General features: G+C 46.6%; 2 protein-coding genes, 1 long non-coding RNA gene and 3 pseudogenes across 7 annotated transcripts; 3 read left to right on the forward strand and 3 right to left on the reverse strand.

Moving 5' to 3' along the window:
* LOC136503513 (uncharacterized) overlaps positions 1 to 482 on the forward strand; it is a 5,430-nt pseudogene extending 4,948 nt beyond the window's left edge.
* Positions 483 to 4,095: 3,613 nt separating this feature from the next.
* LOC136503514 (ribonuclease 1-like) lies at positions 4,096 to 5,307 on the reverse strand (annotated as a pseudogene).
* An 11,960-nt stretch (positions 5,308 to 17,267) lies between these two features.
* On the forward strand, positions 17,268 to 77,410 carry LOC136503516 (uncharacterized; annotated as a pseudogene).
* Positions 77,411 to 85,305: 7,895 nt separating this feature from the next.
* On the forward strand, positions 85,306 to 91,171 carry LOC136505744 (uncharacterized). Of its 5 annotated transcripts, none has more exons than XR_010771296.1 (11): positions 85,306 to 85,556; positions 87,308 to 87,374; positions 87,453 to 87,515; positions 88,735 to 88,782; positions 88,880 to 88,997; positions 89,141 to 89,178; positions 89,273 to 89,348; positions 90,116 to 90,166; positions 90,283 to 90,381; positions 90,466 to 90,601; positions 90,846 to 91,171. It is a non-coding gene; the product is annotated as an uncharacterized lncRNA (long non-coding RNA). The 5 variants fall into 5 exon arrangements; XR_010771299.1 differs by lacking the exon at positions 89,141 to 89,178 and adding an exon at positions 86,834 to 86,889 and having other exon boundaries at positions 87,308 to 87,378; positions 90,846 to 90,960; XR_010771297.1 differs by lacking the exon at positions 89,141 to 89,178 and adding an exon at positions 86,834 to 86,889 and having other exon boundaries at positions 90,846 to 90,960.
* A 379-nt stretch (positions 91,172 to 91,550) lies between these two features.
* Positions 91,551 to 104,990, reverse strand: LOC136505742 (condensin-2 complex subunit CAP-D3-like). The gene is made up of 8 exons (XM_066500891.1): positions 102,807 to 104,990; positions 101,347 to 101,838; positions 101,185 to 101,276; positions 93,137 to 93,224; positions 92,951 to 93,065; positions 92,745 to 92,880; positions 92,485 to 92,659; positions 91,551 to 92,194 (listed from the first exon to the last, which is right to left on the reverse strand). The coding sequence occupies exons 1-8, from the start codon at positions 104,946 to 104,948 to the stop codon at positions 91,571 to 91,573; spliced, it is 3,864 nt and encodes a 1,287-aa protein (XP_066356988.1). The 5' UTR covers positions 104,949 to 104,990; the 3' UTR covers positions 91,551 to 91,570.
* Positions 104,991 to 118,648: 13,658 nt separating this feature from the next.
* LOC136505755 (auxilin-related protein 1-like) lies at positions 118,649 to 131,504 on the reverse strand. Its single transcript, XM_066500903.1, has 8 exons — positions 130,574 to 131,504; positions 127,352 to 128,882; positions 127,152 to 127,266; positions 126,967 to 127,064; positions 126,640 to 126,705; positions 126,387 to 126,476; positions 120,043 to 120,219; positions 118,649 to 119,212 (listed from the first exon to the last, which is right to left on the reverse strand). Exons 1-8 carry the CDS (start codon positions 131,122 to 131,124, stop codon positions 119,174 to 119,176), a joined length of 2,667 nt encoding a protein of 888 aa, XP_066357000.1. The 5' UTR covers positions 131,125 to 131,504; the 3' UTR covers positions 118,649 to 119,173.
* Positions 131,505 to 144,179: the final 12,675 nt, after the last annotated feature.

A 144,179-nucleotide genomic window follows, 5' to 3' on the forward strand; every position in this document is an offset into this window, starting at 1 on the left:
CATGATTTAAGAAGAGGTGTTTTCCTCTTAGCTTCCTATATATCAAGTACCGAATAATCAACTGAACAATTTATTGTAGGTGCATGCCAGCTTTTCGCCTAATTCAAGTACCATGGACAAGTTTATTGAGTGGAGCAACAAGTTTGGCGGCGGGATTTCAAAACTGAAGCAAACTCTGAGCTATTTCATGTAGTTGAACATAGAGCAACAAACAGCATTTGTACAGTTGCTATACTACCCCCTGCAAGTCAGTGTGCCCCAGTCAGTTGGGCTTTTCTCTGTTCCAACATTCAGGAGCAGGCGATGCTCCCGGTAATTAGCAAGACAATTCACTGAACTATGTGATACAGTGATAGTGAGGATTGACATGACCTATAGCTGTTGTCCTTAGCACTATACTTTCTCCGTTTGGTTCTCCCACTAATTCTGACAATTGGTAAAGACCTTGTACAGTGACGTGGAAATAACAAAATCAACATGAGTCAGTGCCGATTTGATTGATTGTAATGGTCAGTGGCTCAGTATCAACCACAAGCCCAACTGTGCAGGTTTTACTGTATTTTTGTTAGCTGTAGGTTGCATACAATTTTTTCTCTAGATTGCAGCATGGGAGGGAACAAAGCTTGCTTCCAACCGGTTTTTCTGTACTCCCTGTATGGATGCCAAGGTTGACTGATTTGTGTATATGTAATGATCAGTATCGATCACATTGCAAACTGTACAGGTTTTACATTACATTTTCACTGTAGGTCGCATGTAATTTTTGTGTAATTTGGAAACTCTGTAACCCCGCATAATTGCGGAAGTTGGAATGGCTGAACTTATGCATGACACACAACTTGTTTGCCACCAAGTTCTGTAGTGGTACGGATGCCAAATTTGGAACTGAAATTATGAATAGCATACTCTGCTGTTGGATAGTTGTTTTTTTCTTTTTCTTTTTCTTTTTTCATTTCTGAATTGATGCATTACAACATTACGGCACCACAGGCACAGCCGAACAGGTGAGCTGTGTTCGAGGACAGAGGTGCAACTGGAATAAAGAAGGCACATGTCAGAATGAGCCAATGAGGTGAGCAAGGGCAAAGGTGGTGATTTAGGTTTAAGGTCATTCAAAGGTTTTAATTTGAAATTACTTTACAATGGCATGTATAAGCAGCAGTTGTATTCTCAACAACCTATATATTTAAATGCACAAGCATCTCCAAACTTATCTCCTTGTGTCATTCAGTTTAGGTCACTTAATTTTTTGCGCCTTACTAGCGCCCAGACGTCCGCGTTCGGACGCCGGTGCCTGCTGCTCCATTCATGCGCGTCCGCACGCACGTAGGAGCCCGCGCCTCTCTGTCCAGACACCTGAGTCCCATCCCGCTTCCTACCCGCACCCCCTCCGCTTTCGGCACGCGTATGCCGTGCGGGGACCGCCTGCGCCCTCCCTATCCGCTTCCGGCGTAAGTTTCCTACGCCATTGTGAACGTCACCAGCATCGGGAAGAGGAGTAGGGGGCGGCGAATGCCCAGCCGGCGCCCGGAGGAGGAGAAGACACCGATGCAAGGCAATAGAAAAACGACGAGACAGATGCAACACACCCGATTTACTTTTGAAACATCGAGATGCAACACTTGCAACATACGTCTGAAGGCAGATAAAACACTTCAAACATGCTTCTAAAACACTTACAAAAAAAACACCTGGAAAACACTTGAAAACCATTGCAAAAACATGCGCAATATCCAGATAAAACACTTACAACATATATGTGAAACGTATGCAACATCCAAATAAAAACATACTTGCAACATACATCCGAAAACACTGATGAAATATTGGAAACAGGCCTTTACAACATACGTGTACAACCATTGTAACATGTGCAACATCTCGATCTACTTTTGCAACATCCGTATGAAACAATTGCAACATACCTATGAAACACATAAAACATATGTTTGCAACATGCATTTTCAGCACATCGCAACATCTCCTTGCTGCTTGGGAGAATGGAGGCTCGTCGGCGTGTGGAGTTTGCCGAAGATAGTGGCCCGGCGGCACTTGTAGGCAGCGGGCCAGTGGCAGCGGCTGCGCGAGGCGACAGGGAGGCATCAGCCACGTGACGCGGCAAGGAGGCAGAGGGCAGCCGCAGCACAGAGGCGGCCACGTGCCACGCCTGGCAGGCAGTCCGATGGCTGAGCGTCGCGCCTAGCAGGCAGGGCCGGCATCCAAGCGCCGCGGCTCCGAGGCGGCCGCGTGCCGCGCCTGGCAGGCAGGGCCGGCAGTCCGGTGGCCGAGCGCTGCTCCTCGGAGGCGGAAGGCGAGCGGATAGGAGCGACGAGCGTATTTTTTATTAGAAACGGATGAGGGGATTTAAGGGGGGTCGTTGGGCATCTGGGGAAGACATGTCCAGACGGGCGGGGACGAACTGACGTCCTAACCCGTAATTGTTTCTGGCCTTCTGAGATGTCATCTACCTCCAACAAGTAACGAGTAAGTTATCGAAAAAAAAAACAAGTAACGAGTAAGTTGCACAATTAAAGTGAAGAGTACCTAATTTAGGGTTTCTTTTTCCCTTTTGAAAAAGGACATATAGATTATATACCATTAAACCCAGAGTACAAAGATTAGGGATAAAAAACCCTCAATTATATGGAAACAAATACCTATCAACATGATATAAATCCTTAACTACTCGTAAGAAGAGTATCCGGGCAGAAGAGCATTGCAGAATGAACTTAAGTAGGAGCTATCGTCAGGCAACGGAGACAGACTTAAGTGCCTCCCTTTTACACTGCGGCGTTGCAGGTTGAAAGCTGAGCCTAAAATATGTTGTACGGCACTGTTTGCTTACTTATCAGTCATGTTACCGTATTTTTCTCTCGTAACAAATCAGCGAAGCGAACAGGGCCGACGCAAACGATGACCATTTCAGATATAAGAAATCGAAGTTGTCATGTTGATCCGCATAAGGCCCACTAGCTGATCCGCGCCAATGACCTCGCCGGCCTCGAGCATCGTCACGGCAGTACGGCCACAACCCTGGCGGCCGACGCCGACGACGTACCACCACAGCACGCACAGGCGCACAGCCGGATGCCTACCTGGTAACCAAGGAAAACGACACCTGGTGGAAACTCTCGGCGGCCACCGTGGCAGCAAGAATCCCGCCCACCACTCTGGAGCAGAAGCGGCAGCAAATTACCACAGCGGATCTGCTTCAAATCAAAATATATATTCTAAGGGATCCAAGCCCATTAAGGCCCTGTAGTTTTTTTCAAAAAAATATTTTTCTCTGGGGATAATACAATTCCTACCAAACAGAAACTGATTCTCTACCAAAAACAACGTTTTGTCAGATTTGTGACATGAAAAGTTGATTGACTGCAACATTATTACTAGCCTATGTGATCCGTGTTCTATTACTACCTATGTTCTGTTTTATAAGGCCCTAGCAAATATGCACTTGCGTGCCGCATGTATTTATTGTTTCGATTAATAATATATTGTCCAAATTATATATGAATATGAAATTATGAACTAATTATCTCTTGCTTAGATTGACGCCATCAACATCGATGTGTGACAATAGAACCATATATTAAGTATAGGATACGTACATAGATAGACAAATAAATAATCTACGACCTGCTAGGTTAGCTCATTTACATCACTCATGTGTGCCACAGGAAACTCATTGCAGGCAGTACAATTTGACATTGTCTAGCGCCTTGTACTTAAGCAGATCGAGCCTAGTCTACATGGCGGCCTTGGGCCTGGACTCGAAACTCAATCGTGCACCCGAGCTTCCAGACGTACCATGGCCGTTGTGATTTTCAAATTCAACCCACAACATAACAAATCGTCGGAAACAACCGATTGTGTATGAATCGTGGCACTAAGGCTCGAATGCGGTTGATTATACGTGGTTTCCAATGTAGGCGTGTTTTTTTACTATAAAAGTCACATTATTCAATACACTGCCACAAGGATAATTAACCTTCTGTACCCGACAGCGCTGATGGCTGTGAACACAAACATATCTTTTTTTTCTCGAATACGCAAAAGATTTACATATCATTGCGTTTAAGACGAAGAGTTTAATCATACAGATAATGCGCTTCTATCGAGTGCCGAAGGAGGTTGACCTAAAACAGCCATAGCTAGACCATCCTAGCAAAAAAAAGACCTTAAATTTCGATATTACATAAACATATCTCCAATTAATTGCAAAGGTAAACACATTATTCGAACCCGCTTTCAAAATCACATACGCACACATGCATGTACCGATCGATCTGCATGCGTTTTACAATTACAAACGACAGCCATAAACTGGGAATCAGAAGACAGGCAACTTGACCAGTTGACCCGGTCGGTGCACTTGGTAGGCATGGCGAGCGGGCAGTCGATGAGGTCCTTGGCGTCCCGGTCCACGCACTGGTACACCTGGAACAGCTGCGCCTCGCCGTCCGCGTCGCGGTTGCACTCCAGGTTGGGCACGAACCCGGTGCCCTGCGCGATGGCGTCCCTGACGCTGCTCACCGGGTACGTCTCGGTGTCCGAAGGCACGATCCCGGCGTCCGCGAGGATCGCCGCCCGGTCGTGCCTGGCCTTGAACGCCAGCGCGCGCGCGAAGTAGTCTTGCGGCTCCAGGTTGGAGCAGGTGCCGTGCTTCTTCCACTCGTAGCTCCAGAACTCGAAGCTGCGTCGGTTCTTGCATGACAGCGTCGGCCAGCTCCGGTCCAGCGACGCCACCAGGTCCCGGATCTCCCACGGGCTCAGCTCGTTGCCGTCGTAGTAGTACTCCGGCCAGCACTTGCCCCGCCGCCCCACCATGGAGAGGAAGGCATCGCCGCCGAGCATCGCGCGAGCGAGGCCCTGGCGGCCACGGCGTAGTTTGGCCACAGCCCGTGGATGCCGAACGCCGCCGCCGGCTTCGTGTCATCCGGGAAGCAGCAGCCCTGCCGCGTGTCGCAGAACGAGCCCGGCCACTGCATGCATCAACAAGGAACACACGTTAGATTCATTAGATTCGTCGTTGATCGCTAGATTAAATTCATCAGAGGCGGTCAGGCGGCCGATCGATCTCCGGTCACGACATGCATCACCTGTTGAACAAGGTAGAAGAAATCAAACTTCTCCGCGGTGGAGGAGACGGCGAGGAGAGAGAACAACACAAGAAGGCGATCACAAGCTTGGCATATGTGACGGACGAGGACTCATGAATCAATCCAAATCTTTTCTTTACGCATCGCGCTAGGAGTCTTACATCTTACATGTAAGATTACGGATGACGGAAGACTCATATAGCATAACGTCTAGATCGAACGGTTATTATAGAGGGAGAGCTCAATCAAAAAGATTCGCTCTTTTACAGTGTGATGTGATGATACACACCCATGACGCATGTAAAGATTCAAACTTCAAGATCTTTGACCGATAATTTGAATAACAATTTTAAATTATTACAACACAAACTTGATATAGTTAGATTTGTAATTAAATCAACTATCCAATTATCATAAGTTTATAAGTATAAATAATAAAAATAAAAAATAAATAGATGGTAAAAGTGTAATTTGAGAGAACGTGTCATGTTAAGTTGTGCCATTTACAAGAGAATGGAGTGAGTAAACCTTATCATGGGGCTTATTAATGTGAATACTAGTTTAAATCAAAGATGACAGTAAGGAGTGACCAAAGAAAAGATTGGTGTTCATTTTTTAACTTTATGATTTTATTATTGTTTTTGAATCTAAAGCCCCTATTCATCCATGTTCTAGACACTGTTAACTCGAAGGTTGAATAAATGAATTAAAGAAAAGAAAAAATAAAACACGATACTAACCCCTACCTTATACTAACTCCTGCTCACTACTGGAAACAGCCGATTTGCCTAGTGCCAGGGGCACTCGGCAAAGATCAGTTTACACTCGGCAAAGGCTTTGCCGAGTGCCACACTCGGCAAAGCGCACTCGACAAAAAAATTGTCGGCAAAGGGCGATTTGCCGAGTGTCATTTATCGGGCACTCGACAAAGATTTTACCGAGTGTCGGTTTGACACTCGGCAAAGAAAAGTCGCCGTGACGGCGACGGAGGCAGTAACGACAGGTTTGCCGAGTGCCATGCGCTTGGCACTCGGCAAACTCGCCCACTTTGCCGAGTGCCGTGAGCTTGGCACTCGGCAAACTGTCCCGCTTTGCCGAGTGTCATGGCCATGACACTCGGCAAACCCTGTTCCCAGGTGCCCAGTTTTGGTCACTTTGCCGAGTGTCTTGGTCATGACACTCGACAAAGTGACCAAAAACAGTCTTTTATTGTTTTTTTACATTCCATCTAAACAAACATCATACATATATCACATATATCTCAAACATCCCATATATATCACAAACATCCCACATATATCACAAACATCCCATATATATCACAAACACCACATATATCAAAATATATATCACATATCTCACAAGCCCATCACAAGTCCAACCACAAGTGCATCACAGTTGTCCAAAATAAACCACAAGTGCATAAGAACCAACCATAAGTAAATCATGGCGACTGTCCGGGTGGAGTCAGCCCAACATACGATCCCGGCGACCTAGCGGGAGGATGAGGCACGCTATTCGATGACGTCGATTGATTCTGCACAAAGGAGAAGAGATTGCATGTGTGAGAGACAAGATAAATATATACCATCAATGTTGCATGAGTAGTTGCATGTGTGAGACAAGATAAATATATACCATCAATGTTGCACTAGGTTCCAAGTAGTGTTGTGGTTTGACCCTAAGCATGAACATACAAAGTAAAATATTCATACTCACAGGAGTAGTTGCATGAGGAGGTGGAGGTGGAGCGAATAGCGTAGGCGGTGGAGCTACACCTGTAGCGGCGCCAAGACTTTGCATGTACTGAAGAATCTCCGCCATCCTCCGTTGCTCGGCCTCCCGCTCGACCGCCATAGCCTCCATCCTTTGCCGATCGGCCTGCATCGTCGCCTACATCTCCTCCTGTATCCTCATTTCTTCTTGCAGCTGGGCCTACAATATTTCACCCCAATGTTACAATAAGGCAAAACTAAGGTATGTAAAAATCAATGAACGATGAATAAAACAGGAATAACCTGGAGTGCGTCGACCCGGTGCTGTGCAGTGTCCGGCCGTGGGCGTATGGCCGGGCTTGCACTCGTGCTCCTTGCTCGGATCTGGGAGAGAGTGGGAGTAGCAGCCGTGTCAATTGCGCCATCGCCAAGCCAGTACCGCCCATGCTTCTTGCCTCCTCCCACCCTCATGATGACTTCTCCATCAAGGTCCTCGGTGCTCGGATCGTACTCTGGCCCATGGACCATCCTTGCCATCTCAGTGTATTGACTGAGGCGGCTGTGGACGGTGGTGTTGCTGTACGCCTCGGGCGGGTCCTCCGGGTTATAGTCGACGTCGGACATCGCCTTGCCCTTGTGGGCCAAAGACCATGCCTTGAAGTTGGAGCAAGTCCGGCTACCATGTGACGACGACTGCGAGAAAAACAGTAAGATGGTTAGAAATCATGCAGAATTGAGCGTTAGAATAAATAAATGAATTCACGTATCCATGTTTGTGCGTATCCGCTGAGGCTGCGGCTGCCTTAATGGTGTGGTACACCTGGCATCATCAAACATCGCTCCCGGCAAACGTTGTGCGTCTCCAGACACTCGGGGGCGCACCACTTGTCCACCATCATCTCCCAGCACTGGGGATGCGCGGCGCACCAGCACGAAATCACCTACATGTCATCAAGTATGACATATAAGAAGATCAAATTAAGCCTACCTAAGCTCAGAAGAAATCAGTATTAATGTTTGACTATATTTACCTCCAGGTACTGTTCCTTGGTCAGCGTTATCTTTCTTGCGTCAGCTTTGGTGACCTTCGTTCCAAGGAACACCGCGTTGTATGTTATGACGGCCTAGATGCGTGCCTCGTAATGCAGGTCCTTCATGACTTTTTTACATCCTTTTGTAGCCACCAAAGCCGCCCTGTCCTAAATTCCGCCTGGCATCTGAAGAAATCCTGCATATAGACGCGATGTATCCATTCAATATTTCAAGAATGTCCAATGAATGCGATGTATTGAGCAATGTAGTGAGAGAAAGTCTTACCCACAGCTCGGCCTTCACCCGCTCCGCCTTGTTAGGGAATTGCCTGCCAACAAGGTCTCTAGCATTGTCGGCGACGGCGTAGTGGTCAAACGTGTAGGCCGACTCCGTCTTCCCGGCGAACTCAACCAGGCCAGGAAAGTGTTCCTTGCACAAAAGACCCAGGATGCCATTGACACTGCGTGTGTGACAACCTGCAGACTCTACAATCGTCCAACTCCTACCCAAGTGATTAAGAAACATTATTAGTTTCTATTGTGATTTCCAACATATCATATGAAGTAGTGATAACATCTTAAGTTACTTACTTTTCCCCATCACGTCGAATCAGCGAGCGTCTGTGAGGAGATATCGGTCGATGAGGGAGGCTCATGGGACCTCGCAAGTAGACACTCGATGAACCAGAGGAAGCGGAACCCACTGCGGCCGCCTCCTCCTCATCGTCCTCATGCGCCACCTCGTCGTCCGTCTGTCAAACCTCCTCCTCCTCGTCCCCGGGCGTCACCTGCTCGCCCTCCTCACATGGCATGGCGGTAGGCGACGGCTCCCTCCTGCGGCTCCTCCTCCTCCTCCTCCTCCTCCTCCTCCTCCTCCTCTCCAACCGGTCCTCATCTTCAGCGGGCGCTGCAGGGTGTGTTCTTTGGTAAATCGAGTTCACCCTCCTCTGACGGTCGCCCACCATCTTTGTTCAATCACCTATAATTAAAAAGAATAAACAATGTTGTATTAGAAATAACATAATTACATTCTTACAAAATAAACAAAACATAATTACAAAATAACATAGTATTACATGTATTAGAAATAATCTTTATGATTGGGATTAGCTGGATCATAAGTCTCATCATCACTATCAACCATGTCGAAATAATCAACACTATCCGAAGGAGCAATGTTGTCATCATTGTCATTGTCTAAACATAATCGCTCAAGAATTTGTAAGTCCTTCACATTTTGCACCTCATCTCCAGCGTCCTCGTCATCAACCTTTTCATTGTCTACTTCCATTCTGATCACTTTGGTTAAGTCTATCTCAAACCTCCCTTCTAGCCCCTCTTCTTGAAAGAACTCTCCGTCATATGTGTTTGGGTTGAAGTTATAATTTTCATCGTCTGGGACAGGTAGTTTACCGTGTGGCGATACCTTGTGCACAATATCCCAACCCTTAAGATGCTCTTTGGTTTGGCACGCATATGAGAGATAATAAACCTGCGTGGCCTGTTGGGCCACAATATAGACATCGTCTCCTGCTAAGATGGAATCCTGTTGAATTTCGACTACCCCAAGACGGTCCCAAGTTCGTCTCGTTACTTCAGGATCAAACCAATGGCATTTGAATATGACAGGATTAAGAGGTTTACAACCATGAAAGTTGAGTTCGTATATTTCTTCAATTATTCCATAATACTCGACCCCATCTTGGCCGGGCGTAAAAACTATGATACTTGTGGTTCTTTGACTGGGCCGACTCTGCTCGTACCTTGCTGTGTGAAAGCGATATCCATTCACGTCATAACTGATAAATGACCTGACCCTATAGGAAAAGCCATCGGCAACCTGTACGTCTTAACTCGGCACTCATGGATGCATCGGTTTGGCCCTGCAAGCTCGAGCAGGATAGATCGTTATATTATTCGCATGTACGAGCAGCTTGGAATGTCAAACTAAGTACGAGCTAAATTGGACGGTACCTTCTTTTTGAACCAAGAAATGAAATCGGGTCTCCCATTTCCTGCACCCTGTCTAAGAAGGGTATCAGATTCCTGCGGGGTAGGATCCCTTGATCGATGCCAGAATTGATGAAGATATTCCCTGTGCCAAGGAGAAACAAGGGGGTTGGATGCAGAATAGTGACGACGTATTGAACAAGCTCGTTGAGAACTTACCCCACGTACGGCTCCACTTCGTCAAGGTTGGTCAACACATATAGCATGACACTGCGCCACTCTTCAGGTTTTAAGTTCTTGGTGGTTAATGCACTTGCGCTTCCGAGTTGCCCTCGGAAAAGGCTGATGTTCGATTCATTTTCGCCAGCATTGTAACGAGGGAGTGGATTATGCACGCTAGGAAGGTTCTCAGCGTAGTATGTTGTTGTGAAGTTTGACACCTCCTCCAGAATGAATGCCTCTGCAATGGAAGCCTCAATTTTGCCTTTATTTCTACATTTTTTCGAAGAACCTTTATACATCTCTCGATTGGATAGCATCAACGGGCCTGCACGGGCCCCCCATTCATGCCTCATACGGGAGGTGCAAAATCAAATGCTGCATCAGATTGAAGAAGCCGGGTGGAAAGATCTTCTCCAACTTACAGAGCAACACAGGTGCCACTTTTTCCAAGTCATCAATCACAGTCCGAGATAACTCCTTGGCACAAAGCTAGCGGAAGAAATAGCTCAACTCTGCCAGCACTAGCCAGACATGCTCAGGGACATAGCCTCGAACCATAGCTAGAAGAAGCCGCTCAATCCATATGTGGTAGTCATGACTCTTCATCCCTAAGGCTCGCAGAGTAGATAAGTTCACTTCCCTCCTCAGATTCGCTGCATACCCATCAGGGAACATTAACGTCTAGATCCATTACATCCCTCCTTTGTTTCCTAGTCAAGATGAATTCGGCCTTAGGCCTTCTCCATGTCTTGCCGCCTCTAGGAGGCTACATCTCTTGCTTTGGTCTATCGCATAACGTTGCCAGGTCCACTCTAGCCTTAATGTTGTCCTTGGACTTATCAGGAATGTCCATGATTGTTGCCCAAAGTGTCTCGACGACATTCTTTTCAGTGTGCATTACATCAATGTTATGTGGTAGAAGAAGATCATCAAAATAGGAGAGCCTCATCAAGCCCGACTTATGAGTCCACATATGTTGCTCACCATATCCCACAAAACCACCTTCTACTTGATTGACCACGAGAGCATCTATCTGAGCATGAACCTCGGCACCAGTCATCATCTGTAGTGCAGGGTCTGTCACTATGACACCTTTCGTGAAGTTCTTGATGTCTTGTCTGAATGCATAATCAAGAGGGAGGAATTGTCAATGTTTATCGAACGACAAATACTTGCCACCCTTCTGCAACCAAATGAACCTCAGACCTTTCTTGCATACTGGGCATGGGAACTTCCCGTGAACACACGATGCGCAGAATATCCCATACGCTAGGAAGTCATGCAGGGAGTAGTGGTACCAAACATACATTTTGAAGTTTGTCTTTGTAGCTCGGTCATATGTCCATACCCCTTCCTCCCAAGCACGGACCAATTCATCAAACACAGGCTCCATGAACACACCCATATTATTCCCCGGGTGTCCAGGAATTATCAATGACAAGAATACGCTCTATCGTTGAAAGCATACGTCGGGGGAGATTGAGGGGGATAACGAATACGGGCCAACATGTGTATGGGTCAGCCATCATTCCATAAGGATTGAACCCATCTGTTGCCAGCGCAACACGTACATTACGAGCATCTTTAGCTTTGTCATGATGAATGTCATCAAAGCGGGTCCATGCTTCACCATCGGATGGATGTACTAGCTTGTCAGCATTGTATCATTTGCCCTTTTTGTGCCATGTCATCTGTTTCATGGATTCCTCGGTCATGTATAGCCGTTGGATCCTTGGTAGGAATGGAAGGTACCGTAGGATTTTCACGGGGACAGAAAGCTACCTCTTTTGGCCATCACCAGAGTCTACCTCTAGGAACCTAGAGGATTCACACTTTGGACAGTAATTTGCATCCGCGTGTTCTTTCCTAAATAGGATGCACCCCTTCGGACAAGCATGTATCTACTCATACGGCATCTTAAGTGCACTAAGGAGTTTCTGTGACTCGTACATGCTCTTTGGCAGAATGTGACCCTCCGGAAGCAGGCTGCCAATAACAACCAACATACCATCGAAGGCGTCTCAACTCAGGCTAAACTGGGACTTGAATGCCATTACGCGTCCAATGGCATCCAGTTGAGAAACCGTTGTCTGACCGTGAAGGGGTTTCTATTCTGAAGACATCATGTCATAGAACACCTTTGCGGTTGCCTCCATCTCCTCCTCTGTACGTCGTTCAACGAACTATGCTTCAAGAAAGTCATTTAACATGTCTCCTACCCCGGCATCAGCATCATAATCCTCGACACGTGGTCTCACCACCTCCTCTCTCATACGATGGGCTTCACCATGGTGGACCCACCGGGTATAGTCAGGCGTAAATCCATTCTTCAAAAGATGTTTACCCATGTTCTCCTTGTTTTGTCTTTTCCTATCAGCACATTTCTGTAGGGACACAAAACTTGACTCACTCCTTTAGCAGCCTCGCCAAATGCTAGGTCCAAGAAAGCATCGGTCTTGTCCACCCATTCATCGGTGAATTGACCCTGACTTGAGCGGCCCATGTACATCCACTCACGGTCATCCATCCTCTAACATATATATCAGCGAGTAATATAACCATCAATTGTATCTATATAGTGTTCCTACTATCTAATAGGTGAGGATAGGTCCTAATCCCACCCGATGATGCATATATGAGGTTAGTTTCCATGCTCTACTCCTATTCGAGATAGAATTTTGGCAGCACCTACCTGCTGTTCTACAGATACACGTCCTGGTAGGGAGAGTATGTATCTGGAGAACAACAGGGAGATGATGTCGAAACTCTATCTCGGATCGGAGCAGACCATGGAAACTAACCCATCTACGCATTCGCGGGCTGTCTAAAAACGTGGACAATTTAAAACAGATACGGTTATATATATGCAAAGATCTACATACTTCCAACCGTATCTCTTTCAAATGGGAGACGCCTAACTGGGTTATGTGATCTACAACCATGATACGGAAAGAGAGGTTATACCTTGGGTGGCGGTGGAGTCAGGCTAGCGGGGCCGTGGCGGGTCGGTGCAGTGGCGAGACGACGCGGTGTAGGCAGACCCATAGCGACGAGGAAGACGATCAGGGTACTCTGGCTCGGCTCGTACGGGCTCTTCTTTGCAAAAAAAGAAACATAATACTGTCAATTTGAAAATTTTGGCAGCACCTCCTCTACACGGTGAGGTTTCCAAAACCTGCAAGAAACAACAGCACGATGGTCGACAACCACATATCAAGGGAACAAACAACGGTACGATGGCTGACTACTACTACACCACCGCCACGACCACCACACCACCACCACCACACCACCATCGAAACCGCACCACCACCGCCACCGCCACACCACCGCCACCACCACCGCCACCGCCACCGCCACCGCCACTGCCACACCACAACCACAACCACCACCACAACCACACCACCACCGCCACCGCCCCCACCACCACAAACACAAACACAACCACAGCCACAGCCACAGCCATAGCCACAATAGGAAGGGAGAGGAAGGGAAGCGAGGGCATACATCGTGCGCCGACGGGGACAGGGTGCCGAGCTTTGGGTCGGGTGGGAACGGCAGGCGCAGGGGGCGGGGACGACGGCGGCAACAGCCACGGGGGCAGGCGATCGCCGGGCCGAGGGGCCGAGGCACCTCCTCCTTCTCCTTCTCCTCCTCCTCCTCCGGTGGCCTCCTTCTCCTCCTCCAGCGGCGCGCGGCGGCATGGGCTCGCGGGCGGGGTCATGGGGCAGTGGTAGCGTGGGACGAGGGCAGGCTCTGGCGGGGACGGCGGCGACGCGGGGCAAGGGCGGGCTCCGGCAGGGGCGGCGGCGGCGCGGGACGAGGGCGGGCTCCGGCGGGGTGTGTGCGTGTGTGAGTTGCCCTCAGGCGCGGGGGATTTCGATTAGGGCCTTTGCCGAGTACCCGCGATCCGGCACTCGGCAAAGGTTCTATTTAAAAAAAAGAAAAATACCCTTTGCCGAGTGTCACCAGGGTGACACTCGGCAAAGCCGGTCTTTGCCGAGTGTCATTTCTTGACACTCATCAAACTTTTTTATTTATTTTTTCTTCTTGCCCCTAAACTTTTTCTACTGTGCTCCTACAGTACCTTGAACTACATGTTCAAATTTGGCACATTTCTCGGTCTTTTTGATATATTTCTTTAATTTATTTCATTTAATTGAATTTTTTTGGATAAGTCAAATTTGAACTGCAAGTCATTCGAATAATGGAAAAAAATGAATGGAAAAATGATATTCATGTTATTGACTCTAATGTGAGGCCGTATCCAGGAACAGACCAGAAATTTTGAACATCTTGTTCACGAAACATGACCACAAACTTGCGGGCGAATTGTTTTTAAATTGTATAAAAAGCAAACGAAGTCCGAAAATCATGAAACTTGTCAAGATATCATGATATCATATGTGGAGGATGTGATAAAAATTTGAGAAGATTTTGTGCAAGTTGACACGTATAATGCATCTCCGAAGAAGAATCTCCAAAGAAGATTCATATAGTTGTGAAGGACCGGTCGTGAAAAACACGCTCTGGATGCTCTCTATACTCGACCGGACCCTGAAGTGGCTGGCGTCCGGTCATGGGCAGAGGCGCGTCTGGTGCATGACTGACTCGTGAGCGCGTGGGCGGCAACGGTCAAATTTGAATGGAGGCGACGTGGCGTGCTGTGGCTGGTCGGCAGGTGCGACCGGACGCACCTGACTGGACTCTAAGGTGAGTCCAGTCGCAGAGTCCGGTCAGCCCCAAGGAGAGTAACGGTTGGATTTTTTATGGGGGTCTATAAATAGACCTTGGCCGGCTTGGGGCTCACCCTCTTGGCACTTTGACATACTTGACATCCTTGTGAGCTTAAGCAAACACCTCCCACTCATCTTCATCATTGATTCATCATCATAGTGAGATTAAGAGTGATTCCGAGTGCATTTGCTTGAATGATTGCATCTAGTGGCACTTGGGGATCGTTGTGGCTGCGGATTTCTTGTTACTCTTGGTGGTTGCTGCCACCTAGATGGTTTGGAGCAGTGAAGGATCATCGGCACGAGTTGATGATTGTTCGTGGCCGTCTCCTGGTGATTGTGAGGGGTCTTATACCTTCTCCAGTGGAGCGCCGAAAGGTAACTCTAGTAAATTGCTTGTGTCATTGAGTTTCCTCACATGTGGCTGTGGGTAGATTCTTGCGGTGTCCAATTGTGTGGACAAGGTTCGTGCAACACCTCTTAGCTGCCGAACCACCAAGTGTTGGTCGACACAACGGGGACTAGCATGCCGGTAAGCACGTGAACCTCGGAAGAAAAATTGATTGTCTCTTGCCCATTGGTATTCTCCCGGTGATTGTATTGGCATTCATATTGTGATTGGTTTATTCCTCTCCATGGTGGTATAAGCTTTTCACTCACTTCTTTACTTACTTGCAAACTAGTTGTAACAAGCTCTTTAGTGTAATTAGTTTTGAGAGCTTTTTGCTTGCTAGTTTAAGTACACCTAGTGGAGCTCTTTAGTGTAGCAAATTTGAGAGCTCTTAGTGAGTAGCAACTTAGTCTCTTGTGTGCATAGTGATCATAACAACTAGAATTGTTGGATAGGTGGCTTGCAACCCTTGTAGAGCTAGAGCAAAATTGCATTACGCTGTTTGTCATACTAATCAATTGCTCTAGTGCTTTGTAGAGTTTTTAAATATGCTATTCACCCCCTTTAGCCATATTAGGACCTTTCAGCGGCGCAGCGGGAGGCGCAAAGTGTGGCTACCTCCGCGCGCTGCGCACGGCTGGCCCTGTAGTGCCCCAGCCGTGCGGCGTAACCCCACCGCAGGGTGGCCACTCGCCCACATTGCGCTCCACGCGCCTCCGCCCTACTCTGCCTCGCTACTCCTTCCACCAAATCCACTGCGCGGCGAGAGATCCGGTGGTCGTGGAGACTGCGTCGCCGATCTGGTCGATGGTGGTGCTAGTCGATGGTGGAGACGGCGCGGCTGCCTCCGGTGAACTCCACACGATGGCAAGCCTCCATTTCATAAGTAGCAAGTAGATGTTGCACTTGAAAGCGCATGATGGAAGCATCTATTTCGAGTGTTGCAGATGTTTTAGAGGTATGTTGCAAGTGTTTTATATGGATGTTGCAAAAACAGATCGGGATATTGCATATGTTGCAATGTTTGTACACGTATGATGCAAATGTCCGTTCTCAATGTTTCATTTGTTTTATCTAGATGTTGCATACATTTCATATATATGTTGCAAGTGTTTTATCTAGATGTTATGTATGTTTACAATGGTTTCGAGTGTCTTTTCAAGTGTTTTTGCAAATGTTTCAAACACATGTTTTAAGTTTTTCATCTGTCTTCGTACGTATGTTGCAAGTGTTGCATCTAGAAGTTTTGAAAGTAGATCGGGTGTTGCATCTCCCTCCTCTTCTACTGCCTCATCTCAATGTCTCCTCCTCGCCTTTTGCCGCCTTGCATCCTTCTCAGACCGCGGAGAGGGCCGGTGCGTGCAGGGGGATGGCTGCGCGGATGCGAGTGCACGCTCTCCCCTTCTCTGTTACGAGGGCAGGGCAGAGGGATACCACTTCGAGCAGCCTAAGATCGGACTTCCATTGGTGGGCCACGACATTCGTCCACGGTTGGTGGAATTGTTTAACAGTTGGCTGGTGGGGAGCTGCGTCCGAAAAATATCCTGGGCGTCGCAAGTCCGGACGCTACCATCACCCTTCCAAAAAAAAGTGTTAAGTGTGCACATGGCCAAAAGGTTCAAATTGGTCAAATGCCGGGCTTTGATAAATAATGGGAAGTACACTAGTTGCAAACTACCACAAAAGTTTGAAAAAAAACTACCACAAAAAGGGTCACAAACTCACAAACACGAACAGAGGATCCAATCCGTATCCGGTATCCCCTCTTAGGCCTTGTTTAGTTGGGTGAAATTTAGAAATTTGGTTATTGTAGCACTTTCATTTTTATTTAGCAATTAGTATTCAATCATGGACTAATTAGGCTCAAAACGTTCGTCTCGCGATTTTCAACCAAACTGTGCAATTAGTTTTTTTTCGTCTACATTTAATGCTCCATGCACGTATTGAAAGATTTGATGTGATGACTACTGTGACACTTTTTGAAAAAACTAAACAAGGCCTAAAGAAAGCGAAAGCTTGCGACGTACACGAAGCTGACAGGTGGGCCAATAGCTCTCAATAAAACCCCACAGGCTCCGCCATCTTTCCATTTTTCCCCCATAAAAAAAGCAGAAGGCGAATCCACGGAGGCCTCTGCTTCGGCTTCCATTCCGTTCCCTTGCCTTTTGCGGAAAGCCGGAAAGCGAAACGAACCCCCGCCCTCGTCGCCGGCCGGCCGCCATGGTGACGACTCGCAGCGGAGGGAGAGGTGGAGGGAAGCGCGGCCGCGGCGCGAAGCGCCCGGCGGCATCGTCCTCCCTGCTGCTCTCGCCGACCAAGCGCGGCAAGGTGAACTCGAGCTCCTCCTCCTCCTGACCTCCTCCACAAAGTGCAAAGCGGGAATACGGTATTGGTTGGATGGAGCTGACGTGGACTGGAATCGCAGGCGAAGAAGGCGTCGGAGGCCTCCGCGCCCGAAGCTGGGGCGGCGCCGGCGGCGGGGACGCGCTCGGGCCCCGTACCGTGGGCGAAGCTGCTTTCGCAGCGCTCGCAGTCGCAGGTGCGTGGGTGTGTGGGGTTTGACTCTCGACATTCCGTATTGTGCTCTTAGTGTGTTCCTGGTGGTTCTTCCCTGGATTCTTGGTCTGAAGCGGTTTCTTGACGGTTCTTGCCGTTTGGTCGTCTGCGTTTGTGCCATTTCGGAGCATACTTGCATTCTGTGCATCGCTCCTTGATGATTCGGGAACCTGTACGGCATTTGCACAATTTGTTTGTTCGTGGTCTTGGGGTTCTAGCTTTTACTTTTAGCGCCTTGCATCAAGTCCACGTGTTCTGCACTTCTGGTTGCTGGTGCAGAACAGTGTCCACATTCTGTGCAGTTTCTTGAATGTTTTTGGAATCCGTTAGGTATCAGTGGTTTCTTGGTCCGGAGGAATTCCTTGATTGGAGTATTAGGATTATTCCGAAAGTTGTACTGTTATCGTTTCTCTTTCCTAGGGATCATAATGGTTTTTAGGACTGCTGGGTCGGCTGGAGTTACTGCTGGATCGGCTGGAGAGAATAACCAGAGGGTAGTCGGATCTGGTAAGATTACAATTAATAACGTATGATCAGTTTGGATATTGTAGGACCAACTTTAATTGAGGTTGACTTGACTGGGTGAATTTTGAAGCTCTTGAAAATCAGAGCGATTGCATCAGGTCTAGTCCATCAGCTTCTTTGCCTCCGAGCGGATGGCAAGCTTTTAAGGATGGACTGAAACAAGAGATTCTGAGCCCAAAGGATATTGACGTAACCTTTGATAATTTCCCATATTATCTCAGGTAATATGCTAGTTCTAGATTATACAGTCTTGTGTATTTTCATTAAGAGCTCTGTTATCTTCCAGTTTTTCTCTGAACTTTTTCTTTTTCTGTTTGTTGATCAGATTTCAGTATTTTGCCAAAATAATTTGGCCAAAGCAATCTATCCTTTGCTATAGTTTTGGTGGCTTGGTCCTAAATAGTTCAGCCTGTGTCTTTCTTTTCCTATATACCACCTTTTTTATTAATCTGTGCTCGTTTCGTGCATTGAGAGCACAAAGGAGATACTCTTATCATCTGCATTCATACACATGAAAAAGAAGTCTAGGAAATTCTTACCAAAACTTTCACCTTTAGACCAGCGAATTCTGTTATCTGGCCCACCAGGTAATTTTTATGAATTTTTTATTTTGTTGTGACAAAATAATGTCACGGAGCTGTGTTACACACACTGTTATGCCTAGCTGGCAATTTCTTGGTGTTTGCTTTTCTGCATGTCTCTAACTATTTGGCAAAAACTTGCTTCTAGGGTCTGAAATTTACCAGGAAAGATTGATAAAGGCACTTTCAAACCGTTTTGATGCTAGACTTCTGATACTTGATTCTCTTATGCTGTGTGGTGTAAGTTCTACATGAGCTCCCTTTACTGATATACACAGTTCAAAATTTTACCGAACTTTTCAAGTTTTCAACTCCTCAATATGTCAGCAGAAACATACATATTATTGATTAAGAGATAATATTCTAGCAGACGTCTTCTAAGTTTGGAGAGTCCATGAAGGATGTCCGGAGGGATGTTGCACCTTCTAGTTCAGGAGATGATATTGTGGGGACATCCAACAGACACACTTTCGAAGAAGGTTTTTGTTGCCCGTTTCTTTATTTTTCTATATTAACATTTAACTCTTTCTTTAATTGAACCTTTACATCTTTTTTCTTATGCAGGTGATTGGGTAGAGTATACTGGTACTAGTTCATTAAATCTGGCACCAAGGTATTTTTGTTGAGAGCTATGCTTTCGTGTTTCATTTTAACTTAGCAATGGTGTGTCTTAGATCTCTATGGATTCTTTGTGATTGCATTTTGCCAGATGTGTTCTGAAGTGGAGTCAATTTGTATGACCCAGACAGTGAATGTTGGAACCCCTTGTGTTCTTGAGCTTTGACAGACTTGAAATGAGGATATCTTTCAACCTTATTCTAGTATCAGTGGAAGGAACATATTTATGCAGCAATAGCATTTGACAGACTCAAAATGGTGTTTCTTCTGACTAAATATCTTTTTGAGTGTATGATTTCCGAATTTGAGTTACATGAACTTGAATTGAAATCAGAGAGGACTTGATGTAGTTAGATATTGATTAATCTTTTTTGTTGACACTGATTAATCTTTTTGTTGTGGTGGTCATGTGATTATTTTGTTGCTGAGATACATTTCTTTCACATTCTGATGAGTCGTTTGGTTGATTCACAGGGGCCCTTCTTGTGGTTCTCGAGGCAAAGTGGTGCATGCTTTTGGAAAAAAACCGGTCCTCCAAAGTTGGAGTTAGATTTAACAATCCTGTAACTGATGGTAATGATCTTGGAGGTTTATGCGAGGAAAATCATGGCTTCTTTTGTCATGGTTAGTCTGAACTCTGAACTTCTTAAGCAATGTATATTGTGGTAATCCTATGTGAGATAATTTTTCAACATTTCTTCAGCTTTGGAACTTCGGCCAGACTCTTCTGGTGGAGGAGTTGATAGCATTGCTTTAGGAAAGTTAATTGAGGTAATGGCTGTTATAGGCGATCAGCCTCACTACACTTTTTTTTCCTTATTACTGCCTGTAACAACATGGTTTTGGTTTTCAATGCCTTTCAGGTCATTTCAGAAGAAAGTGTTAGCGTGAGGCTTATTGGGCTGCTAGCCGCATGGGCCTAGGCGCCCAGGGCTGTTATAGTAGGTGATTTGGTATTAGGCAAGGTTCCTCCTGATTGGGTATTGATCTATAAACCCCAGGTCATCCTTGCCTATATATTGTACACCCCTTGTACTCCTGATAATCAATCTGCTATTATTCCTAAGCCACATCTGCTTTCATGGTATCACGAGTCTGGGTCATCACCTTCGTTCACCTTCCGCTGCCCTAGCGCGCCTCCCCCCTCCCAGCACGCCTCTTCTCTTGGCTGCGCCCTTCGCGCCGGCATACCCTGCTGTGCAGCGATCTCCATGGCTGAGACTCCCCCTCTTACTCCTCACGCCGCCGCCGCCGCCGCCGCCGCCGCCGCCTCTGGATCTGACCCCCCGGCCTCTGCCCTGGAGTCTGATACCCAGGCAAAGGCCGCCGCCGCCGCTGCGCGCCTGCACACGACCTCCCACAAGAAGGCCTGGGCTGACGACCTGGCATGCGCCACCGCCGCCGAGAAGGAGGCCCAGGACGCTGTTTTGGGGTGCGATGCCGTTGTGGCGCGCGCTCGCGACGCCCTGGCCCGTGCTGAACAGGAGCACGCCGCTGCTGGCGCGCCCGACACCAATGACGACGACGTGCCTGGCGCCGATGACGACGACGACGCCCCCTTCTGATGCGGAGGATCGCACCTCCAACCACCACGATCTTCATCAAGCTCTGCTCGCCATTGCCAATCTTCATGCCCAGGCAGTCGCTGTACAGAACATCCGGAACCTTGTTCAGGTCGTCCTCGACCTCAATTCCGGCAACTACAATCGGTGGCGCGATCAATTCCTCCTCGCCGTGGGGAAGTTCTCCCTTCAGGACCACGTCCTGTAGGATGCCCCGGCACTTACTTTCCCTGACTGGGCATGCATGGATTGCGTTGTCAAGTCGTGGATCCACAACACCATCAGCGGCGACCTCGCCGAGACGATCTCGGCCTGGAACTCCACCGCCCGCCCCACATGGTGTGCTGTTGAGTTGCAGTTCTTCAACAACCACGAGACACGAGCACTCTATCTCGACGCTAAGTTCTGCAACTTCGTTCAAGGTGACTTGTCAATCACCAATTACTGTAGGGAACTCAAGCACATGGCAGACATGCTTGGCGACTTGGGTGAGGTCGTCACCGACCGCACTCTTGTGCTTAATGTCATCCGCGGCCTGAACGAGAAGTTCAAGACCATCGGCCTGCACCTCCGGCGTGGACGTCCCTTTCCCATGTTCCTAGAGGCCAAGTCTAATCTCCTGATGGAGGAGCTCACGATGGAGAACCAGGTGCCCTCCCAGCAGACTGCTCTCGTCGCCTCCACCGGCTCGTCCACCTCTGCACCACACCCTCCCACTACCCAGAAGCCCCCAACAGGCGGCTCGGGCTCCGGGGGCGCACCTGCTTCGTCTACTCCTTCGTCCAAGAGTCGCCGAGGCAAACGTGGCAGCAAGTGCGACGGTTCTGGACAGCAGAACAACGGCCAGCCCCGCCGCTGCCGACGTGCAGTCCGGTGGGCAGCCCAAGGCTGCCGGCTCCGGCTCCAGGGGCACCCTGTGGCCCTCCTTCTACAATCCGTGGGCCGAGTCCATCTAGATGTGGCCCAGACCGCGGCCTCCACTCATGCCCCTACCGGTGCCCCAGCAGCAGGCCCTCCTGGCACAGCCGGCGCCTCAGTAGCAGGCCCCTGCCATGGAGTCTGCAGGACAATGGGCTGCTCCTCCTCTCGGGTTTTACAACCCACTTGCTGGGTTGCCCTCCTGGGATCAGTCCTCTCTGGCGTCGACATTCAACACCATGACATTGAATCAGCCCCATAATAACAACGAGTGGTACTTCGATTTAGGTGCTACATCTCACATGGCCTCACGTTCTAATATTCTTTCACATACAACTTCCCTGTGGCATCCTACTCCTTCCTCCATTGTTATCGGTAACGGTTCTTTACTTCCCATTACAGCTACTGGCGCTACTGTTATTTCACCTTCCCTACATCTTAATAATGTTTTGGTCTCTCCATAGCTTATTATGTAACACCCAAGGTGTTTGGCCTCCACGAAATTGCATGTCATTCCATAAACATATGCATCATCTATGTCATCATGCCATTGTCACTGAAACACACATATGCAACATTCGCAAATTCTGTTTGTTTCATACTTGATTGCTTATGAATGGTAGTAGTGCAACATGTGAATGCAACATGAGTTTCTCATACCTTGAAACATGGCAACATGGTAGGAATGTGGCAAGTTAAGCTTGCAACAAAAGTAATGAAACATGTGAAACATGAAATTGCAACAATTGAGTGAATTGATTGTTTTATGCTTCATCACATGTGATCATTAGAAATTAGTATAACAATTGTGTAAAGTGGTTGATCATGGTCTAATACACCTTAACTACACTTAGGGTAATTGTTTGGACATTGTTCATGTAGATCAAAATGACAAAAATGCCCTCAAGTGGAGGTTTGACTTGAATTGACCCTTAGAGTGCCACTGTTTGACTGATTCAAAAGACCAACTTAGAAACTTTGCATGGCCGTGCACTCTTTACCAAAGTTGTAGCTAATTTATCAAGGAACAAAAGTTGTTTTATGATCAACTCATGAAAATGTGTGGAACATGCTCAAACATGGCCCACAAGTCATTATTGATGGTGGATTCAACACTGAAAAAGATTCTAAGTCCTAACTGTATCTTCAGTTTGATTGAGCCACCTTTGGCTTGATACAACTCAGGATATAGGGTGAATTAGTTGTTGATGTCTAAATCAAAGTTGTAGCCCTACCATAGCTCTACAACTTTCGTATACATTATTTCCACTAAATCGTCACGGTTTAGGATATCCATCACTGCTAAGTTCGCCTGTCAGTCGGTTTTCGTTGTCTGAATGGGTGCTATAGTGACTGACCGCCATTAGACAACATACGCCGCGTGTGTGCCACCCGTCGTCGGACTTCTGCTCGCGCTGCCACGCGCCATGGGCATCCTGGCGCTGCTGGCCGTGACTTGAGCATCCCGCGCGCCTGCCCAACGCACTTGCCTGCTCCATTTGCCTCTCCTTCTCTTCCACCGCGTGCAGCGTCGAGCCGCTGCAGCTCCACCATTGCCGGCCGAGCTTCGCCATCACCTAGCTCACTCGCCTTTGCAAAAATGCGTTGCCCAGTTCGCCTAGAGCCTCGCTGTGATCCCCTCTACCACCTCCACTGTTCAATCGAGTCAATCGAGTCTTGGTAAGCGGGTGTTTGTCAATTCTTCCACCGCCGCCATGGCTGACCTCGTCGGAGTTGGCGCTCCACGCGGCCAACTGTCCTCGCGCCCTTGCCATCCCTTCTCTGCCTTGCGCTAGGTGTTGTGGACGCTACTGATGCTCGTAGGGTCAACCGATAGGGCCAGGTCGCAGTAGTCTCGCCGGAGCCGGTCATGGCGTGGCCGTGCGCCGCCATGGTCGTCACCACCCCCAGTAGCTACAGCAATAGCATCGATTGATGGCACCACTAGATGCGCATTGATGAGGCGAGCACCGTAGTACCGCTGGCCTCGCCGGAGGAGCCACCGGCGACGAGCTACGCCGCCGTCCGTTCCTCCTCCCCTACATGTCTCACTGTCTCGCGGGCCCCTTTTGTCAGTCGCCGATGCGGAGGTGGGAGCCAGCCTAGGCCGCGCCGATTGCTGGGCTACGCTTGCGCGTGTTTGTGGGCCGTCGAGTCTGACCGGGCCAGCCCAATAGTAGTCAGTAGTGTTTCAAAAAAATTGTTTTGTTTTATTTCTTTTCACAGATTTGTGTATAGATTCAAAAATGTGTATCTCCTAGTTGGCAGCTTTAAATGATGTGGTTCTAATTTTGCTGAGTTCATAATAATGTCTAGTTTTTATTAAAAATATAATTTATGCTATGTTCTGTTATGAAAATTGAAGTTGCTAATTATCTCTTTTAATCATAAAAGAAATAGGGGTAATTATATCTTTTTCTATGTAGCTCCAAATGGCATGAAATTTTTATGGTGTATTGCTCGTATCATGAATAGCTTGTAGTTAAATTTTCATATATTTTGGACACTGTATGTAGGATATAGAAAATTATCTTGTTTGCATGGGTGAATCTTGTGTGAATTTTCATAATTTTTCTATAGATCCAGTAAAGTTAAAAATTAGTGAGTGCTGTTATTATGCTAGAATGATGCTAGGAAAAATGAGAAATCTATTACTTGACACTTTTCAATATGGGTTTCCTAATTATGGTAAAAATAGACATGCCACCTGTTATTTTGGGTACAACAAGTTCTGCTTGCCCAATGGTTTTGAAATTTTTATGGTAGTCTATGTGAAGCATGAGATAGCTACTGTAATTTTTGTAGATTTTTCTGAATAGTTTTACTACATATTGCTTTAATCACCTAATTAACTAAATAAATTAGAAAAGGACATTAAATAATTTATTTAGAGGTTGGCACTATACTTTCTAATGTTCCTATGGTATGCACAACAAGTTGGTAAACTTGGTTTTATCCAATTATGCTTTTGCATCCTCACTAAATATTTAATTTAGTAACCTTGTCATTTCTGGACAGATTCTAGGTTTACTGGAATTCGATTTGGTTAACGTAAGAATCATGCTTTGATGTTTACAAATGATTTGTAGAGAATTTCATAAGCTTTCCAGAATGTCCTCTTACAAGTCATTTGAATTTATAGAACTCTGGTTATGATTGAATTAAGGAACTACCCGTGTGCATATGAAACTTTAACTGTTGTTTTAAGTATGCCTTTACTATTCTAAGTTTGTGGTAATGTTCCTAGGTGTTAGACCTTTAACTGAAGATGAGCATCTTTATCTTAGGTTATGCAAGTTAGGTAAGTTGATCTCGTTCTTCAAGTTAAGTTAGATACACGTTTTAAAGTGATTTGAATAGAGCTATTCTTAATCGGTAAACGAGTGTCCAGTGATGTTTTCGTTAAACACTTACTGTGATTCATTCATCATGAGCATCATGTCATTCCTTATGCATCCATGATATTTATCTTATGCATCGGCATGCAATAGGTGTAAAGGAGGGTGTGACACTGCTGGAATTTGAGGAACCGAGCGAGCAGCAGCAGCCAACACCGGAGGTTCTGGAGGTGCAACCCACGGGAGAAGTGCCAGACGAGGTCGCCGTCGAGTGCCCCATGCAACTTTGTGAAAGGCAAGCCCCGGAGCATATTAAGCCTCCTAATTTTCTAAATGCAGTTAAAGTATTATTATTACATATATATATATATCGTTGCATTAAGTTTAGGTGTTGGATGCAAACACTTGCTGCATTGGTTATCCGATCCTTGTCCAGATATTGATACCCTGAATCCTATGTAGCTCAGGCTCGTGTAGTGCTTAGCCCTGCTTAAACGCGGTAGAAGTCAGGTGATTTCCTGTCACCTGTGAGATATAGGAAGATACATATGGCACGGTTGGCTATATTTGCTATCGTGGAAAAGAACCAGTCTTAATTTGAAATAAAGACCGGACGGAGGCTTGCCGGTTTGCAGTGACTCCGTCTGTGTCGCTTAAGGATTGAATCTTGTAGCCTTTCCTGTTCATGTTGAACGCATGCCTCTCTCTTAGTTGGCTAGGTCTGGAGACCGACCACGAAGCCGAGTAGCTCACCTCAGGCTGGGAGTCGATAAGTATAAAGTGCGCCTCGGAAGGGAGCCATAGGCGTGAGTCTAAGGGCAGGTGATTTAAAAGTCCTGATCGTCCTGGCAGAAGGGTAATCCTTGAGAGTGCTGGCGCTAATCGAACCCGCGAATTTGGTTTCTGAGTTGTTCCAAAGGTGACCCACGGCTACCCTTGCAAAGTATGCCAGGGTGAGAGTTAGGAATACCCCCTCAGCTGAGTTGTAATTCGATTCGAGTCACCGTCTCTCCCGGTTAGTGAGAACTTGACAGGCTTATCTCCAAAGTAGATACACTAAATATCATAATGGTTCGGAAATGATAATATGATGATGACAGCCTTATTATACCTGCTATGGTTAATATTGTTTGCTCCTAATAAGTGAGTGCTCTAGTACAGGTGCTAATCTAGTGGACAAGTAATTGATGATAAGCTTGATGCTAAGTTTAAATTGGGCACTATATTCTTAAGCTCTTTTATGCAACTGTGTCAAGCTAGCCCACCTCTTAAGCCTTGCATAACCCTAGGTGTCTTTTATTTCTGGTTTTGACGGGTAAGTCTAGCTGAGTACCTTCTCGTACTCAGAGTTTATCTCCCACCTATTGCAGATGACCAGTTCTACTTTGGTTGCTGCAAGTATTGCCTTCTCTCGGCTGGGGATGAAGACTAGACCGTCGGGCGCGGTCTCTCCTAGTTCTCATACCTGATGATGCTTTTGTGGGATATGACTTAGACCTGGCAATGTATTTGAAACTATGAAGTTATGTATTAAACTATGTTGCTTCCGCACATTCAAACCTGGGTTGTAATATTTTATTTGAACTCTGATGGATGTAATCCGAATGCTACTTGTGAAATGTTGTAACGAATGATGTGTTGTGTTGAATCATTACGGTCTTGGTTTGTATGTCGAGAGTTGGTTGAAATCCTTCGTGATTTCTAGACTACCGGGATTATGGGAGCTTAAGTACAGGAATTTGATCACTTCGGTGATTGTTTTTGTACTTACGTTCTTATGATTTAGTCGGTTCTGTTACAGCTGGCATCAGAGCAAGATTCGACACTAAACATGTCATTTGTGTATTTAAAACAAAAGTATTTGTGAAAATTCTAAATTAAATACTAAGTATTGCCAGTGGTCATATCCCTTATGCCCAAATAAGGACTCTTAGGTGGCTTATTAAAGTACTAACTTGGGGGGTTCCTGCTTGTTTCTGTTTCGTTGTCCATATGGCGTGCTATTATATGGATGCCATCTGCTTGGGTGGTAATGTATGGATCAAAATACCTCTACGCTCTGGTAAGTGGGAGTAGTGAGAGCATGACCGTCCAACGTCGGTCTAGGGGAGAGTAGTTGTGGTTGCTCGCATACTTACATGTTCGATCATGTATCTATGAGAGTACTTAAATGTGGGTATCTCTGACGGGTAGCTATGATACTTGAGTATATGCATCGGGGGGTGTATGTATGAAAGTATTTAGTTTACATGCCTTTTGGGGAATTTATTGGGCTGAAATGAACTTTTCTGCAGGTACACTAACAATGTATCATTGTAGATCGACTAGCTACCGTATATGAGAGAACGTATGTATGCCATCGTATATTTCGCTAGCCTTTAAATTTTTCTAGGTTTGTGAGGACGTACGGATCGTGCATGCATCATGTTCAAGCATACATAACATTTTTGCATTACTCCCTCCTTTAAAATTGATGGTCTCGACTAATTAAATTTTGTATCCCTTAAATGATTCTCCCCTTACGTTGCAACTTTTTGCTACAGATGGCGCGCATGAAACGCACGGCTCGCAAGTCCGCTGGAGGTAGGGCGCCTCGTCACCGGTTAGCTCCGCGTGAGCCCCGTTCGGAGCCTACTGAGGCGGAAAGGCTGAGGGCAGAGCTGGCCTGGGTGACTGCTGAGAGGACTGCAGCTTAGCACCATTTGGAGCAAGTAACGTAGGAACAGGACCAAGAGACCCTAGAGGTTTAGAGGTTGACAGTTGCTCACCACAATTGTGAACGTATGTTGATTCACGTGCTGAACCAACAGAATGAAGCCTGGCATGAAGAGGATGTGTTGAGAGCATGACAAGTGGAGCTAGAGCAGCAGTTGGCAGTTGCTGAAGAGTACAATGACCATCTCCATGAGGAGGTTCACCTGTTACACAATCAGCTTCACCCTCTCCTACCACCTGATGATGAGGATGAGTTGGGCTCTAGTGTCATCATGGCTAAAGGTGATGATGGCATTGAGGTCAATGGACCTGAGGACGTTCCACCTGATGAGGAGGAAGATAAGGAGTTAGAGCCTGCTAGTGATGAAGATGGAGGAGAGATCTTCGACACTGACTCTAAGGATGATGCGTAGTTTAGCTTACTACTTAGCTAATGCGCTAGAGCTAGTCTTTTGTTGATCCTCATGCATGAACGAGTAGCTTTGTAATAAGTTGATCGTTGGGATGTAATATCGAACCCTATGTTATCTTGGATGTAAGTTTGGAACCTTTATGGCTTGGATGTTAACCTATCAAATGTGTTATGCTCCACGTATGTGAGCCTTTGATAATTTCCGTCTTTGCGGTTTATAGATCTCGTTGTTGGTTAAGTTCATCGCATTTATGTGTCAATTGATGCGCTTGATGAGTTGTGTGATTGTGATGAATGATTGTGCCTCTGTTGATTATATAAATGCATTCTCTCCAATGGACTCAGTTTGGCATAATTATACAATTCATCTACAAAAATTTCCACATCATCAGTGCTCATTGGCTATATATTTTGTAGATGGCTTATAACCTTCGTCGCGGTCGTAGCATGGGAGATGAGGAACAACCACCTCCTCCACCGCCCACACCAGCTGAGCTAATGCAGACAGTCGTTGAAAGTCAGCGCATGCTAGCTAAGGCTATGCGCCATATGGCTAACCGCAATGATCGACATGTCCGCCAGGGACCCGAGCTGAACCAGTATAGCAGCTTTAAGGACTTCATGGACACAAAGCCTCCTATCTCTAGAGAGGCAGAGGAACCATTACAAGCTGATGAATGGTTAAGTACGATAGAGCAAAGGTTTGGACTGCTCCATTTGACTGAAGGTATGAAGGCCTCGTATGCAGGACACCAGCTCCATGGCCTTGCAGGCATCTGGTGGAACCATCACAGGACCACCTTCCCCGCAAACATCGAGATAGTTTGGGACCAGTTCCAGACAGCTTTCCGGGGACATTTTATCCCTCCTGGTCTCATGGCCATTAAGCATACCGAGTTTATGAAGCTAACTCAAGGCAACAAGAGTCTTAATGAATACCTCCAGGCATTTAACAACCTGGCGAGGTATGCTCCGGAGTTTGTTGATACTGACGCCAAAAAGATAGCTAGCTTCAAGAGGGGACTTTCCCCTAAACTGATGAAGTCTATGGGCAACTACAAGTGTGTCACCTTCAATGAGTTTATCAGTGACACCCTGACTCAGGGGAATAATGATAAGGTATATGCTGCTTCCAAGAACCGTAAAAGAAACTTTGAGGCAGGTGCTTCTCAGTCTAAGGCACCAGTGGTATCCAAGACCTAGTATCATCCACCCAATGCTAGTGTCCGGTACCGCCCACCTCAGAAGAAGAATCAAGCTAAAACTGGTTTCCACAAGGGGTACACAATTTCCTTGCCAAAGAATACCTCTGGGTAGGGCAGCTCCAATGTCCTGCCAGCAAACAGGCCATGCTGGAACTGTAACCAGCCTGGTCATTGGGCAAATAAGTGTCCCTATCCTTCCAAGCAGAATGCTCAGGGAAACGTCCGTCAGGGGCGTGTTCACTACACTACTGTGGAGGAAATTCCTACTGGTGAAGTGGTCACCGCTGGTAAGTTTCTTATTAATGATCACCATGCAGTTGTGCTCTTTGATTCGGGTGCTTCGCATTCCTTTGTGAGTTCTACTTTTGCATCTAAGCATAAGATGAATGTGATTACAATTGTCAAGGGTGGTTATTGTATTAATGCTGCTGGAAATAATATCCTGACTAACCAAGTAGTTAAAGATGTAAAGATTGAGATTAGAGATCGAGAGTTCCTTACGGATCTTGTAGTTCTACCGGGGGTAGGAATCGATGTAATCCTAGGAATGAAGTGGATGAGCGGGAATGGAGTGTTGATCGATACATCAACCCGTGTGGTAATGTTGAGGGATCCCATGGATAAGAAGGGTTTTCTAGTGCAGTTACCTCATGATATCTCTATCCACAATACAGCCAATGCTACCCTAGCCAAAGCCATTGAGGATATACCGGTTGTCTATGAGTTTCTAGATGTCTTCCCTGATGACTTGCCGGGATTACCTCCGGACCGCGATGTAGAATTCAAGATATAACTCATTCCGGGTACGGCTCCTATTTCCCAAAGGCCCTATAGAATGTCGCCCAATGAGTTGGCTGAGCTGAAGAGTCAGTTAAATGAGCTATTAAAGAAAGGTTTGATTCGGTCTAGTTCTTCTCCTTGGGGTTGTCCGGCTATCTTTGTGAAGAAGAAGGACGAGTCTCTGCGCATGTGCGTGAATTATCGCCCCCTTAATGCTGTTACCATCAAGAACAAATACCCTTTTCCTCGCATCGATATTCTGTTTGATCAGCTCTCCAAAGCTAAGGTATTCTCCAAGATCGATTTGAGGTCTGGTTACCATTAGATCAAAATTTGTCCCGAAGATATACCTAAGACAGCTTTCTCTACTCGTTATGGCTTGTTCGAATACCTTGTCACGTCCTTCGGGTTGACGAATGCTCCGGCACACTTTATGTACCTGATGAATTCAGTATTCATGCCAGAATTGGACAAGTTTGTCGTCGTGTTCATTGATGATATCCTTGTATATTCTCAGAATGAAGAAGAACATGCTGAACATCTGAGAATTGTTTTAACTCGATTACGTGACAACCAGCTTTATGCTAAGTTTAGCAAGTGCGAATTCTGGTTGAACAAGATACCTTTTCTAGGTCATGTGTTATCTGGAGATGGAATTTCGGTTGACCCTACTAAGGTACAAGAAGTCCTAGAGTGGAAGGCACCTACTACGGTTACAGAAGTCCAAAGTTTCCTGGGTTTGGCGGGCTATTATCGTCGGTTTATACTGGATTTCTCAAAAATTGCCAAGCCCATGACTCGACTACTTCAAAAGGATGAGAAGTTTGTGTGGACTCCGAAGTGTGAAGAGGCTTTCCACACTTTGTGGACCTTACTAACCTCTGCTCCTGTATTGGCACAACCTGACATCGAGAAGCCTTTTGATGTCTATTGTGATGCATGTGGCACCGGTTTGGGGTGTGTTCTTATGCAGGAGGGCTGAGTCATTGCTTATGCTTCGCGCCAGCTTCGAAAGCATGAAATCAATTATCCTACCCATGACTTAGAGCTAGCCACAGTTATTCATGCCCTGAAGATTTGGAGACATTACTTGCTGGGTAATGTGTGCAACATCTATACTGACCATAAAAGTCTCAAGTACATCTTTACTCAACCTGAGTTGAACATGCGTCAATGACAATGGTTAGAATTAATCAAAGACTACAACCTTCAAGTGCACTACCATCCTAGCAAGGTAAATGTTGTTGCTGATGCCTTAAGCAGAAAGGCCCATTGCAATTCCTTAGTGAGTGAAGACTTTCATTTGGCACACCTCCTTCATCCTGTAGTACTCCACAATATCACTGTGGATTGCTCTCTTAGAAGTCGAATTATCAAACTCCAGAAGACTGATGTGGGTGTGTTTCATATCAAGCGGAAGATGAAAGATCAGGAGACCAAGCACTTTAGGGTCGATGATAAGGGAATTCTCTGGTTTGATGATAGGCTTGTGGTACCCAAAGACAAAGAACTTAGAAATCAAATTATGGCTGAAGCCCATTCCTCTAAATTGTCCATCCATCCTGGTAGCAGTAAAATGTATCAAGATCTCAAGCTGTATTATTGGTGGACCAAGATGAAGAAAGAAATCGCAGCCTATGTGGCAAGGTGCGATAACTGTTGTAGAGTCAAGGCTATTCACATGAGGCCCAAATTATTGCAGCCACTCTCTATTCCTAGCTGGAAGTGGGAAGAAATTGTTATGAATTTCATTGTTGGATTACCCACTACCAAAAAGGGTTGTGATTCCATCTGGGTTATCGTATATCGTCTAACCAAATCCGCTCACTTTATTCCGGTCAAGTCTACTTATCACCCTCACAATTATGCTGAGATTTATTTTCAACAAGTGGTACGTCTCCATGGTGTACCCAAATCCATTGTTTTAGATAGAGGACCGCAATTCACGGCTCGCTTTTGGGAGTGCTTACATCAGAATCTTGGCACTCATCTAATTCGTAGTTCTGCCTATCATCCGCAAACATCAGGACAGACTGAGCGTGTTAATCAAATTCTTGAAGACATACTTAGAGCTTGTCTTATCTCTTGCAAAGGCTCTTGGGAGGACTGGTTACCTCTCGCTGAATTCTCTTATAACAACAATTATCAAGAGAGTATCAAAATGGCTCCTTTTGAAGCTCTTTATGGCCGCAAGTGTAGAACTCCTTTGAACTGGGTGGAACCCGGAGAAAGAAGATTCTATGGTATTGATTTTGTAAAAGAAGCCGAAGAGCAAGTCCGAACTATATAGAAGAATATGACTGCTGCTCAGGCTAGACAAAAGAGCTATGCTGACAAGAGAAGAAAACCTATTGAGTTTGAAGTAGGTGATCATGTTTATCTGAAGGTATCCCCTATGAAAGGAGTCAAGCGTTTTGGAATTAAAAGGAAGCTTAAGCCTCGATATGTGGGACCTTACCGCATTATCAAGAAAAGTGGAAGAGTAGCATATAAACTCGATCTACCACGTGAAATGGGAGCTATATTCCCGGTATTCCATGTGTCCCAGCTGAAGAAGTGTCTTCGTATTCCCAAAGAAAGAATAGCAACAAGGAAAGTCAACTTGAAATCTGATCTTTCTTATGAGGAAAAGCCCATGCAAGTTCTTGATACTCAAGAAAGAGTGACTCGTACGCGAGTAGTTAAGTTATACAAAGTAGTTTGGAGTAATCATAGTGAACGGGATGCAACCTGGGAGCGGGAAGATTATCTAAAGGAAAATTATCCGGCTTTCTATATTAAATGGTACGCTTTCCAAATCTCGGGACGAGATTTTTCTAAGGGGGGAGGGCTGTAACACCCTAGGTGTTTGGCTTCCACGAAATTGCATGTCATTCCATAAACATATGCATCATCTATGTCATCATGCCATTGTCACTGAAACACACATATGCAACATTCGCAAATTCTGTTTGTTTCATACTTGATTGCTTATGAATGGTAGTAGTGCAACATGTGAATGCAACATGATTTTCTCATACCTTGAAACATGGCAACATGGTAGGAATGTGGCAAGTTAAGCTTGCAACAAAAGTAATGAAACATGTGAAACATGAAATTGCAACAATTGAGTGAATTGATTGTTTTATGCTTCATCACATGTGATCATTAGAAATTAGTATAACAATTGTGTAAAGTGGTTGATCATGGTCTAATACACCTTAACTACACTTAGGGTAATTGTTTGGACATTGTTCATATAGATCAAAATGACAAAAATGCCCTCAAGTGGAGGTTTGACTTGAATTGACCCTTAGAGTGCCACTGTTTGACTGATTCAAAGGACCAACTTAGAAACTTTGCATGGCTGTGCACTCTTTATCAAAGTTGTAGCTAATTTATCAAGGAACAAAAGTTGTTTTATGATCAACTCATGAAAATGTGTGGAACATGCTCAAACATGGCCCACAAGTCATTATTGATGGTGGATTCAACACTGAAAAAGATTCTAAGTCCTAACTGTATTTTCAGTTTGATTGAGCCACCTTTGGCTTGATACAACTCAGGATGCAGGGTGAATTAGCTATTGATGTCTAAATCAAAGTTGTAGCCCTACCATAGCTCTACAACTTTCGTATACATTATTTCCACTAAATCATCACGATTTAGGATATTCATCACTGCTAAGTTCGCCTGTCAGTCGATTTTTGTTGTCTGAATGGGTGCTACAGTGACTGACCGCCATCAGACAACAGACGCCGCGTGTGTGCCACCCGTCGCCGGACTTCTGCTCGTGCTGCCATGTGCCATGGGCATCCTGGCGCTGCTGGCCGCGACTTGAGCACCCCGCGCGCCTGCCCGATGCACTCGCCTGCTCCATTTGCCTCTCCTTCTCTTCCACCGCGCGCAGCGTCGAGCCGCTGCAGCTCTGCCATTGTTGGCCGAGCTTCGCCATCGCCTAGCTCACGCGCCTTTGCAAAAACATGTTGCCCAGTTCGCCCAGAGCCTCGCCGTGATCCCCTCTACCACCTCCACCGTTCAATCGAGTCAATCGAGTCTTGGTAAGCGGGTGTTTGTCAATTCTTCCACCGCCGCCATGGCTGACCTCGCTGGAGTTGGTGCTCTACGCGGCCAACTGTCCTCGCGCCCTTGCCATCCCTTCTCTGCTGAACAGTAGTCAGTAGTGTTTCAAAAAAATTGTTTTGTTTTATTTCTTTTCACAGATTTATGTATAGATTCAAAAATGTGTATCTCCTAGTTGGCAGCTTCAAATGATGTGGTTCTAATTTTGCTGAGTTCATAATAATGTCTAGTTTTTATTAAAAATATAATTTATGCTATGTTCTGTTATGAAAATTGGAGTTGCTAATTATCTCTTTTAATCATGAAAGAAATAGGGGTAATTATATCTTTTTCTATGTAGCTCCAAATGACATGAAATTTTTATGGTGTATTGCTCATATCATGAATAGCTTGTAGTTAAATTTTCATATATTTTGGACACTGTATGTAGGAGATAGAAAATTATCTTATTTGCATGGGTGGATCTTGTGTGAATTTTCATAATTTTTCTATAGATCCAGTAAAGGTAAAAATTAGTGAGTGCTGTTATTATGCTAGAGTGATGCTAGGAAAAATGAGAAATCTGTTGCTTGACACTTTTCAATAGGGTTTCCTAATTATGCTAAAAATAGACATGCCACCTGTTATTTTGGGTACAGCAAGTTCTACTTGCCCAATGGCTTTGAAATTTTTATGGTAGTCTATGTGAAGCAGGAGATAGCTGATGTAATTTTTGTAGATATTTCTGAATAGTTTTACTACATATTGCTTTAATCACCTAATTACCTAAATAAATTAGAAAAAGACACTAAATAATTTATTTAGAGGTTGGCACTATACTTTCTAATGTTCCTCTGGTATGCACAACAAGTTGGTAAACTTGGTTTGATCCAATTATGCTTTTGCATCATCACTAAATATTTAATTTAGTAACCCTGTTATTTCTGGACAGATTCTAGGGTTACTGGAATTCGATTTGGTTAATGTAAGAATCATGCTTTGATGTTTACAAATGATTTGTAGAGAATTTCATAAGCTTTCCAGAATGTCCTCTTGCAAGTCATTTGAATTTATAAAACTCTTGTTATGATTGAATTAAGGAACTACCCGTGTGCATATGAAACTTTAACTGTTGTTTTAAGTATGCCTTTGCTATTCTAAGTTTGTGGTAATGTTCCTAGGTGTTAGGCCTTTAACTGAAGATGAGCATCTTTATCTTAGGTTATGCAAGTTAGGTAAGTTGATCTCGTTCTTCAAGTTAAGTTAGATACACGTTTTAAAGTGATTTGAATAGAGCTATTCTTAATCGGTAAACGAGTGTCCAGCGATGTTTTCGTTAAACACTTACTATGATTCATTCATCATGAGCATCATGTCATTCCTTATGCATCCATGATATTTATCTTGTGCATCGGCATGCAATAGGTGTACCAGAGGGTGTGACACTGCTGGAATTCGAGGAACCGAGCGAGCAGCAGCAGCCAACACCGGAGGTTCTGGAGGTGCAGCCCACAGGAGAAGTGCCAGACGAGGTCGCCGTCGAGTGCCCGGATCACCGTCCGTGCAACTTTGTGAAAGGCAAGCCCCGGAGCATATTAAGCCTCCTAATTTTCTAAATGCAGTTAAAGTATTATTGTTACATATATATATATTGTTGCATTAAGTTTAGGTGTTGGATGCAAACACTTGCTGCATTGGTTATCCGATCCTTGTCCAGATATTGATACCCTGAATCCTATGTAGCTTAGGCTCGTGTAGTGCTTAGCCCTGCTTAAACGCGGTAGAAGTCGGGTGATTTCCTGTCACCTGCGAGATATAGGAAGATACATATGGCACGGTTGGCTATATTTGCTATCGTGGAAAAGAACCAGTCTTAATTTGAAATAAAGACCAGACAGAGGCTTGCCGGTTTGCAGTGACTCCGTCTGTGTCGCTTAAGGACTGAATCTTGGAGCCTTTCCTGTTCATGTTGAACGCATGCCTCTCTCTTAGTTGGCCGGGTCTGGAGACCGACCACGAAGCCGAGTAGCTCACCTCAGGCCGGGAGTCGATAAGTATAAAGTACGCCTCAGAAGGGAGCCATAGGCGTGAGTCTAAGGGCAGGTGATTTAAAAGTCCTGATCGTCCTGGCAGAAGGGTAATCCCTGAGAGTGCTGGCGCTGATCAAACCCACGAATTTGGTTCCTTAGTTGTTCCAAAGGTGACCCACGGCTACCCTTGCAAAGTATGCTAGGGTGAGAGTTAGGAATACCCCCTCAGCTGAGTTGTAATTCGATTCGAGTCGCCGTCTCTCCCGGTTAGTGAGACTTGACGGGCTTATCTCCAAAGTAGATACACTAAATAACATAATGGTTCAGAAATGATGATATGATGATGACAGCCTTATTATACCTGCTATGGTTAATATTGTTTGCTCCTAATAAGTGAGTGCTCTAGTACATGTGCTAATCTAGTGGACAGGTAATTGATGATAAGCTTGATGCTAAGTTTAAATTGGGCACTATATTCTTAAGCTATTTTATGCAATTGTGTCAAGCTAGCCCACCTCTTAAGCCTTGCATGACCCTTGGTGTCTTTTATTTCTGGTTTTGATGGGTAAGTCTAGCTGAGTACCTTCTCGTACTCAAGGTTTATCTCCCACCTGTTGCGGATAACCAGTTCTACTTTGGTTGCTGCAAGTATTGCCTTCTCCCGGCTGGGGATGAAGACTAGACCGTCGGGCGTGGTCTCTCCTAGTTCTCGTACCTGATGATGCTTTTGTGGGACATGACTCAGACCTGGCAATGTATTTGAAACTATGAAGTTATGTATTAAACTATGTTGCTTCCGCACATTCAAACCCGGTTTGTAATATTTTATTTAAACTCTAATGGATGTAATCCGAATGCTACTTGTGAAATGTTGTAATGAATGATGTGTTGTGTTGAATCACTATGGTCTTGGTTTGTATGTCGAGAGTTGGTTGAAATCCTTCGTGATTTCTGGACTACCGGGATTATGGGAGCTTAAGTACAGGAATTTGATCGCTTCGGTGATTGTTTTTGTACTTACATTCTTATGATTTGGTCGGTTCTGTTACATATTAAGAATCTTATTTTCGTTCATCAGTTTACTCTCAATAACAATTGCTCTATTGAGTTTGACCCGACTGGTTGTTCTGTGAAGGATCTTCAGTCTCGGAACGTGATCGTCAGGTGCAACAGCTATAGGCCGTTGTACCCTCTTCGTTTGCCGGCTACGCACTCCCTGGTCGCCAACTCCGGGTCTTCGCTTTGGCATCGCCACCTCGGTCATCCTGGACACGAGGCCCTCTCCAAACTAGCGTCGTTCGGTCTTCCTGCTTGTCGTCATTATAGTTCATCTCTTTGTCATGCTTGTCAGTTAGGCCGCCATGTGCGTCTTCCATTTCATATGTCAGCATCTAGAGCGTCCAATAATTTTGATCTTATACATTATGATCTATGGACATCCCCTGTTCTCAGTGTATCAGGCTATAAATACTATTTGGTCATACTTGATGATTGCTCTCATTATACATGGACGTTCCCTTTGAAACTTAAATCTGACGCTTTTTCAACGCTAGTTTCCTTTTTTGCCTATGTTTCTACCTAGTTCAGCACCACAGTCAAGGCAGTTCAGTGCGACAACGGACGAGAGTTCGACAACTCTAGTTCTCGCACGTTCTTCCTCACTCATGGTGTTCATCTTCGTATGTCATGCCCCTACACTTCGCCTCAGAACGGTAAGGCTGAGCGCATCATTCGTTCCCTTAACAATGTTATGCGCTGTCTTCTGTTCCAGGCATCTCTTCCACCCTCCCTCTGGGTCAAAGCCTTGCAAACCACCACCTACCTCATCAACATCTTGCCCACCAAGACGCTTCGATCATCCACCCTGCACTTTGCCCTCTTTGGTACTGTGCCTTCCAACGACCACCTTTGCGTCTTTGGTTGCAAATGTTATCCCAACATGTCCGCCACAGCCACCAACAAACTCTCACCTTGGTCTATCATGTGTGTTTTTTTGGGCTATTCAGCTCATCATAAAGGATACCGCTGCCTTGATTTCTCGTCCAATAGATTGATCATCTCTCGCCATGTTTTTGACGAGTCATCCTTTCCCTATGCTAAGCGTGATTCTTCCCCATCACAGACCGACTTTGATTTTTTGGATGTCACTGACTATGTGCCGGCTCCTATTGGATTCCCACAAAGATTTATCTCTGTAGATTCCAGCACCCACCCTCCCACACAGCCACGTGTGGCTGCGCCCGACGATGTCTCGGCTAGTCTAGCAGCGCTTGATGCGCTCCCAACTGGCCTCATGCCCCTGCTTGCACAGCCATGTGTGGCCCCTATGCCTCCGTCCACGATGACTACTCCATCCGCACAGCCACGTGTGGCTACTCCACCCTCGTCCACAACGACTCCTTCTCCTTCGCTGTCGCCAGGCGCGCGTGGTCCTCCGCCCGGCTTCCCACCGCTGGTGGCCGCTCCGCAGCTGTTCCCGGCGCCCGTCATCAAGCATGTCTACACTCGCTGAGGACCGACCGCTGCGATGGTGCCTTCTGCCAGTCCTGCTGCAGCGCCTGCCAGCAGCCCCCGGCGGTCCTCCTGCTGCACCGCTGCTCAAGGGTGTCATTGCTGTTCCACTAGTATGCAACCAGCACTCCATGGCAACATGTGCGAAGGGCGGCTACCGGATTCCAGCTCTCTACCATGCCACACCGCTGTCTCCTGTGCCCAAGACCTTCCACAGCGCCCTTGCCGACCCGTGTTGGCGCGCTGCTATGGAAGAAGAACATGCTGCCTTGCTGAAGAACCACACATGGGATATCGTACCTTGGCCCCCTCGACCCAATGTGGTCACTAAGAAGTGGATCTTCAAGCATAAGTTTCATGCTGATGGGTCTCTTGAGCGGTACAAGGCGCTCTAGGTTCTTTGTGGCTTTACCCAGCGCCCTGGCGTGGACTTCGCAGAGACGTTCAGTCCTGTGGTCAAGCCAGCTACAGTCCACACGGTGCTCTCCCTGGCTCTTTCTCGACACTGGCCTGTTCACCAGCTTGATGTCAAGAATGCTTTTCTCCACGGAACATTGACTGAGACAGTCTACTATGCACAGCCATCTGGTTTTGAGGATCCTACCCATCCTGACTTTGTTTGTCGGCTCAATAAGTCACTGTATGGGCTGAAGCAGGCTCCTCGTGCTTGGTACAACAGGTTTGCTACATATCTGGTTTCCCTTGGATTTGTTGAAGCCAAGTCCGACACTTCACTCTTTGTCTACTAGCGTGGTTCAGACACGGCTTATTTGCTGCTTTATGTTGATGACATTGTTCTTACAGCTTCCTCACCCGGTCTACTTCGACGGATTATTTCAGCCCTCCAACATGATTGACCTTGGTGAACTGCATCACTTCCTTGGTATGCATGTTCAGCGTTCAGGCAATGGTCTTCTTCTCTCCCAGCAGCAATACATGATGGATATTCTTGACCGTGCTGGGATGGCAGAGTGCAAGCCGTGCTCTACTCCGGTTGACACAAATCCAAAGGTTGCCGCTACTGATGGTGCGCTTGTGGTTGACGCATCAGATTTTCGGAGTCTCGCTGGTGCCTTGCAGTACTTGACGTTCACTCACCGGATATTTCATATGCTGTTCAACGGATCTGTCTACACATGCATGATCCTCGTGAACCTCATTTGGCTGCCCTCAAGCATATTCTACGCTACGTTCGAGGCACTCTTCACTTGGGCCTTCTGCTACGACCATCTACATCCACTGATCTTGTGGTCTACACTGCTGCTGACTGGGCCGGCTGTCCAGATACGTGCAAGTCCACCTCGGGCTACGCTGTGTTTCTTGGTGGCAACCTCATCTCCTGGTCCTCCAAGCGTCAGAATACCGTTTCCAGATCCAGTGCTGAAGCTGAGTATCACGCGGTGGCTAATGGTGTCGCCGAGGCCGCCTGGATGCGCCAGCTCCTTCAGGAGCTTCACACCCCTTTGCGCCGCGCTACATTGGTGTATTGTGACAACATCAGCGTGGTCTACATGTCCTCCAACCCGGTTCAGCATCAGCGCACTAAGCACATTGAGATTGATCTTCACTTCATCCGGGAGCGAGTTGCAATTGGTGATCTTCGTGTCCTTCATGTACACTTCGTCTCAGTATGCGGACATCTTCACCAAGGGACTTCCTTCTTTAATTTTCACGGAGTTTAGGTCCACTCTAAACGTGCGCAGTGGCTAAAGATCAGACTTCAGGGGCGTGTTAGCGTGAGGCTTATTGGGCTGCTAGCCGCATGGGCCTAGGCGCCCGGGGCTGTTATAGTAGGTGATTTGGTATTAGGCAAGGATCCTCCTGATTGGGTATTGATCTATAAACCCTAGGTCATCCTTGTCTATATATTGCACACCCCTTGTACTCCTGATAATCAATCTACTATTATTCCTAAGCCACATCTGCTTTCAGAAAGCAAAAGCAGTAGTTTGATTGTGTTACTCAAGGATGTAGAGAAATCATTCACCGAATGTAGAGAATCGCATGCATCACTAAGTGAACTTCCTGCTGGTGTTCTGATAATTGGGTCTCAGATTCATGCAGAGAACCGCAAGGATCAGGTATACTTGTGCACCTATTAGGGAACAAAATGAAATTCGGATTACAAGTTGTCAAGACATAAAGGATGAAGCATGTTTGGGTTAGAGTTGGACAAAATGCTTACATATAGGCTGTCCCTGAAAGGTTATTTGTCCTTGAATTATCATTGAAGTAACAAGTCGGTGTGAAGTTATATTTCCATGCTTTCCCTATTTCTGTGAAAAATGTTAACAGTAACAGAGTGCTCTGTACTGTTTTCTAGTCTCATCCTGCAGTTCCGGGGCTTCCTAGTGACATCCAGGCACTGCTTAATATTATTAAGGTAACATTTTCATCCGTTTGGGTATTATTTTTCTGTGGGTCTATAAAATTTCTTGACATGCAACAGTTAATATTTTTAAGCCTGCTATAGTTTTTTTTTGCATTTAGTGGTGCAATATCAATTATGTTTGATCCGTTTTTTAATGCATGTTTAAAAAATGCAGGAAACCTTCCCAAGCAAATTTCCTACAAAGCCAATGGATTCCTTGAAAGACAGAAGCAAATGTCCTACCAAGTCAATGGAGCATCTAAATAATCTTCTCCCTAATAAAATTTGCGTTAAACTTCCCCAGGTATCGTCATCCTCAGGCACTTATGTTACACATTGTGCATGTTGATGGTACTTTGTTTAACCTGGAGATTTTTATATACGTTTTTTGGGCAGAATGAAGCACAGCTATCTGATTTCAAGAAACAACTTGTCTGGCTTCCAATGTTATGGGTACCCAGTCAAAAGTAGAAAACAATGTGTCTACGCTTACTTCCCGGGGCTTAGGGGTAATCTTCGCCTCGCCCGAACCCACCTAAAAGGCCTTCGGGCAAGGCGGACCCCTCGAATGCGATTTATGCCTCGCCCGAGCCCTACCGTAAGGCCTCGGGCGGGGCCGACCCCTCGGGAGCAGTTTCCGCCTCGCCCGAGACCTCATAACGTCATCACATCTTTCCGCCTCGCCCGAAGGCCGCGCCAAGGCCTCGGGCGCAATTGGGAGTCACGCGGGCCCCCACCACGACACCCATTCCCAATAATGGGATGAACACGACCGTGCAAAGTGAACGGGGGCATGGGAGCCGTGGTACGACTCGACATGACCCTGGTCATTCCACCACGACGGTGTCCATGCCTCTACAGCAACGGGGGTAACGGCAACTGTGCTACCTAACCCCCTCTCTACGCAAATTCAGGTGCACGCACCGCCCATCCTCGACGGTACAAAAGCACACAGGTCAAAACGTGGCCACAGCGCATTGCACCAGTGGACGGAGAAGTCAAAAGCTCGACACCCATTGCGTCCTTGCGCTACAGGGTAAACTGCTCACGTCGGATAAGGAGGAAGACGGCCACGCCCACGGCCACCTTTTTGTTTTTCTCTTTCGTCTTTTCCCCTTTTACCTTTCTACCACAATTGTAACCCGAGCCCTCCCGTTGGGAACTATAAAAGGGGAGGCAGGGGCCACATCTAAAAGGCCCCGATTGAAACACAACTCATTGAGAAAACACTCAAGCTCACACACCACCAAAGAGACCTAGGATTTGCACCCTCTCTCGAACGCTTGTAACCCCTACTACGAGCACTCAGGTGCAAGGCAACACGAGCATCAGCAACATCCACTGGACGTAGGGACATTCTTGCCTGAACCAGTATAAACCCTTGTGTCCGCATTGCACACCATCGGGGCCTAGACGTGCAGTCACAAATTTACTTGTCATCGTGTCTAGAGCGCCATTCTAGACACCGACAGTTGGCACACCAGGTAGGGGCCTTCTGCGCGTCACGATCCGCTTCATCAGGCTTTGGATGGCTAGCCATCGCATTCGCTTCACTCTGGGCTCCCATATCTGGTTTGGGAGCCTAGACTTCCTCTGCATGGGGGTGGATTACGACTTGGTTCTGCTCCCCCGTCCGTGCCGGTTGCCCATGTTGCTGGCACAGAGGAAGAGCTGAACATGCTCCCCCCATTCGGTCACCAAGTCAATGGGCAGCCATCACCTGCATGCCACCGAGGCGCAGGCTTCCGAGGGTTCCCGACCCCTCGGCATCGACTATCCGTGGTTAGAGCGTCAACTCGATGACCTCTTGGGACTGCATCCGTCCCCGGAGGCGCTCCATGACCTCTACTTTGCTTTCGCCAACGTCATGGCACAGCTCACAGGAGGACCTCCGCTCTCCCCGGAGCTGATATCTGCGACTACCCAGTCAGTGTGGCCCCATGGGCTGCACAATGCCGCAAGGACTTACTAACGCCACGTGGCCAAGCGTGTCGCTCCTCAGCCCGCGGGTGACCCGTCCACGGGATTGCCGAACCACCACCTGCAGTCCATCTCAGAGCTCCTCCAGAGGTCTGAGACGGCCTCGAACGCCGACTCATGCAAACACGGTGGTGGCTGGGACGACGCCGATTTCTCCGTGCTCAACAACCTGGGGGCTCTGCGACGTTTTCTTGGCAACTACGACTACCTCCTTGAGGCCTTCGACTCTGACAACAGGGACTACGACCCCACCCGCGAGTGCTTCATGTGCGAGATCTAGGTGGAGGAGGAGGAGGAGGATGACCTGCTTGATAACCAAGGCGAGCATACCTCGGCCAGAGCTCTGCCTCACGGCGCGGATCCCGCCGAGAGAGCTCCCATGCCACCTCCCTGAGGGCATGTGGTACGCCCCATAGGACAACCACAGTTCTAACTGGAGCAACTTCAAGAGCTCGAGAGAAAACTCGAGGAAGAGCGATAGCACCTGTTGCAACAACGCGTAGCGCTCGAGCAAGATCTCGCGAGCCGCAACGGCGTTGGCGTGGCCCGACATAGGACCCGCAACGTCCACCAGCGGATTTGCGATGACAACGATGGCAAACACCAACCACCCTTTGCTTGGGCAATCCAGAACATTGCCACTGCAGCAATACTTCTCTGGGGGATGCCCAAACCATCCACCCTAGAGGGACGGTGATCCTACAGAGTGCTATGTACCCTCCTTGAGCGTGCCGCCATATAGCAGGCCGAGAGCTCCGCGTCTTGGCGACGCGGGCTCGAGACCGGTCGACCTGCACCCTCGGCCCTAGGCGAAAGGGAGGTGTCAGTCCACCAGGACCAATGAAGAGCGGGGAACAAGCCCCCATCCCTCCATGACCGCATCGACGACGCCTACGACGCGCGCGGCGTCGTCAACACGCGTAACAGGCATAAGGAGGACAGTGCCAGTCGTGGCTACCACCCTCATCGGGGTGGCTGCTATGACAATGAGGAGGACCGGCCCTCGAGCCCCGAGCCGGCAAGGCCTCGGGTCTTTAGCCAAGATATCCGCAACACGCCATTTCCGGCACGCTTCCGGCAACCTACCAACACCACCAAATACTCCGGGGAAACAAACCCCGAGCTCTGGCTCAATGACTACCGCCTCGCCTTCCAATCCGGTGGCACAGATGATGACCAGTTCATCATCAGCAATCTTCCTCTCTTTTTGGCTGACTCAACGAGAGCCTGGCTGGAGCATCTCCTGCCCTACAGAATCCATACCTGGGCCGACCTCAGGCACGTCTTTGTAGGGAACTTTTAGGGCACTTACGTGTGCCCTGGCAACCCTTGGGACCTTAGGAGCTGCCAACAAAAGCCAGATGAAACTCTCCATGAGTACATCCGACGCTTCTCCAGGCAATGTACCGAGCTGCCCACCGCTGCTGACGCCGACATCGTTGGGGCATTCCTTGCGGGGACAACCTGCAAAGATCTGGTCCATGAGCTAGGGTGCAAGGGCCCTAGCACCACCAAGGAGCTGTTGGACATGGCCACCAACTTCGCCTCTGGCGAGGAGGCGGTTGGAGCCATCTTCAGCCCCTTGAAGGCTAAGGGGAAGCGGCAGGAGGACGCCGACAAGGGCGGCTCCGGCCGCAACTCCAAGAAGAAGAAAAAGAACAAGCAGCGCATGGGGACAACCTCGTGGCCACCGCCGAGCGCAAGAACCCCCAAGCCCCTCCCGAGGGTGGCTTGGGAGTTTTTGATGAGATGCTCGAGAAGCCATGCCGTACCATCGGGGCCCGGTCAAACACACCCTCAACGAATGCGGCATGATGAAACGCTACTTCTCCAGAGGTGCCTAGGGGAAGGGCGACCTAGGCAAGAGGCATGAGGAGGACAAGGGAGACGGCAAGGAGAAGGATGATGAGTTTCCCATTGTCGACAACTGCTTCATGATCTTCAGTGGTCCCGCGGCCTACAACTCTAGGCGCCAGCGCAAGCTGGAGCGCCGAGAGGTCTATGCCACCGAACCAGCCACACCAGCCTTCCTCGACTAGTCTGGGTCCGCCATCACCTTCGACCGCAATGACCACCTATTGATGCAAAAGTGGATCTGCAAACACAAAGGGCTAATACCCGAATCGATATCCAAAGCGTGCCAGTCGATTTGACCTGTTAATCGACAAGGATGAAGATACGAGCACTTTGGTCCTGACAACAGCGATACGCCCGGAAGTCACGGCCAAGAGGTACTCACGCGGAACTCAAGAATCACCGAAGGTCGCACTAAAGCGATGCAACTCGCCGAATCAATGAGAACTCGTAAAAAGGAAAAATATGCAAATTGACGAAGTCGCCGAAAAGTAAGTAGATGCAAATAGGAGTAAAAATTGGTTTTGATATTGATTGATTTATATTACATTGCCCCTCAATCTATATTTATACCCTGATCTAAAGAGACATAACCAAATACGACTAGGACACCAAGTCCATATCTAAGGAAACACGTGACTCTTACATGAATCATACTCTAACAAATATAGAAAAGGAAATCAACTCCTATCATTTCCCTGTCCGCCTCAATTACGATGGAATTCTCACCGACCTCCTTTCCATCGGCATACTTCCTATTTCATCGGCAGTAGTTTTCAAGCCTTCCTTCATTGGCATCGACAATAACATCTCCAACCTTATCGGCAACGCCCGAGTCTAAATCAACCTTTCCATCGATCACCACCATTCATCGGCAACCATCTTTACAAGCTGATTTTCATCGACTGTCAGCGTATACAGTAACTTTTCTCTTGCCGATTAGCCCACTCTGATCATTTTGACACGTGCAAAAAACGGTGTCAACACATGCCCCCCAATTTCAGAGTATAAAACTATTAATGCTCCGAAATTTACTCCAGATAACGTTTGCCTTCGCCCAATTACCGTAACTCATCCTCCAAGCCAAAACTTGATCTGTTATCAAATCTAATCAAATCTAGTCCTGATTCACGCACCTCAGTAAATATCGCACAATTTCCAACCACTCTTGCCCTGACAATGGTTAAGATACCGAAACAATAATCCATCGGCAAGATCCTAACATAATAATGCCGCCATTTTCAGAATTAAAATATCCTGTACCAAGATCTCTTCCAAGTCATGATTACTTGCCATCAAATCATCTGTACAATCCCTTGATTATCGTGCGAATAGTTACCATATCCATCTGAACCACCTCGACCCACATGCGCGCGGCATAGAGATAAGTCCAGAATACCCCTACTCCAAGCGGCTTATAAATAGATTTCTCCAGAACGCTCGTCTTCTACCCTCAGACTCCAATCTTTGGCATTCTCTCTTTCCGGCGGTGACTCCGACGAACAACTGCGCGACCTCAACCAACAAGAACTTTTCTCCAGCGTCAACCTCGAGTCTCCAGCTCGTGCCCCCATCTACCTCAAGATAATGGCAATCAACTTCGACGTCCCCGCGGTTCGTTCCACTTCTGTTACTTTTTACCTCGATTCCTCTGGTCTTTGCGAGTTCATACAGTTGGTATTTTTTTCTCTTTTTCTTTGTTCTTCGGATCCTCTAAACTTAGGAACTTCGCAACAAATTAGTTATTCCAACCGATCAGTCGCATTTCCAATGCCTAGGACCAATGGGCAACCCAGATCCAACTGATCTGATTAATGCAGAGGTTAACAGAATCCCTTTTAGAGCCCAAAATTTCTCTCTAAATTTATGGAAAGATGCATTCCGATCTTGGCCCAAAACCACCAAAGGGTGGAAAGATTGGTACTTGAGGGTCAACAGGTCGATGCAAGTACACTGGGCAGAACGGAAGCTAGACCAATGCATTAGGCTATCCATTGCCGATATGCAAAAGAACGAGTCAATGATGATTGCAGCTGCTTACTTCTGGTCAGACACAACAAACACTTTTATGTTTGGACATGGCCCAGCTACTCCCACACTTGCCGATGTCTACATGCTCACTGGCTTGGACATTTCAACTGCCGATGAAGGCTCCATCTATGGCAAAAAATCTGAATATAGGGTGAATACCCGCAACATCGGCGGTTGGACGGGATATATTCAAAAATGCCAGAGGACCGGGATAGTTAACCAGACGGAACATGCCACATTCTTGAATATGTGGTTAGAAAAATTTATCTTCTGTGGTCAATCAGTAGGATCAACCAACGCCTTCCTCCCCATGGCTGAACTCTTGGCCAATGGTGTAAGGTTCCCTCTTGGCCGATACCTTCTGAGCTCCACTTATCATCTTCTTCATCAAGTGTCTCAGAAACTTTTGCTTGGCGAACCCATCGGCAACTTAGGAGGCCCGTGGTGGTTTATCAACATGTGGCTGAATGCCCATATGCACAAACGTTTGCAATGGGACTTCTTTGCCCAACAATTCCCATGAGAAATTGCTAAAGACCACGTGCTTGGGGATGAGGAATCGGCAACACGCTCACCCCTCAATTTTGGTGAAGCCATAATTGTCCTCCCTGGAACAGAGGCCAATGAAGACTAGATCGGCAGATTCTTCCAAAGCTTCTACAATGGTCTTTCTCGTGATCATAGGGCCTAGGTACCTTATATTGACGAAGAAAACAGATTCCCCCTTCTTTTCAACTTTGCCGATGACACTCTGAATCAGGATAATGAACTCATGATGGCCATCATTACTCCCAGGGCAATCCCAGTAAACACATTCGGTAGCGGGAAAAACACCAATATCACGTATGAATTTTACAATCCATCGGCAGTATCCCGTCAATTGGCTTTTGGGCAACTGCCAATCAAACTTTGTTTTGCTGATGTGATCAAACCCAGAGAAACAATCACCTGCGGAACAGATTGGAGCAGGGTAGTGCGACTCTCCCCCGATGCCGATACTACAGATGTCGATCTATCCATCTAGACGATAGCATCTTTCATCACCGAATCATATAAGCAATGGTGGCGAGAGTGGAGGGAACAACTGTTTGCAACATCTGCTCACACATATTGGCACATGATCGACCCTGAATACACCATTCCCGATGACGCAGTAAGTTTCTTTTAACTCCCTTCTGCTTTTTCCTTTCATATATCGGTAACTAACTTTCTCGTGACAGGTTAACAACCCAGCACCATCTATGAGCAAAAGTGGGAAACCCTTCGATCTTCAGCCTGTTTCCCCGATATCACCGATCGGCTACAACGCCCCCACCTTAGCTGCTTTGACTCACCAGAAGACCCGTGCCAAGACCATCACCTCCAAGTCCAAATTGGCTACTGCTAGGGCCACTCCATTGGCTGCTGCTACAACCCTGATCAAGGCATTCAAGGTAACAACCCTGTTTATTTCTACTCATGCCGATCACAGACTGGATTAACATTAATCATCAGGGTGTAAGAGCCGCTGCTGGATCATCATCGGCAATTCCTTCGACATCAAGCACCACTACCTCTGACAAACCTTCAGAGGTATTCCTTTGATTTTACATTTTATCTGTTAAATATCATACCTTACACTTGTTTTGCAGCAACAAATGGGTACATCAGCAAGCGTACTAGATGTTCAAGCTCCACAACCAACAAGTGCCGATGCCCCCCAGCCAACCGTTGCTGAGGCCCAAGCAAAGAGCAAAGCCTTAACAGATGCCGAGGCACAGCCAAAACGACAGAAGTCCATGCCGATCCCCATATCTGCCCCAACGTCTACAAGCCAGCAAGAATCAGTCAATGCAACTGAGCAAGCAGTTAATCCTCTTGTACAGGACATACCATCGGTCATCATACCCCAAGGGCCAACCACCGATGAGGCCACAGAGGATATCCCATCGGCAAGCTCAGTCGATCCTCCACATGGCATACTCCAGGCTGCTTCCTCCAGCCAAGTATAGGAAATTGCCTTAAAACAGGTAAGCCAATTGACCTAGTCGATTTATAATATTCATACTTATCCTTAACTGACCTCTTTTTCTTTTTCTAAGGAACAAGACTCCCCAAACAGCCTATTTCCTTTGCCATTGACGTTTCTGATGATGATGGAGAGGAAGCAAGTTCTTCCCTTGCACTGGGAACAATATCGGCAGAAATTAAGTCCAAGTTGGAAGCTCTCCTGGACTTGTTACAGCAGGATACCGCCCAACTGGTAGATGACTCGGACCCCACAAAGGCAATTTTCAAAACAATCCATGGCCAGGTCCCTGCCGATGTTGAAGAAGCACTCTTCCCAGCAGCCTATTTAGAAAGCCGCCAACTGCAATATCAACGGGCTGCTCAACGCATTGCCGATAGAGTAGCTCAGGCTCAACTCAAAGAAGAGATGCTACAACTGAAACAGATTGCCGATGAGAAACACAAGGGCATTGGCAACTTGCAGACTTCGGGCGCTGAACTTAAGCAGAAAATCTTAGATTTATCGGCAAAGAGGATGGCTCTATTGGCTGAATTGAAAGAAGTCGAGGCAGCCGTAACTCATGCCCAACAAGAAGAAAGCCAGCTACCCGATGCCATCAAGGCCCTTCAGCAAGAAAGAGACATCCAGGCTCGTAAAGCCTTGGCCATGAAGAAAAAACTCAAGCCTGTGGAGGGTGCTGCCGATGAAGACATCAAAGAAATGAAGGAAGCCGACTAGATTCGCCTGCGTGCGATATTGGCTATCCAATCCTTGTTAAACTTGTAAATCTTGTCTATTGCATCGGCACTTTATGAGACATTGACATCCTTGTATAATTCTAGCCGATAGGACTGTTATCGGCACTTATACTTTTATGCATCCATCCAGATACTAGGGTAATATTTCTTTAAATATTTTCCATTTAATGCTCTGGGAAACACAACCCCTTCAAGGGTTTCTAGAATATATGAGTTACCAGGAACAGACTAATTTATCCGATATGGACCTTCCCAATTAGGAGACCACTTTCCAAACTTTGAACTTTTAGTCCCAATCGGTAAAATCAATTTCTAGACCAGATCTCCATCGGCAAACTCCTTTACCTTCACCTTCTTGTCATACCATCTGGCTACTCTTTTCTTATTTTCTTTGATGCTAACTAAAGCCCTTAACTGATGACCCGCCACATCTTCCAACTCATCCTTCATAAGAGTATCATAATCATCGGCTGTTAGTTGATTTTGAGAACGTATTCGCCTAGAGCCAGTTTTAATTTCCCAAGGCAATACTACGTCGTGTCCATATACTAACTGATAGGGCGTTACTTTGGTTGCACCATGACATGACATCCGATATGACCACAAGGCTTCATTTAATACTGTATGCCACCTCTTAGGATTTTCTTTAATTTTGCGCTTACTGAGTTTGATGATCCCTTTGTTAGAAGCCTCAGCCTGACCATTAGCTTGAGCATAATATGGAGAAGAATTTAAAACTTTAATTCCCATACCTACAGCAAACTCATCAAATTCTCCCGATGTAAACATAGTACCCTGATCGGTAGTGATAGTTTGAGGAATACCAAATCAGTAAACAATATGCTCTTTCACAAAATCGATCATATTAGCCGATGTCACCTTTTTTAAAGGAATTGCCTCAACCCATTTTGTGAAATAATCGGTAGCAACCAGAATAAATTTATGTTCTTTGCTCGATGGCGGATAAATCTGACCGATGAGATCGATAGCCCATCCCCGGAATGGCCAATGTTTAATTATAGGGTTCATAGCCAATGCAGGCGCTCTTTGAATATTACCAAACTTTTGACACCCCTAACATCCTTTATAATATTTAAAACAATCTTCAAGAATAGTCGGCCAATAGTATCCATTCCTTCTGATCATCCACTTCATCTTGAAAGCCGATTGATGCGCTCCACACACTCCTTCATGAATTTCACCCATCAAGCTTTTCGATTCATCACTGCTAACACATCTGAGTAAAACTCCATCTATAGTTCGATAATATAATTCATCATCAAGGAGCACATACTTGGTAGCTTGGAACCTTATACGTCTTTCAACCTTTTTATATGGATCCTTTAAATAATCAACAATCTCCTTTCTCCCGTCATCGGTATCGACTGCCAATGTTAGCACTTCCTGAATAGGCTGATACCCTGAAGCATGCTGAGCTAGTCGATTAGCCTCTTCATTATACAGTCGAGAAATATGTTCAAGACGAAAATCTCTAAACCCTTTCAACAATTGCAAACATCTTTCATAATACAAAATTAAAACTTCACTTCGGCATTCATAAATCCCAGCCAATTGATTTATAACTCATAGAATCACCAAAGATTTCAACAGCATCGGCACGTATCTCCTTCAGCAATTCTAACCCTTTTATCAAGGCTTGGTATTCAGCCTGATTGTTTGTCGATGTAGCAACAATCGGCAATGAAAACTCATACTTCCTTCCTTGAGGTGAAATCAACATAATGCCGATACCTGCTCCTTCACCACATGTGGACCCATCGAAGAAAAGTGTCCAAGGAGCAACCTCCAGAGAGTCCACTGTATTACAATGCTGAGTGATAAAATCAGCCATAACCTGCCCCTTGACTGCCTTAGTCGATTCATAACGTAGTTCAAATTCTGATAATGCTAAAATCCACTTGCCGATTCTACCACTTAATATCGGCATCGACGGCATATACTTGACTATGTCGTCTTTGCATATGACCGTACATTCGGCAGATAACAAATAATGTCTTAATTTGACACAAGAAAAGTATAAACACAGACATAATTTTTTGATGGCCGAATACCTTGTCTCAGCATCCACTAATCTTCTGCTCAAATAATAAATAACACGTTCTTTCCCTTCAAATTCTTGAATAAGAGCTGAACCGATAACGGTATCATCAGTTGACAAATACAACCTGAAAGGTTTCCCGTGTTGAGGTGGAACTAGCACTAGAGGATTTGTTAAATATTTCTTAATTTCATCTAGGGCTAACTGCTGCTCAGCTCCCCATACAAATTCATGATCGGCTTTCAATTTAAGTAATGGACTGAAAGCCTTGATCTTACCTGACAGATTAGATATGAATCTTCTAATGAAATTAATCTTACCGATCAAAGATTGCAATTTAGTTTTATTGGCAGGAGCAACCACCTTGTTAATTGCATCAATAGACTTCCCACTGATTTCGATGCCCTGCTGATGCACCATAAAACCCATGAATTGACCTGCCGATACACCAAATGCACATTTATTAGGATTCATCTTCAATCCATGCTTCCTTGTGCACTCCAGTATCTTTCGTAGATCGGCTAGATGTTTTGTGATATCTCCAGACTTAATCACTACATCATCAATGTAGATCTCCACTAATGTGCCGATGTATTCATGAAAAATAAAGTTCATAGCTCTTTGATAAGTAGCGCCGGCATTTTTCAAACCAAACATCATGACTATCCACTCAAACAACCCTACATGACCTGGACATCTGAAAGCAGTCTTGGGAATATCTTCTTCAGCCATGAATATTTGATTGTAACCTGCATTACCATCCATGAAGCTGATAATTTGATGTCCGGTTGTAGCATCAATCAACAAATCAGCAATCGGCATTGGATAGCCATCCATCGGTGTGGCTTTGTTGAGATTCCTGAAATCAATACAAATACGAAGTTTTCCATTTTTCTTATAAACAGGAACCACATTAGAGATCCACTCTGTATATCGACACTACCGAATAAACTTTGCCTCAATTAATTTAGTTATTTCGGCCTTAATGTCAGGAAGTATATTAGGGTTGCATCGGCACGCTGGCTGCTGATGTGGCCGAAATCCAGATTTGATAGGTAACCGATGTTCAACTATCGATCGGTCTAATCCAGGCATCTCAGTATAATCCCAAGCAAAACAATCTTTATACTCTTTTAACAAATCAGTTATTTGCTGCTTACACTTGGAATCTAACTTAGCACTAATAAAAGTAGGTCTTGGCCTATCGCCATCACCAATATCTACTTCTACTAAATCATCTGCCGATGTGAACCCTTGACCTAATTTTCTATCATCGGCAAACCTATCCATTAAAACTCTTCTTCAGAACCGACTGCTTGGATCGGTGGAATTTCATAATCAGCAACTCTAAGGAACTCTTTTTCCCAAACTTCTCCTGATATGCATTTAGTTCGCTCATAAGTATCTGATTCTGCCAATGCGATGATATAAGAAGAATCACCAGGGACAAACTCAATCTTATCCCCAATCCACTGTACGAGGCATTGATGCATTGTAGAAGGAACACAACAATTAGCATGAATCCAATCCCTCCCTAGAAGCACATTATATGCACCCTTGCCATTAATAACAAAGAACATCGTCGGCAAGGTTTTGCTGCCGATGGTCAATTCAACGCATACTGCCCCTTTAGCCGGTGACACATTGCCTTCAAAATCTTTCAGCATCATATCGGTTTTGGTCAAGTCTTGATCTCCCTTACCAAGTTTCCGATACATCACATAAGGCATAATATTAATCGCAGCCCCTCCGTCTATAAGTATCTTAGATGCAGGCTGCCCATCAACTCTGCCTTTCACAAACAAAGCCTTAAGATGCTGTCTCTCGTCATCGGTAGGTTTCTCAAAAACAGCCATCATTGGATCTAGTGTCAACTGAGCTACTTGATCAGAGAGAACAACTTCTTCCTCATTATCAGATAGTGCCAAAAACTCCATCGGCAACATGAATACCATATTAACATCTGCCGATGGACCCTTATTTTTGTGTTTTACCTGCCACTGCTGATGACCGGACCTCTCATTGGAGGAATTTTCCTCTCGGTATAAATCCTCCTGATGCTCACGTTGCATCCTCCTTTTCTGTGTCTTTGTCAGACCCTCTGGGCACCATCGAGGAAACTTGGTTTTCCAAACTGGCTGATAACAGGTCCCAGTTGATTCTACACGGCGTATATTAGGGTCCCTGTAGAATATTTCTTCATCGGGAACTCTTACGTTTGCCATCTCCTCAAGCTCCTCTTGATTCCTTGGAAAATATCCAGCGCGTTTACCAAGCCTTTCATGTACACTAAGTCTGCCCCTCAGCCAATCATGCACTGATGCTCTGCCTCTGATCGGCTCATTGATAAATAAACCCTGATTGCCAGGTTGAAACCTCCTTTCTGACTGATTGACCCCATAATAACCATTGCACTCAGGGCAATTTTCAACAGTTGGCAATTTAATACCTTCTTCCCAGCAATGGATGAAAAACGGGCACCTCCAATGATCTTTATGCCGATATTATTCTTCCCGACGTCTCTCTTCTTGCTGTTGTCAATATCGGTCCTTACGCTGACGCCAACCCTCCTGCTGCCATCGATGGGTAATCACAATGCTAGGTCGAGGAGGGTTTTTGGAACTACTGCTTTCTCCCAGCAAACCCTTACTTTTTGCATCATCGGTAGTTATCCGATGTTGGGGATCCACTGATGCGTTTTTCTCAGCAGCCTCTGACGTCAATACCTTGGTCTTCCCTTTGGCCTCCAACATATTTGCTGGAAAAGGGTGTTGATCAATTTTCATCGGCTTCTGGGCCTTGAAAGTACCAAACTTAATTCTCCCAGATTCAATAGCCGATTGTAACTGTTGCCTGAACACCTTGCACTCATTTGTAATGTGTGAAGTTGCATTGTGCCATTTGCAGTACAAGATCTTCTTCAACTCTTCTGCCGATGGGATCGCATGATTAGGTGACAGCTTAATTTGGCCCTCTTGAAGCAGAAGATCAAATATCTTGTCGGCCTGCTTGGTGATATCAAAGGTAAACTTTTCTAGCTCTTTCTAACCAAAGGGACAAGATATCGGCTTTTTATTCTTAACCCACTCAGCTAAGCCGATAACTGGTTCTTCATCAGAATCTCCTACATCTTCAACAAATGATACTTTTTTACTCCAATTCTTTTTAGGTTCAAAAACCCTAGTATCTTGATCAGAGATCCTTTGCACAAGATGACTAAGGCTTTCAAACTCCTGAGAAGCATATCTATCTTTAAGATGTGGCAATAACCCTTGGAAAGCCAGATCGGCAAGCTACCGATCATCCAGCACCAGGCTGTAGCACTTATTTTTTACATCTCGTAGCCTTTGCACAAAGCTTTCTACCGATTCATCATTACGCTGTCTCAATTTTACTAAATCGGTAAGCTTCTTTTCATGGATTCCAGCAAAGGAATACTTATGAAATTGTTTTTCTAGATCAACCCAAGTAATAATAGAATTTGGTGGTAATGAAATGAACCATGTAAATGCCGATCCAGACAAAGATGATAAAAATAATCGAACTCTTAATTCATCTCTGCTAGCTGCCTCTCCACATTGAATAATGAAGCGATTGACGTGTTCCATTGTTGATGTATCATCTTGCTCAGAGAATTTAGTGAAATCTGGTACCTTGTACCGATTTGGGAGAGGAATTAAATCATATGCAGGAGGGTATGGAGTCCGATAAGAATAAGTATTGACCTTAGGCTTTATCCCAAACTGATCCTTCATAATTTCTGCTATCTTATCGGCCTAAAAAGCATCAGCCTCCTGCTGACGAACTGGCTGAATTTCTACAGGAGGTGCCTGCTAATATCCCTCCACATATCTTTGTGGCCCACGATCTCTAGCAATCGGCATATTTGCCGTTACTTGTGGTCCATTAACCTGTTGGAAAGGATTCATCGGCTGAGCTGCCGATGCTTGATTCTGGAAACCAGCTTGCATATGACCTTGTTGAATCCTTGCAACCTGCTGATTTTGCTGAACTGTATGTTGAACAGGTAACTGTCCTGACCAACCATTATTAGAACTCATCGGTACAAAACTTACCGATGGCTGGTAATTTGCTGACATTGTTGGATAATTATAACCAGCTTGAGGCATGAACTGAACCCCAGTTTGACTCATAGCAGGGGCTTTCTGCTGCATCGGCAGTAAGCTTGCCGATGGACTTGAATTGGGTGTTTGAACCAAAGGCATCTAAAAACCTCTTGAAGTTGGTTGCACAGTAGTTACTGTGGTATATTGAGGCACTTGAGCCATCGGCGAAACAGCCGATGGTATAGGAGCTTTTCCTACTGCATCAAACACTTGAGATAACCCAGGATTGAAAGCAGATGACTCCGGAGGCATACCATATCCTCACCAATTAGCAGGAATCTAGCTATTCTGAGACACAGGGCCTGACATAGCGGATGCCGATAGATCTATATTAAGCTGAACTCGTCCTCCTAGTAGTACCGGATCTGATCGTATCAGTGTAGATTGAATATTAGGTAAGCCTACCGATACTGAAGGAGAAGTAACTTCTGTACCCACAACGGCCGAGGGAGCCGATGGAGTATTGACAGATGCCGGCTTTGGTTGGTGATAGGCAGGCCCAACGTAATACGATGACGCTTGTCCTTCTTTGATAGTTCGAACCACAGCATTATGAACAGTATTGGACAGCATATTGGTATGATTAATCAAAGCATGATTTACTGCAGAATTAACCATCTCTTGAAGTTTACCAGGATTGGAGTCAAAGGTAACCTGCCGAGGCAACGACAAATCTTGCTTCTGGATGACTTGTCCACTCTTGTTCAGGCTAAACGATTTCAGACAAAGTTGCCTGTATTCTTCTACAGCCTTTTCCATAGCCTGCCTCTGCTCTTCCTTAAGATCTTCTTCTGATACCGCGATAATGTTCCCTGAATCGATCTTGGGATTGAACATATTGATCGGATTGATTTGTCCCACCGGGCGTGCCAAAAGATGTGTTGATGCAAAAGTGGATCTGCAAACACAAAGGGCTAATACCCGAATCGATATCTAAAGCATGCCAGTCGATTTGACCTGTTAATCGACAAGAATGAAGATACGAGCACTTTGGTCCTGACAACAGCGATACGCCCGGAAGTCACGGCCAAGAGGTTCTCATGCGGAACTCAAGAATCGCCGAAGGTCGCATTGAAGCGATGCAACTCGCCGAATCAATGAGAACTCGTAAAAAGGAAAATATGCAAATTGACGAAGTCACCGAAAAGTAAGTAGATGCAAATAGGAGTAAAAATTGGTTTTGATATTGATTGATTTATATTACATTGCCCCTCAATCTATATTTATACCCTGATCTAAAGAGACATAACCAAATACGACTAGGACACCAAGTCCATATCTAAGGAAACACGTGACTCTTACATGAATCATACTCTAACAAATATAGAAAAGGAAATCAACTCCTATCTATTTCCCTGTCCGCCTCAATTACGATGGAATTCTCACCGACCTCCTTTCCATCGGCATACTTCCTGTTTCATCGGCAGTAGTTTTCAAGCCTTCCTTCATCGGCATCGACAATAACATCTCCAACCTTATCGGCAACGCCCGAGTCTAAATCAACCTTTCCATCGATCACCACCATTCATCGGCAACCATCTTTATAAGCTGATTTTCATCGACTGTCAGCGTATACAGTAACTTTCCTCCTGCCGATTAGCCCACTCTAATCATTTTGACACGTGCAAAAAATGGTGTTAACACCACCTGGTTCACGCCCACAACCGGGTCGATACCCGCTTGTTGTCAACCCCATCATCCGCAGCACACGACTCACTAAGGTACTGATGGACGGAGGCAACGGCCTCTACATCATGTATGCCGAGACCCTTGATGCCACAGAGATCAGTCGGTCCTGGCTCCGCCCGAGCAGAGCACCTTTCCACGGCATCATACCATGGAAGCGAGCCCTGCCCCTCGGGCAGATCGACTTACCCATCACTTTTGGGGATCCCTCCAACTTCAAGAAGGAGACCCTCACCTTCGAGGTGGTAGGATTCCATGGCACTTACCATGCCATGCTGGGGCAGCCATGCTACGCGCAGTTCATGGCCATCCCGAACTACACCTACCACAAGCTCAAAATGTCGGGTCCCAACGGAGTCATCACCGTCGGCTCTACTTTCCAGCACGCCTACGAGTGGGACGTCGAGTGTGGCGAATATGCCACGGCGACCATCGAGTCCGAGGCACTCGCTGCTGACTTCGACGCGCACACCATGGAAGTGCCCAACTCCAAGCGGTCCGCCGGCTCTTTCGAGCCCGCCGAGCGGGTATAGGAGGTTCCCCTCGACCCCAGCAGCTCTGACGGCAGGACGGTGCATGTCAGCACCGCCCTGTCTCCCAAATAGGAACGCGTGCTCGTCGACTTTGTCCGCACGAATGGCGACATGTTCGCATGGGGACCCTCGGATATGCCAGGTATTCCGAGGGATGTCGCTGAGCACTCCTTAAACATCCGGGTCGGCTCCAAACCGGTGAAGAAACGGTTGCGCCGCTTTGATGAAGAGAAGTGCAGAGCCATCGGTGAGGAGATCCAAAAGATCTTAGCGGCCGAATTCATCAAGGAGGTTTTTTTATCCTGAGTGGTTAGCTAATCCTATACTTGTGAAAAAGAAAAATGGTAAATGGAGAATGTCAGTTGACTACACTAATCTCAACAAGGCCTGTCCTAAAGATTGTTTTCCTTTACCACGCATAGATCAGGTAGTTGATTCTACCACGCGATGTGAAGTCCTCTCCTTCCTTGATGCTTATTCCGTCTACCACCAAATTATGATGAAAGAGTCCGACCAGCCCGCGACCTCTTTTATCACCCTGTTTGGGTCTTACTGCTATGTCACCATGCTGTTTGGGCTCAAGAATGCGGGGGCTACATACCAGCGATGTATGCTCACCGTTTTTGGGGACCTCATCGGGCGGACCGTTCAGGCTTACGTAGATGACATTGTAGTCAAGTCCATGCAAGTCGACCACCTAGTGCCGATCTCAAGCAAGCCTTCGAAAGGCTACAGGCCAAGCACATCAAACTCAGCCCCGAGAAATGTGTTTTTAGGGTCCCGAGGGGCATGCTGCTCGACTTCATCATCTCTGAGCGGGGCATTGAGGCCAACCCAGAGAAAATCTCCGCCATTACGAGCGTGGGCCCAATTCAGAACCTGAAAGGGGTTTGGCGAATCACAGGGTGTCTCGCGGCACTAAGCCGTTTCATTTCACGACTCGGCGAGCGAGGGCTCCCCCTCTATCGGCTTCTGAAGAAGACCGATCATTTTGTGTGGACTTCTGAGGCCCAGGAGGCACTTGACAAGCTCAAGGCACTCCTGACAAGGGCCCCTGGCCGAGAAGGAACCCCTCCTGCTGTACATCGTGGCCACCACCCAGGTGGTGAGCGCCGCCATCGTGGTGGAACGGCAAGAGGGGGGACACACCCTCAAGGTCCAGCGTCCGGTTTACTTCATCAGCAAAGTATTGTCCAACACCAAGACACGCTACTCCCAAATCTAGAAACTCCTGTACACTGTCCTCATTGCCCAAAGAAAGCTGCACCACTACTTCGAGTCGCATCCGATCACGGTTGTGTCCTCCTTCCCCCTCAGGGAGGTGGTCCAGAACCGAGAAGTGACGGGAAGAGTCGCCAAATGGTCACTTGAGCACATGGGAGAAGGCATCACCTACGCTCCTTGGATGGCCATCAAATCCCAGGTGCTGGCAGACTTCATGGCAGAATGATCCGAGACCCAGTTGCCGCCGGCCCCTGCGGAGCAGGAGTACTAGACCATGTACTTCAACGGGTCGCTGATGAAGAGTGGAGCCAGAGCGGGACTCATCTTCGTCTCCCCCCTCGGCGTACGCATGAAGTACATGATTCGCATTCATTTTCCTGCCTCTAACAATATGGCTGAGTACGAGGCACTTGTCAATGGTCTGCACATCGCCACCGAACTCAGGATTCGACGGCTTGACGTCCAAGGCGATTCACGGCTGGTCGTGGACCAAGTCATGAAGGAGTCAAGCTGTCATGACCCCAGGATGGCGGCGTACTGCCAGGCGGTCTGCCTCCTAGAAGAGAAGTTCGATGGCCTCGAGCTCAACCATGTCGCAAGGCGGTTCAACGAGGCAGCGGATGAGCTCGCGAAGTTGGCGTCCGGTCAGGAACTGGCCCCCTCCAGCGTCTTCGCCAGCGACCTACATAAGCCCTCGGTAACTTGCTAGGATTCGGCGCAGGACGACAATGAGCCACCTGCACCAGCCTCGGGGGCTGACCCGACCCTAGTCGCCACCGAGCCCGAGGTTATGGAGATTGTTGAGGACCCAGCGGCAGAGCCCGACCCCTTGCCAGACTAGAGGATCCCGTACCTCGACTACCTAGTCCATAGAGCACTCCCCGCTAACAGGACCGAGGCCCGACGCCTCACGCACCGAGCCAAGTCTTTCGTCCTGCTGGATCAGGAACTCTACAAGCGGAGCCCCACAGGAATCCTGCAGCGCTGTATCCCCACCGAGCAAGGGAGAGAGCTGCTTCAGGACATCTACGGGGGCATGTGCGGCCACCACGCTGCACCGCGCACTCTCGTTGGGAACGCATTCCGGCAATGCTTCTACTGGCCTACTGTCGTAGCCGACGCCATCGAGGTAGTACGCTCCTATGAGGGGTGTCAGTATTATGCTCAGCAAACTCACTTACCGGCCCAAGCGCTCCAAATGATCCCGATCACGTGGCCATTCACGGTCTAGGGTCTGGACCTTGTCGGGCCCATCTAGACGGCGCCGGGGGCTTCACCCACTTGCTTGTTGCTATCGACAAGTTCTCAAAGTGGATCGAGGCTCGGCCAATCACGTAAATCAAGTCCGAGCATGCGGTACTCTTCTTCACAGACATCATCCACCGCTTCAGGGTCCCAAATTCCATCATTACCGACAACGACACATAGTTCACCGGCAAGAAATTCCTCAGGTTCTGCGATGATCACCACATCCGCGTGGATTGGGCAGCCGTGGCGCACCCCGAACAAATGGACTGGTCGAGCGCGCCAACGACATGATCTTGCAAGGCCTCAAGCCAAGGATTTTCAACCGGTTGAACAAGTTCAGCCGCCGGTGGGTCGTGGAACTCCCCGCGGTCCTCTGGAGTTTGAGGACGACCCTGAGCCGAGCAACGGGCTTCACGCCCTTCTTCACGGTCTATGGATCCGAGGCCATCCTCCCCACCGACTTGGAGTATGGGGCACCGAGGGTCAGAGCGTACGACGACCAAGGGAACCAAGCCTCCCTTGAGGATGTCGTGGAGTAGCTGGAGGAAGCACGTGACGTTGCCCTACTCCACTCCGCCAAATACCAGCAAACCTTATGGCGATACCACCACCGCCGCGTGCGGGGTCGGACATTCAACGTCGGGTACCTGGTGCTTCGCCACAGGCAGGACAACAAGGGCCGCCACAAGCTAACGCCACCATGGGAGGGCCCGTTCGTCATTGTGGAAGTACTCTGACCCAATGCTTACAAGCTGGCCACTTCAGACGGCGAAGTCTTCACCAACGCTTGGAACATCAAACAGCTACGTCGCTTCTACCCTTAGATTTCTAGGCTGTTCATATGCTTAATCTCGAAAAAATAAAAAGAGCGCTCGCTGTTCCTTACTTTGTCCAACTCTAAGTGAGACCTGACCCTACCTCTGGCTATGGTCAGGCCTCCCTCGAGGGCTGAAAGGGGGGGAACCTGCCAACGCCTCAAAATTTTCACAACACTTTTCGAAAAAAAATTCATACCTGAGCCCTTCCAGCACTGTTTAAGTAAGCGGACGTTTTAGAAAGCGAAGAGCCCCTCAGGCCGGATTGGCTGGATTGCGAGAAACCTACAACCCGACGGTTACGGTGCCTTTGCTCACCAGTCTTGGCCTAAGGGGTCAACTCGCACTTCTAAAAAATCCATGAACTTAAACACAATGTGGGGATCGGGCTACCACTCGAAAAACTTTACGAAAAGTTGCCCACCCGAGTCCTTCGACGGCGACTAGGAAATGCGGACGCGTTAGAGCATGAGAACATCTCGGGTCAAGTTAATCGGACTGCGAAAGGCCTACGCCACTATGGCTACGGTACCCTCGCTGATTAACCCCGACCCAGGGGACCGGACTCGACTCTAAACACCGCAGGCCTAGGCTCATTACGAGGATCGGGCGAACACGTAAAAACTTAAGCGAAAGATAAATACAAGTTTTTAAAGGGCCCCAGAGGCCACAGACTTGTCCAATATCCTAAGTTTTTACACGGGCACCTCGCTCGACACCTTTTTACAGCTCCAGGGGCGGAGGGAAAATCTCGTCTTCGAACTTGGCCGCCAGGGTCTTCGCCGGCTCCAGCACCTCATCGTTGATCGCATCGAGCTCCTCCTCGGGGATATCGACGTAGCCCTCACTGAGCGCCTCCAGATCGATCTTTTGGTAGTGGGGCCTGAAGACGGTGAGCACGCGTCGCACCCCGAGGTGAAGCGCCTCCTTCACTTGGGTCCGAGCCCGCTCGAAGGCAACCTCGAGACGAGTCCGCAGCGAGCTCACCCCGGGGCGCACCTGGATCGCCCCGAGGGCATCGCACACCAGCCCGACGACGGTGCGCAGCTCGGAGTGCTCGTGCTGCTCCGTCTTTAGGACCTCCCATGCCAACAAAAGCTCCGCCTCCACCTCGGCAAGCTTGCCCTTCAGCCCTGATCGTCGCAAGGGATAAGGAGCAGGTTTCGGAAAGCACGATATGGATGGGTAAAAGCACTTACCTTCTATTTCTTGCCTCCTGGCAAGATCCCGCTGACGCCCTTGGGTCACCGCAGCTCAGAGGGATAGCACCTCAGGCTTCAGCTGGCGGTTCTCCTTGGCAACCCGAGAGGCCGCACGTGTACCCTCCTTCATCTGGTCCACCGTGGAGTCCCGCTCCTTCTGAGCTATGACGCACTCCTGGTGAGCCTCGTCGCGCTCTCCAAGAGCTCGCTCACGCAAGCGGCGGATGGACCCGAGCTCGGACTGGAATTGCCCGGCGGCTCGCAACACCTCGTCGTGCTCGTCCTTCACCTTCTGGGCCTCCTCCTCCTAGTCCTTGTGAGTGCTCTTGATGAGGGCCAACAGCTTCTCCCCCGCATCCTTAGCGTCGGTGACTACCTCATCGTGTCAGATGCGGAGGTCCGCCATTTTGCCGCTATGGCCGACCACCCTTTGCTGGGCCTCCGCGAGCTGCACCTCGGCCGTAGCGGTCCTCTACGCCTCCTCCGATAGGTGTCCCCATGCGCCCTGCTCACGGCGGAGGAACTCTGACTGCCCGGCTCCATTCGAATAGCGCCTGCATGAAGGGCCACGTCAAGATCACAGGAAAGGGGGGAAGAACCGAACAATGAGCATCTACCTAACCCAACATACCTGGCCAGCCGGGCGGATATCATCGTGTAGGGTAGACAACACCGAGAACAGGGTCTTGTTGAAGCTCTGGCACCCCGCCTACAGCCGGTCCTAGTACCCCTGCTCCTCGGCGTCGTCCAGCACAAAAATTGGCGGCGCCTCTGGTTGGTTCTGATCCGACCAAGTGAGGCGCGGGCCGCCCCACTAGTAAGGATCGGGTCCCACCCGCACGAGGGTTGTGGACCCTTGGCGCGGGAGGACTGGTCCACCTAGGCCACGTCGGATGGCTCGCCGGATGAAGCCGACACCATCACCACCTCGACGATGTCAGGCTCACATGACGCCGCCTCCTCTGCCTGGGACCTGCCTCCAGCGGCGGCTCACACCTGAACCGAGAGGTCCTGGGACGTGGCCTCCTTTGCCACCGCCTGGGCCCTGGCGTCCGCGCCCACCTCCGCGGTCGATCCCGATGCCTCCGTCGCCGGAGATGGAGGCGCTGCGCTCTCCCTGGAGAGCGCCACTTCAGGAGCGGGATCTGGCCGGAACCGCGGCACCTTCTCCAGGGCCGCCATCCCCATCTCAACGGCTGCGGACGCTGGATGGGGTAGGGATAGGCGGAGGCAAAGCAGGGGTGGCCGGCATCTCCCGTCCCCCCACGGCTGCGGACGCTGGAGGAACGCTGACAGCCACCTCCGAGCCCGGCGCACCGCCAGCTGAGGCCTGGCCTTGCCGCCTCAGTGCCTTCCGAGGCGCGAGTGGGGGGGCATCGGACTAAGCTCTCCGGCAGGACAACAAGTGTCAGCGTTGCCAAGCCTTAGCGCAAACAATCAGCATAAAGGACACCTCTTACCTCTATGTCGTAGGACGGGGGCGTTTCCGTGCCAGCCCGCTGGAGCCCGACCCTGTCGCAATAGGGCAGGACCTCTTCCCGGCCGCCACCGTCTCGGCAACGCTGGACTGAGGGGGTGGCGGCGGCGACCCCGCCGTCTCCTAGGATCTGGATCCCCCTGACCCCTGTCCCCTCGGGGCGGGCGGACCCCAGCGGCTTTGGGGGCTCTCCTCCTCCGCCTAGTGTTGCCACAGCTCCCCCGAGGTCGGGGTCCTCCAGCTCGCGGAGCAGCAGCTGAGCCTGCGGCGTCCGCCCCTCGATTGAGAGAGATGGCCCCTCGGGCTGTTCCCCCTCCTCGACCAAGGAGTCCAGCCAATCGTATGGGTGGACCCCCTCATCGTCATCATCCTCGTCATCCTCTTCCTCGCTCGACTGCTCCTCTTCTCCGGCCTCCCGCTGCATCCTCCGGCGCTTCTCGCGCTCCTCCTTCCTCCTGGCCCTCTCGGTCCTCTTTCGCTTCTGATCGCCCTTCCTCTGCTTCACCTTCTCGGTGTGGGCCCGGTTCCTCTCCGTTCGGGCCGCGTCCTCAGGGAGTAGAGGGTTGAAATCGCGAACGACGCAAAGGCTCCCCTGCAAACCCCTGAGTGCCGGGTCAGGCGATGGAAAGGAGGTACAAAAAACCCGAGGGAGGGGGGGGATGGAGGGCTCTCACCATCTCGATGAAGTCATCGTCGGGACGCATCGACGGGTGGAGGTCAAGGGTGGTGTCAGAAGGAATGCTCCCGAGCGCCGACTTGATGTGCTTCTTGATCTCCTCGCGGTCGAGCTCCTCCATCATGAGCATCGTCCCCTCGAGGGGCACACCCAGCACCATCTCGTCCAGTCGGTGTGCCCGCCGCATCAGCGGCAGCACCCTACGCTCGTGGAACGCGGCAATAACCCTGGCCCCAGTAATACCATGATTCACCAGGCGCTTGACCGCCTGGAGGAGGGTGTTGATCTTCTCCTTGACCATAGCCCCAGTGCACCGGTGCTGCTTCGAAGTAGAGACCGGTGTATGGAGGCAGGGGCGCGTCGGGTCGCTCCTGAGGTAGAACCACTTCTGATGCCACCCCTTGTTGGACGACGTCCCCTTCATGGAGATGTACCCTTCCGCCCGGCTCTAGCGGAGCTAGAGCGTGCAGCCGCCGATGCGCATCGGCACCATCTCACCCTTCTTCACCGTCTTGTAGAAGATGGTGGCGCAGAAGTAGTACTTCCACAGGGAAAAATTAAGCTTGATGCCCAAATAGCCCTCACATAGGGCGACGAAGACCGCGATCTACAGAATCAAGTTAGGGTTGAGATTCTGCAGCTCGATCCCATAGTGGTTGAGGAGCCCGCGGAAGAAGTCGCTCGTCGGCGTCCCGAACCCCCACTCGTGGAAGTGCGCGAAGCTAACGACATAGCTGACGGGGGGTTCGGCTCATCTTCGTTGCCAGGGATGATCCACTCCGGCTGCACGGCGTTCGTCACTGGACGGAGGAGCCCATCCTTGATGAGCCATGAAGCATTCTTGTCAGTGAAGGTGGAGCATCCCCACGGGTCCATCGAGGGAGCAAGAAAGCACTCCAGCGACAATGGCAACGGTGGCGGCGCCGGCTGGGTGAGTTCTCTGTCTCTCCCTCTCTCTCTCTCTCTCTCTCTCTCTTGCTTGCTGTGGCAGATGGGAAACACGAACACGAGGGAGGTAGAGAGCAGAGGTGTGCGAGGGAAGGGAAACCCATTGGGTCAAAAAGAGGGGAAACGAAACGATTCGAGGCCCCAACCACCCGCATTAATTACGGCCACAGGAATGTCTCATCACGGCCCTGAATATTTCGGTAACCGTGCGCACGCCTCCTGCAAACCCGCCCGTCACCTCGCACCGTCCACCTCGCATGCCACGCCTGCCGTAATCCCACCATCGTGCAGAGCTCGGGTGCATTCCCGCTCCATGGGCCGATCGTAGGCCTCAGCAGGTAAGAACAGGATACGGAGCTATATACGCTCCTACGGCCCATTTACGGTCCAGGGGTTCGAAGGCTGGCCCATCATGGGTTCGACAGCTGCCCCATGACACTTAGAGTCAGGGATGGCAAGGGATGGGCACACTAGCAGCCAGCACCCTGGTGTTTGAGCGTCGAGGGCATCCCGCCCCATGTTTGAGTCCCGGTCGGTAACTGATTCATGGTATCCCTCGACGGGAGGCACCGAGCCCTCGGACCGGTCGGACGGTTCCGAGAACTATATGAATCAACCATCGGGAATCTGGAGTGCGTCACCAGCTTGACCACAAGCCGGCACCCGGCAAACGGGAACCGGGGCTCCACTCGAACGTACCCGTCAACAGCTCAACGAGCACCATGGTTCGTCCAACAAGGATAGCATGGCCCGGCTCACCCCCTCCGTTTCGCGAAGAATCACGTGAGGGACAACGAACAAAGATGAGATGTCGCCCGATCAGTCTCCCGCAACGCGTGGGGGCCCGGGGGCTATGCTTGCACCCTGACCCAACGAACGGTCGCGCCCCCACAACAAGCTAGGGTTCGGGGGCTCCACGCGCGCCCCATGATTGCGCGAATGACAAGGGCCGATACACGCAAGGGGAACGCACTCCAGGACGGCACCGAAGGAGACCACTCCGCTCGATTCAAGCCCTTGAAGGGGTGTCCCACCCCTCCAAAGCCTCGAGGGCTACACCCAGCGGGTGCGCTCGCACGCACCCACCGGACGACTTCTCTCAAAAGTAGACCACCGACGTGTACTCTGCCCTAAGCGCAACGTTTAGTTATCCTCAAGCCTCTGAAGGAGTGCCTCACTCCTCCACAGGCTTGGGGGCTACTGTCGGGTACCAATGTCAGGGGTACCCAGTCAAAAGTAGTAAACAATGTGTCTACGCTTACTTCTCGAGGCTTAGGGGTAATCTCCGCCATGCCCGAACCCACCTAAAAGGCCTTCGAGCAAGACGGACCCCTTGGATGCGATTTCCGCCTCGCTCGAGCCCTATCGTAAGGCCTCGAGCAGGGCCGACCCCTCAGGAGCAGTCTCCGCCTCGCCCGAGCCCTCATAACGTCATCACATCTTTCCACCTCGCCCGAAGGCCACGCCAGGGCCTTGGGCGCAATTGGGAGTCATGCGGGCCCCCACCACGACACGCATTCCCAATGATGGGACAAACACAACCATGCACAGTGAACGGGGGCATGGGAGCCATGGTACGACTCGACATGACCCCAGTCATTCCACCACGACGGTGTCCATGCCTCTACAACAACGGGGGTAACGACAACTGTGCTACCTAACCCCCTCTCTAAGCAAATTCAGGCGCACGCACCGCCCATCCTCGACGGTACAAAAGCACATAGGTCAAAACATGGCCACGGCGCGTTGCACCAGTGGACGGAGAAGTCAAAAGCTCGACGCCCATTGCGTCCTTGTGCTACAGGGTAAACTGCTCATGCCAGATAAGGAGGAAGACGGCCACGCCCGAGGCCACCTTTTTGTTTTTCTCTTTCATCTTTTCCCCATTTACCTTTCTACCACAATTGTAACCCGAGCCCTCCCGTTGGGAACTATAAAAGGGGAGGCAGGGGCCACATCTAAAAGGACCCGATTGAAACACAACTCATTGAGAAAACACTCAAGCTCACACACCACCAAAGAGACCTGGGATTTGCACCCTCTCTCGAACGCTTGTAACCCCTACTACTAGCACTCTGGTGCAAGGCAACACGAGCATCAGCAACATCCACTGGACGTAGGGACATTCTTGCCCGAACTAGTATAAACCCTTGTGTCCGCATTGCACACCATCTGGGCCTAGACGTGCAGTCACAAATTTACTTGTCATCATGTCTAGAGCGCCATTCTAGACACCGACACAACTAGATTGTGATACTGAAACCCTTAGAGCTAAAGCCAATATTCTTAATATTTGTAAGGTAAGCTGCAATTAAGGCATACGCTTAAACATTTGGCTGGAACATTTTATTGGAATGTAAACTATGTGTACCATCACACTTAAGTGATTCTGAAATAGAATTTTATTCGTTTCAAAAAAAGAAATAGAATTTTATGATACATTGATACTTCATACTTTATTCGAGTTGTATATTCCTTTTTTTAATGTTGTATGCACTTGAAATTTATTTCCTTATTAGCCTTCTTCTATAATATCATCATGGAAATGGCCTTGAAATTTGAAGCAATACTTGCTAGAATGCTAGTCCCTGATAGGCCAATACCTTTTATGGCCACATCTTCAGCTGTTCATTCCATCCCTGATCTGAAGTGTGAACTTCCTGAACAAATGTTATGTCTCTTACAATGCTTCGTCATTGTAGTTTCTGATCAGCAGAGGAATTGAATGCAATGAAATTGAATGCAATGATCTTCAAGAATTACCTATCAAAGTGTAAGGAAAATGGACCCCGGCCCATTTAGTTTTGGATTTTGGTATTTGATGATCAACATAACCAAATTGGACTAATGTATTTGCAAGTGTATGTTTTGTAGTCCAATAGGGTGCAAACGTGACTTGGACGATGGCGACGTGATGATCCGATAATCAACACCTCAAGAAAGACATTAGAAGATGCATAGAAGACATAAAGGATCAAGCAAAGACCAAGACATGAAGATGGAACCAAGCCAGACGCAAAGATCGTGAAGAAACAAGTAAAGACAGGGTTTAGATAGCGACCGGACGCACTGACCGGACGCGTCTGGTGCTAAACCCTACCGCGAAGGCGCCTGCCCGAGTGACCGGACGCTGAGGCTGCAAGTGACCAGACGCGATGATGACACTGTTCACCATCGAAGCAACAACTCAATATTGACCGGACGCTGGGTGATGATCGACCGGAAGTGGGAACAATAGTGTCCGATCGTCATGCAGAGAGGTTCCAGAGAGGCGCAGTTGCGACCGGACGCATCCGGTGGCATGTGACTGGACGCACTTAGCGTCCGATCAAGTCTACGCGCAGAAGGCCAGGTTGCCATTGTGAGTGACTAGATGCGTCCGGTGTTGGCGCAAGTCGCATCTAGTGCTAGCTAGAGTTGCTGGACTTTGTTCCAATGGCTAGTTTCTCCATGGGGCTTATAAATAGACCCCTCAACCGGCCATTTGGAAAGAGGGAGACCTAAGGAAACACATCAAGGGTGTTGATACACCATTTTAGTGATCTCCACTTGCATAGTGCTTAGTGATTCATTAGGTGATTAGCGTAGGTGCTTTGCGAAGTGCTTAGGTTGATTAGACCACCGCTTATGTGCCTGCTCTAGGTTTAGGCCTAGTGTTTAGTGAGGTTTGCATACCTCTTATCATTTGGTGCTTGCACGCACCATTGTTGTACATCGGAGGGGCTTGTAGTCTTGCGAGATCACACCAACCGCGTTTGTGGTGTGGCTGTCACCGTGTACCGAAGGGAATAAGGCCCGTGGCGGTTCAGCCGGAAACTTGATAGTGAAGACGGCAGGGAGCGGTCCGGGAGAGGCTTGCCGAAGGCACACCGGAGACCCACTTGCGCGTGGGGAAGGCCCAGGGCTATCCACGGAGTTACCCGACCGGGAGCTTGGCCCTTGCGAGGGATTCCTTGCGAGGGGCTCCAACGAGGACTAGGGGGAAGCTTGAGTGCTTCTCGATACCTCGGTAAAAATACTAGAGTCGTCGACGGGAGTTTGCATCTCTACCTCATCTTTGCCTTCCGCATTTACATTGTTATCTAGGTTGCGTGCTTTACTTTCCTAGCTTAGTTGATAGGATTAGAACCTAGGTTGCAAGACTCTTTTGCGGTAGAGATAGCAACACATTAACAAAACCGTAGTTGCACATTTAGATAGATTACTTTCTTGCATAGGTTTTGCTAAGGTGAAATTAGAGGCCAAAGTTCAGAGAGTATAATTTTTAAGTTGCCTAATTCACCCCCCTCTCTTAGGCATCAAAAGTTCCTTCAATTGGTATCAGAGCTGGTTGGCTCAATTTGGACTTTTGGTTTAACCGCCGTTGAGCCGACGCTACTAAGAGTGGTTGGGATGGATACCTTTAGGCCTCCACACTTTGACGGCACTAACTTCCCCTACTATAAAGCTAGAATGACTTGTCACCTTGAGGCGGTAGACTTAGGTGTTTGGAGAGTCACTCGTGACGGGATGAAACCCATTAAGAATCTCGATAAACCCATAAAGAGTGAAGAAAAAGAAATTCATTTCAATGCTAGAGCTAAAAATTGCCTGTTTGAATCTTTTAGCATGGATGTGTTTAACCAAGTATTCACTTTAAAAACGGCACATGAAATTTGGCTAAAACTCCAAGAGCTCCATGACGGCACAAGTAATGTCCGTGAGCAAAAATATTGCCTAGCTCAACAAAGTTATGATTCTTTTGAAATGAATGATGATGAGCTTGTTTGTGATATGTATTCTCGTTTGAATCTAATTATCAATGAGCTCAATTCTATAGGATTGACAAAACTAGGTGATGTGGACATCGTGAGGAAGATCATCTCTGTGCTACCCCAAAAGAAATATGCAAGCATCATCACCATCCTCCACAACTTGGAAGACTTGAGCACCATGACCCCGGCCATTGTGATTGGCAAAATTGTGGCATTTGAGATGTCACGCAAAATGGGTCAAGAAGAAGCCTCTTCATCAAGCAAAGGCAAAGCTCTCGCATGTAGTGAGAAAAAAAAGATGAAGGGCAAGCAAGTAGATTCAAGCTCAAGCTCAAGCTCCTCAAGTGAGGATGGAGAAGAAGATGAAGATGAGGATGATGATGATGAAGAATCAAGTGATGATGATCAATCTTCCTCCTCCACCTTCGACCTTGATGAAGAATCAATCAAACTTATCAACAAGGTGGAGAAGATGATCCAAAGGCTCAATATCAAGGGTGTGCCCATCCAAATTCAAGATTTCATTTTCACCAATCAAAGAAATGAGCAAAGAAAGAAAGGATGCTATGGACTTTGTGGAAATTTGTCCAAACAAGCCCACACCCAAGACAAAGAAGAAGGCGTGCAAGAACAAAGCCCTCACATCAATAAGGTCATGGGATGATTCTTCAAGTGAAGGAGAAGACCATCACAAGAGGCGTGGGCACAAACATTCATCATCAAGCACTTCACGTGTGTGCCTTATGGCACGAGGTAACAAAAAGCCTATCCCTAGTGATAGTGACAATGATAGTGATAGTAATGATGAGCTACTTTCTTATGATGAAATTGTGCAAGAAAATCTTAATTTTGCTAAGGTTTGCACTAGTCAACAAAAGAAGCTTGAAAAATTGAAAGAAAAATTAGATAGCTCACAACAAACTTATGCTACCATGCTTGAACAATATGAAACATTTGCCAATCTTAATGTGGAGCTATCTACTAAAATTGAGCAACTTGAGGCTAGTGCAAACACAAATGAATGCACAATCAATGATGAGCAACTAGTAAAGAAAAATGAAAAATTAAAAGAAAAGTTAGCTAGCACACAAGATGCTTATAAAAGTTTACTTGCTAAAATAGAAACCATGTGCAAATATTGTGATGAGCTAACTAATAAAGTTGCTAATCTTAAAGCCGTTGGTACAACCCCCACTAGGGCACCTAAAAGGAAAAGTTCAATCTTTGACATGCCTAAAAAGGATGCCTCTACTTCTTGTAATGATTTATGTTTAGACTCACCCTTGTACAACCAAGGTTGTGTTGAGAAAGTTGTTGTAGAAACATGCACACAAGAGGTTACAATGGAGAATGAGCAACTCAAGCAAGAAGTGGCTCGCCTCACCAAGGACTTGACTCAAGTGAAAGGCAAGACGGAGCAAGCCCAACTTCATCAAGATAACACCATCAAGGGAGTGAAGAAGCTTGATGAAGGACAAACCGTGGTTTGTTACATATGCCACAAAGAAGGCCACAAGTCCTATGAGTGCAAGATAAAGAATGGGGGAGGAGCAAAGAAGAAAGAGAAAAAACAAAAAGCAAACAAGCAAGCTCTCCAAAACCTACACCAACAAGGTGGATAAGAAGGCCTCCACACCTTATCTCTTGAAGAAGAAGAAGAATGACAAGGTGGTGGCCATCAAGGTGAATAAGCAAGCCAACAATGGGGCCAAACGCATTTGGGTGCCTAAGAAGATCATTTCCAACATAAAAAGCACCAAGAAGGTTTGGATCCCAAAGGGGAAGTGAGAAGTCCAATGGACTTCGGGGAATTTGGAGACTTGGCAAAGTTTTGGGTGCATTTCATGGGATGCATCACATTGGATCATGCAATTGCCAAGTGGGTTAGTGAATACTATGGACCCAAATTCCCCTTCCCATGGTAGATAACTAGATTTAATTTCTTGCAATCTCAATTAGCATCTAGTTCCTTTTCGTACCTAGGTTTGCATTTGCATGTTTAATCTTTTATCATGCATACACTAGGTAAATCATATGGTAGGCTTGATCGGTATCACTCTTACCCTTGGAGCAAACCTACATGGTTTAAATTATTTAGGAGCACGGCACATAGCTTATTTAACAATTATTTATCTAATACGTGCCAAAGTCCAAATTGTAGATAATTTCCCCGATTATCACTTTTGAAAATGATCCTCACATTTATGTGATATCATCCTTCAAGTGGTATTTTTTATTCCAAAATCAATGTGTATGTCTCCTACAAGTATTCCATACTTGTATGCACAAATTTAGGGGGAGGTTACTCTACAAGTTGGATACTTTGAAACTAACACCCTTTCAAGATTATCATATGTGTAGTAGTCTCATTGCAAGGAAAATAGAGTCCCCGGAGATAAGCATCAAAATTCAAATGACCACCATCCATTTCAAGTGGTGTCATTCAAATTGGTTTCTACATGTGGTATTCCTAACCGATATCATTGTGTTGACCTCAATTTGATATTTATATGCTTTTTCGTGCATTATATAGATTAAACTCCCTTGTGCATTAATTTGCCGATTATGCATATATTTCACCCTCCATCATATGTATGCATATATTTAGGTGGAGCTTAGCCTATGTAATGTGAGAGTCAAGTTTTGTGATCTATTTCACTCCATATTCAAAGGATCACAAAATTTGACCCTCCCTTGTGCTACTAATGTCTTTCTTTTCGGTGTTTGATTCCAAAGGGGGAGAATTTGCAGGACCAAAAGCAAGCCCTGATCATAATAATTTGACAAAAAAACAAGCCCTGATCATAATAATTTACAAGTGGTAATGGTCCGAGAAAGGAAGGATAATGGATTATGGAGTTAGGGGGAGGCTTAAATCCGTAATGCCACGTGGGGACATTTGCAAGGGCAAGATAAGTTTCCAAAGATGTTTACATGTGGTATCTTTTAGCTTCATATAACCTTGCCCTTTGCATTGCATCCTAGCAAGTAGATAGTTTTTCATTTCTAAAATTTTTATTATTTGCTTGTTTTGGTCGTATTGTCATCAATCACCAAAAAGGAGGAGATTGTAAGGAAAATGGACCCTGGCCCATTTAGTTTTGGATTTTGGTGTTTGATGATCAACATAATCAAATTGGACTAATGTATTTGCAAGTGTTTATTTTGTAGTCCAATAGGGTGCAAACGTGACTTGGACGATGGCGACGTGATGATCCGATGATCAACACCTCAAGAAAGACATTAGAAGATGCATAGAAGACATAAAGGATCAAGCAAAATCCAAGACACAAAGATGGAACCAAGCCAGGCGCAAAGATCGTGAAGAAACAAGTAAAGACAGGGTTCAGATAGCGACCGGACGCTTTGACCGGATGCACTGACCGGACGCGTCTGGTACTAAACCCTAGTGCGAAGGCGCCTGCCCGAGTGACCGGACGCAGAGGCTGCAAGTGACTGGACGCGATGATGACACTGTTCACCATTGAAGCAACGGCTCAGTATTGACCAGATGCTGGGTGATGATCGACCGGACGCGGCAACAGTAGCGTCCGATCGTCATGCAGAGAGGTTCCAGAGAGGCGCAGTTGCGACCGGTGGCATGTGACCGGACACACTCAGTGTTCGATCAAGTCTGCGCGCAGAAGGCCAGGTTGCCGTTGTGAGAGACCGGACATGTCCGGTGTCGGCGCAAGTCGCGTCTGGTGCTAGCCAGAGTTGCTGGACTTTGTTCCAACGGCTAGTTTCTCCATGGGGCTTATAAATAGACCCCTCAACCGGCCATTTGGAAAGAGGGAGACCTGAGGAAACACATCAAGGGTGTTGATACACCATTTTAGTGATCTCCACTTGCATAGTGCTTAGTGATTCATTAGGTGATTAGCGTAGGTGCTTTGCGAAGTGCTTAGGTTGATTAGACCACCGCTTATGCGCTTGCTCTAGGTTTAGGCCTAGTGTTTAGTGAGGTTTGCATACCTCTTATCATTTGGTGCTTGCGCGCATCGTTGTTGTACATCGGAGGGGCTTGTAGTCTTGCGAGATCACACCAACCGCGTTTATGGTGTGGCTGCCACCGTGTACCGAAAGGAACAAGACCCGTGACGGTTCGGCCGAAAACTTGATAGTGAAGACAGCGGAGAGCGGTCCGGGAGAGGCTTGCCGAAGGCACACCGGAGACCCACTTGCGCGTGGGGAAGGCCCGGGGCTATCCACGGAGTTACCCGATAGGGAGCTTGGCCCTTGCGAGAGGCTCCAACGAGGACTAGGGGAAGCTTAAGTGCTTCTCGATACCTTGGTAAAAATACCGGAGTCGTCGACGGGAGTTTGCATCTCTACCTCATTTACATTGTTATCTAGGTTGTGTGCTTTACTTTCCTAGCTTAGTTGATATGATTAGAACCTAGGTTGCAAGACTCTTTTGCGGTAGAGATAGCAACACATTAGCAAAACCGTAGTTGCACATTTAGATAGATTACTTTCTTGCATAGGTTTTGCTAAGGTGGAATTAGAGGCCAAAGTTCAAAGAGTAGAATTTTTAAGTTGCCTAATTCACCCTCCCTCTTAGGCGTCACAAGTTCTTTCACAAAGATCAATTACTAACTAATGAAAGTAAGGTGTTTCTACCTTTGTTGCTCATGGACCAATTCTTTCATCCTCTTCATTTCAATAATAACACTATTGTAAAAAAAATATATATTGTTTTGATTTACTTCAGATTTGGAAAAGATTGTTGGATATGCTATTAGTTATCACCTTCATGACAGTGAACCCCCAAATGATGGCAAATGGGTACTTCCAATAGAAAGGTAAAAATACGATGCTAATATAAACATCAATTGATCCTTCTGTGGAATGCTAAGTAGCATTGCGGATACAGGCTCAAAGCATGGATTCAGTATGTTACAGAATGCACACAGTGGAGCTAAGAGATCAAAGAATGCACTAATGGTGTGACCCCTCCATCTCTATATGTATCTGGTTACAAGTCCCTGATACTCAAATTCATGCAAGTCGTTTTTTCAGGATGTGGTCACAGAGAATGAATTTGAGAAAAATCTTCTATCAAATATTATCTCACCTAATGACACTGGAGTTACCTTTGCGAACGTTGGAGCCCTGGACAATTTGAAAGATACACTGAGGGATAATGCTCCCTCTGCAAAGATCTGAATTGTACAGTAAAGGGCAGCTAACGAAGGTGCTCGCCTAATTTTAAAAGAGCAAAGTGGCCCGACATATTTGCCTACTAACTATCAGTTACATTTGGAAGTACTACCAATGCATTTCTTTATGGCAGCCTGTGAAGGGAATACTGCTCTTTGGACCTCCTGGAACAGGTAAAACAATGCTTGCAAAAGCAGTAGCAACTGAGGCAGGTGCAAACTTTATCAATGTATCAATGTCAAGCATTACTTCAAAGGTACTATTCAACAGAAACAGTTGGTATTCGCATTGGAGGGGGGGGGGGGGGGGGGGGGGGGGGCAGAAACTCGGTTCTGGGTGCTATTTTTTGTTCAGAAGATGTTCCATTAAATCTGATGACAATTTTATTTTTTTTTGTTCAGTGGGTTGGAGATCAAGAGAAATACGTCAAGGCCATTTTCTCTCTAGTTAGTAAACTATCTCCTGCAGTAATATTTGTTGATGAGGGTGTGCAAGCAAATGGGTTGTCCATTGTTTTATTCTGCGTTTTGCACTCACAACTGTGTCTTTTCCTTTAATAACAGGTTGACAGTTTGCTAGGAATGAGGGGAGGACCAACGGAGCATGAGGCAACGCGCAAGATGAAAAATGAATTTATGATACATTGGGATGGTTTGCATACTAAAGAGCAAGTTCTTGGAGCCACAAATAGGCCATTTGACCTTGATGATGCTGTTATTCGAATGTTTCCTCGCAGGTAAGCTTTTATGATCCCCTGAACTAGACTGATTTTGTGTCCATTCCTTAACTCTTTGCACCAAGTCTTATTGGCAGATTAATGGTGAGCCTTCCTGACAAGTCAAATAGAGAAAATATTTTGAAAGTAATACTATCCAAAGAAACATTAGAACCAGATGTGGATCTTGAATCAATTGCCAAAATGGCTGATGGATATTCAGAAAGTGACTTGAAGGTATGTTGCTATGCCTTAAGACTCTTCAGAAATGAGAAGGGATTGCAAACTTATCATAATGATCCCTTCCCTGCAGAATCTCTGTGTAACTGTGACACATCGTCCCATTCGTGAAATTATTGAGAAGGAAAAGAAGGTGTGCGCAGAACCTCCATCTATGGTTTAGCCGTTTTGATGCATCTCACACCATCTCTCTCTTGGTAGCGCTAAAATATCATTTGTTTGATACAGGAGAAGAGTCTGTCAATAGCTGAAGGTTGGCCTGAGCCTCCGTTGTATGGAAGGGAGGACATTCGCCCACTTGGAATGGATGACTTGAAATTTGCGCTTGGACAGGTGAAGGAATAATTAATTCCTACCTATTTCTGGCATGCTATGGGCACTTCTGCTGTTAAGATTACCTTTTCCCTTAGCACATGTTATAAGCACATGATAATCAGTTGAGCTTTTCACTGTAGGTGTGTGCTAGCTTTCCATCTGATTCAGAAACCATGGCCCAAATTTCTGAGTGGAATGACGAGTTTGGAAGCGGCGGCCGGCGGCAGGTCGAGAAAGAAGAAGACACTACCGACACAACCGCACACAGCATGTCCTCACAAGTAGCCATTCCTGGTCCTGAATAGGTCAGGGTTTTTTCCTGCTCCAACATACAGCTTCCATCGCCTGACACACACTCCTGTAATTAGTTAGATTGCCTAATGAAGTACTCGTATCTGGAGTCAGAGGATTGATATGATTTTTTTGCTGTTGTAACTGAGATCTGTAGTCGTTGCCCTATACCATCTTCTTAATTACACCCTTCTAACTGCTGCTGTGCCAATTCTTTTGTTGTTGTTTTTTTTGTATAAAACTATTCTGCAAATCGGGATAGGCCTTATACATGTAAAGAATCAGATGATATGAATTAGAGAGCCGTGAATTGGTGTCAATTTGATTGATTGCTGCAGAGATAGCCTGCTTATATATAATGGCAGTATCTTATAATATATTTTGTTGTATTTAACAACTTTGAGCTGCTGCTTGCCTACGAAATTAGCTGTAATTTCTGGTATGGGTAACCGTGGTATGGATGCCAAAGTTGAAACCTACTTCACATGAACAAGTGGATTCGGAAGTTGAGATTGAAATGATGATGATGATAGTTAACACAAAGTTGGATGTACGGTAGCGGGAGGCACCACATTCTTGGGTTTTATTTGCAGAATCACAAAGTCTAGTCAACCTCAAGCATTGTCTTATAATCACACACACACACACCTGGTGACTACAATTGGCTTCCTGGCCCTGCGAACCGACCATTTGGCTGGCGAAGGGAGCCAATCTCGCGAGCAAGGACGGCTGGTCCAGATCTAGCGGCGAGCTTAGCCCGTGGGCCGTGGGCCGTGGGTTGTGGCGGTAAGTGTGAATGCGGATCTACTATATATAGCAGGGCAGTGAAGGAAACACAACTTGGGGACAAATCAACCATGCCATCCTCATTTTACCGCCTACGTTTACGTTACCAATCAATGAACAAAACACTATTTTAAGAATGTGCGGTTGGTGTAGGTCCTGCTAGAGCTAGAGTAGAGTCTATCTATTTCAAGAGCCCTGCCAAAATAGGCTCTAAATCGACATGCTGGACCCAAATTAAGCCAAGTAGGGTGCACATGTCCTCACTCAACTCAAGTTGCATTGCGAAAAAATGCACGCGAGCGATAATCCACAGTTCAATCAATAGAACTATCAAACACAAACATAAAAGGTGTATACATGTAGCATGCAATGAATAAACCAGAACCTCAAAAGAAAAAAGAAAAAAACTAAACTTATTATTATTAGATGAACGCATGACCGTGCATTGGGGAAAACGAGATATGAATAGTTGGAACCCGAGTTATAACACAGTCAAACATTCCTAGGGTCGATGAAGGAGGTGCGCACTAGATCTTCTCTTGGAGGGAGATGTCCCTTTAGTGGAGGGTAAATTCCCAGGAGTTGGTGGGGTTGTGGTTGAGGATCGCGTAGATCTTCACGCATTAGGCGGACCGCCGCCGCCGCGGGGAGTGCGACGGGCAGCAGCAGCGGATTAAGGAGAAGGGACGCCATGGCAGAAGCACTCATCATGCTCATTTGCTTGGCCATCGTCCTTGGCCTAGGTATATTTCCCTTGTCACTCATCATCGGTGCCATGAGGCTTTGTGGGCAGCGCTTTATATACAGCAAGCTCCCGACATGCTTGGAGGTGGTGTATGGGATCGAGTACTCCCTCTGTCCCCATATATGTACCGTTGTAGCTGTGTTTCTAGTAGTCTAGGTTCAAATGATCTTCTATGTACCTAGATGTCATATATGTCCAAGTTCAGAGAATCTTGTATGTATGTGATAGAAGGCCAAAACAACAATTAAATGGGGACGGAGGGAGTATGTGATAACGAGGCTGTGCTAGCTTTGCCTTGTCTTTTTTAACTAAGGATACGCGTGGGCTAAAATTAAAAGAAGCAGTATTGTGTGTTTGTGTGTGTGTGAAATGACTAAAAATGACCTTATTTTGTTGCGCAGCAGGGAAAGAGAGATAATGAAAGGATACTGTAGCATGATATGATTATTATTACAGTCTCATGCCCATTCATTCAAGAAAATATAGGACACAGGCAAAGCCCATAAGCATATAGACCGCTTCACGCCTCACGCGGCATATGTATCTGAAAGTGCATCTAGCCTTTTAATGTGATTTAATGGATTAAATGACAACATAATCGATAATAGTGGACAGGGAAAGTGATTGAAAGCAAACTGCCTAGAGCTTGACCGTGGTGTAAGGAAAATAGCACCTAGCCATTAGAGATTTTGGTGATTGAGTAACAACATGATTGATCAATATGACTAGTGTTGTTTGCTAGTATACAAGGTTTGAGTTCTATGGATACAATTACAGACTTGAGCAAGGCTATGGTGAAGATCAACTAATCAACACCTTAAGCAAAGGACAATGATCGAGTTGTCATCAAGATCCTATAAGACAAGCAAAAAGTTCAAAACATCAAGTAAAGAAGCCAGAATGAAAAGACGCGAAGAAATAAAGATCAGAGGTCACCGAAGTGCTTTTTCGGTGCAATGGAGCTATTAAAGGATCATTGGAGCTTTATATGCCTAGGCTAAGTAAGAGGCTAGAGGAGAAAAGTTATCACCTTACGTTCATGAAATGCATATTCAATGACCCCCCCGGGGTTCCCCATGTAGGTGACATCTTGATATTAACCCCCCTTCACTGCCAGATTTTGAACCAATACAGGTATACCAACAGTGAAGGGGACATCACTCAGTGCCGGTCCTAGGATTTTAAGGGCCCTCTGGCGATCTCATCGCAACGGCCCCCTCTTGACCATGTATAAAATCTTATAATATATAGGCACTAATTTTACTTACAAAACAAAAGTAAATTCAATAACATATTTTTAATTTAATAATTATCGAGGAACAATGTAGATTAAGCAATATATTTGTAGGTGTATGATAATTCCAGGAACAATGTAGATTAAAAAAATAATATATTCGTTTTCTTTTCTCACCCATGATAAATGTTTCCCAGGTAACGTTCTAAATTTCTAACACCTAAATTAGAAGAAAAATATGACTATATGGGTACAAAGTACTGGAAGTCTAGAATACTATACAAATAATTAATTTGGATTAAAAATAAAAAGGAAAAATACCTTGGGTCTAAACAACTGATCGGAAATATCATATTCGTGAAGCATAAACATAAATGTACTCCCATTAATGTGGAATAGGCGTAACTGAATTAGTCGATTCAAGTTGACATTGTCAATTTATCCAGAACTTCTCTCTTTTCCTCGGTGAAACAAGAATCTGTTTTGCTCAAACCAAAGGCAAGGAGCGCTTACTTTAGCCTTTGTTTCTTTTGTGATATGTCTTCCTTAAGGATTCATTCAATGTAATCCTCACTTCCCTTCTTTTTGATTTCCCTTCTATTTAGATATGATAGAGACCTAATTCTTATACAAAGAAAACTCTTTTGTTTCACTTTGTCTCACTTTCTCTAGAATCTCTAGAAAAAATGATCGCAATTCGTAAGAAGCCAAAAATCAAGATGTCGTCGTCGTGGAGCCTTGTCTGGTCGTCGTCCTCGTGCGCCGTGTTCGTGTCTCCGGTAGTCTAGCTCTTCGCGGAGGCGCGGCTCGCCAGCTCCGCCTGTGTAAGGCGCACGTCGCGAACTCACGATCAGAGTGTGCTGTGTGCAGCGTGACTACTCGCCTCCTCTCTATCCGAGGGCCGTGGAAAAAGGAAACTAGGAAAGAAATGTCGATGTTGTCTTTTGGTGCCGTCTGACCAGTTCTATGTCTCTATTCTCATTAGTTTGGTAATATCTAATGGACTATAGGATCTTGAGATTTGCAGCCTCTTCGGCAGGTCGTAAACGATCGTGGATTATTTACTGCTGGCTAGTATAGTGTGAGAGAAAAATAATATTCCAATTTATAATCTACGATCGTATACGAACAAGCGAACATGCTGTTGTATATCTAAGCTTGGGCCCCTCCTCCGCATGGGCCCTCGGCCGTCGCACCTGATGCCCTGCCCTAGGGCCGGCACTGACATCACTGCCGGTTCCTAAAAACCGACACAGATATGGAATTTTAGTACCAGGAGAGACCCCATTGGACAGACACGTACACGGTCGCGCGTCCCAAATCACAAGTCACGCGATTTTTCGCGTGGAAAACACGCGCTTCGCAGCACTAGCGCTCGAACCCCTGACATCCCACTTCGCGTGTTCGTCCCCTACCACTCCACCGGTGAAATGCTTGTGCCCAAATCAGATATTCGTCCTAGCCATTATGTTCATCTGATTTTAAAATGAGTATTTGGGACACTAAACGATTTCAAATGAAAAAGTTGTCAACTACAGAGTTTTATAACTCTTCGAGATCTACAACTTCGGTTTTGGTCATTTCTCCATCCGAGGTCATTTGAAGAATTTAAATTTCAAATATGAGAAAATTCAATCGTAATTTTTGTTGGCTAAATGATTTCAAATTAAAAAGTTGTCAACCGCAAAGTTGCACAATTTTTTGAGATCTACAACTTTTGTTTTGGGTGTTTCTCAATCCGAGGTTGTTTGAAAAATTCAAATTTTAAAATTGAGAAATCAAATGTAATTTCCGTTAGATAGATGATTTCAAATGAAAAAGTTGTCAACTACAAAGTTGCATAACTTTTTTAGATCTAGAACTTTTGTTTTGGTTGCTTCTCCATCGGATATTCTCAAATCCCACTACACACACTTATGACTATGGAACATATGCCTTTAGTTGATATTAACTTCTATGAAATCTTGCGAATTAAATAGAGTGACATCATAATGAATTCAAATAAGAAACTTGTAAACTACAAAGTTGCATAACTTTCAATATCTACAACTTTTGTTTTGGTTACTTCTACATCTGAGATTCTTAACTACCACTACACATTCACTTATGACTATGGAGTATATGGACTCCTTTGACTCTACAAAATCTTGTGGTGTGTATTTGGACATCTCAAATCAAAAAAGTTTGAATTACAAAGTTGTATCTCGTCAAGTACTACAACTTTGATATAAAGTTCGTCTTCATCGGACATCATATAAGAAAGTTATGAAAGTTTTCCCGTACCATATGACCCTATATCAGTGTCGGTTCTTGGTTAGAACGGACAGTGATAGTATCAGTGTCGGTTTTAGCTACAAATCGACATTGATGACCCAATATCAGTGTCGGTTGGTCCTATCAGTGTTGGTTTTAGCAAAAAACCGGCAATGATAGTGCCGCTGTCGGTTTCTTAAAATCCGACAGTGATGAAGCCGGCAATGAAAGTCAGATCTATAATAGTTGTAAATTCTAACGTATATTACAAGTTCTCAATTCAACTGCAACCGTAACATGAGAGGTACATATTGAGGCTCATGTTCATTCTGGAATAAGCACGAACTTGATGATTAATTTAAAGTAAACCTAGCATAGAATAAAAGTATGCATGCAAATATACGTAAAGATTGTGCGCCATTCCTCATAATATGTCACCTAGATCCATCCATGACCTGCAGCCATTTCATTCACTTTGCCAACACTGGTCGAATGAATATTTCCAGCATCTACGGTTGACAAAGTTGTACTGTAATGAACAAGAGACACAACAAGTTAGCAACTAGTCTTATCTCTACATCAAGCACCAACAAAATGCATAAATAAAGCGATCATGTATAATGAGCTCAAATCTTTCATGAATGTCTCCAAGATAACTAACCTCAGATTCTCAGCTCTTAGCTATGTTTGGTTTATACCCTCATCAATGTGGCTTAGGAAAAAGGGGTGAAGTAGCCTGAAATTGTCGACTTAGAGAAGGTGGGGCTATGTGGTTTTCAGTCATTGTTTACTACAACTAACCTTATACAACACAAAGAGTGTAGCTGGTAAATTTGGTGTCATACTTTGTCATGTCTAAAGGAATCTTGCCATACCTTTTTACTCTATGACACCTAGAGCCCAAAAAATCTAGTCTAAATTTAGTAGTCAACCAAACACTTGCCAATTTGATCAAACTTGGCTAAGGTGCAGTGTGGCTAGCAATCAAACACGCCTGGTGTTTTTTTCTTTAAAATTGATTTATATTAGCTCTAATAAAAATATGCATTACTACTACACGCATTTGGGAAGCTTTGGCAATATGGCTTGCCAACCAAGTTTTGCACCCGAGCAATTGGCCCCAAGACGTTTCTCTCCACAGTTCCATTGGTGGATGGCCGTGGATCCAAAGCCATCTCCTCAAAAGGCCTCCTCCTGTTGCTCATCTTAGTCTTTTGGAAGATTTGGAACAAAAGAAATACGAGAATTTCAACCAGGTGGAAGTGTCGTCCTCACATCTCATCAGCAAGATCATTAACCAAATTGAACTGTGGATCATAGGGGGAGCAAAACACCTATCAGCGCTTATTGCTAGAAGATGTTAAGTGCTTTTTTTTTTTCTGTTTTGCCAGGTTAGGAGCCTTGTTTTGCGTGGCCTTCTTTTGTTCGTCTCTTTTGGCGCATGACCGTTCTAGTCCGTTCACTTACTCTTTAAGTATTCAAGTGATTTTCAAACAAAATAAGAATTCTAACAAAAAAATCATCTTACCTCTCGCTGATTTTTTTGGAACATTACCTCTCACTAATTAGAATGGACAGAGTAGTTTAGTTGTTATTTTCTTTAGTCACCGGCTCACTGATTTGAATGAATGTCATGTTTAAAAGGAATCAGTATTTTCTGCTAAAAAAGACACAGGAGAGGAGTATAAGGACTCATAATACAATTTTGAACTCCAAATCCTTTATATTTACATAAATACTCCACATCGGGTGACTGATAACGGGCTTATCCGTCAGTCACCCAGCCCAAGCCAACGGAGCTCCTTCCACGCCCCGTCGCACACCCTGCTCCTCCGTCCTCTCGCACCACGACTTATCTCCCCGCCTCTCTCTCTCTCTCTCTCTCTCTCTCTCTCTCTCTCTCTCTCTCTCTCTCTCTCTCTCTCTCTCTCTCTCTCTCTCTCGCAAGATCCTCTCTGGCGTCCGGCGAGCTCCTCCTCGCGCCCGCGCCCCATCCGCACCGGCTTGGGGTTCTGGCGGGTCTAGCTCCAGTGGCAGCGGGTTCAGCTCCTGCAGTGGCGGCAGCTCCGGTGAGGTAGGCGGCTTTCTCCTCCTCCTCCTGGATCTGCTCGTTAGGGTTTCGGTGAGCTCTCTGTCTCATCTTCCAAAACTCCGGCAGGTATAGAAGGGCCTGGGCGGGGGAGGCAGGCCAGCCAGGCGGTGGGGAAGGAGGTCGGGCAACTTAGGGGTACTGGCGACAGCGGTGGCGGCCAGGCCAGGTAGGGGGCGGGGGCGCCATTGCCAAAGGAAGGTTGTCACTACCAGAGCTCTCCATAGCCGGAGGGGGAGGGGAAGAAGGCGGCCACCGCAGGCGCTAGGGTTCGGTAGTGTCCGCGGCTAGGGTGAGTATGAGGACAAGAGCGTGGCCACCGACGAGGAAGAAGACCAGGCGAGTTAGGAGGTTGAAGATGACAACTGCACATTGGATTAGGATCCAACGGATCTCACCGTCGCCTGATGGATATGCAATGTGTTGGGCGACTGACACACCCTTATATTTAAGGACAGTTCTCATTGTTGGGTTACAAAAATATGTAATAATTATTAGAATTTTGCTATTTATTTGTCAACAGATTTTGTTGTTATTTATCTGTCAAATTTTGGGCCGTTGATTTGTTTTGGGATTCGTGCGGCTGTTTGGGTTTACAGACGGGTCCGCCACGCTAACGGGTCTGCCTTTGAAAGCCGCTTACCCGTTATTTTCGAAATCCGCGCCCACCCCTGTCTTTTCATCTCCCACCACGTTTTTCCCCAATCCTCTCCGATTCCGTCGGTTTCTCGCACGCGCGCCGGCGCGCCGGCGCAGGCAGTGGGCGCAAGGCCCTCGCCGCTGCTTCCCTTGCGCCGCGACTTGCCGCACCGCTCCACTCCGCTCTCTGGTCGTTTCGGCTCGCTCGCTTGCGCCGCACCGCTCTTCCGCGTCTCTTCCGCTCGCTTGCGCCGTGCCAGTCGCCAGGCTATTCGATCGGCGGCTGCTGCGCTGAGCTATGGCTGGCTGTGGGTGGGGCGCAGGCGAGTGGTGGTCGGACTTCGGCGGTCGTTCCACCGAGCTGTGCGATCTGCCGATGAGGCGCTGTCTTTGCCCGCCGCTCCCCTCAATTTTGTAAGTGTAATTTGTTCTTTCGCATGGTTGTTCGTTGATTTTGTTTTTGTTGCTGATGGTCACCGTCGTCGGTGGATGCATAGTAGTAGATCTGGATCGAGATATTCTATTTTGCGTTGGTTTTTCGGTAGCCGGCGAGGAACTCCGTGTGTGCGGTGGGGGGCTGGGGGAGAGGGGGTGGCGATGGTGCGGCGCCAACAGCCTGGAGGACGAGGACGAGTGGGAGGACGGGACGAAGAAGTTCCGGTGCGGCGGCCACCTTCAAGATCCCTGACGAGGTCGACATCGCTCATCTTAGTTAGAATTTAGAAATCCGTCCGGCTGCTTCTGTGTCCCGTGCTGAGTTGTGCATGCAGTCCGGAGTTTAGAATTCGTTTCAGATTCAGTGTTCACTGCTGCTGTTAGTGATACTGCTCCCTTTGTTGTTTCATTTTTTTTCCACGAGTTCAAATTTCAGAAGCTAACCACTGCTGTTAGCGAAACATATTAATCTGTAAATTTCAAGTTTAACAGACGTGTAGGCTGACTATATTTTCACTGACTGAAAATTTCTGTGCTACGCCCAATGCGATTGCTCTATAACTCTCCTCCCTGGAATGACATGTATGCATCTGTTTGATGAATATATATGCTTGGGATGCACCTGAATCATGTATGTGCTAGCTTTTTATGTGATCTGCAGTCCAATGAAGTTTGTTTGCACTGTTGTCGACGTGTTCTAGCATAGCAGCTGGGATGCTCTTCCTTGCTTGTCGTTTGCTTTCTTTGTATTGATCAAGCATAGCTTGGGTTGTTTTTCTTTGTTTTGTTCATGTCTGAATTTAACCATGCAATTATGATTTGTATGTTGTTGGCTCAGTTCCAGTGATCTGATGGAAGCTAGTAGATTCTTGTTAATGGATTTGTAGTCTGTAGCATTTTCCGTCTGCCCCCAATGTGAAAATTGATATGGCTGAATGGGCATCCCTATTCGTCGCAATGCTTGCTAATTTCTAGCAATAGTGCATGTCATCATTACTTACTCTGTTTAGTTACTTTCTTGAGTGATTAAAACCTTTAGATTTGTCTGTTGAAAATATGATTAGTCAGTCTGAAAATCTTGTGAACTGCTTTTTTGCTTGTTCTAACTGCTTCACATCATTTTTCACACCGCTTCACATCATTTCAATGATGAGTACAACTATTGCTTGTATCATACTGTATTAGTGTTATTAATTTGTGATATCTGAAGATAATTACACTGCTAAATCTCAGACCCTTCTGCTGTTGAATTTCAGCTGGATGTGAGATCTGCTGTGCGTCTAACTCTGGGATCTCATTGCCATTTTCTCGTGTATGTTTTTTCTTGGTCTGTCATTTTTACAAGTTGAACAATATCAGTAGTAGCATCCATTTGAGCTCGTGTCTGCTTTTGTCCATGCTATTTTTGGTGTACGTACGTCTGGTTTTGACAGCTGGAAACAGATTGGGTCTAGTTAAAAACTATGACTAGGATGAGTTTGTGACGTCCTGCATGACTCTGTTTTTTAGAGTTGATAATGGAAAGTATATCTGCTTATGTTTGCTTGATTTGATATAGTGATTCAATGGCCATTGCTTTTTTAATTTGCACATTGTGTTCCTGGACTTGCTAGTGCTGATATCAGGCTTTTCAGTTTGCAATTCAATAAGATAGCTTATTCATTTCGCAATTTCTTACATCTTATTAAAGAATAGTTTTGCTGATTTTGGTTAGCTGTGTTCCTGGACAGGTGGAGTGGCAATGGCGAGTCTCCCATTTGATGGTTTTGATGATTTGTTGGTTGACATGTATAAGAAGTAGGTTTGTATATTTTTTTTTTGTTTTTGTTGATGCAATATATCTTTTATTTTCTCTCATTTTTATTGCTGTGGCAGGTTTTGAAGCACCTGAGAACTAAGATGACCCCTAATATGGTGAGGACCTTGCAAAGGATTAAGGTGAGTGAGCAATTTATTATTTTTAGAAAATTGGATGCTTTTGTAGATGTCTTTTTATCTGCCCGACTGAATGTTTTCTGCGGTATATCTACATGCTTTTTGTCTTGTACACATCTGAAAGGTCTTTTTTGAGATATTTGTGCATTTGTGCTGATAGACTCACTGAACTTGGTAACTTTTGTCATATTTTTGTGGTGATGTGTTGTTAGTTTTTATGGGCTTTTTCTTGTGGGCCTTTTTTGATTTTTTTTTCTTTTGTGGTGATGTTTTGTTTTATTTTTCTTTTTCGTTTTCTTTTCTTTTTTTGTTTTGGTTATAGCAGATCTGCATTTCTGCTGTTTTAGGTTTTTTTCTTCTGCTTTTATAGTTGTTTCAGGTTTTTTTTCTGGTGTGTGTGTGTGGGTTTTTTTTTTGGTGTTTGGGCTTTCTTTATGTGTTTGGGTGTTTGTGTCTTTGAAGGTTTGTTTTTTTAGCTGTAGTTCTTTTTTGTCCTTTGCCTTATGATTGTGTTTGTGTGTGTTCTTTTTCTGTGTGGGTGCATGTGTATCTTTTTCTGTGCCTCTCTCTCTCCCTCTGTTTGTGTGTGTGTGTCGTTTTTTTTGTGTGTGTGGATGGGTGTGCATTTTTTCTGTGTACGTGTGATTTTTTTTTGTGGTTCTGTGTTTTTCTGGGGTTTTATTTTGGGTTTGTTTTTGCGGCTTAATTTTTTTGATGTGTCAGTTATTTGTGTTTGTATTTTGCCTTTTAAGGGCCCCAAAGTTATTTGTTTTTTTTTCCTGGGTTGTTTTTTAAGTTGCTGCTGCTGATTGGGCTGCTACTGATCAGCAGCAGCATCAAATGCTGTTTCTGAACATTTCAGTTGCTGCTGCTTTGCTGCTATTGATTAATTTGTTAGTGTGTGTGTCTTTGTGGGTGTGGGTGTGGGTGTTATTGTTTACTGGGTGTGTTTGTGTCTGCGTGTGGGTGTTCTCTCTCTCTCACTCACTCACTCACTCACTCTATTTGATGTATTGTGCACTTGCCACAATCTAGCTCTTATGTTGGGGGTTCAAGGATAGGTAGTTCTTCTGTGTTGATTCTTGTGATGCTCTTCTGTTTTGACAGGTTTCAAGTACAGCCTCTGTATAAGCACAGAGGCTTTCCTTGCTGAACTTGGTTTTTTTTATCTCGAAATGGATGTGGTATGCTCACCGTGCGGTCTGACGCTAATGGTTTTCAGGAAGATGCTGTTTCAAATGACGAGCAGCAGTGCCAATCTGAGTGTCAGGTAACTGAATGCGGTGAAATTGTACAAGTTCAGTGTGAAGCTACTTCCTTTTGTTACATCTTTTGAGCCAGCTGCATTTTAATTTAACGATTTGTAGGTTGTTTTGGCGAATCAGCACTGTGTTGTGATAGCTATGGTAATCGCTTACCATCCAAGGTTTCAAAGAAAAGGAAGCAAGGGGGGGTGAGCATGTGCTTTGTGGGCACTGAGAAAAGGTATATGGCTAATCTTTTTGAGTTGTGAGATACTTCATATCTGGTGTTTGCTACTTAGTTGCTTGAGCTATATCTGTAGTTCTCAGTAGCTTGTTTGCTACTAGAGATTTTTATTTGATCAAGTGTTACTCCCCACATTTCAGATTACTGCCAGCTGATTGATATATCTGAGGATGGATTTGTATGCTTCTTTTTTGACTCTTATATTCACAGATGAAAAACTGCTCGTGTTGATTTTCTTTTTTAACTCTGTACTTGGTCAACACATAACGCAGGTCAGCCTTGCTGACTGAAAGTGGAGGCACCAAGGAGGATCTTTAGCTCCCTACTGATGAAACTCTGCTTACCCAGGTTAGAGCTCTGTACATTTGTATGCTAGCTTTGGGGTGTGTGAGTGGGGCTGTGTCTGTGTTTTCTGGTTGTGTTTGTTTTTTGTGGGTGCTAGATTTGGTTTGTGTGTGCGTGTGTCTTTGTGTGACTGGTTTCTAGCTGCTGAGGTTGCTTCGAACTGATTATCTGCGGTTGCTTAACATGTGTATGTTTTTTTGAATCAATCTTTGTGGTTATTATTTGTGTCATGTCAACCTTTTTTTGGGGTGGCGATTTTGCTAAGAAGCTGGCATTTTTGTAGATGTGTTTGCTAGCTGCATTTTGTTTTTCAGGTAAACTATATGTTTTTTGTAGGCAGCACTTTATGATTATATCTGCAGATCTATTGTACTGGTTGCTTTTGTTTGTTGCCTTTTTTCTTTTTCAAGGACCAAGAGAGTATGGAGATTGGTTTTTTTTTGTGGGCCTTTTTTTGGGTGGTCCTATTTCTGTTTTTGGAGTGTCGTCATTTTCTATCTTTGCCCAGGTGCTTTTGAGAAAATGGTGGCTCTGACAATTGAATGTCATTTGCTCTCAATGTGTAAAGATTAAATTTCTCCGAATTTTGGTATATCTAAGCTTGTTTGTAGGTATGATCATTTGGTTTGCCTTTTTTATTTTTGTGTGTTGCAATGTAAAAGTTAGATGCCCATTTCAGGTATACTCATGTGAGTGGACAGGTTTTAATTTTTAACTTCAAATGCAGAAGAAAAAGGAAACACTTTAACACTCTAGCTTACTTGCCATAGGGGCCACTTTGTACTGTTGGGCGATTAGTTGTTGAGAATGGAACTTTGAAGGTATCTATCAATCTGTTACCATTCTAGTATGAGCAAATATTCAGTTTCACTTTTTTTCAACAACCAGTTTGTTAGATGTCTTTTTGGTGAGGCAGATTTGTTTTTTTGTGTGTCAGGTGATTTGGCCTCTCAGCGGGCACTAGCGGACGACAGAGAACTTCCAAGAGTTCAAGAGCTTCCTCAAGGACAACTTGGCTCATCCAACCAATATTATGGTTGGCACATTGCAACCCTGATCATTCAGAAAGTTAACTGAACATCTCTAAAGTTAATTCCTTTTGTGAACTTGTTCTCTGCAGAAGAGCCCAGAAGAGGAGGATAAGCACATGTGTACTGTTGGGAGTACTAGGGACCTGAACCGTAGGCAAACACAAACATGGAACTCTAAAACAGCTCTTTGATTTGACACATCATTGGAAAATGTTGGATCAAGAGGTATCAAATTTCTTTTCTCGATGGTAGCAGTATTATCAGAAACAATTTGGAAGCAATGTCAGAAAAACAAAACCTTTCAGCAATCAGGAATCATTCTTTCTAGATGAGATTATAGTAAAATTAGTAACACTCGACAAATATACTTATACTTGTGTGTTGAAAATCTGTCTATTCTGGGCAACTTATTATGGTGTTTCCTGGTGCTTGTTGATTGACTGATGATTATTTCCTTGTCATTTTGTAGATCAAAGCTGATTGACTGATGATTATTTCCTGCTGCTACAGCCTGTTCGGTTGGCTGGTTCGTATCGTTGCTGGTTCGTGAAGAATTACTGCTGGTTGGTTTGTGTGAGAAAAATACTGTTCCGCCTGGAAATTTACGATCGTTTATGAGAAGCCATAGCCAAACGAACAGGCTGGGAGTGGAGCTGGACCTGCTGCAGCTGGTGCGTGGACAGATAGATTTCTTCTAAATGTTTTGCAGCTCGTTTGGCTGGGGCTGGCCGGCTGGCTGGGCTGGCCAACCCCCTCACAAAACACTGTTCATCTAAACCAGGTAGTAGTACTTCTTTCTCACATAAACGAACCAGCAATGATACAAACCAGCTAACCGAACAGGCTGTTGATTGTTGGATATAATGGGTTTTGGATCTTTTGTTTATTTTGTAACCTGTGGTGCAAAATCTGATAGATTTAGTATATGAAAATCTGTCATTTTTTCTTGGCTGACGTGTCAGCTGTTGATTTGTCCATAATTTGACCGATTTTGGGGTGATAAATCTGTCAACATTTATCTAGTCAGTCCCTAATTATTATATATACAGCGCAAGTCGGCGAAAGCCTCGTTGAGAAAATGAGCTTAATGCCTTAATCTCCTACTCAGTCGTCGTCATCATACTAAAACGAACATCAGACCAAACCAGCCCAAGTCCAACAGCGGAAATGTGCTGGCATCAAAGCGGACGCATGCTAACTCTCATCGTCCGACTCAAACGGCTGAAGCCGCCGGACCGACTCGAGGACATCGGGGCGGCGAGAGCCCGGCCCAGCACTGTCCAGAATGGACTTCACCTTGGGCACGCTCATCGAGTGCAGCGGCGGCGTCGGCGCCTTCAGGTTCACCTCCTTCAGCACCGACCTGACAGTGGCTCTCGCAGACTCACCAGCCGGGGACCTGCCGGTGCCGCTGGGACCAGCCTCGGCCTCGGCCTGCGTGGCAACCTTGCCCTTCCCCTTGCCTGCCTCGTACTTCTGCATGTCGTAGAGGAGCTCGCGCTGCAGCTGCTTGTCCGCCACCAGGATCTCATCCATCTCGTTCTTGTAGTCCTTGAGCAGGGCGCGCAGGCACTCCATCAGGCACCCGATCAGCGGGCTGTTCTTGCTCTCCAGCAGCCGCTTCAGCTCGATGAAGATCGGGACCGCGATCTGGATCAGGTTCTTCTTTGCCACCTGGGTCACCGCCCTCCCCTTGGCCGCCAGGAGCGCGCTGGCCATTCCCCCGCCCTCGCCACCTTCCTCGTCCATCTCGGAATTCTCTGACAAGATGTTGGGGTGGATGCGCATCTCCTTGCAAGCCAGTATCTGCAGAGCATCCTGTTGAGAAAAACTAAATAATCAAAACTATGTAAAAATAGCAGCATACAAGGCTATTTAGCTCTCCTAATTAATTATTTAACACACTAAGCATGTACCATAAGCATGAATCGAAAATTCAAAACCCAGGCTGCATGTGCACATTGCAGGTCAGTCAAGTGACAATCAGGCTATCACTCACCGACGACGTCAATGGTTGTATCTACTATCTAGGTACTCGATATCCAAGATACTTTTCTCAGTTCATATTGGCATAAAACCATCTGAGTTCTGAAGATATTGATCCCCACCTGAAGTACAGCCCTTCCACCAACATCATCCACACTGAGCAATCCATCACAAACAGCTGCCAAGATCTCAGCACATAACTTGGCCGACGTGGCTAAAAGGTGCTCTGGTGCCATTTGTTTCAGCAAAGAGACATAAATGTGCATTCGTTTTGATCTCGATCTTTCATCAGTGCCACTGCAAAAAAAAAAAAAAAAAAAAAAAGCTAGGGATGAAGCATCTTCCTTGCAAGGACTAAGGAGAACAGTTTGAGTTGTTTTACCGAATTGCAAAAAGGGCAGGTCTTTTGTCTGAACTTCCCTGAGATTGAGAGCCGCTATATACACCGTGTCCAGTGCAGTCGTTTAGAACATATATAGCTTCAATAAAACTATTATATGCAAGGAGTGGCGCTTTAGCTGCAAAATTTAAGCAGATGTTAATCAGTGACTTAATAAAACAAGAAAAGTTTAGTACAAAAATAAATACCTTTTAAGATGTTCCCAAAAAGGTAGTCAGCCAAATGCCTAATCTTCTCAGACTCATCAACTAAAGATGGCAGAAACCGAAGGAAGAGAGCCCCTCTCCACTTTACATAGTCCCTCTGGACAAAATAGCAATCTCAGTAACCATGACCCAATATTCAAAACAAAGCGTTACAGAAGTGATTAGCACCTGCAGCAACTTAGAGAGTAGGATAAATGTTTGTCTCCGTACTACTTCACAGGGATCACGTAGTGATTTTGTTATTTTTGACATATAACTGCAGAAACATCATAAAGGAGAGATCAGTTAAACACATGAGCAAATAAGACTTTAACTAATTGGAAAAATAAATATATGAAATATCTTCTTCATAAATCTGTGAAATATAACCGATAAAATAGTCTTTACAAAAATCTATTCACTATTTCTGGATCTGGAAGCCACAGAACTAGCATATGGGAGGACAGTTTTACATCATTAACCTTAATTGCCAATATATAGTAACTCCGCCTATGGTGGGGCGCCTTTGGTGTTCCAGCATAGCAGGTTCCAAGCCCTGGTAAAGGAGGAGGGTTGTGTTAGGCGTGGCAAGTCAATGTAAAAACTTAGCCACTTTTATGGAGATGCAACCCAAAAGAATCCCATTGGGGCGTAACCCTCTTAGCGACGCGCCATGTCGGAATCCGGTATGGTGTTAAATGAGCAAGGGCCAGGTCGTCACCCCCGTGACGCACCGTGTCGCGATCTGGGCACGGTGTCAAGTGAGCAAGGATCGGGTCGTCGCATCCTTAGTGGCGCGCCACATCGGCGCCCGGATGTGGTGCAAAATGAGCAAGGGTCTTCACACCTACCTCGGCGGGTGTAAAGGGTAAGGAAGCTAGCCGAGCCAACTAGGATCCATTTAGGTAGCTAGAATGTAGGGTCCCTTACAGGTAAGTTAAGAGAGTTAGTGGACACAGTGGTTAGGAGGCGTGTAAATATCTTATGCGTCCAAGAGACTAAATGAAAGGGGCATAAGCCGAAGGAGGTGGACAATACCGGCTTCAAGCTCTGGTACACAAGGACAACCTCAAATAAAAATGGAGTAGGAGTTTTGATTGATAAGAGCCTCAAGGATGGTGTGGTGGAGGTGAGAAGGAAAGGGGATAGAATCATCTTAGTTAAACTTGTCATTAGTGATATGGTTTTAAACGTAATTAGTGCGTATGCCCCCAAGTAGACCATGATGAGAGTGCTAAGCGGCTTTTCTGGGAAGGCTTAGATCGCTTGGTTAGAGCTGTCCCTAGTAGCAAGAAGCTCTTTATAGGAGGTGATCTTAATGGCCATGTAGGTACATCAAATGCAGGTTTCGAGGTGGTTCATGGGGTTTCGAATATGATAGTAGGAACTAGGAGGGAGAGGAAATCTTAGACTTTGCTATAGCTTTTGATCTGATGATAGCTAACACTTTCTTTCGTAAGAGACAGTCCCATTTAGTGACCTTTAGTAGCGGCCAGTACTTTAGTCAAATCGACTTTGTCCTTACAAGAAGCAGGGATAAACGAACATGCGTGGACTGTAAGATGATATCTGGAGAATGTGTGGTCGCTCAACACAAGCTGGTGGTGGCTGACTTCCACTTTCTGGTGTAAGCTCGTGAGAACAAACAAGCTAGGGTTGTTAGAACGAAGTGATGGAAATTAGAAGGGAAGGCATCAAAGGTCTTTAAGGAAAAGGTCATTGAAGAGGGCCCTCGGAAGGATGAAGGCGATGCAAACAGCATGTGGGAGAAGATGGCAACATGCATTCGGAAGGTTGCTTCAGAAGTGCTTGGAGTGACCAAAGGGAGAGGTGCGACTCGAAAGACACTTGGTGGTGGAATGAAGATGTGTAAAAGGCTATTAAGAAAAAGGAATGCTATAAGCGCTTGTATCATGACAGGTGTACAGACAATATAGAGAAGTACAAGGTGACAAAGAAAACTGCAAAACGAGCGGTGAGTGAGACAAAGGGGCAGGCCTATGAGGACCTTTACCAACGTTTGAGTATGAAGGAAGGAGAGAAGGACATTTATAGGATGGCTAGGGCTTACGATAGGAAGATAAGGGACTTCAATCAAGTCAAGTGCATAAATGATGAGAGGGAGCAGCTCTTGGTGAAGGAGGATGAGATCAGACATAGATGACAAGAGTATTTTGATAAATTGTTCAATGGTGAGAACGAGAACATCGTTCAGCTGGACGACTCATTTGATGACACTAATAGGCGCTTTATGCGGAGGATTCAAGAATCGAAGGTCAAAGAAGCCTTGAAAAAGATGAAAGGAGGCAAAGCGATGAGCCCTGATGGTATCCCAATCAAAGTGTGGAGATGTCTCGCGGATATAGCTATAGTATGGCTAACCAAGATGTTCAACAATATCTTTCGATCGAACAAGATGCCTGAGGAGTAGAGAAGAAACATATTGGTACCAATCTACAAGAACAAGGGAGATATCCAAAGTTATACTAATTATTAGGGAATTAAGTTGATGAGCCACACTATGAAACTATGGGAGAAAGTCATCGAGCAGTGCCTACGAGGAACGACGCAGATATCAACAAACCAATTTAGTTTCATGCCCGGAAGGTTAACCACAGAAGCAATCTTTTTAATAAGACAAGTTATGGAGCGGTTTAAAGAGCAGAAGAAGGACCTCCACATGGTTTTCATCAACTTGGAGAAGGCTTATAACAAAATATCAAGAAATGTTATGTGGTGGCTTTGGACAAACGTAAAGTCCCATCAAAGTACGTGACCCTCATCAAAAACATGTACAACAATGTTGTGACTAGTGTTCGAACAAACGATGGTAACACATATTACTTCTTGATTAAAATTGAACTTCATCAAGTGTTAGCCTTAAGCCCGTATCTCTTTGCCTTGGGAATGGATGAGATTACCAGGAACATACAGGGGAATATCACTTGGTGTATGTTGTTCACTGATGATGTAGTGTTAGTGGACGAAAATCAGGCAGGACTAAATAGAAAACTAGAATTATGGCAGCAGACCCTCGAGTCTAAAGGTTTTAGATTGAGCAGAACTAAAACCGAATACATGAGATGCGACTTTGGCGGAGCTACACAGGAGGAGGGAGATGTGAGTTTGGAAGATCAAGTAGTGCCTAAGAAGAATACCTTTCGGTATCTAGAATCGATGCTATAGAGGGATGGAGATATTAATGCGAACGTTAGCCATAGAATTAAAGCAAAGTGAATTAAGTGGCGACAAACTTCTAGCATTCTCTGTGATAAGCGGTTACCACAAAAGCTAAAAGGCAAATTTTATATCACAACAATTAGACCGGATATGTTGTATGGAGCAGAATGTTGGCCTACAAAGATTCGATATGTTCAACAACTGAGTATTGTAGAAATGCGTATGTTGCGATGGATTTGTGGTCACACAAAAATGGACCGAGTTCGGAACGATGATATACGTAATCACCTAAGGGTAGCACCAATTGAAGAAAAGCTTATTCAACATTGGTTGAGGTGGTTTGGCCATGCCCAAATGAGACCTCCAGAGACACCAATGCATTGTGGAGTCCTAAGCCAAGCTAATAATATAAGAAGAGATAGATGAAGACCGAAATTGACATGGGTGGAGGCAATAAAAAGATATTTGAAAGCTTGAGTTATAACTAGAGATCTATGTTTGAATAGGAGTGCTTGAAAAACAGCTATTAAAATGCCTGAACCGTGACTTGATGCTCTTGATGGGTTTCAACTCTAGCCTACCCCAACTTGCTTGGAACTGAAAGGCTATGTTGTTGTTGCTACTGCTGTTGCCGCCAATATATAGTAACAGACTAACAGCTTCCTCTCCAATACCATCGGACAAGAATTCAAGCATGTTGCTAGAATCTTTAAAAAAAAAGAGATCTTTTCAACTTTCTTTTGGGGAAACATACAGAATTAGAATTAAATGGATTAATATATAAGATCATTCATTGGGACCATTAACTTAGAAAATGGACAGATACACAAAAAAAAGGAAAACAAAGGGAAACAAATTAGCTACGTTTCATTCACCAAAGAGTTGTCAGCAATGTTTTCTGATCGTCCGATTAATCGCGATTAATCGTCCTTATCAGTACTTAGCACTTGATTAGGCCCTCCGATTCGATCAGAGCGATCAGAAACCTGATCGTCCGATTATTCGTCGATTACTCGCGATTAATCGTCCGATTAGGCCTCTTTGTCGATCAACACTAAATAAGCAGATGGGCTACTTCACTTTACTGGGCTATATTTATTTGGGCCAGGCCCATTAGGGTTTCTCTTATATACCTCACCCCCACTCTTTCTCTCCTCAGTCCTCAGTACTCCTCACTCCCGCTATGTGTGCAGCTGAGCTCCATCTCTTCCCTGCTGCGTGCATCTCACTCCCTCCTCCCTCCCTTCCAGTTCCAATCCAAGCAGCCCATCCGTGAATCTTCCCTGCTGCTTGCTGCTTCCTCCTCCCTTCTGCTGCAGGGTCGCCTATTCTCTTCCCCACCTGCTGGCTGCAGGTTCAGGGAGCATGAAGATGAGCTCCTCCTCTGAAGTCATTAAATCGGCTTTGTTCTGTCATTTCTGTCATCTCCTTTCCTCTGCAATATGCTCAAGTCTTGATGCTTTGTTTCTTTGGCTCTTTGCTAAACTTGCGTAGACGAAAATCGAAGGCGGTAGCTTGCAGTGGAAGTCATCATGCCTGGGCCTAATCCTAAGGAGGTGCTGGTGCAAGCTCATCAGTTGCAACAGGTGGTGCTGGTTCAGCATCCTCAGCTGCTCCAGATGTTTCAGCCCTTCTAGAAAAGGCTATAGCAGCACTGCCTCCAGAACTTGCTCAGCAGGCTAAAGATCCCAAGAGGAAGGCTCGATCTCAAGACCCAGGATAAAAGTATGGGTGGTGGCCAGATCCTACGAAGAAGGAATTTATTCAGTGCATTTTCTGTAAGAAGGTAGTGCCTACAGGAATCGGTCGGTTCAAGATGCACCTTGCTGGGGGTTATGGGGATGCAGTGAAGTGCCCAAAACCACCTCCAATAGTCCAATGAGAGATGACTATTTACTTGAAGAAGAATACAAGGACTACAATTGTGGCACTTCCTGGAGATGGTGAACAAGAACAAGAAGCAAATGAAGAGGATGAAGTTACTGAAGTTGAACCAGCGAAAGTACCAAGCTCTGGGATAAGACTCAAGCGAGCACAATCAGAAGCAAAGAAGAAAATAGCTCAAGCTGCCATTACTTCCTTTGTGGTTGCGGGTCATACTAAAGCAACAACTCAAAAGAACACCAACACCAAGTCAATTAGTGTCATGCTTCGCAGGACACCGGAAGTAGTTGCAGAAAGGCATAAATCCAATACTTCTCAACCCACTATAGAGCAGTGCACAAATAAAGATAAAGAGGCTAAACAAATTGTTGATGATCATGTTGCTGATTTCTTCTATGAAAATGGTATACCATTCAATGTCATTAATTCAAGAAGGTGGGAGATAATGCTTGAGTCCATTGGGCAGTATGGACCTGGGTCCCGCTCACCAACCATGCATGACATTAGGGAACCATTGCTTGAAAGGGCTGTCAAAAGGACAGCGGAACTAAAAAAGAAGCATGAGGAGAGTTGGAAAGAATATGGCTGTACTCTCATGTCCAATGGTTGGACGGATACAAGCCACCGCCATATAATCAATTTTCTTGCTAACAGTCCAACAGGGACCTTCTTCCTAGGTTCAGTGGATGCTTCAAGTGAGATAGCAAATGCACAAATGCTAGCTGATTTGTTGGAGCAGCAAGTTGACAAGATTGGGAAGGAATATGTGGTGCAGGTTGTCACAGACAATGGAGCCAACTTTAAGGCAGCGGGAAGGATTCTAATGGAGAGGATCCCACATTTGTTTTGGACACCTTGTGCTGCCCATTGTCTGAATTTGTTGCTGCAAGACATTGGTGAGATAAAGGAATTCAACACTGCCATCAATTGGGGCAAGAAAGTGTGCAGATTTCTATACAAGCATGGGAGGATACTTGATCTAATGAGACAGAAGATAGGTGGAGATCTTGTGAGACCAGCTGTGACTCGATTTGCTACTTCTTACCTAACATTGGCAAGTATGTACAAGCACAAGAATGGCTTGAGAGCTTTAGTTGTTAGTGAAGAATGGCAGGCTAACAGTCTGTCTAACACTAGTGAAGGCAAACAAGTTGAGGATATTGTCCTTTCCATGCCTTTTTGGAATAGAGTGGAGTGTTGCTTGAGAGCTTCACAGCCCCTTCTTGTCTCTCTAAGGATTGCAGATGGGGATGAGACACCAGCAGCTCCTGTGATCATGGCAGCCATGGATCATGCAAAGACCACCATCAAAGATTCTTTAAAAGCTAAAACCGACTTGCTTAAAGAAGTAATGAAGCGCTATGATAATAGGTGGGAAAACCAAATGCAGCAGAAGTTGTATGGGGCAGCCATATTCTTGAATTCAGGCAAGTTCTTTGCCTTAAGGGAGAAAGACAAGAGAAAAGCTGCAAGGCTAAGGATCATGTTCAATGAAATTTTATACAAAATGGTGGCGGATGACAGTGAACAATCCAAGATTTCTCATCAAGCTAATGATTATGAACAGTCTGAAGGTGAAGGCTTCTCAATGCCATTAGCAATAAGGGACAGAGACAAAAAGAACCCTAGTAAGTTTTGGATATTTTAAAACCTTCAATCCTTCTCAATATTTGTTTTGTTGTGACCTGATTATTAGGTAATTGTGTTTCAGTTCGCTGGTGGAATTCCTATGGTGGCTACTCATTTGAGCTAGTCTAGCAAAGAAAATTATTAGTCTTTGCTGCTCTGCATCAGGTTGTGAACGTAATTGGAGTGTTTTCCCCATGTAAGTACCACTGCTAGTTCGAAGTAAAATCAATTATGTATTTGCAATATTGCTTGCAAATCAATGTGTTGTTCATTATTTTTTATGCAGTTCCACACCAAAAAGAGGAACAGATTAGAGCACAAGAGGTTAAATAAATTGGTCTATGTCAGTTACAACAAAAAGATGTCAAACAGGTTTCAAAAAATCAGAGAGCTTGGTTGCAAAGGACAGAAGAGCAACCCTCTCACGCTAGATGAATTTCAGTGGGATAATGAATGGGTGGATGAGAATTGTGAGGAATTGACTTGGGCTGCTGTTGATGAAGCTATTGGTGCATCTGAGAATCTACAGGGCCACAACTTGCCTAGGGCTGCTGCTGCTCGTGCAGCAGCCTCTGTCAGCCAGAAGTATACCAGGAAGCGTCCAAGGACTGCTGCAGCTGCAGCTGCTGCTCCAGATAGCATTGATGATGAAGATGATGACGATGAAGCACAAGTTCAGCCAGATGCATCTAATGCTAAAGTAAGAATGGAGGTGGATGGAGACTCGGGTGGAGATGGAGGAGGCTTCAATTTGGATGATGATTTGCTTAGATTTAGATGGCTGTTGAATGCTGATTGAATGGCAGCTAGTGTTATCTTAAAAACTTTGAATGTTGTTTACAGTGTTTAATTATTTAGTTTATAGTATGTACTCAGTACTCGTACTATATTAAGTAAGCTGTGGACTATGCTAGTTTTCTTAATTCCTACTTTTCTGGATCTGGATTGAGTATGTGCTGTTGTAATGCTGTCAGTCTGTCACACTATTCTTTTGCATCTACTTACTCAAGTTATCTATTATTCCTGCAGAAAATCAGCAAACATATGGAGGCTAGGACAAGAATATGGAGTCAGATCTCATTGATAAGTAACCAACTAACTAGAAATATGCTCGATGTCTACTATATAAATATATAGTATATGGTATATTATATATATACCATACATATATGATATATACTTATATAGTCCTGCTATATGCTGGACGATTATATGGACGATTAGACCGATCAGAGGTCGATTAATCGTCCTGATCGTCCTAATCGGTACCAGACCGATTAGGAACGATAAGCCGATCAGAAAACATTGGTTGTCAGAATCAGCCGATTGTCTTAAACATTGCAAAGGTGGAAAAAGTTGAAGTTATAAATTTAGTAAAGTGTGACTGTATAAGCAACATTCATTTTTCTTGAGGGAGAAAAAAGTCTGACAAACACATTCTGATATACAGGAACATGCATATCTGCTTGCAAGAAACAGTGACAAATTCTGGAAGGATAGTGATATTAATCAGTGTGTATATGAATGAAGAAATATAAGCTCACCAGTCAACCAATGCAGTATAACGGACATAGAAGTCGGCCATCGCAATCATGATATTATTCCGAAGGGTAGCCATATCACTCCTCTCAAGCTCCTGATTCATAGAAGCAACATTGATTGTATATCTGTTAAGAGTAATCATGAGACCTATGCAGTATACATACCTGAACAAAAATTGGAATGTACCGTTTGGCCACTTTGTCATCTACAAGGCATATTTTTGCTAATGTATCCCACGTTTGTATATATAATGATGGAGCTAACTCTTTAAAAGAAATGGTCCCGCCAACAAGTTTTTTTGGCCTTGGCTCAGAACTTCCAGAAGTTACAATTGTGTGTAGCAAAGGGGTGATGTCCTTCACATCAGCAGTAGGACAAGCTAGGATCAGTGATCCAACAGTGAACACAGCAACAACTGCACGTAATGTTGACTTTGATGCAGATGTCTGTTTCATTCCCTTGCGTTTGCCAGTCATAGGAGTAACGAAACTGTGACCCCTGGCTGATTCGGATGCCTCTTTTATGTACTGGTCAAGGATGTCAAAAGCACTACAGATAAGTTGCTGCGCCCACTTCAGGATCAGTGCATCACCCTCATTAGCTGATTTTGCTTTCCTTTTACATAAAGTTTTCAGTGCTTTTACATGGGCATCAACCTGTTTATGCATGCATAAAAATTATGCTCAAGATATGGACATGAATTACTTCTGTTAAGAGCGATTTTGGCAAAATTGTAGATAGTTAAACCAACAACACACAGAAGCCTATATCAAGGAAAAAGATAAGATGAATGCATGATGAACATTGTTGCAAAACTATGGCCTATGGGGAGGGGAAAATGTGGATAATCAATGATCTAAACAGCAAAGTTTCTGGATAATCTTGAATTCTTGTCACCGGAAGGTCCCGGGTTCGAGTCGCGGTCTCCTCCCATTGCACAGGCGAGGGTAAAGCTTGCCACTAACACCCTTCCCCAGACCCCGCACAGAGCGGGAGCTCTCTGCACTGGGTACGCCCTAGATTCCAAACAGGTAACAAGCAGGCCTTAAAACAATATATTGTGATTGCACTGAGGTTTCAGCTAGGCTCTGTTTGGATGTGCTAATTTTAGCATGCTAATCCTTAGCACTTGCTAGCAACCAAAACCTTACTAGTTTTTACTAGTAGCTATCACACCTTTTAGCATTTGCCTGTTTGGATCCACTCTTGCTAATTCTCAGTTGCTAACTATTAGCAAACTGGATCCAAACATGCCCTAAGCTAGAAGGACTGCCCTACCAGAAAATATTGCTGATCGTTATAATATCAACACTGGCAAGCACAGTGAACCTAAAGTTTTCATTTTATAATTATGAAATGCTGGCCTAGATTTACCATACCAAACATTATGATTTACCCAAAAAAATCTTCAGAACAGTACATGTTGCCAGGTTTCGGCAGATTGGGCGATAGGATTCGGGCACGCTATACAAAGTGCAGTAGGTTTAATATTGTTTTTAGTTGGCAGATTAAGTATGATCTCGTATTGTAAAAACATAAAATGCCATGCTAACTCAAAATTTAACTGTAGCAAAAACAAATTAGTGTACTACTCACTATTGTTTTGGATTGACAAACTGATTACCTCACTCAGATTCATATCAAAATCCTCAATCCTTGTGAGCAAGCTCTGTGCCAATTCTGCTGCAGGTTTCACAGGCAGCTCCATGGAGACATTTGAAATGGTTTGCAAGAGTGACACACGATTGACTGCCCAGAGCGCAGAGTTTGGTTCCACTTGAGAACAAGCTTTACCTCTGTCGTCTTGGCCAACATTGTCAAGAAGTTTCCAGTGGTGGGAGAGGAACTTCCAGTCAACTGATTTTGCCGCGAATGATGAGACTTCAGAAAGAAGCCACCAGGACCCAATAGGTGCAGTCCAATTTTCGATTGGCTTACAATTTCTCAACCACAAGGATTCAGATAGTGTTATGATGTTCTGCAGTGAGCTAGCAAGTAGTGGTTTCAGCTTCTTCTTCTTCCCAAGGCTTGCACATATCTTCTTTATGCATGGAGCAACCTCTCCATCACAGATGCTTTTCAGCAAATCCAGTGTCCCTTCAGGGAAAACTTCCTCCAAGGTGATGGAATCATCATCTAGTTTCGAATTGGCAGCTTGGCAGATCCTGTTAAGCACCAGTTCAAGAAACAGGTTTTCACATTCCTCCTGGATGCTTGTCTCACTATCAATCACCAGCGGAGGCACGGCCTGAAGCCACTCTTTCATGACTTTCTCATCAGGAAATTTCCTAAACACCTCTGAGATGGCAGCAAGAGCAGCCTTGCGGATGCTGACTAATGGATCAGAGCATGCAGCGCCCATTGCACAAAGAAGAGACTCCTCGATGGGTCTCCCAATCAAACCGATTGCCTTTGTGATGAGCACAAGCACAGCCTTCCTCACAGCAGCCTTATCATCGGTGCAGCGTCGTCTCAGCAATTCCCCAAGCCCCATGTCCCCAATCCTCATCACCTCTTGCAACCGGTCAACCTCCACACCTCTCTCAGACAAAACATCAAGCACCTGTGCTGCATTCGTCAACGCCCGAGCTCGAATACCTCCCACGCTATCTGAGCACCTCTCCACCAACAGCCGCAGAAACTTCACCCCCCAAGAGCCCTCCTCCGTATCACAGTCATCCCCTTCAGATGGTAACAGCACTGGCAGCAAGGCAAGGACCAAATCCACAGCAAGCAGTCGTCCCTTTGCCTTGCCCATTGCCATGGCCACAACGTACCCTGCAAATCCCTCCCTTCCCAAAGCGTCCAATGCCCGTACCACCTCGACTATGGCTTCCACCGCCAGTGCCCTGGCCTCCGCCTTGTCCGGCGCCTTCACGGCCAAGTACCTCGGAAGGTACCCCACTGCCTTCCTAACTGCTTCCTCCCCTTCCTCGCCACCCAAAGGCACCAACTTCCTCACGAGGAACTGCACCGCGGCCACCCGTGCCGCAGATTTCGTGGCCGAGAGCACCACCGGGGCCAGCGCGCGTATCACGTCCTGCACCGCCCCGGCGTGGTAGTCGGATCCAAGGACGGCGGCGAGGACGTCGAACGCCGGGAGCTCCGCGGCGGTGTCGACGAGCGACCGCCGGGCGTCCGGGTGGGCCCCGAGCGGCAGCCTTCCCGCGGCGTCGGCGAGCAGGGAGAGCGCCTTCGGGAGCAGCGACGGCGCCGCCCGCGGGACCGCCGGCGGCTTCTGGCGCTGGTTCTTGCGCTTGCGGGGGTTGGCGGCCGCGGCGGCGCCGGAACCGGAGCTAGGGTTGGAGGCGGCGCTGCCGGCTCCGGTGGCGGAGGCCGCAGCGGCGGCGGCCTTGCGGATGGCGAGGAGGAGGGAGAGGAAGGGGAGCGGGGAGAAGAGGGTGAGGAGCGGGGAGCCCGGGGCGAGGAGGAGGCGGAGGTAGGCGACGGCGGCGGGGAGCGGGTGCGCGGAGAGCGAGGCCTCGAGCGGGGGCAGCAGGGAGGACGCGGGGACGCCGGCCTCGGCGAGGTGGGGGAAGATGGGCGCGACGGCGGCGGGGCCGGAGGAGAGGAATGTGATGGAGGGCAGGGACAGGGGCGGGGGCGGGGAGGTGGCGGAGGAGGAGGAGGACGCGTGGCGGTGGAGGGCGGCGAGCTCGGAGAGGACGGCGGGGAGGGAACCGGAGGCGGACGCGGGGGAGGCCGAGGGTAGGGAGTCCATCCCGCCGGCGCCGTCGAGGTCGACGTCCATCTCGTCGGCGTCCATAGGATGGGGAGAGATCGACGGGGTGGGGACTTGGAGAGTGGAGAGGGCGCTCGACTGAGAGATGGGGGAAGGAAAGGTGGGTGGGAATTTTGAAATTTTGCGGTGGGGAAACGGAATTTTTGGGATTTGGGTACAAGAGACAAGAGCCAAACCAAAAGGACCGTTGGGGAGGCTTTTATCTGTGTACCTTTAAAAAAGATGTCACACTTCTGCGTACCCCTTAAAAGTTGGTTGTCACCTATATGTTCTCACTCGAACTTTTCTTTTCCCTCACGCTATTTCGTCAGCATTCTCTTAGGTGTTGACCATTTGGTGGCTCTGACGTGTGGGACCGAACTAGAAAAATACCATCCTTGCCCCTGGATCATTGCAATGAGCGCTGGAGGGGCCATATTTTCAAGCCTGTCGGTCCTTTGATTGAACGTGCGCTGGAGGGGCCATTGCAATGAGGACTACTGGAGGGGACATGTGGGACAGGCGCTGGATCATTGCCCGACGCACGTACACATATTTTCAAGAAATGAACTGCAGGGGCCATGCATGCACGTACACGTACTACTGAGCACAGTACTTTGATTGAACGTACTACTGTTGTTTATTAACCTGTATACTGTTGGTGCACTGGTACGGTGTATGCTTTTTTTTTGCGAGGTCGATTCGTCTGTTTACATGTTCAATTAATTTCGACAGTGCAAAGTGCAACAGTGCACGACTTGCATGCTAGCTGTTTTACTGGCGTATGGATGCACACGTACGTGCCCTCGGATCCGAGTCCAGCAAAGCAAAATGTGAAACGCAGATGCCAGATGATCAGTTGCGTCAGGTATGTGGTAGCTCTGGTGCCTAGTAGCTCTACGTGCAGTGACACAAATAAATGTATCATTGTGTTCTCTCTCAAAAAAAATGTATCACTGTGGCAGCATGCATGCATGATAAATTGCACGAAGTCGCGCGCACTTGTGCGTGCATGCATGCAAATCTCCATGTGCGACCAAAAGCCATGGTCAAAGACGGTGAGCTCTGCTGTAAAACAAAGACGGTGAACTCAACCATACCGTGCATTCAAATCTCTCCCGACTCCCGACTCCCGACTCCCGTCCAAAGGACGACGAGAAAAGCGAGCGCAGGGCAAGGCGGCAGGGCCAAGAGGCATGCATGCGACCCAACAGGGCAGGAACAGACAGAACCTGTCCTCTCTGTCCGTCCAAGTGTGCGTGCGTGCGTACGCCCGGCCATGGCCATGCACGTCTCCATCATCCAATAACACGTCACGACACGACACAGGTCACGCACATGTCAAGGCCTGGAGGTAGCGTACAGAATCAGGCCAGGCGCGAGAGATGGGCCGGAATGGCGGATGCATCATCCGTCCGTGCCATGACGTGCGGCTTAAGTTCAGTTGCATGCACATGCGAGGCAACAACAATTACGATCACGCTAGCATGCAAATGCATATGCACGCAGCACAAAACTAGATCGACGTGCACGACGACGGCTGTTCACACTAGCTAGCTACTACGCTAGCGCCATATATATATATATATATATATATATATATATATATATATATATATATATATATATATATATATATATATATATATAATCTGCCACGAGACAACTGTCCGGATCGAGTACGGTCTTTGCATCGCTGATGGAGGCAGACAACTCAACAGGATACATACTTCCTCTGTCTCAAACTATACGTCGTTCCGATAACCTTCGAGAGTCAAATAATCTCAAATTTGACCAAAATTATACGATGAAATAATAATATGTATGATACCAACTAAGTATACTTATTTGATGTTATCGATCTTTGTAATTCATCTCTATAATTTTGGTCAATGTTCTGACTCCTCAAGATTCTTGGAAAATGATTACCCAAAACCAGTAGTAAGAATATTACTCCTGGCCGTATAATCTACATTATTAGTACGTATGTACTCCATGCCATACATATATCTAGAAAAATAATTAATCTGCAGAAAAATGGCACTCGAGTGGGATGTGAAGGCGTGCGTACATCGTCGATCGAGTTTCATTTTGATTTGAGGTTGCTGTAGTTATGCTAATGCAAATGCAAAAAGATGACAAGAAATAATCCCAACTGCAGACGTCAGCCAGGGCACCGACGGAAGTCCGGGCCCACCTGCCAGCCAGTGTACAGCCGCAACTGGTCCTTCGGATGCTTCGTCGGAGGTCCCAATTGGCCTGGCAATGGCACAGGGGAAACGAAAAAGTTCAGACGCCCATACAAGCCCAAGGGCAATTGAGTCATTCTCCAGAGCCGTTACCCACCGTTAGGAGCAAATGCCGACGGAATGGCGTGAGGGGAAAAAAAAGTTCGAGCGAGGGCATGTAGATGACGACCAACTTTTGAGGGGTACGCAGGAGTGTGACATCTTTTTTAAGGGTACACAGGTAAAAGCCTCGGGCCTACTCCCACCCTTCTTCCATCGTTCGGGCGGCCCAACTCATCTAAAATGGATGTTGCGCTTGGAGGACGGGCTCTGGGCTGGAGGATAACCTTTGGACGACGTGAGCACTTGGGTTTGGTCCATTTATTTTCTGAACTTTGCTAAAGCATGCGCGCACAGTATTTAGAGGTTCCGCGCACACCTCCTGGGACATTAGTTTTTAGTAAAAAAAAACACACAGTAGCCCTCTTCCCCGACTCCAACGCCCTCGCCCCCGCCGTCGGCCACCGTCCCACCGCGGGCGCTAGGGTTCGCGCCTGTGGCGGCCGCCCTCTTCCCCACCCCCCACCGCCGCCATCTTCTCCAGCTCCGGTGAGCCTCCCCGTTCCGACCTGGCCCGACCGCACCTGCCGCCGCCAGCTCCCCTAAGCCGTCCAACCACCATTCTCACCGCCTGGCCTACCTACCTCCCCAATCGGCCATTCTATACCCCTGTAGGGTCGAGATAGCGCTAGAGGAGGGTGAATAGTCCTTTCTAAAATTAATCGCGCTGGCTAACCGAAACAAATGCGGACTTAGAACTATCGGTCTAGCCAAAACTACACCCCTCTATCTAAGTTCACAAGCACCTTAAAAAGATCTTAATTAAGCAACAAAGGTACCGGGCTAGCTAGAGCTCACCTAATCAATTCTAGAGCAAAGTCACACAAACCTATGCACTAGTACTTCACACAACCGAGGGAGCTCCTACACAACTAGTGAAGCAAAAGCACAAAGCCCCTAAGCTCACTAGCAATGCTCAATAACAAGGCTACACAAGCCAAATTAGAGGGTGCAAATTACTTAGCTACACAAACCAAGCAATGTGACTAACAAGGTTACTAAAACCAAATTAGCCACTCAAGGGAACTACTTCTATGCTACACAAGCAAGAAGGCAACTAGCAAGCTACTAAAGCTAAGCTAGTCACAAGAGCAACTACACAAGCACAATGTAAATGAAAGCAATACAAGCTTGTATTTCGCGGAAAGCAAACCACCGAGAAGATGATGAAGACAATATTGACACGGTGATTTTCTCCCGAGGTTTACTTGGTTGCCACCAAGCTATGTCCTTGTTGTATCGACCGTTCACTTGGTGGTTCGGCGGCCAATTGGCATCACCCGTCAAGCCCGTACATCGGGCACCGCAAAAACTTACCCCGAAAGTGAGGGTAGCTCAATGACACGCTCAACTAGAGTTGCTCTTCGCGATCCCCGCAGGGTGAGCACAATCCCCCTCACAAATCCTCCTCTGGAGCACCGCACAATCTTCTCACGTGCTTCAATGAAGTCACAAGCCACCAAGCCATCTAGGAGGTGGCAACCTCCAAGAGTAATAAGCACCACCGGCTTGCAACTCTATCACCTAATGGCATACGATGCAACCTTATGATGCAATCGCACTAGAATCGCTCACTCACTCAATCGGATGATCACTATCAAGCACAAGTGAGTTAGAGGGCTCTCAAGCACTCCCCAAGCATGGACACTCAATCCCAAGGGTGCTCAACCAGTCAAATGCCCGAGCTCCACCTCTATTTATAGCCCCTAAGCCAAATAGAGCCGTTGGAGCAAAGATCCCTTTTCTGCGAGGGCACCAAACACTGCGATGCCTGCCACCAGACACAGTGGTGCCCCTCCCAATGGTCGAATTCCAAACTAGCCATTGGTCACCGGACTGGGGTTGCGGTAGCACTGCCCCTAGGGTGCGCGGTGACCACCAGGCCATCTGCCCGAATACCCCCTTCTCTAGATTTTTATGGCGGTGCATCGCCATCAGGGCGGCGGTGCCCACGACGGTGACCAGCTCGGCTTCCCTCGCTCTCGGGTGAAAAACAGTGGTGGCCCCACCTCACTAGTGGCGGTGACCAGGTGGTGCACCGACCTGCCAATGGCGGTGCATACCACCCCTTCCACTGCCAGCCTCAGCTCTAGCCTTGCTTTACCACGTCTAGGTGGGCACCGCTGTTGACGGTAGTTAATAACCATTATAAACCATCAATATAACATGTATAAGGGCATAGATATCATCACCAATGAAGGTTTAGGGGTTTAAACTAACAAATTCCACGAGTTTTAGTGAATCTGTATTTTCTATAGGGTTTATCTAGAAAACCGTCAAGGTGGACCTATATGTCAGATTTAATTGTGCTTATCCACAGTGAAACGGACTCTAGAAGACTCGAGAGGACTCCACACCACAGCGGAGGGCGAGACGTTGCCGCCTGTAAGCCGTCCGGCCCCTGGGGCCCACCTATCAGCCCCTCGTTGTTATGTCAGTTCTCCACCACCTCCTAGGTTGCATCTACGCCGTCCTTTAAGTCAGTTTGTTCCAAGGGCTCACATTGGATGCTTCGGCCTATATATATCAGCTCTTGCCCCCTGAGAAGGCATAAGTCATTTGAGAAGACAGAAACCCTAATCATCATTAGAGCTCCACCATATTCTAGGGCATAGCTAGTTAGGCTAGGTCTAGAGGAAGGCAAGCAAGCTTCGCTTGGATTCCCAATCTTGTCAGGAGCGTGGTTTGGTATAATCTTTATACCCCTCTCTCTTTTGAATCTCCATTACTTTTACATGCTAGTTACAATTGTTATGACAATATTAGTATTCATCTTATTCATGTTCTTTGTTATAATGTTCATGGTCTACTTTGATTATATGCTTAGTATAGTTGGATTATCATTATGTTCATGCATAAGTTCGTATAGCGCTCACTCTAAGGATCCATGGGTGGGTGGTCGACATTGTGTAAGCGTGGTGCTTATACGTTGTTTACCTATGGATACACCCTATATTCTGGGTCATATGGTAGATCGCAGATGTGACACTCCCGTTGAGTCCTTTGTAGTCCACTCCCCGAATATAGGCACACGTAAGGTTCGGTTACGAAGGAAGAGCAAGCTATGTTCTTAATCTTCCTTAGTAATATCCCTTATATGTAGATATGATGATGATCTTAGCAATGATTACTAGGTATAATTGCATTAATCAATGTATGCTTTGACTTGTAATTAAGAATGACTTAGGAATTATTCCTCTAATATTCTACCTGACCATGCTAATGCCATAGAAAGGAGTACTCTAAGTGATTTGTTATTATCATTGATCAATACTTATCATATATATATATATATATCTTATCCTATGACTTACCCCTATTATGAGTAGAATATTGGTTATAGTTTACTTCTCTTTCAATAGTATAAGTTATCAATGCATGTCCATGCTAGACCTTCCCTATGGTAAAAATATAAATAACGATACCTGAAATACTCTCAGATAAAATGCTACAATGGTATATTATCTGTGCGCTTGTAGATTCCTTTCATATAAATATATATATTCATATCTATTCTTCCTAGTCACATAATTAATAAAGATATGCTTAGTATTATTCTAGTAGTAATGCTATGTAGTACCAACAACTATCTCTGATATCATCACTAGGGATAACAACCTAGTAAAATTAGGAGATATAGGTTTGTAATAGGTGGCTAATTAAAAACAAGTGACACATTAATAAATACCAATAAGCATTTCTGGCGCTGTTGCTAGGGACTAGATTTAAAACTCTGTTCCTAGTAGCGACGCTAAGAAATGTCAACAACCGCCCTAGGGGTGGCGGTGCCACCGGACAAGGTGGCGGTGCCCCCAGGGCAACCCTCTCCTCTTGGCCTCCTAGACGGTCACCGCCACAGGGGTGGCGGTGCACCGGACAGGCGGTGGCGGTGCCCCTAGGGCAGCACCCCAAGCCCGGTTTTGCCTCCATTTCTTCACCTTTTTCAACACCTTTGCAAATATGCTAACACCACCAAGTGTTCATCAACTTGTGCACGTGTGTTAGCTTTTCACAAATATTTCGTAAAGGATTAGTCACTTAATTCACCACGCCACACGATCCTAACACGTATGCAAGGTTAGATCGCTCAAGTGGCACTAGATGACCGATATGCAAATAAGTTTTCTCATCTTAATAGTACGGCCTCTATCCTAAATCCGGTCATGCACTTCTCTACACAACCTTTGACTGGTAAAATGAAATACCCTAGGTTATACCTTTGCCTTGCGCATTCCACTTCATCTCATTCGATGTCGATGCAACACATGCACCAACCAATCACCAAATGATATGATACACTTCATATCATCACGTGACTGTGTTGGTTCATCGATCTTGACTCACTTGCTCTTCACCGTTGCCTCGGTCCATAGGTGCCAAGTTATCACTCAACTTGCCCTTCACACTTGCAACTGGTCCGTCGAGCCAAGTCTTATCTTGATCTTCACCTTGATCACATGATTCCATGTCATGTCTCATATGCAATGAGCTCCTTCATCATAAGTGTGAGCCTTTGCAACATCTCTGAGCCACTTCACTTCATGGCATGAGTTGCTCACACAAGTACCTGTGGACTAATAACCTATGTGTCTCACTCAACCACATATTAGTCCACCTAAGGTTGTCACTCAATTACCAAAACCAAACAAGGACCTTTCAACCCCATCGGTGTTGGAGAAGAAGGGGGTTAGCTCACCAGAACCCTAGCCCGATCCAAGAGGAGAGAGGATAGAGGAGGAGGAGGTGTTTACACCAAAATTTGGAAAGAAGAATGTGGGAACTCGAAGCTTCTAGGATTATGTCATCAAGGAATCGATTGTGTAAGGATCGATATCAGCTGATTCAGATGCAGTACTGGGATTGACTCTTTTTGGATGACGTCAGCAGGTAGCGTCAATGAACTACATACGGATGGCGTCGAGGGGAAAATATGTCAGACTCTACAAAAGGGAAAGGATTAGGGTCCAAGTTATCTTAAGTTAGGAATGTTTTCTTTTATTCCAAAGATTGTAATAAGTCATATTTTGAGTAGGATTCATGTTTAAGTTCCGGATATAAATATTGGACCCCGACTATTGTAAGAGAGATCAAAATCAATCAATACCAATTACTTTTTTTGGCTTTACGCCAACCCTTAGGAGTAGGAGTACTATAGATCTCGACGAGTTCTTCAACAACAGGGCTGCATCGATCTGGTCGACCTCTAGCTTATCTGTGAGTACCGTCATGGCTTATACTTTTATTTGTAAGGCAAGGCTGCATTGATCTGGCCAACCTCTTATGAGCTTTAGTATAATTTAGTTATCAATCTATATCATTATTTGTAAGGCTACATCAGCTGATTAATCTCTTACGAATCATAATATAGATCAAAGTTATCGATCTTGTGTTAAATAACTTGTTGTTTAATACAATATCACCAGTTATCGAATCGGCTAAGATTAGTAAGATTTTCCTTGTTGATTTTGGTTGATTCATCAGTTATCGATCTTGTTATAATTAATGTTCCATTAATCATAACAAGTCATCTGATTGAGATAGAGATAGATCGGCATCATATCATCACAATTGGCCGTCTTCTAGTCTGGTTACATCTTGAATCTCATAATTGATGGCTCAATTCTGCTAGATCGGCTGTTTATCTCTATTCCAATCAAGCATAGTACGCATTCAAAGACATGTTTTGATCTTGGATAGATTCACTAGTTAATGAGATCTAATCTAATGACACTACCATAGCTGCATCGATCCGGTCGAACCTCACTGGTAAGATTTTATATTAGAGATTATTGATTAGTGGTTTTGTTCGTGATCGGGATATGTACTCTGTTTGTTTGCTTGCATGCATCGGCTATTTTAGCCGATTCACCTACGCTTTCATAGATATGGCACGCTTTTATGAACCTATTGACATATAGTTGGTTTTATGGATTTTCTGGTTCTAGACTATCATCATCATTATAGCTGCATCGATCTGGTCAAACCTCATTGTTGACGATAGTAGATTAGATCTAGGCAGATCGTAGATCCGTCTATATCAAATAGTCGATTGTTTGTGTGTCATATCTCTTTTTACCGAATTCATTGGCTCTACACCACGTATTGATTAAATCTAATTTAGCCAATGATGTATCTTTGACGCATACATATTTAAAGCTTAAGGGAAAAGATCATTAAAACTAGGTGCATTGTATTCGTTACTATAAATCTATCATAACCCGGGAGCGTTACAGTCCTTAACAGTCGATTTCTTCTCGTATCAGCTGTTTAGTCGATTTTCCCATCTAGCTGCTCCCGAAGCAGCACACTTGGAACTGTCTGGGCAAAACCGGCATATTCCACCCTAAATTACTGATAAACTTTCTCTCCTTGTCAATTATAGGTCAAATTGACTGACACGCCTTCGGGATTCACAGGATCGACTGGTCCTATGGTTGAAGCCAAGCAGATCTCCAGATCGTTTTGGCTTGCTGCGTGTCCCTCGGCGCGTCTACCATGTTTTTCGCGCCGACAGGAGGCCTACCTGGCCCCGCCGCCATCGCTAGATCTAGCATGTCTGTGCGTGGGGGAAGCGGTGGGGGCACGGGCACGGGGAGCCGGTGGACCGTGGCGCGCGGGGAGGACGCCGCTGGGTCGGCGTCATCGGTGGGAGAGAGAGACGGGGAGAGGAGGCCGTGCAGGCACGGGGGAGAGGAAAGACCGCGTGCGTGCAGTCGTCACAGAGCGTGCACGCTCTTAAAGTAGCATTTTTGTTTATTTATAGTACCATGTTTAATGCATTCAAAAGAAGAACCATGTTTAAAGCTAGCTAGGTATAATTTGTTTCGGTAATGTTGTGTGCATGGTGTCCGTCCGTCTGGGTGGATCTTCCTAGGCCTGCATCTGCACCACACAGCCTGCGGACCAATCAAATAGGCCTTCAGTTTTTTTATTATCATGCACCGGCTGGATAAGGATAAGAAAAGGAGACCTCCCTTGTTCTGCTTTGTCCATCGTCCTGTTGGGAGTATGCCCTAGAGATAATCATAGAGATGATTATATTGCCTTGTATCCATAATATATTATGAGTTCATTGAATTTCCATTAAAGACAACCTGTATCGATTAGTAATTATGTGAATTGTTTGTGAAACTCTTTTACTTATATGGTTATTCTAATGTTGTCCCTAGTCAGAGTTCATGTGAGGACACACATGAATAATGGATCAGCACATTATTAGTTGATGACTATGTTTCACAAGTCATAGACATAGAGATGTCAAACTAATAATGTGGGCACATGTATGACATGGGGCTGGACTGACCCAACGTGAGATGTTGTTATTATCTCTATTCACATCATATACGTTATGTCCTTAGACCTGAGATTGTTGTATGTATTCAAGATGTGAAATGACCTACTCAGGGACTATCAAACGCTACTCCGTTACAGGGTAGTTATAAAGGTGGTTTTCGGGTTTGTCGGGAAACATGCTATGAGACATAGACAATCAAGATGGAATTTGCCCCTCTCTATATGAGAGAGATATCACTGGATCACTCTAATGATTAGATCAAGAAATGCATGGCCATGCTTGGGTTAAGTGTTAACCTATGAGTTGGACCAAATATCGTGAGGCAAGGGAATAACAAGTATGTGGTTTTGTGGTGGTTCGTCTGATATGATATTTGCGTACGCATAGGAGTTGACATGCCTTGCTAGAGGCCGCTATCAACTAATGGCCGAGTAGGAGTACTCGAGCCATGTCTATGTGTTCGTGAACCCATAGGGTCACACGCTTAAGGGGCTGAAAGCCTAATTCGGATTGGATCTGAGTTAGACAAGGCTTAGGGTTACTAATGGGCCTCCAACTCGGGAGCTCATTAGGGATGCCTATAAATAAGTGGGGTGGGCAACGGGGCTAGGCATCCCACGCCTTTTTGGTAGCCGCCACCGCCCATCCTACGCCTGCGCTTGCTGCTCCTCGCGGACCTAGCAGTCCGGAGGCGCGACGCTTCCTCCCTGTACGTGTGGATACCTCGGAGGTGCTGCATCTGGAGCACAAGGATGAACTGCACGAAGGGGACGGACGTACGGACGACCTTGCAACTGCACGGCACTGCTATGACGCATACAACTACATCGAGTCGCTTTCACTACACCTGCGCGTCTAGTGGTAATCCCGTGATCTATAACTAGCAGTAGATACTGGTTTATGAGGTCGATTTTTTTTGTTTTCTGGCTAGCGTAGCATCTTCCTTTCCTTCCCCAAAACTCTACCGCCTCCACCTCCACCGCTCAAGCCCCCAAGCCTGCCAAACCTCCCTTGCCACTATTCCTGCTTCGCCGCCCACCCCGCATGACGGCGCAGGCACCACCGCACCCGCACCTAGGGACCACTTTCTCGACCGCCAGCTGGCCACCGAGGTTGTTGCGCACGTGCTCTCGTCCAACGATGCCGACAGCCGCTGCTAGTGGCGCAAGGAGAAGCATCGGGCCCTAACGTGGAAGCCCTCCAGCCGTAGCAGAAGCCTTGTGCTCCTGCTATGGCTGCGGCGGCCTGCTGCAGATGGCGGAGGAGGCCGCATCAGGATACGCATATTGCAAATGTTTGAGATGTTTTAGAGGTACGTTGCAAGTGTTTCATGTGGATATTGCAAAAGTAGATCGAGATGTTGCAATGGCTATACACGTATGTTTCAAGTGTATGTTCCTAATGTTTCATCTATTTCAGACGTATGTTGCAAGTGTTTCATCTAGATATTGCAAAAGTAGATCTAGATATTGCAAAAGTAGATCTAGATGTTGCATATATGTATGCAAGTGTTTCAGTTGTTTTCATACGTATGTTGCAAGTATTTTTATCTAGATGTTGTAATGTTTTGCAATGGCTACACACATGCTTTTCAAGTTTTTTTCTGGTGTTTTACAAGTGTTTCAGACGTATGTTGCAAGTGTTTCAACTGTTTCGAATGTATGCTACAAGTGTTTCATCTAGATGTTGTAAAAGTAGATCGGATGTTGCACATGTTAAATGGGACCCACCTGCCATGGCCGTTGGGGCGCCGTCAAGCGGGCGCCCACGTGTGGTCGGTTGGCGCGGGAGACGTTCGAGCGGTGCGCACAAAACTCGATTGGCACGGAAGACATCCGAGCGGCGTGGGCCCCGCCTAACCACGCAAAGCGAGTAGACGCGGGAAACGGGATGTAGGGAAATGGACCAGTAGACGCGCGCATCTGGATGCACGCGTGCGTCCAGATGTCCGGGCGCTAGCATCTCTGAATTTGTTTTAGCCCAAATAAGAGATTAAAAAAAATAAAACTTAAACGGGTGGTACTCATGTACACCTTTAGTAAAGTTGGGTCAAGTTTTCAATATGTTTCTATTGGAGAATCTAGTTTTGTCAATTGAAGGTAGGATAAAACCAGACAAGTTAATGACAATTATGTCTAATTCATTTTGTTCATTAACCTAGCGTTTATGTTGTTGCAATTGCAATATGATTAGTTAACGATTAGAGGTTGAAGATGATATGAGAACCATCAGATCTTGATTGGTTAGCTTAGATCTAGCAATTGAGAAAGTAATTAAATAAAACCTCTTTCTAAAAAATGCAAGAGATTTTAATATGGTTCCTGATGAAAATGGTCGTTTTCCCTATGTCAAAGTGACGGTTCTTCTTGATCAAGTTTAACGCAACGAATACTAGTATCATATTAGCATGTTTTACAACCTCAAAATGATAGGTTTTGGCATTCGGTTGTCACTTTTGACGACTTTGCTATATATCAAGGAATCTTATCCACTCACCTCTTCCATTTTGAGATTGTCTAATTATAGAACCTTATCCAAAGCAACACCACATTGCCTAGCACTGCCACCGTTGGCCTCCTCTTCCCTAACCTATGCGGTCTCCTCCTAACTAATGCCCTAGTGTTGCCTCCGTCACGGCTCACCTCACTCACAGGACCCAGCTCTTTCTTCCTTGTCCCATAATTAGTGTCCTGCCTCTTATTTGTAACCCATAGCCGGTCTCCCACCTCACCGCTAAGCTAGTGGCTTTCTCTGAATCCAAGGTAAGTTTTCTGCTTCTCCTACTCGATGGATGCATGGATCAATGCAAGATGAAGTAATCACTGAATTGATAGATGCATCAATCCGATGCTAGATGAATGAATGAATTAATGGATGGATCAACGGATAAATGGAAGAATGCTTTTGATGGATGGACGATATATGTAGTGAAAAGGTAAATTAAGATAAAATGTAACTTCTTTGAGAACACCAAATCATTTATGTACACCAAAGCGACCAACAAGTAGTTGCCGCCCTAGCAAAACTAAAGATTTTAAATCAATGCCAAACCAAAGCCAACTCCCAAACATATGAGAACTACTATGGGGTTAAGGAAGGTTAAAGCAACATATATACTGCCGCAAACAACACGGACAAAACAACATTCAAAGAAGAGGTGTTTAATTGTCTTACTTTTGTGGCAAAAAATCAACACTTTTTGACTGCCTTCCATTTGTGTTTGCCTAAGTTATCCTTTGATAGAATCACTCCTCTATTAAAATACCAAAGAAAAAAAATTGTCTTCAAAGGAGCCTTTAAAATCTAGATGGTTTTATTTAAGTTAGGAACCTCTAAGTGAATCAAAGTCGAATGATGTGATTTCACCGTTGAACCTATGATCTAAGTTCCAATGAAACATGTCATGCTCTTGTGAAAGCCTGATATTAACAATGCGAGGAAGAAGTTTATTCCAGGCTACTAATTCAGGTCCAATCAAATCATGTCTCCAAGAAATATTTAGAGGTTCCTCATCCTTCTTTGTGCAATGTGTTTTCCTAGCCCCATGTGCTCACAAACATGAAACATCACATGCTCAACCTTTGTGAAGAAAGAGGCAAACAGATAAAAGAGGTCATTTATTTTGCTAGGTTGGCCTTTTCTTCTAAATGACTAAGGAGTTCTAGGGGAGATGACTGATAATATGCTTGGAATGTATACAATCTGTTGTAAAATTTGACGTGTTTGGTTCAACTAGAGCTTTAAAGATCAGTCCACGAGCTCGAGATGATTCCAACCAACGCCTTAAGCTCTAGATGATTCAACTAACATATTAATTGTAGGTTTCGGTGGTGACAACAAACTGTTGAAAAGGAAAGTGAGGGAATGAGATAGATTAGGAGTGAAGGGAAGAGTTAGTGTTTAAGGCAGGATATTGTCCCACTGTGTTTATACAAAAAAAGAAGAAATGGGTACCCTGATTACGGAACCCAAATATAGGGTTAGTTGCTTGATCTTGTGTAATCCTACGAAATGAAAATGTTGATTGTTAACGTACTTACTGATCCATAACTATTCCTCATTGAACCCAGAAACGTCCAAATATGATTACAATACAAGCAATCAAAATTGAATAGCAACTTTGTACAAAAATAAAACAGGAATCAGAGTATAGGTCAACTGATGTTCCAGAAATCGACTATAAACAAGACAACCGAACTTGCCACGATGCCCATGGCATCAGACAAGTAGCATTCACCATTATCAAGTAAACCGGCTCTCCATGTTGTAAATAAACCCTGTACCTAATCCAAAATCACAACACTGGCCTCACAAGCCGCCGCTCTGACCGCACATACAGCCCAGGATAAATAGTACAAAACAGGGCACTAATGTACACCTACTGGATGAGGTCCAGCTTGGGCAGCTGCCACATGTCGCTGTGAGTTGTCATTGAATCAACATACAATTGGGAAAGAAAATTGGGGGAATGAAACAAACTGCGGTGATTACAACCATAGCTCAGGCTTCGCTTGGTCGCTTCATGGTTTCCCCCGGACCAACCTCAGGTCGCTCCAGCTTGTGAGTTTCTTCTCAGAGTACCTTGTGCAGACCCTGAGGGGTGACACTATATTCAGTCATGAGGCTGTTTAGAAGAGCTCTTCAGAGTTTAATTTGTTCCACGCCTCCTGTTTTATTTAAGCACGGAGCAGAATTACTCAAGTTAGTTGGATATGTCAACTACAGAAACACAGAATTACCATCCCAGAATTTTCAGTTATTATCTAAGAATCTGGTAAAATGAACATACTTATAACTGGAAAACCAAAGAAACAATAACTCCTAACACATATATGTTACCCAGCACCCTTTCAACCAATAGATAAGCATATGTAACAGTAAATGGAAATAAAAATAAACAGTAAATGGAAATAGATAAGTTCCAGTAATCAGCACAGTGCATTAAAATTATACAACGGGTAGGTGTTGTAATTCTAAGACTATAATTTTTCTCGTTAACTTCAATGACATAGTATGTACTATGAAGCAGGCTAACAGGTCATTACTTGGATTAGCATTGATTTGGCTGTAGGCAGAACAGTACACATCAGGTACTTCCCAGGTACCAGATGGTGGTCCAGGCTGACACAACCCCAGTTGCAATAAACATTCTGTTGTGCCATGTGCCACAGATCACATCAAACTATAAAGGCTCAGTACTTTCCATGCATTATCCATTATCCATGCACCAACCCAACTTTGTTTCCATGGACCACACATGTAATAATTGGAAATATTAAGCGAATCTGAACCGTACATGTGAAAAAACCCGTGTTCAGCAAAACAGCTGATACCTACCTTAGCTCATATGTTCTCTTGATGTGAGAAAAAGAGAGAACTAGTTTGTAATGTCTTGAAACCATGGTGCATGGGCCAAGGAAAAAACAGGGATGAAGAATAGTATCATGTTGGTGTGCAAACAGAAAGCTGCCGCAAATGTTTTGAGGGCAATACACACCTTAAGGAGATCAAAAACCTTCTCAGCGATATATTTCTGTTGGAGATTGGCACCCTTTTGCTGCACCTTGTCAGGATGGATACACAATGTTGCTTTTCTATACACTTTTTTAACAGCAGCAGCAGTGATCAAATCAGTGAGGGATACAGGCTGCCATCCACATTCTGGCCAAAGAACCTGTTCAGAAAGAATAAACAAATTAAAACAGAATGTCGTCAAACATTTCTTTAACTAATTAAAAATATGTCCACAGATTAAAAATAGGTTATGTCTTTAAAGCAATGACATCGTGTACAGTTCATGTTTCACGTATTGCCCACAATCGAACAGTTTGTTCGTATGGTATTCAAGAGGCAAACATTACTTCTGTCAATGTTCTATAATATTGCTTGAAACCTGAAGCCAGAAATGCTACCAGTGGATCTGAGTGCCTATATAAGAGCCTCATAGCCTAACTTAGATTAGAGGCACAATATGGTGATCATGATGCGTCCACAGTAAGAATGTAGCTGTAAGCCCCGCTTCCCAGGCACATTTAGTGTATTTAAGTTTTTAGTTAATCTATGTCATTAAGTCCTTGGGTAGCCCAAGAGTTGTGCGGGTACCCAGGCAGCTATTCTGTCTAGTTAAAGCTCTAGTGAGCTGTATGTAATCAATGCAGTACTTATCCTCTATATATTGCAATGCAGTCGCCTGGGAGAGTTGCCCTGGCTGATTATTTCTCTGTTACCTCCAACAATTGGTATCGGAGCCTAGGTTAGACACCTTCTCACCTTCTCATCTTCTCCATGACGTCAACCTCCTCTGAGCGCCGGGCTAGGAAGACCAAGGGAGCCACTGAGGGCGAGCTGGGCGACCCCTCTGGCAGGGCTGCGCGCCTGAAGGCAGCAGAGGAGGCGGCGGCGCTGGCTGTCAAGGCGGCACAGCAGGCTGCAGCAGCCGCGGAGGCGGCGGCCAGGACAGCGCAGGAGCTGCGGGCGGAGATAGCAGCAGAGAAGGGAGATGAGGAGGAGGAAGAAGAAGAGGAGGACCGGAGGAACCGGCGGCCGCGGACTCCGCCGCGGGACAGGCGCCGTTCACAGTCACCACTGCGTGACCGAAGGCGTCGTGGCGGCGGTCGCTATGAGTCGCCGCAAGGCAGGGTGGTCTACCGCGATTCCGGCAGCGGCACATCATGGCCAATGCTGGACAAGACCAATTATTATGAGTGGAGCCAGACGATGAAGCTCAGGATGCAGGCGCGCGACCTCTGGGAAGCTGTCGAAGGAGGCCCAGTGCAGTTTCGCGACGACAGGCGAGCTCTGGAGGTGATCGTCGCTGCTGTGCCCAAGGAGTTGGGGCTCCCGCTCCTCGACAAGGCGACGGCAAAAGAGGCATGGGATGCCATCGCTGCGACTCGTATCGGTGTGGACAGGGTCCGCCGAGCGACGTTGCAGCGACTGCGTCGGGAGTGGGAGAACATTGACGTCAAGCCTGGCGAGCCGGTGGAGGATTTTGCCCTGCGGCTGTCAACTCTGCACCAGCAGCTGGTGCTTCATGGAGAGGGACATCGATGAGGCGCGTGTCGTCATGTTCTCCCACTCCCGACGCAGTCGCTGCAACGTCGCTCGGCGGACCCTGTCCACACCGATACGAGTCGCAGCGATGGCATCCAATGCCTCTTTTGCCGTCGCCTTGTCGAGGAGCGGGAGCCCCAATTCCTTGGGCACAGCAGCGACGATCACCTCCAGAGCTCGCCTGTCGTCGCGAAACTGCACTGGGCCTCCTTCGACAGCTTCCCAGAGGTCGCGCGCCTGCATCCTGAGCTTCAGGCGCTCTTCCATTGGTGTAGCTGCTGGATTGCAATCAGACATGCCTCCCAGTTCTAGGATTTTCTTGGCATAGTGAGTCTGCCTCATGGTGGTCCCATTCTTGCCTTGCTGCACTTCAATGCCAAGGTAGAAACTGAGCAAACCCAAGTCACTCATCTCAAAGGTGGATTTCATCCTTTCCTTGAAAGCCTTTACTTCATCTGCGCACGGTGCCGACCAAGTACGCGCAGATCGTCGTCGCCATTGAGCAGTTCCTCGACTTCGAGGCGCTCACGCTTGAAGAGGTGACAGGAAGGCTCAAGGCGGTGGATGACCGTGAAGCGCAAGCTGTGACAGAGCCGGTGTCCATCAACGGCAAGCTGCTGTACACTGAGGAGCAGTGGCGTGCGCGTTTGAGGAAGGAGAAGAAAGGCGCAGAAGAAGCTGGCGGTTCTGGTTTCAAGAACCAGCGCGGCGGTGGCGGAGGACGCAGCCGCGGAGGTGGACGCGGACGGGGCAGAGGTGCTGGCCGTGGCGGCGGACGTGGAGAAGGCAATGGCGCCGGCCGTGTTGGCCCCAACACGTGCCTCAACTGCCATCAGGAAGGGCATTGGGCGCGTGAATGTCCCCAGCCGCGCCGTGATGGAACAGAGCGCGGCGGCGGGGGAGGAAATCGTGGTGGACGCGGCGGCGGAAACCGTGGAGGAGGCCGTGGCGGCGGTAACCAAGCTGGGCAGCAAGGAGGACATGAAGGGCGTGCCCAGTTTGCTGAGTGTGACGAAGATGCAGCTCTGTTTCTGTCTCACGGCTTCATTGAGATGGAACAGAGCACGCCGGAGCTCAACTATACAGCGCAGCGCGTTGAGTTCTTTGAGCCACGTGCGCGTGCTTATCTGGGAGCAGATGATGAAGAGATGGCTGGCGGCTGGTACCTTGATTCAGGCGCAACACACCACATGACTGGGCGGCGTGACCTGTTTTCAGACCTGAACACGGACGTTCGAGGCACGGTTCGGTTCGGGGACGCGTCCAAGGTGGAAATCAAGGGCGTTGGCTCAATTGTTTTTGAAGCAAAGACTGGTGAGCATCGTGTTCTTCATGGAGTTTATTTCATTCCGGCGTTGAAGAACTCGATCATGAGCCTCGGTCAACTTGATGAGAATGGCTCAAAGGTGGTGATTGATGATGGAGTACTGCGGATTTGGGAACGCAGCAGCGGTCGCCTACTGGCCAAGGTGAGGCGTGGCGCGAACCGGCTGTATGTACTGCATATGAAGACAGCACAGCCAGTGTGTCTTGCTGCGCGCAGGGATGAGGAGGCGTGGCAATGGCATGAGCGTTTTGGGCATCTGAATTTTGAGGCCCTCCGCAGGCTTGGCAAGGAGGAAATGGCAAGAGGGATGCCAAAGATCGATCATGTTGAGCAAGTGTGTGACACTTGTGTCACCACCAAACAGAGGAGGCGATCATTTCCTGCTGCAGCAACATATCGTGCTCAGGATCACCTTGAATTGGTGCATGGTGATCTCTGTGGGCCAGTTACACCAGCAACTTCGGCAGGTAATCGCTATATTCTGCTGCTTGTAGATGATGCCACACAATTCATGTGGGCAGTGCTGCTGTCATCTAAGGATGCTGCAGCAGATGCTATCAAGAAGGTGAAGGCTGCTGCAGAGGTGGAGAGTGGGCGTAAACTGAAAGTTCTGCGCACAGATAATGGAGGAGAGTTTACTGTTGCAGAATTTGCTGCTTATTGGGCCAATGAAGGAGTCAAAAGGCATTACAGTGCTCCTCATTCACCACAGCAGAATGGCGTGGTGGAGCGTAGAAATCAAACCGTGGTGGCCATGGCACGTGCCTTACTCAAGCAGCGCCAGATGCCAGCCAAGTTTTGGGGGGAGGCAGTGATGACTGCTGTGCATATTCTGAATCGGTCACCAACCAAGGCTCTAGGTGATGTCACTCCCTATGAAGCATGGCATGGCCGAGCACCCACTGTTGGCCATCTGAAGGTGTTTGGTTGTGTGGCATATACTCGCCGTTTGTCTCAGCTCAGGAAACTTGATGATCGTGGTGAAGCTGGAGTATTTATTGGCTATGCTGAAGGAGCCAAAGCCTATCGAGTTTTTGATCCAGCATCTCAGCGTGTACGTGTCAGCCGAGATGTGGTTTTTGATGAAGGAAGAGGTTGGGATTGGACATCACCAGCAGCAGGTACGTCTGGGGCAGCTGGTAGTGATTTTGTGGTGGAATTTCCTTGGGAGGAAGAAGTCCCTGGAGCTGGAGGTTCAGTGCAGTCACACTCATCTCCTCAGCCCCATTCTGCCTCACCTGAAGCTTTCCCAGCAGCAGAATCGGTGCTTGATGCAGGAGAAGAGGTGTCTGAGACATCCAGAACGCCTTCACCACCACCAGCTCCAGCCAGCCCACAAGTGGAGCACGTGACTCCCTTGGAAGATGATGAGGAACGGCTGGACACTTATCACAACGATGAGCAGCTGCGCTATCGTACCATAGATGGCATATTGGGCGGGGAACAGGAAGTTCCGCCGCTGGCGCAGCGCTTGTTCGCAGAGCTCCACCTCACCCACTCTGGGGAACCCATTTCTTATGCAGAGGCAAAAGATGATCCTACATGGCAGGCAGCAATGAAAGAGGAGCTGCGCGCTGTTGAGCGCAATGGCACCTGGGAGCTTGTGTCTCCCCGAGCTGGCCATCGGCCAATTTCTCTAAAATGGGTCTACAAGCTGAAGAAAGATGAGAAAGGAGATGTGATCAAGCACAAGGCTCGGCTTGTTGCTCGTGGGTTTGTGCAGCAAGAGGGTGTTGATTATGAGGATGTGTTCGCTCCTGTTGCGCGCATAGAATCAGTGAGACTGCTGCTTGCTCTAGCTGCCCAGGAAGGATGGACTGTTCATCATATGGATGTCAAGTCAGCTTTTCTAAATGGAGAGCTCAAGGAAGAAGTATATGTCCAGCAGCACCTGGGTTTGCTATTCCTGGGGAAGAAAGCAAGGTATATCGCCTGCACAAAGCTTTGTATGGGCTGAAGCAGGCACCCAGGGCGTGGAACGCTAAGTTGGACTCTACTCTGAAGGAAATGGGGTTCAAACAGAGCAAACATGAAGCAGCAATTTACAGGAAAGGTTCAGAGGGCTCAGTGTTGCTGGTTGGGGTCTATGTTGATGATCTGATCATCACTGGAGCAGTCAAAGATGAAGTAAAGGCTTTCAAGGAAAGGATGAAATCCACCTTTGAGATGAGTGACTTGGGTTTGCTCAGTTTCTACCTTGGCATTGAAGTGCAGCAAGGCAAGAATGGGACCACCATGAGGCAGACTCACTATGCCAAGAAAATCCTAGAACTGGGAGGCATGTCTGATTGCAATCCAGCAGCTACACCAATGGAAGAGCGCCTGAAGCTCAGCAAGCATAGCACTGCCAAGGAGGTGGATCCAACTCAGTATAGGAGGCTGGTTGGAAGCTTGAGATACCTGGTTCATACCAGGCCTGATTTGGCTTTCTCAGTGGGCTATGTGAGCAGATTCTTGGAGAAACCGACCACTGAGCACCAGCAAGCAGTCAAGAGGGTGCTGAGGTACTTGGCTGGAACATTGGACTATGGTCTGCAGTTCAAAAGAGCCCCAAATTCTGCTAGGTTTGTGGGCTACTGTGATTCAGACCTAGCCGGTGATATTGACTCCAGCAAAAGCACAACAGGTTGTCTGTTCTTCTTTGGCAACAGCTTGGTCAGCTGGCAATCTATCAAGCAGAGGGTGGTGGCTTTGTCTAGTTGTGAGGCTGAATATGTGGCTATGACTTCAGCAGCAACACAAGAGATTGTTGGCTGATTTGTTGGGAAGAAAGGTGGAGACTGTGGAACTGAGGGTTGACAACAAGTCTGCAATTGCACTTGCTAAGAACCCTGTCTTCCATGACAGGAGCAAACATATCAGAGTTAAGCAACATTTTTATCAGGGATTGTATTGAAGAAGGCAGCATCAGGACTGAGTACATCCCTACAGCTGATCAATTGGCAGACATTCTCACTAAGGCTTTGGGCAAGGCCAAGCTTGAAGATATGAGAAGCAGAATTGGCATCAAGCAGATCAAGAAGGGTTGAAGCAGGTCTTAGGGGGAGAACTGTAGCTGTAAGCCCCGCTTCCCAGGCACATTTAGTGTATTTCAGTTCTTAGTTAATCTATGTCATTAAGTCCTTGGGTAGCCCAAGAGTTGTGCGGGTACCCAGGCAGCTATTCTGTCTAGTTAAAGCTCTAGTGAGCTGTATGTAATCAATGCAGTACTTATCCTCTATATATTGCAATGCAGTCGCCTGGGAGAGTTGCCCTGGCTGATTATTTCTCTGTTACCTCCAACAAAGAAATGGATGGTATTTGTATAAAGTCACAAACGGGATGAAAACAAATCATATGTTTGAGTAGACAGCTAAAGATCTAAATGCCAGTTTCTATTAAAGAAGAGTAATGCCCACATAATGAACAGAATTGGTAAAAATGAATGAGAGAAATGCTTCAATCTAGAAGTTTCAACTCACATATTGTAAAGTTGATAGCAATGCACGCAAATTGCCTTCTTTTCCAGCAGCCCAGCGCTTAATCTCAAAGTCCAGTGTTTCCGCAAGCCTCTGGAATTATCAGACAAAACAATTTGAACAAACTCAATGAAGTGAGGAACTAGTCACTAGCAGCCAATAAAGTGCATTTAAAAGGACAAATTATATGTTGATAATGTAGATTTTCAGCATTATGAATTTAAGATGTATTTACGAGTTACAACAGAGTACTTACATGTCTTTCAGCCTGCTCTCTTTGTTGCTGCATGTCGCGTTCATTCTTCTCAGCCAAAGCCTTTGCCTGTGAGTATAGGAAACTAATAAAAAATAAGCATTGCAATTTCTTTATCCTAAAAAATATGCTTAAAACAAAATGTAACCAGGAACATAGAAGCATCCACAACAACATCATCAACAACAAAAACAACAGAGCATTTTAGTCTAAATCAAGTTTGGGTAGGTATCCAGGAACATAGACGTATCCATAGATAATTAGATATTAAATTGTAGTACTAGAAAGCTACATGAGATGACTATTTTAATTAGTGTTATAGCACATTACCGCTCGTTCACGAGTTCTTTGATGCCGTTCCAACCTAGCACATCTTCTTTCTTCGCTCTCCCCATCAACTTCTTGAAATTCGTCTGATGATGTAGGAGCTACAATAACAAATAAATCAAACACACAGTTACTTACATGTGTCTACGGACAATGATTCAGTACCATGCTTCTCGAATGATCAGTACCTCCTCCAAATATTGCAGACAAGTCATCAGCAATATTTGCTGTTGATGATGCCTTTTTCATTGATGTCGAAGTGGAAGTCCCTCTATTTTGCGTTTGAGAATCAAACATAGAATCCTAATAATTCCACAATTAGAAAAACAACAGTGAGGAAATTGCAACGAATAAAAAACTGGAATGAAAATTTTGGTGGAGTAAGCACCACTGTTGGAGCCCTTTGCTTCGGAGCACTGTTAGCTCGGGCACCCATACCAAAGAAGGACTCTAGATCATCTGGTTTGCTCATTTTTTCTCTTGCAGCTGCAGCCGCTGCAGCAGCAGCCTGTCTTTCCCGAGCCTCAGCAGCAGCCCTTTCCACTGCTGCTCGTTCAGCTCTCTTCCTCGCTTCTTGCTGAGCTCTCTCCACAGCAGCTCTTTCTGCTGCAGCCCTATCCCTGGCTTGACTAGCAGCTTTCTCCTTAGCTTCAGCAGCAGCCCTTTCCTTTGCTTCTGCAGTAGCCCTCTCTGCTCGCTCTTTAGCCTCCACTGCTGCCCTCTCACGTGCTTCCTGTTGGGCTCTTTGCACAGCAGCACGTTCTGAACGTTGGCGTGCCTCCCTCTCTGCTTTTGCACAAGCTTCAGCTGCTGCTCTTTCCCGTGCCTCCTTTGTAGCCCTCTCCACTGCTTGCCTAGCTCTTTCTCTTTCTCTCTGTCGCTCAAGTTCTCTCTCCTCCTCAAGTCTTCTTTGCTCTCTTTCCTTTACCTCTTTTTGCCTCATCTCTGTTTCTTGTTCTAGTCTTTCCTTTCTCTCTTTGTCCTCACGATCCTGGGCATATGACCTTGTTACATTATCTTGTTCCTGTTGTTCTCTATTTCTAAGCTTCGCATCACGCTCTCTCTCCCGTACTTCCTTGGCATGTTTGAACTTTGCCTCAGCTTTATCCATGGCCTCTTTCATAGCAGCTGCAGATGCCGCCGCCGCTGTACTTCTCTCAAATTCTTCATCATTAAAAGCATGCACATTCTGAGACTTACCCATGGCAAAATCTTCTAGTTCATCTACTGTAGAAACACCAGCCTGATTTGACAAACTTCTTTGATGATCAATGTTTTTCCTAGACCGCCGTAGATGTTCATCATCTTTTCTTTTTGATTTGGATCCATGTTTTTGCTTAACTGCAAGAGGTGGCGGTGGCCTTGAAGGTGGCGGGGCACTAGTTGGCTGTGTGAAGAGGGGAATCTCAGAAGCCGTAAGCCATATCTCATCTTCGGATTCATCTGATCTAGGTGACTGATCATTTATACCATTCCCACTATATTTCTCTGAGCCAATGTCAACATGGACATCAGAATATCTGGCAGACTGTGACTTAGGAAAGATATTTTCAAAATCCTCTACAGAAGGTTGTTGGGAGGAGTTCCTTTTAGAAAAACTCTGTACAGGATTTGAGTCTCGGGCTCTGCTTGACTCATTCCTATCCTTCGAGCCATTGTCCACCTCTGAGGTAAAAAAGCGTTCGGATTTTGGAGCCTGGTTGAAAGTGCTTGAATCCTCAAACAGACTGCTCCCAACGCTAGTACTTTCACGACTTTTCCCTTGATATTTTGCAGCTTTACCGAATTCATCCAAGGGATCTGCGAATGGATGGGCTGAGGATGAAGTTGTTTCGAGAACAACAAAGGGGTCGCTTAAGCTACCTGGTTGCTTAGATGTTGACATGGAAACCTTCTTTTGTTTTGCACCAACAGTATCCCTGAAGTTAATAAATAGACATGTTAATATGTGAACAACTGAACATGTTTAGAAGTGCATGAAATTGCACAAAAGGGCAATCATTGTCGTTAACACAGCAAATTATTATTTTCCCAACCGCACTACATAACCTGTTATCCCATAAATTCAAATGAGTAGTTCCTAAGCATGTCTGAGACTCAAATGTCAAAATACATCATAATAAAATAAACTTAGGCACTATGGAGCACTCGAACCCACTCCAAATATTATTATTGTAATTGGTGACTCTTTTCAAGAAATTGTTGATTAAGAAACAAAGAGTTAAATTGTTTAAGAACATATGGGCCACTGATGTCCAGCACAACACCTCAATTGGATGTGTGACTTAACTAAACAAATTGGAAAGATGAAACTAAACAAATTGGAACAGAAACCTCGAAGCAAATTACAACTAAAATACTTCATTACATGAGCCGTATATGATAAAACTCATTGTTACAGGGAAATATGTCTAGCGGTTTATATGGTCTGATCTTAAATTTTGTACGGGTAGCATGTAAGCAATAGCTTTCCTCAAGAAGGTTGGTAATTGCAATCTTTAAGGAATATTGTACAGGGCTCAGAAATTTATTATAATTAAATGCACTTAATTCAAAGCAAACTTGACATTCGATAACAATTCTCATCGTAAGCTAACAATGATACCCATAGTGTCTAAACTTACAGATATCTAGCACTCCAGCAACACTGTGCATATTTATCAAGCCTGGAAGCACTATTTAAATCTAGTAATCTACTCACAGTTCAACTTCAGTTTTAAATCCATTAAGAAACATATTTTTTTTACATAATCCATCTCAATTGGCACACAAAAAGGTGAAAAAGCACAAACCCATGGAACCAATTCATCAGGGCTCCACCAACAATAACATCAACTACAATATCAAGTTAATCAAAATTCTGCAAACCTTTTGGCACGCTACCTAAAAAATACGCAGATCTATCATACACTACAAACACATATGGAACATGGATATCACAAAAGAATGGTACAATTCTCAATCAAATTTGTGGATGACCTAGCATATGTACTAGAATCAACACAAAATACCTAAATTAAACCTAACATACATTATATACCAGTAGAGGTCCAGGAAACCAACACCAACAGTGCAAAAGGATTTTCTGAGAAGGTGCGTGGACATCGATATGAATAATCCTTTTATATATGCATTGACTTGGGAAAATGGCATATATATTTGCAAGCATTACATCACTAAGTTATTTAGATAAACATGAAGTCAAGCCCATCATAATCTAGTAGGTTATTAATTTGCAAAATAGGATAAATATTAAATGCATATCGTAACCGAGGGAAACTGATAATTTTTGCGGCGTAAAGCTCTATGTATTAACGTACATCATAAATGCTTTACTAACTGGTATGGACTACCAAATCGAACATAGGACATCAGGAGGCCAGAATCTAATTGTCAAAACATCCAACAAATGAGCCAGCATAATTGGTCCAACTCGATCAACAGCCACATGATCCTATAGTTACCGAATACCGACAAAACCTTCCGGTTCAATTGATCAAACTAACAAAGTTATTCGTATATCCAATCCTAGTAGACCGCGCATATGGGCAACATAACGTCTATCAGTCCCATGCGCATTGAATTGAAATACATGAAAGAAAGTAGTCACCTTTGGCGCGGGGAGCTTCTCCCACCAAAGCCTGGCACCAAATAATCGAACCCAGTAGCCGCCGCAGCTGCCTCTGGCTTCCTCTTCTCATCGACCTCTTCCCTCGCCTGTGAGCTCTTACCAAATCCACCGAGCAGGTCATCGAACGCCGGAGGCGCCTCGCGGCTCTGGCTTCCCCCGAACACATCGTCGTAGCGCGCCGAGGAGCTCTTAACCCCAGGGACCCCGACGAAGATGTCGTCGTCGTAGACCGGCTTGTCGAACACCGGCATGGACGAGTGCTTCGGCTTCGGCGGCGCCGTGGTGGAAGCGGCGGGGTCCTTGAACGAGTCGAAGATGTTGTCGAGCGACGGCGACGGCGTGGCCTTGGGCGGCGGCGGGGCGGACCCGAAGAGCTCGTCGTAGGAGGGCGCGGAGGGGGCGGCGGCGGATCTGGTATTGGTCCAGGCGGATCCGGAGGGCCCCGAGGAGCGCGCGGCCGACATGGGCGCGGCCTTCCCCTGCGGGCGGAGGCCGAAGTCGCGGGCCAGCAGGCCCTGGAAGTCGTCCATGGCGGGCGCGGGCGGGCGCGCGGATCGATGGCGCTCGCGCAGTAGCGGCGGCGGCGCCTACGCCGCCTGCCCGATCGACGCGCGCGGACGGGGGCGCGAGGAGGCGTGGGGCGGATCTGGGCAGGAGCGCGTACCCTCGCCGTGGGGGAACGCAAGGCGTGAGGCGGCGATCGGAGGAATGGGGTCGCGGGGCCCGGCGTCGGTGGGGTCGCCGGAGACGCAGCGTTGCCCGCCGGAGTGGAGTGGTCGCCGGTGATGGCGGAGAGGCGAACAGGAGCGGGCGAGTCAGAGAGAGAGAGAGAGAGAGAGAGAGAGAGAGACTGCCTTGTGACCCGGCGCGGGGCGGGGACTTTCCGCCAGGGCGTCGGTGGCGACTGGCGACTGCGCGTTCGCTCGTCTCTGTCGTCGGCGATACGTACGCGCGAGCGAGGTGGGGGGTCCGGTGCGTGGGACCATGCCGGGATGGGGCACGTGGTGGCATGCCGTTGGTCGACGCGGTGTGCCGTGATGTGGGGGCAGTGGGGTGTGGTGTGAGGGGCCGTGGTGTCTGGCCCGGTCCGCCCTTTCCCCCATGCGCGGACCGCGGGTGTGCCGAACCAGGCAACCAGTCAAAGGGGTAACCGGGTAAATTGATCCTGTTTGTTTGGTTGACGATCCACTGACTAATCAGGCATGTGGCGCAAATTGTAAGATGTCTAACTCTCGACCAAATTGAACTTTTTGGTTGGTTGCCACGCCTACGGCAAAATGTAACATATTAGATGGAGGCGTGTGTGTTTTTTGTTTGCCAAGAAATGGAGATGTGTGGATCACAGCCACACAAAAGTGCCACAAGTTTGTCAAATAATGGCCCTGTTCGTGGGTCTGAATCTTGGCAGAAACTGGCTGAAAAACACTGTTCCGGCTAAATTGTTGTGAGAGAAAAACTCAGTTCCGGCTGAAAAAACAAGCCGAATATGGGGTAAACCGAACGGGGCCAATATAGATGTGTTAGGTTCATAGTGCACCTTTGGGCTCGCGAGATTTTGCTTGCTGGTGGGGGAGAGCCAGATTGGCTCACCCATGCTAGCAAAGCTTGTCTTACTAAGCGAGGTGAGATAAGTAAAGCCGATAAAGGGGCTAAAAGTGCCTTATATATGGCAAATGATTGGTTCACATTCAAACTATATAGATTATAATCACCTTACTGCATGAAGTGGTGATGGTTACCATTTTAGATGCACTCTTCACCAGCAACATTAGGTTATGTAACTATGTATCAATCACCTTCCCTATATTTTATTATTATTCTAGAAAATAGCTAACTAACAAGGTAGCAGCAATTGCAAATAAATTAACTTGAACTTGCTCACGAACTACGAATATAACATAAAGCTAGATCACTCCAATTTACAAATGTTAGGCTATATATACAGATGTTTATGACTATAAAGATCCATGACTTTATAAAAAGAAACTTATAGGACCTATCATATACACGTCAAAAGATATAGATAGGAACATCTGAATATTATAAGGCAAATTTACAAAACTTTTGTTTAACTACTGTTAGACGATAGGCATCTCCTCCTCTAGTGTCTAGGTTCGGTGTACCTCATGGGTTGTTCCTAGATTGTAGCTCAAGATGTATATCTCTATAATCTGTTGTAACAAACTTAACCCTTGTACAAGCCACCATCGGAGGGTTGTTCTCCGAGCTATTTAACATGAAGCCGAGTGCCAGGGAGAGGCAACTCGTTAAACCCATTTTCACATCGTATCTAGAGCCAGTCTCCTAGCGGATATCCATGGCGTTCGCTTCCTCCTCCTCCGCAATGCCTGCTGCTTCCTCTCTTGGCATCTTCCTTCTGCCGGTGAGCGAGAAACTCACTCTCGCAGCAACCACGTCCTATGGAAAGCCCATGTTCTCTCCGCGCTGAAGGGGCGCAGCTCGCCGGGTTCATTGAACCGACGGCGAAACCACCGGAGGAGTTTCTTCCACCCAAGGAAGATGACAAGAAGGAGCCTTCCACGCCCAATCCAGAGTATGCGACTTGGGTGACCAAGGACCAGACGGTCCTCAGCTACTTGCTGTCCAATCTTGGGCGGGAGATCCTCGCGCAAGTGTCCATGTGTGGCAGAACCGTCTGTGGGGGATATACCCCCGGGTACCACAAGATGGTACATGGGCCGCACCATCCGAGGTGGCCCGGCCCGTAAGATCAAGGCGTACACATCAAGATTACAAGTTGTACTAGATATTGTAATAGTACCAAATTGGATACTTTACTTGTAACCTTGTCTCTTCGGAGTATATAAGGAGAGACAAGGGTCCCCTAGAGGACAGGTTAATCTGTAGACATCTCAATACAATACACCAAAGACACAGGACGTAGGGTATTAAGTCGATCAGACGGCCCGAACCTGTCTAAATCACTGCCTCTGCGCCTTGTGTCACCATCTGATTCCTGATTACACGCACCGTCTACCGACAATCTACCACCACAGGCACCCCCCTCGGTGGATTGCCGACCATATTTCGTCGACAGTGGCGCGCCAGGTAGGGGGGTGTGCGTGCTGATCCTCTAGTGAATCAGATGGCGTATCTCAAGATCAACATCATCCGTGGCGGCACGATGTCATGGCGACGACACGACGTCACGGCGCAACTCGCCGTGAATTCACGGCAGCAACGCACAAGTAGCACGACAACACCAAGCGATCCTTGCCGAGGCCCCTTGGGTTTTGTTGATATCAGAGTGACTCGGCGTGGAAAGGCACGACGATTTCAGCCGTTGCAGCATGTTTCAGATCCAATCCAAGACATCACGCAGAGCCAGAGGGCAAGCCGATCTGCAACGTCGCCTTTTCCGTCTCTCAGCAATCGAGAAATCAATCCGACAACATGAAGACGTGCAGCAACATGCAAGCCGAACCAATCTTGGCTTCTTGTATGTATGCTTACATCTTACAAGCACGAGCGACATGATCATGAAGATTCGCTCCAATTAGAAATCCGCCAATATGGCCTATACAGGCTACGCGGATGCTACAAGTCACCCGCATGAGCCAAGATTGGATCATCCAAAGCAGCAGATTATTATATTATCAGACCGTCGCAATCACCAGGCAAACAATGAGGACGTACGATCTACAGCACCATGAAGATGATGCAAGCAAGACCAAAAGCCATGCAAGCTAACATGCAAATTAGGCCTGCATGCACGTGCATGTGCCTGAGCCGTGCAAGGCGCATGTACATATCGCATTTTTGGCATCCAACTGCATCGAGCCATCATCGAGCCACGTCAAGCCATCGACCGAGCCACTAAGCGAACCGCGTCAAGCCATCCAGCGAGCCATGACGAGCCGACCACGGACCACGTCGACCACCAGACCACGTCCCGAGCGGCTTCGTCGAGCTTCGACCACCAGACCACGTCCCGAGCAGCTCCACCGAGCTCCGACCACGTCGACCGCGACCACGTCGACCACGTCCCGAGCAGCTCCACCGAGCTCCAACCACGTCGACCGCGACCACATCCCGAGCAGCTCTGCCGAGCTCCGACCACATCGACCACCAGACCACGTCGCAATGATGATCGCCGCGAAGAACGGCGCTACGACAATCGCGACCACAGTCATGATGACGGGTCGAAAAGCTCGAGAACCGGACGACTTCATCGCCACTGATCAGATTTCTATCAAAGATAAGTACACTTATAATATTTATATTCAATATAATTTTCATTACGACGTTTCTCCACAACGTCCTGGTCATGATTATTCTTCAAATAACGTTTGTCCATGTATACCATCTTAAATATAACATACAGCTATACTTAATGCAAATCCTCGATCAGTCATGTTGACGCTCGATGCCTACAGAGACGGCCTTGTCTCCGGCTCCTCCCTACACGTGCACAAGCATCTGCCCTCTGCGTTATGGGTGGTCGGCAGCGGCTCCTTAGCGACGCTTTGTTCTTCCTACACGTGCACGGGCTCCGCGCCCTGCGTTATGGTTCACGAGCTAGCTAGGACTGGAGACTCAGCTACATACTAACTGGTCGGGCGGTTTATATTAAGTATAAACACAAACTTTACATTAACACTGATGTTTACAAAGCACCAACTGCTTTATCACATTATGCTCATTTGCAAATGACTGCTGAGCGTTGTTTCTTCACCGCTGATTTTTCTCCATAATTTATTATTTTGTACATCATGTACTACCATTCTACATATTTATATTGCAGGAATTTCGAGCTATGCTCAGGGACTTCGTCGCTCGCTTCTTGACCTACGCTCGGGGACTGCCTCGATCACTCTCCGACCATGGCTCGGGGACTTCGTCGCTCGCCCCTCGACCTATGCTCGGGGACTGCCTCGATCACTCTCCGACCACAGCTCAGGGATTTCGTCGCTCGCTTCTCGACCTATACTCGGGGACTGCCTCGATCACTCTCCGACCACAGCTCGGAGACTTCGTCGCTCGCTCCTCGACCTGTGCTCGGGGACTGCCTCGACCACTCTCCGACCATAGCTCAGGAACTTTGCGTCTCAACTATATGCGACTGGTGACTCGCATACAGTTGGGATATTCTTTCTCGTTTAGACCTTGCTACAAGGCTCATACCTCGCCTTCCAGCAAGCTCGAGGACTACATTGGTACAATGCACCTGCCGGTGCATCTCGTATCGCATGTACGACGATTGGATTCTCAACTTAACTGGGAATTCTTTTTAGACCCTGGCACCACGTGCCTACATCACCTACTACCAGGCTCGGGGACTAAGTGGGCACACTTCACCTTGCGGTGAATGTGCTTGTTTTTCGACCACTACGCCTCTGATGATCAAAGATGCTACGCTTCAAGACGCACTTACATTTCTTTTCAGAAATACAAGTGGGCACACTTCTTGGGACAGAAATATTTTTCTTTCTTCTTAAGAGCACCATGCATTCTTCGGACAACCTACTTCTCCGGCGACAACGGTGGTCGGAGATGTCAAGAACTCAAGCCTCACTATTCAGAGAAGGTTAAAATGGCTTGTCGCATCAGAATACATGGCGCTCGGGGACTAGCTGTGGGGGATATACCCCCGGGTACCACAAGATGGTACATGGGCCGCACCATCCGAGGTGGCCCGGCCCGTAAGATCAAGGCGTACACATCAAGATTACAAGTTGTACTAGATATTGTAATAGTACCAAATTGGATACTTTACTTGTAACCTTATCTCTTCGGAGTATATAAGGAGAGACAAGGGTCCCCTAGAGGACAGGTTAATCTGTAGACATCTCAATACAATACACCAAAGACACAGGACGTAGGGTATTACGTCGATCAGACGGCCCGAACCTGTCTAAATCACTGCCTCTGCGCCTTGTGTCACCATCTGGTTCCTGATTACACGCACCGTCTACCGACAATCTACCACCACGGACACCCCCCTCGGTGGATTGCCGACCATATTTCGTCGACACCATCCGAAATAGCATGCTTCCGGAGGCGCTCGTCTTCCACCAGACACTAAGCACCCCGAAAACAAGCTACATCGGACGGTTTCGTCGAGCACACCCAAGGGAGAACTCGAACAATCTACGTTTTTCCTCTAGGATCCAATAATGAGAATGAGTTTACAATACTTAGTCCATTTTATGCACCAAGAGTTCTCAGAAATACATTATTACAATACCAAATTCAGAGTACAGAATTTAAACAGCTGAATTTAAAATAAACATCAAGCGATAAGATACAAGGATCCATCTGTGCCCACCAGAAGAATCCTCCACACAATAGCTACTCCTCAAGCTGCACCTACAACAGGGGTAAATAAACCCTAAGTACACAATGTACTCGCAAGACTTACCTGACTAGTGGGAATAATTTTTTGACTCCAAAGGATATAATAAACTTTATGGTTTGCTGGGTTTCCTTTTTGCAAAAAAAGCAATACTAGTAGTGAATCCTTATGTATGTGTTTTATTAGCAGTCATGATTAGTTCATTAGCTAACCATTCTATGTAAGCACATGTTCTACTTTCAAGCAAGAGTTGAGCAGTCAGATCCATTTCACCATCTTTCATCTTCCAGTTATTACTACGGTGCTAGATCATAGACAAGTGTACCGTATTACATGGTGATTCGTGAATCAATGTAGCCCAGCTAGGTACTTGAAAGGATCAAGATGCCCAAGAGGGGGGGTGAATTGGGCTAATTCTAAATTTTCTTGCAATAATCAAATCCTACGGATAGCCCAATTAACCCCTTGTGCCTAGAAAAGTGTTTCTATCAATTCAACGCACAAATGACTTGCACCCTATGTTCCAAACATACTCTAGCATAGCAATTCTATGAATGTAAAACAAGTATTGAATTGCTCAAAGTAAATACTCAAAGTAAGTGCTCAAAGTAAATAGGGAGAGAAAGGAACGCGGCGATGTTTTGCCGAGGTATCGGAGAGTCGCCACTCCCCACTAGTCCTCGTTGGAGCACCCGCGCAAGGGTGTAGCTCCCCCTTGATCCACGCAAGGATCAAGTGCTCTCTACGGGTTGATTCTTCGACACTCTGTCGCGGCGAATCACCCAAAGCCGCTCACAACTTGAGTTGGGTCACCCACAAGCTCCGCCGGTTGATCACCAAGCTCCCAATCACCACCAAGCCGTCTAGGTGATGGCGATCACCAAGAGTAACAAGCACGAACTCTCACTTGACCACGCGAAGCCTAATGAGAAGATGGATGCACACTTTACTACTCTTGATTTGCTAGTGAGGCTACTCTCTTGGATTCTCAAATCACAAACACCTCACTAGGACCTTGCTCTTCTTGGCACTCACAAATGTGTTTCTCAGCTGTTGGAATGAGCAAAAGTTACTCCACTCACGAGTGGAGCTTCTATTTATAAGGCAGCCTAAAAAACGAACCGTTATGAGCTTCTGCAGGGTGACCGGACGCTCCGATCGTTTTGACCGGACGCTCCGGTCAGTTCAACCCGCGCAACAGTTTACACGAGATGACCGGATGCTATCAGGGTCCGGTCAGTACCAACCGGACGCGTCCGGTCGCTCTTGGATGCTTACTGTAAACGACTGGACGCTGGATAAGCAGGGTCCGGTCACCACTGACCGGACGCGTCCGGTCGCACTTTCTTAAGTCTGGACCCTTACTGGAGTCGACCGGACGCTGGCCCTCAGCGTCCGGTCACACGACCATCTAGCGTCCGGTCACACCAGACTTGTTCTACATAGTCAAATGAACTGACCGGACCCTGCGGCCAGCGTCCGGTCGCACCGGAGCCAGTGTCCGGTCAGTATTTGACCCTCCATTCACTTCCAACTCTCGATCATATGTGAATGAAGTTCGCTCCAAAGGATCTTAGGCATTCATAGGAGCTACCTAGAGCTAGTTTTAACAAGTGTGCACCACACCTAACTCACTAGACTCAACTAGGTCAAGCTACCCGTTCATACCCCCCTTCATAGTACGGCCAAAGGAAAAAACAAAGTCCTAAACTACTCTAAGTGTCTCTCCAACTTCAATTGACACTTAGAACTAGTTATCCTTAACCTTGTCGTCCATCCTTCGAAAACCGAAACGATTTCCATCGTAGGGGCATGACAACCTCGATTGCCCAATCGATCTCCATTACCATGACCTAACTTAATTGCCTCTGCAAAACACACGTTAGTCATAGTAATCTTGTATTGACATTAATCACCAAAATCCACTTAGGGGCCTAGATGCTTTCAATCTCCCCCTTTTTGGTGATTGATGACAATACCACCTCGAGTAAGTTATGGAGTGAGGTTTTTGACGGGTTTGGTTCATATAAGCTTTTGTCGATAAGAACAAAAGAGTTAGGCAAGCTTATATGACCCAAGCCAACACAATGTACTCAAAGGATATGAATTAAGCATGAGTACAAGTAACAAAGCTCATTTGCTTCGAAGTATAAACGCAGAAGCAAACGCAAATGAGCATAACACAAGAGATATGACATATAGATAATGCAAAGTAGAAATCACACATGTCATATATCACAATCACGTAGATAGCACTATCACATATATATAATAGTATGCATGAAAGTAAACACATGAATGCATAAGAGTAATAGTGTATCACACAAATAAAACTCCAAATGTATATAATAAGCTAATACTAGATAACTAGCTCCCCCTAAATGTAGCTCCCCCTGAGACTACATACACGAACACCCTCTCCCCCTTTGGCGTCAAACACCAAAAACTAAGGGTCGGTCGGTGGGGCTACAGCGGATGAGTCGGGCGCTGAAGTACGTGGAGCAAGATGGAACTGGGCGCCATCATTATCTGACCCTGAGCTCTAAACTGACTGACCCTCTGAAGCAGGAAGTGTCGCTGAAGCGGTCTGGGTCTGAGCTAGGGCTGGTGCTGCCTGTGAAGCTGCTAGTATGTCTGTCGTAGGATCTGACGAGGCGACAGACGAGGGGAGCCTCTGAGTAGTCACTGCGACTAGAGCTACTGTAGATGGACCGACGGTATGCATATGAGGCGGAGTAGGCATGCCGGTCAACTCACTGAAGGATGCTCCAAGACTCCTAGAGACTAACGTCTCAGGCATGAATAGCGAGGAAGTCTACTCTGGTGAGAAACCTATGTGATAAGGAGTGAACTGTGGAGCAATACCAGGTGAGGCTAACCACTGGGACACCTGTACAAGAGGTGAAGTAAACTGAGCTAGAGGCTGTCCCTGACTCTGAAGCCCGATGGGCTGTACTGCTGGAGTCGTCGAAGTGGTAGCAGGCTGTGCAAGCTGGGGCGAAGGTTGTGGTAGTGGGACCCCAATGGCTGTCACTACATGCTACATGAATCCCATGAGCTACTGCTGCATAAGTAACTACTGGTGCTGAAGGAGCTGCTGCTGCCGCTGGAACTCGTCCTGACGAGCCTGAAACTGTGCGAAGTTGGCAGCTGTCTCCTATGCCTGTCGTGTCTGGTCCTGCTGCATCCGCTCAAGAATAGCTATGAGAGCGGGGTCTGTCTGTAGAGCAGGTGGAGCAGAACTGGAGCTACCAGCCTCTACATCGTGTCTATGTGGAGGCATCTGAGGTATAGGCTAGTAGTCGTCGTCAGAGCTATCACTGTACTTGCTCACCTCCTATTGTGCCTCTAGCTCCTCCTCCTCAGTGGCTGCAATCCCTCTGATGATCTCATCCTGCTGAGCTGCGGACTCTGGCATGTTGGGACGACGGCTAGGCTGTCTGGGTGCCTAAGGAGTGGTGTATCTGATCCTCTATGATAGGTTGTAAGCTGGGAACTCTGTGGTGGCACCTGTATACTCATCCATCATGCCAGGGGGCTTATCAAGCACTACTCTACGGATGAGGAACGTGATCTAGTGAGCATAGGGAAGCTGCCTGCGACCCTTGAATCCCTCAGCTATTGTGTCCTCCATCTCTGAAAGTAGGAGATCCCAGATATCAAATATCGTCTGCTGCATGATGGCATTGAGAAGCCATAGCTGTAAGCGAGTCAGGCCCTCCTTGTATCCCAACCTGGGAAGTAGTGTCCTCCTGATGATGGCCTCTAGTACCCTTGCTATACGAGTCAAGTCACTAGGGTTCCTGCTCGACCCCTCTCCAAACGGCTCCTTGAAGCAATGTCGCACTAAATCTGTAGGGGGCACCAACCCTCCATGAGGACGCCTGGGAGGTTCCTACTATCCATAACAGACCTCATGCATCTTGACAGGCTGCTCCTGTAGCCTCAGTATCTCTCTGGCTCTGCCACTCATCACTCTATAGTCTTTGCCTTTGAAGGCAAAGTGAATGAATCTATGATGTGGATCGATGTAGAGCGAAGCATAAAACTGACGGACCCAAGATGGTACATATATCCCCATCCATCCAATCAGATCTGACAGTCCTGGCAAATATGACAAGTATGGCCGAATGCTCTCTTCGGTTGCTGCCATAATAGACTCTATCTGATAGACTCTCTGAGATCTGAACACTGCCCCACTGTTGAGATACGCATTGTAGAAATCCTCCTGCAGTGGTGTGTAGAACCCCTCAGCTGCTCTCTCATCCCTCCTCAGAGGAAACCAAACCTTAAACTCAACAAATCTCAGCTGCTGAACCTGTCTGGCGGTGGTGGCCCTCAAGTCGAGGTGAACCACTGGAGGCGGACCCTGAGGTCTGGGCGGAGGACGTGAACCTCTGCGCTATGTAACTGGCCTCGGTGGAACTGTAGCACTGGTACGACTCGAGCAGCGTAGCTGAGGTGCCGGCTTGGTCTCCTGACCCTCTTGAGTCTCCTAGGCTGGCTAAGGCTCTACTAGTGGGGGCTGCTGCTGTGCTGATGGACCCTCCTCAATGGCAACCCGTCGTCCTGCAAACATGGCAGTCCCAGCTAGACTACCGTGACGACGCTCAATCTCCTCAATCGCAGCTCTAACTGCGGGTGAAACTGGCTGATCTGCAATGACAACTCCACTATGGGCACCACCTCTCTCGGCACGCTCTGCGGCCTCTGCAACAGCTGTTGCTCTCGCTGTCTCTGCGTCGGGGTACTTCCGCTTCTTGGATGTCACTTGCTTGGTTGACTTGCTCTTAGATCCAGCTGGCTGGCGAGGCGGGGGCCTCCGATCATTATCACCTGGGCCACCACCAACGTTCTTGGTGCGAGCCATCTGAACTGACAAGATGGTGAACTGCCGCTGATGAAGATCAACTATCAAACTGCTGCTTTCGGGGCTTGGCCTCGATCCTTACTCGCGAGCTTGGCTCCGAGTTGACTGCCAACTGCCACAAGAACCACAATGGAACCGACTCACTGCACGATAGAATAGATGGATATACAAATAAATACCATATTGCTAATAGATACGAAACCCTAACAGAGAAAGCAATGTAGATGCGAAATTAAATCGAATGGCTTTCTACCTAACGATTAGCGATCCGAGAAGAGATAAGATGTCACGCGGGGGATCCTCGGAACCGAGCTAGGGTTAGGGTAAGAGTCCTGAATGTAATGGGGAATCAGAGACTGCAATTCGATCTAGGTCATTGAGAGGATCAAGATTGAAAAGTCTGGTCTTACCAACAATGGAGGAGGTAGGACTAAGGCAAGACGATTCTTGATGACCCTGTAAGACCGGAGGCACGGTGGCGCGCGAGGAGTCATGGCGGCGCTGCGAGTTGTGATGGCGCAGTGACACTGGCGCGAGTGAGCAGTGGCGGCAAGGGAGGCTCGGTGGCTACGACGGGTAGGCACGGGGTTGCGCTGGAAAGCTCAGGCGAGGCTGGCTGGATGGCGGCGCGGCGAGCTTGGGCGTAAGGTGGCTGGCGCGGTGCTGCAGAGGCGCGGCGAGGTAGTAGCTCGGCGGCGTGGCGAGCTTGGGCATGAGGAGGTGGCGGCACTGGCTAGGGCTCGGTCACGGGGATTAGGCGGCACGGGTTAGGTCAAGGAAAGGGAACACAGAGGCGCGGTTATATGAGGATCCGAAGCGAAACAAAGAAGGAAACGGAAAAGAGTCCTAAAAACGCGCGAGATCCACTGACCGGACGCTCTGGTGGTAGCGACCGGACGCTACCACCCAGCGTCTGGTCGACTCCAGAGAGGTCCAAATCCTCTGGAATCGGGACCGGACGCGTCCGGTGGTCCATGACCGGACGCAGGCAGGGTCCGGTCAGTACAACTTGTGCACCCTTCGATCGACCGGACGCTAAACCCTTCCTGACCGGACGTACAGACACAGCGTCCGGTCACTCCTTCATTAGCAGTTCACCTCCTGTGAACTGACCGGACGCTGGACAGCAGCGTCCGGTGCAGCGTCCGGTGCACCTTTTCCAGCAATTCTTCAAACTTCCTTCGCGCTGCCTGTTCCCAATCAAGTCCCAACTTGAATAAGATCCAAATAAACACCAATTGGGACTGATGTGAGTGACCTCTCTCAACCCCTCATATTTTTCAAAATATTTTGCCTTAGGCTATAATTCTTTTTAAGAAAATAGGCAACAAGAGGGCAAATGGAACAAACTGACAAAACAATATTCATGCATATGCAATACTTGTAAGTAAATCTAGTTGCTTGTCAAGTTTGATCCAAGGTTAAGCTTCTTCACATGCTTTTCGGTGGTTATCTTAACCATGTTAGACAAGCCCTATATGCGTTGCCACAAATTAAACATGTTGTATATTACAATGAATGCAAGGGACAACACAAGCTCAATTTTTAGGTGAAGTTACTAAAATCAAGTACATTGAGCTCATTCCACAATCTACAAAATGTAGCCTCATCTAGCGGTTTAGTGAAGATATCCGCTAATTGATCTTCGGATCTTACACCTTCTAGTGATATATCATTTTTAGCCACATGATCTCTTAGAAAGTGATGGCGAATATCTATATGCTTAGTGCGAGAGTGTTGAACCGGATTATTTGCAAGTTTTACCGCACTTTCATTGTCGCACAAAAGAGGTACTTTCTCTAGAACTACTCCATAGTCTAGCAAAGTTTGTTTCATGTATAATATTTGTGCACAACAAGCACCCACGGCAATGTATTCCGCTTCGGCGGTGGACAAAGCCACACTATTTTGTTTCTTGGAGGACCAAGACACAAGTGATCTACCAAGCAAATGGCACCCTCCAGATGTGCTCTTTCTATCAACTTTGCATCCGGCGTAATCCGAATCGGAATAGCCAATTAATTCAAATAAAGCTTCCTTTGGGATACCAAAGACCAATGCTTGGTGTGTGCTTAAGATACCTAAGGATTCTTTTTACGGCAATTAAATGTGTTTCCTTAGGACTAGCTTGAAATCTAGCACACATACACACACTAAACATGATGTCGGGCCTAGATGCGGTTAAATATAACAAGCTACCAATCATAGAACGGTAGAGAGTTTGATCAACCGGGTTACTTCCCTCATCTAGGTCGAGATGTCCATTTGTAGGCATTGGTGTCTTGATTGGCTTACATTCATCCATCTTGAATCTCTTGAGAAGATCTTTTGTGTATTTCTCTTGAGAGATGAAGATGCCTTCTTTCATTTGCTTGACTTGAAAACCAAGAAAGAATGTA

The sequence above is a fragment of the Miscanthus floridulus genome, chromosome 14, assembly GCF_019320115.1.
Source record: "Miscanthus floridulus cultivar M001 chromosome 14, ASM1932011v1, whole genome shotgun sequence".
Taxonomy (NCBI): Eukaryota; Viridiplantae; Streptophyta; class Magnoliopsida; order Poales; family Poaceae; genus Miscanthus; species Miscanthus floridulus.

Coding starts and splice junctions, on each gene's coding strand:
- LOC136505755 (XM_066500903.1), bottom strand. CDS start 131,124: ATGGACGACTTCCAGGGCCTGCTGGCCCGCGACTTCGGCCTCCGCCCG. Junction 127,267..127,351: donor AGCAAAGGGCTCCAACAGTG/GTGCTTACTCCA, acceptor TGGAATTATTAG/GATTCTATGTTTGATTCTCA. Junction 127,065..127,151: donor GTCTGCAATATTTGGAGGAG/GTACTGATCATT, acceptor TTGTTATTGTAG/CTCCTACATCATCAGACGAA.
- LOC136505742 (XM_066500891.1), bottom strand. CDS start 104,948: ATGGACGCCGACGAGATGGACGTCGACCTCGACGGCGCCGGCGGGATG. Junction 101,277..101,346: donor ACATTCCAATTTTTGTTCAG/GTATGTATACTG, acceptor TCTATGAATCAG/GAGCTTGAGAGGAGTGATAT. Junction 92,660..92,744: donor CCTGCCCTTTTTGCAATTCG/GTAAAACAACTC, acceptor TTTTTTTTGCAG/TGGCACTGATGAAAGATCGA.